The following is a 144,179-nucleotide window of genomic DNA, read 5'->3' on the forward strand; positions in this document are numbered from 1 at the left end:
TCTAAAACTCTGACTATTCATTGCACTGATCAGAATTTTTAAGTCCTACAAGGTTGCTTATTTTTAATAATGTGACTATTAAATAAATTATTCTCCTGGTTCTTCTCATTTCATCCTACATTTGTTCATTTAAATCTTCCAATATTTCTCTAAAATGATTCCTTTTATTATTCATTCTTTGTGGTACATTCTTATACCATAATTAAATTATTTGCCAACCTTTAATTTTTAGTTCTTTGATATACTAAAAAAGAGATACCATAAATATTGTATTTATGAGTTCTTTTCTTCCTTCTTTGATATATAGGTGGTATTTGAGTTCAAGTATTCAGTGAATATATATACCATTTAGTGATTTATTGATGGTAGTTCTAAAATAATTTTCAAAATTACTGCACTGATTCAGAGATCCACTAATGGTACATTATTGTGTCTGTTGTTCCATAACACCTCCAACATCTGTTATTTTTCCTTTTGACAATTTGCCTGCCAGACAGGTGTGAGGTAGAAGCATAGAATTGTTTTAATCTTTATTCATCTAATTATTAGTGGTTTCAGCATTTTAAAATTTGGTTGTTTATGGCTTGAAAACTACATGTTTGTTTTCTTTGACCATTGGTCTCCTGGGGAATGGCTCTTATAAATTTTAATCCATTCCTTAATATATATTGAAATCTTTAAGAGAAATTTGCTGCAAATACCAATTCCTAGTTAACTCTTTCAATTTAAAATTTTCACTCCATTAATTTTGCAGAAATTTTTGAATTTTGTATAATAAAATTTGTCTACTTTATCTGTTGTGACCCTTTCTGTCTTTTTTGAATTTTACCTCTCCTCCTCTCCATAATTCTGAAAAATTAATTTCCTCTTTCTCTTCTATTTTTGCCTATGCTGTGGTCTTTCATTTCTAAGTCATGTGAGAGATATCTTGGCTTATAGTATGAGATAAGGATCTAAATTTAATTTATGCCAAACTCCTTTTCAGATTTCTCAACTTTTTTGTCAATATCTGGCATCTTTGAGTTGGCATGTAGCATAGTTAATTCTTTCTGTTTGTTCTATACCGAACCTGCTCCACTGATGAACTTTACTATTTTGAACCATAACAAATAAAGTATTTTGATGGATACAGCTTTGTAGTTTTTATTTTGAGATTTTGTACTGCTAGACTTCCTTCTCATTCTTTCCTCCACAGTCCCATTTCCCTTGAGATTCTTAAACTTTTGTTTCTCCAAATGAGTTTTACTATCTTTTTCTAGATCTACAAAATAATTCTTTGGTAATTTGACAGGCAAGCCACTGAAATAAGTAAATTAATTTAGGTGGTATTGACATTTTTAATATATTGTCTCAGCCTACCCATGAGCAATTAATATTTTCCCAATTATTTATGGCAATATTTCTATAAAGAGTTTTTTTGCAGTTATATTCAAAATAATTTGTTTATATCTTAGGCAAACTGCCAGATACTTTTTACATTTGCTGGTTATTTATTGAAGTGGGGCAACTCTTTATTGCATCTTTTCTTATTTTTCAAAAATGTGGATTTTTTCTTATAACTTTGTAGAAGTTATTTCAATTAATTTTTAGTCGACATAAAGATTTTCTAAGCAAATCATTATATTATTTACAAAAGATACAATTTTATTTCTTGCTTACTTATGCTTATTCCCTCAATTTCTTTATTCTTTTTATATTTCCATAGCTAGTATTTCTAACCTTATATAAAATAATCATAGTAGTGATAGAACTATCAATGGAATCAAACTATCACCTATAATAGGATGGACTAAAATTTTTTTTCATGAAGCCAATCCATTGAATTGAGCTTTGAAGGTTGGGATTTTAAAACAGTAATAACAGATTCCATTTCAACCATACATTTGGTTTGACCTAAGGGGGATCAAATCTATGAAGTATTTTTGAGTTTAAATTTGCTCAATTGTTAGATTTAAAAAAGAGGTCTGATACTTGTTCAATATTTCATCTATTGAAGTAACTAATGATTCATTTCAATTATCCAAATAACAGGGACGGCTAGGTGGTGCAGTAGATAAAACACTGGCCTTGAAGTCAGGAGTACCTGAGTTCAAATCTGGCATCAGACACTTAATTACCTAGCTGTGTGGCCTTGGGCAAGCCACTTAACCCCATTGCCTTGCAAAAACTAAAAAAAAAAAAAAAATCCAAATAACAAACTCTTCTTTTCCTGGAGACCTACATATTTCACTGGCTGTCCCCCAAGTCCTTTGCCTGAAATACTCTCCATTCTCACCTTGAGTTCCTTTGGGATAACTCAACTTCTTTCTACTTCAGGAGATCTTGCCCAGTTTCTTCTCCCCTTTAATTCTGAGATTATTTTTTATCTATACAGTGTGTAACTTGTAGATACATAGATATTTGAATGTTGTCTCCCTTAGAATGTAAGCTTTTTTGAGGACAGGGACCATATTTCTCCCTTCCTCATATAGTCAGCACTTGCAGTGCTTGTTGCCTTACTGACAGTTTATCCTAACTCTTACAGGAAAGACCTCTAGTTTATCTCTGTAAAATATAAAGTGAAGTCTTGTTTTTATAGCGATTATTTGCCTTATTAAGGAAAGACCCATTTATTCCTATGCTTTTTAGTTTTTTGCATCTACTGATATAATCATACAATTTTTATTGTTATTGTTATTAATATAGCCTATTTTGTTTGTAGTTTTCCTTATAATGAGCCAACTCTGCATTTGAAATATAAATCTGTTTGGAGGATAAAAACAATTTTACATACTGCTCTAGCCATTTCACTAATATTTTATTTAAAAACCTTATGTTGATATTCATTAGGAATATTGATTTATAGTTTTCTTTCTCTATTTTATCCCCATAAAAGTATGTTTATACAGAATGTTGGTCACACTTATTTCTGCCAGTTTTTAATTGTTTTGGCCAATTGATGATTCAATAATTAAGAGATGCTTTGACAATATTAGAACCAAGCCAAGAATCTGAAAAACTGCTAGCATCTTTGCCAAAATATTCTGGCTTATCCCTCACTAGACAAAATTTTGAGAGCTGCTTTTAGTCTGTGTTCAAATAACAATGAAAGGGAGTTTGGCATAATGGATGGAGGGCTGCCTTGGAGTCAGGAAGACTTGGATGTGAGCACTGTTTCTGAAAGACTGGTGATATGATCATAGAGGAAGTCATCTGATCCCTCAGTGGAGTTGGTCATTCTTTCAAATTGGAAATGACAAGTGAGTTGCAACTCTGTATTGGTGGAAAGATATTTTTTCCTTAGAGTACCCTTTATGAATGAAAGCACAAGTCTGGACCTAAAAACAATAACACACATTACATTGCATTTTAAAAGCACTTTCCACACTGAGATCCTGTGATATAGGTGAAGATCACAACCACTTCCATTCTGAAATGAAGAAATGGAGGTTTAGAGATGCACAATGATTTAACCAAGGTCACCCAGTGAGGAACAAATATAATTCCAAACCTCCTGTGTTCTTTCCTTTTCAAGAGTCTTTTTCAAAGGGCTAAAGTCCCTTAAAATCGCATTAAATATGGAGGGGGAAAAAATTAAATCTCTTTAATTTTCTACTGCTCTGTTGAAATTGTTCAGTTCAGTAGTGTCTTACTCTTTGTGACCCCATTTGGGGCTTTCTTGGCAAAGATATTGGAGTGGTTTGCCATTTCCTTCTCCAGTTCATTTTACAGATGAGGAACTGAGGCAAATGGGTTAAAATGACTTGCCCAGCATCGTAGTCATTAAAAAAAAATTCAGGATCATAGGATTTAAATTCAGGAGGAATTTTAGAGATTGTAGAGTTCTATTTCTTTATTTTATAGATAAGAAAACTGAGCCCAGAAAGGGGGAAGTGGCTAACCTGAGATCATGTAGCTTTTAAGTAGGAAACCTGAACTTGGGTCTTCTGACCCTGCATCTTTTCCATCATGTTACATGGACTCTCTTCTCTTATTTACATACCATATGTCATAGAATCATAAAAGTTTAGAGAGAAAAGGGATCTGAGTGCTCCCTATACCCTCTCTTCTCCAGGCTCCACCTTTGTTTGCTCATAGTATTCCTGACCCAGGGTACTCCTGGAAATGACGGTTTCCTTTCTGGATCTATCAGAGGGGCTTCCTGTAGGGAGGCAGCTGTTTTCCTGAAGAGCACACTCAGACAACAGGAAGAATGGCCTTGGGAAAGATGACAGAAATATCTCTGGGAGGAGACAGGAGCTCCCTTGGGGTAGGTCAGCATTTGGCAATTCTATTCTTAAATATCTTCCCACCAAGAAAAACGAAAAGGAAAAATCCTCTCAGCACAGTTGCAGAGTTTGAATTGTCCCCATACACCAGGAACATGTGATCCTCTACTGTGACACATAATTTTGACTCTATACAGGCTTGGGTTCTTCCACCCTCCCTAGAGCTCCAAAAATTTTTGGAAGGAAGCTATGTGTTGGTGGTTTGGGAAATTCTTAAAATAGTCTTAGGCATTCTGATTTAGCTAGTTAGTGTAGTGATTGGAATGCTTGGACTTGGACTCTAGAAGACCTAAGAGCTCTTCTTCAGATACTTATTAGCTTCATATCCTTGGGTCAATCCCTTATTCCCTCTTGTGCCTCAGTTTCCTCATCTGTAAATAATAGCATCCACCTCCTAGGCTGTTAAGAGGATCTATTGAGATAACATATATAAGGTGTATTATCAGTCAGTCAGGAAGGAAAAGGGAAAGGGAAGGGAACAAGTATTTATGTAGTGTATACTGTTGATCACACTGTATTAGCAGTCTGAATACAAAGAAAGGGGAATAAATAGTCCCTACTCTCAAGGAGCTCTCAATCCAGTGGGGAAGACAGTACACAAATGACCTTGCTCAGACAGGATGTATTCAGAATAAATTATTGGTAGTCTTACAGAGAAGGTACTAAGATTAAGAAGGACTGAAAAGGGATTACGAATATTATGGATTGCTATTTTTCTTTATGAAATCATGAATACGGGGTGGCTAGGTGGCATAGTGGATAGAGCACCAGCCCTGGAGTCAGGAGTATCTGAGTTCAAATCTGGCCTCAGACACTTAATAATTACCTAGCTGTGTGGCCTTGGGCAAGCCACTTAACCCATTTGCCTTGCAAAAACCTAAAAAAAAAAAAAAAGAAAGAAAGAAAGAAATCATGAATGGTCACACTCTAGAAAAGCATGGAACGAATTATAGAAACTGATGCTGAGCAAAGGGAGCAGAACCCAAGAGAACATTGTACACATTAACAACACCATTGTGAGTTGATCAGTCTTTATGGATGACAGCTCCTCTCAGCAGTTCAGAGAGTTAGGACAACCCTAGGAGACTGGATATGGACAATGCTATCCACATATAGAGGAAGAAAAACAAACCAAAAAAACCCTACAGAATCTGAAGGAATACATCATTCACTTTTAAAAATTTTCTCTTATCTATTTCTTTTCTATATCAGTTTTCTTTCTTTTTTTCTTAATCCTAATTCTTCATACAGAAAATGACTAATCTCTAAACATGTTAAACATAAATGTGTATATACAATATTCACCTGAATGAGGGGAAGGGGGTGGGAAGGAAGGGTGGAAGGAAATTATGTAACTTAAAAATGTGCATATGCGGGGCAGCTAGGTGGTACAGTGCATAGAGCTCCAGCCCTGGAGTCAAGAGTACCTGAGTTCAAATCCAGCCTCAGACACTTAATAATTACCTAGCTGTGTGACCTTGGGCAAGCCACTTAACCCCATTTGCCTCGCAAAAAAACCTAAAAAAAATGTGCATATGCATATGGATGAATGTTGAAAAACTTTCATAATATGTAATTGGAAACATAAAATAAACTATCAGTTGGGGGAAAAAGGATTAAAAAGACTTCTTGCAGAAGGTAGGACTTTAGCTGAGACCTAAGGTAGTCAAAGGAGCCAGGAGTAGAGATGAGGAAGGAGATGATTTTAGGCATGGTGGAGAGTCAGTAAAACAATATGAGACTGGAAGTGGAGTTTGAGGAATAGCAAGAAGCTCTGAATTGATGGATAAAGAATAGTGTGATGGAACTGAACTTTCAGAAGAGTAGAGGTGGTGCCTGGGACCTGGAACCAGAAGGACCTGAGTTCAAATTCAGTCTCAGACACTTCCAATGTGACTCTGGGCAAGTCACTTAAATTAAAAAAAAAAGAAAAGTTGGAGGTATGCAGGTCATAAAGGGTATTAAATCCATAGAAGTTTTACTTAATATCTTGTATGATTATTAAAGATAGAATCAAACCCAAATCTATTATTTTTTGGGGTACCACTGAAATTAAATATGACTTCATTTGTTTGATGATAATGATGCTTGTCCTTTGTTCTCGAGGACTACCACATCAGAGAGAGGATGCCACAAGCACATGAATTAGATTTGATAGAGGCGGTACGGTGCCAAGTCACCAGCTTCACTTTGTCTTCTGGAGCTATCCAAGTCTAGCGGTCAGATATGGATCAGGAAAACTGGAGATGACTCTGAATGTGAGGGAATCAGGGTTAATTGACTTACTCAAGATCATACAATTGGTAAGCATTTGGGGGCAAATTTGAACTCAGATCCCCTTGATTTCAAGGCTGGGGCTTTATCCACTGCTTCATCTAGTGAATCTAGTGATTCTATTTTGTATATATTATGATCATGATTTTAGAAACCTGAAAAAAATCTGACCCAGTACTGGACCAACTCTAGAACAAGAAATCAAAGAAGATTTTATAGTTGATCCTGAAAGTAATAGGGAGCCACTGAAGTATTGAGAAGGGAGCTCAGCTGCATTGGGTTGGCCACATTGATCAAATACCAAGTATATGCTTCCCCCAAAACATTGTTTTATGGAGAGCTCACACAAAGCAAGCACTCACATGATAATCAGAAGTGATACAAGGACACTCTTGCAGTCTCTCTTAAGAACTTTAAAATTTACTGTGCGACATGGGAGACACTAGCAAAGGACTGCCCAGCATGGCATGCCCTCCTCAGGGAAGGTGCTGCAGTCTATGAGCAAAGCAGAATTGTAATAGCTCAGAAGAAATGCCAGATGCACAAATTTGGAGAATCCACCCCAAATATTTGAAGAGACTATTTGTACCCCACCTGTGGTAGAGCATTCTTTTATTGATTTGATCAGTCAGAAAACTGTAACTTTACTCTAGCCAGGGATGTCATTTTGGTCCTCTTTGAGAATAAAGGACAATGACCAAGTTATTTTTTTGAATAAAGGACTAAAATGGGCTTTTGTTCTAGAAAGATCAGTTTGGCAGCTGAGAGGAGGATGATAGAAGGGAGATACTTGAGGCAAGTTGAGCAGTCAGCAGGTTTTTTTTCAATAGTTTAGACATGAAGTTTTGAAAATATCAGAGAGCAACAAGAGAAGGATGTATGGAAAGTGAAACCCAGGTTGGGAGCCTGGTGTATTCTCAACAGTAATAGGGAGGTCAGTGAAAGGAAAAGGTTCAGGAGGAAAGAGAATGAGTAGTTTTAGATATGGTGAGTTTAAAGATAGACATGAGGTTGAGATGTGACTATCAGGCCATTGTAAATGTGAGTCTGGTGGTCAGGAGAGAGGTTAGGTTTGGACAGATCTGTAAATGAGAATCAGCTACATAGAAATGATCATTTAAACTTGAGAAGTGATGAGATTGTTAAGAAAAATAGTATAGGGGCAGCTAGGTGGTGCAGTAAATAGAGTAACAGCTTTGGAACTAAAGAGAGCTGAGTTCAAATCCTACCTCAGACAATAATTAACTGTATGACCTTGGGCAAGTCACTTAACTCCATTGCCTTGCCCCCCACCACAAAAAAGAAAAATAGTATAGAATAAGTATAGCACAAGTATAAGTAAGAGTAGTGTAGCTCACAGTTACATACATAGTTACCATAGACTGAATGTGGGTTGGAATTACAGAGTGCTGAGAAAGTCCCTGAGGTTGTGATATAAACTATTGAGACATTCAGTGCTATAGGGAAAAGATCATAGGACAGCTTGGGGCAGGGAGCAGAGACCCCAGCAATCACAGAGTAGATCCAAAGTGAAAATGGAAAGAATAAACCAGTAGAGGACCCCAGCAGTTCCCTCCATATAGGGATATGGGTTTTCCTCAGGGCATGTGTGTCCTTTGCCCTTGTCAGATGTCATTTGGAGTATTGTGTTCAGTTCTGGGCACCACGGTTGAAGAATGACATTGGCAAGTTGGAGAGTGTCCAGAGGAGGGCAGCCAGGCTGCTGAAGGACCTTGAGTCAGTGACCAATCAGAACTGGTTGTAGAAACTCAGCACATATAGTTAACCATATGCTCCCTTCTCCACTGGGAGACTCCCAGAACCTTCATTTTGAGGAACAGCCCAGACTCACCTTGCTTCTTTCCTCAGGCTTCCCACCCCTTGCCATCACAAGTATCTCCCTTTTAGTTTTTTTTTTTAATGTATACTGATTTTCTCCATTGAGGGTAGGAATTGGGTTTTTGTTTATATTTATATTTTTTAAGCTCAGTAGAGTACCTGATGCATAGCATTTGCTTAATACATAGATAATCTAATATATAGATAGTTGGGATTTTTGAAGGGCTGTCACATGGACAATTGCTCTATGGGGGTCAGATGACAGAAACAGGAGCAATGGGCAACAGTTACAAAGAAGCCAATTTAGGTTTTTTGTCAAGAAAAACTTGCCAGGCACCCAGAGCTTTTCCAAAGCAGAATGTCCTCTCTTGTGTGGTACTGGTTTCTTCCCTCTTGAAGCAGAGGATGGATCATGATTGATTGTATACATTCCAATGAAGATCACTTTTGTCTAAAATTTGGACCAAGTGGCATCTAATGTCCCTTCCCACTCTCAAATTCTGTGATTCTCTCATCCGAGAACAATAATTAAAGGAACATTACAAGTCCTGGAAAGAACATGGCAGTTATTTGCTATATTACTCCAATCACCATTCCCATTTATAGATTATCTTCTGTTAGAATGGAAGCTTCTTGAAGGCAGGCAATGTTTTGTTTGGTTGTATTTTTACATCCAGCATTTATCACAGTGTTTCACACACAGTAAATGTTTAATAAATGCATTTTCATAGTGATTATTATTAACTACAGTAGTTAGCATTTATTCATTTTATAACAACCCTGGGAGATGAATACTCTTATTTTTTTTAAATTTATGGACTAAAACCTTTCCATAACATAGTAGAAAAAAAGAAAGATTGTACATAAAACTGAAGATCTATTATGTACAACTACAGATTCCTTTTAAATATATAATAAAAGTTATCATGTAAATTTCTCCTCTTTTTCTTTTTTTCTCCCCTCTTCTCCCCACCTTGTCATTCTTCCCATTTTAAAGATGAGAAACCTGAGGTTAAGAGAGGTTAAGTGACTTGTCCAGGGTCACACAGCTAGTAGATGAAGTAGAATTTGATTTCAGCTTTTTCCTGACTCCTAGTCAAACCCTCTATTCACTGTGTCATTTATCTGCCTCTGCCCTGGAGTTGCACAACTGATTCTTTTGAGCCCAGTTGTAAAATTTGTACTTTTCCCTATCTTGTAACATTTGATCTATTATTTTATCCAGTTGAGATATTATTGAATCCTGACTCTATTATCTAACATGTTAGCTAGCATTCTCTGATATGAATGCAATTTTGATAGACTGGCCATCCTCATCTTTTCTGAATCACTAATGAAATGCTAAATAGCTTTGGGCCAAGGAGAAATTCCTGGGCTATATTAATGAGTTGTCATTGGGTTTGATTATTCAGCTACAAACAACTGTACTATCAGTGAGGCCACATTTTCCCAGCTTGTTCACAAGGATAGAATAAGAGTTCTATTCAAACACTGCAGATATTATCTTCCTTGGAAACCAATGTGGTGAAGTATAAAGAACTCCTGTCTTTTCTAGAAGTTTTGCTCCTTCAAAAGAAGTTTCAATCTGTTATGTGTCAGCTTAGACAAGTCACCATCTTACTGGGCCTCAGTTTCTCCTTCTGAGTGATCTAGGGTTTGGACTAAATCTCTAAATTCCCTTGTAGTTCTAAAAGAAAAGACAAAATGGTGTAGTGAAATAAGTCAGGTGAGACATGGGCTTGAAAAGGACTTCCAATATTTATCATTTGACTCTATTTCACTTACCCGCACTTCAGTTTCCCCACCTGCAAAATGAGGATAACTATATATGTCTTATCTACCTCATAGGATTACTGTGAAGATCAAATGAACTGGAATACATGAAAAGTTTTGTGCTTACTAAATACCAACTATTGCTATTATTAAGAGACTTTGGATTTTAAAAATCATTTAAATCTTATTTTTTTAATTTATCTTCTTTATGCCCTGATATCTCAAAATTGAAAATGAAATTACCCTTACTAGCTGTGTGACCTTAGGCTAGTTACTTAAATTCACTGCTTTGTAAAAATAAAAAAAAGAAAAAAAGAAACTATTCAATGTTATACTCTAAAAAAAAATGAGACAATCTATGTTTGCAATTAAGCATTTATTGTGTATTAAACTGGGAATAGGCAGTCAGGTATCCTATAAAGGTTAGAAAGGCACCAACTGCCCCACTTGATGAAATAAATCAAATTATCAGCCTGGTTTGGAAACTTTCCTTCTTGAGCCCTAACTCTAAGATCTTTCTTCACAGTAATAAGGTGTCAATGTTTGTACAAGCTATCAACAACAGAGGGTCTACAAATACAGGATTCTATTAATATCTACAGCCTCTAGATATCAACTTCAAAATGCCTTTGACCTTGATGAAAAGTGATGCCAAGTTCATGCTTCACCTACAACCATTGATTTCAGCTGAGATGAGAGGTTTTTTCACACTCAGAGTGAATACAGCTTGAACAAGATCAGTGTAGCTTACTCTAAATTTTTATTCTTAATACATTATAATGTATGTACATATTCTTAAAGATAACATTTTAAAAATCTGACATGTTTCCTGCGTTATCAGACCCAATGGCTTAATGTATTTAGAAATTTAACAGAGAAATACAGTGGAGAAATGCATAGTCTAAGCATATGATTATTATTTGGGAATGACTTTTTAAAGTCTCCAGAATGAAATCCAAAGTCTGAGACCTAGTACTCAAGGTCTTTCTAAAACTTGGTTGCGGTAAGTCTTTCTATTCTCATTTTATAAGCTGGAAGGGAAGGATCTTAGTGATGATTTAGGCCAATCATTATTGTACAAGAATGTAACAGAGAAAAGAACGGAGACATGATATGCCTTCACTGACATCAAATAGGGAGTAAATGAACTGCGATTCAAACCAAGATTTTTAATTCTGATGCTAGTCAGTCAATAAACATTTATTAAATGCCTTTGGAATTATGGTCAGTCATCAGATTTCTTAAGTCTTTCAGAGTTAATTTTTGCAGGACTAGTCTTTTTTTTGTATAAATTGTTCCCCTGATTCTGTCTACCTCATTTTGCATCAGTTCATCCAAGTCTTCCCAGGTTTCTCTGAAACTACCCCTTGTCAACTACACTGACCTTGTTTGACTGCATTCACTCTGAGTGTGAAAAAACCTCTTACCTCAGCTGAAGTCAATGGTTGTAGGTGAAGAATGGCCTTGGCATCACTTTTCATCAAGGTCAAAGGCATTTTGAAGTTGATACTGTATAGGGTATAGATATTGATAGAATCCTGTGTTTGTGGATCCTCTGCTGTTGATAGCTTGTATAGAGTTCTGTTACATTCATATACCATAACTTGTTCAGTCAGTCTACAATGGATGAGAATCCCCCATCTACAATGGCTAACTCCCTTAGAGTAGGAATACCTTCCTTATTCTTCTATAAAAAGGAGTGCTACAAATATTTTTGTCCACGTGGGTCCTCTTCCAGAGCAGAGGTTCTTTAACATATATTATTATTTAGAATATGGAGTCTATACATTTTAAAAAAAATTTTGATAACTGTATTTCGATATAATTAGTTTAGTAGGCAAGTTTTGCAGTAGACTGAGCACTGGGTCTGGGGTCACAAAGACCTGATTTTACATCTAACTTCAGAAAGTTACTAATTATGGGATCCTGAATAAGTCACTTTATCTGTATTCCTGTTTCCTCAAGCTGTAAAATGGGGAAAATAATAGGATCCAGCTCACAGGATTGTTGTGGAAGGATCAAATAAGATGTAATTTATTGCTTTAACTTACTGCTCCCAAAAATTGTTATGGAAAAATCAAATAAGATTTAATTTTTTTATTTGACTATCTACCACTAGGTTTTTGTTTTTGTTTTAAATTGGATCACAAAGGGTATGGGAGAGAGAAAATAATTGCAAAATATTTAGCACAATTGTAATTATTCCTTTGTAAGCCTATTTTTACTTTTTGCATTTGAGTACATTCTTTTGAGAACAGGCTTCGCCCGACTGCCAAATGGGTCCCCGAAATTTTAAAAAATGTTAAGAATCTGTAGTCTAGATAGTCTCTGTAGTTTCTTGTAATTCTAATACTCTTGACAGATAAAGGATGCTCTCTGGATGCTCCAAATTTTAGGATGCAATCTAAGAATAAGTGTTTTAAACTTTGTGACCAGTAGGGGGAGGTCAGCCACAACCAGGAGGGAGAAAACCAAGAGGTCTTTCTCAATGTTTTCTCTGTAGTGAAAGGTTTGGGTAACTCTGGCCTGAGGAAATAAAATTGTACACACACCCCAAACCCAAGATCTTAATCAGGATCTGGCTGTTTCAACTCCTAGTTAATTCTGTCCTCGGACAAGTCACTTTATCTAGGCTTCAGTTTCCTTTTCCAAAAAATGAAGGACTTGGGTTAATGAACTTCAAAGGTAACTTCCAACTCTAAATTTCAGCTCACTAATACAAGGGTTCTAAACCTGGAGTCTGTGACTGGGTTTTTTTTTTTTATTTTTTAAGAGATTTTCTTAAGTGTTCCTGCTTCTATTCTTTTCCGTCATAATCTTGTGTCTTTTATGCATAAAACAACATGAATCTGAGAAGGGGCAGATAGATTTTACCTGACTACTTTTGCCTAGAACATGCCAAAAGGTTAACTAGAACATGCCAAAAGGTTAAAAGCTCCTTCACTAAAGCTTTTCCAAGATGATCAGAAGGCCACTCTTGAATATGTTGTGTGGAGGATGGATTTCTCTTCAGGTATGTTTTAGTCTAGATGACTCCTTAATTCCCTGCCAGTTGAGAAATTGCATGATTTGGATTCTCCAACTCTGCTGAGTGAAGCATTGGAATGGAGACATGGGGATCTGATTGTTAACCTTCCATTCTAGTACTTGTGGATACCCTAATCCTGGGCAACTCTTTTTTTACTCTTTCTTGCTTCTTCTTCTCTCTTGGTTTTTTCATTTATAAACCTCCTTGCCTCCCCCAATTGGTCCTTGGAAGGATCAAGTAAGATTGAACTTTTTTTCCTTGATTATCACTAGGTTTTTGTTTTTGTTTTAAATTGAAACACAAAGGGTATGAGAGAGAGAAAATAAGAGTCAATTGAAATAATTAAAGAAAAGGAAAAAGTGTGACCCTGGACAAGCTACTTAACTCTGTCTCAGTTTCCTCATCTGTAGAATGGGCAGGAGAAGGAAATAACAAATCATTCTAATATTGTTGCTAAGAAATCTCCATGTCTTACAAAGTGTCAGTCATGACAGAACAACTAAATATTTAACTAAATACTCCTCTTACCAAAAAACATAGAAAAGTAGGGCTATACGCATCATCCTTATTTCAGTTTTACAGATCAAGAAAGTGAAACTTTTAGAAAAGAAATGACTTGACCAAGATCACACAGCTATTTTGTGATGGTACATAGATCAAATGATTAATGAATATGAAAATGCTTTGAAATTTGCTTATATTTTCTACAAATAAATATTGATGATGTTTATCCTTTGTTCATGAAGACGACTATGACATTATGGAGGTGATGCCATGACAAGCACATGAACTGGATTTGAGTAAGGGGGTACTTAGCCTCACTTTCTCTGGAACCATCTGGAATCAGCATGCTTTGGATATGAGGCAGGGTTAAGTGACTTGCCCAAGGTTACATAACTAGTAAGCTGTTTAATACTTGCCCCTATATCCTATGAACTTTGAACTCTTTGGAATCTCATTGTTATTGAATCATTAGGGTTTTCTTGGCAAAGATGCTGAAGTAATTCCAGCTGATTTTACAGATGAGAAAACAAAGGTTTAAGTGACTTGCCCAGGGTCACAGAGGTACTAAGCATTTGAGACTGGATTTGAACTCATGAAAGGGGAGTCTTCCTGATATCAAGATTTGAATGCATGCAGATGAGTCTTCCTGATTCCAAATCCAGTGCTCATAAGCCTAATTTTCTTTCATTATTTGGGGTTTGCTAGATAGAAAAATTACTCCAACTGGGATTTACTATAATTGTGGATACAGGGATGACAGTGGGGAGCAAGCTGAAATGAATCTTCAGGGGAATTAAGTTTGACTACTAATTATTTGACTTTGAGTAAGTCAAAGAACCTCTTTTTCTTGTTTGTTTTTATAAGGTTATTGGGGTTAAGTGACTTGTCAAGTGTCTGAGGCTGAATTTGAACTCAGGTTTTCCTGACTCCATGGCCTGTGGTCTATCCACTGTACCACCTAGCTACCTTTAGGAAACATCTTTGAGCTGGTTTCCTTCTTTGTAAAATGAATGGCCTGCACTGGATGGTCTCTAGGGTACCTTCCAACTCTAGATGGTATCTTATGAGTTAGATGACTCGAGGTCTCTTTCAGCTTTCACAGCCTATGATTTTATAACTTCTATCCACTGTGATCTTCCACCTGGAAACCCCTGAAAGGGAGAGTCTGTCTTACCTGATAGCCCCACAGCTCTAGATGTTTTGTTAAGCACTAACTTACTGTTTGACTTTGAACAAGTTAAAGAACCTCTTTGGGGGGGGGGGTTGTTTACTTTTTCCAAAGTAATTGGGGTTAAGTGACCTGCCCCGTGTCTGAGGCTGGATTTGAACTCCATGGCCATTCCTTCTTCTAAAGGAATTCCAAGGAAGCTTTCCATGACCTCTTATTTGTAATACTCAATGAATGACATTTTCCAAGGCACATTAAAAACCTTCCTTCCAGGTGATCGTTCATAGAGGATCAATTGATCTGTGTGACCTTGGGCCAGTCACTGACTTGCTGCGGGCTACGGGCTTCAGTTTCCCCTTCTGCAAAATCAGAGGGCTGAGTTAGTGTTCTCAAAAATCACCTACAGTTCTTCCAATCCTCTCCAATGAAGTACCTGGTTTATTTAATTCCTGGCTTCTCAGACCTCCCTGGCTCAGGATGAAAATATTCCGCCTACCAAATTCCTTTATTAACAATCCCGAAGCCAGTAAGTGGATTTTTGGTCTGTGGCAGCATTTACAGCTCCCCTCTGTCGAGTCGGTTACATCACTTTGCACAGAAATCCCAGTAATGCCTTGCAGCAGAGCAGAAGCAAAAGAGGAGGAGGAGGAGGAGGAGAAAGACTAGGAGCCCAAGGAGAAGAGGAGGGGGCTAGGGGAGGTGTGAGGTCAAACCATTCTACCCCACCGGAGAGGGGTGGCCTTCCGAGTGCTTCTCTTCTGATTGGCTGTTCCGCAGAAAAGAGGCGGTGACCTCCCCTTCGCCAGCTGGCTGACTCAGGACCAATAGACAAAGACTTAAGTCAGCGCAGGGAAGGCGAGCCGCCCTGCCAGCCCGCAGGGAGCGGGTTAAGCGCCTCCTTAAGAGCTCATTCAGTAGGCAGCGGGCAGTGCGAGCTCCTGCCGTGGTATTGCAAGCACTGGATTCCTGCATCAGTCTCTCGCTCCAATCTGGACCTTGACAAAGCTGGTGCCGCTCAGTTCTGGGACCCTCCCGCCCTCTCGGATTGTCAAGCCTTGGGGGCTTCCCCCTTGTCTCTTCCCCACCCGGTTCATCCCTTTTGGCACCCTTTCCTCTTTTTTTTTCTGGAATCCAGTTTCTAGTCACGAGAGATGGCCACAAAGATCGACAAAGAAGCTTGCCGGGAGGCGTACAATCTCGTACGGGATGATAGCACAAATGTCATCTGGTAAGCTTCAGCGCACTTGGCTGGTCCCCCCACGATTTCCTCGGCTAAAACGAGGCAGCAGCTCAGCGCCAGCGGCCGCTGCCCTCCTGCCGATAGGCGGAGGTGAACTTGTAATGGATTTTAGAAGTAGAGAGTTGGTCCCAGCCTCTCCGCCCCATAAAAAAAAGGGGGAAATGGGTGGCTGACTGGCTGGCCCATCTCAACCATTTTTCGGGTAGTAAAAGGGTTGAGGGAAAAAAAACAACCTTTTAAAGGTCCCCTACCAATACAATTTCTAAAAGCCAATACTCCTTTTACGCTTTGATTTTGTGTGTGTGTGTGTGTGTGTGTGTGTGTGTGTGTGTGTGTGTGTGTGTGTGTGAGAGAGAGAGAGAGAGAGAGAGAGAGAGAGAGAGAGAGAGAGATTTAGTTTTATTTTGGATGCTTGTCATCATTTAGATCCCAATTTTTTTGTTTTTTTTTTCTTCCTTTCGTCCGGAAGGGTGACTTTTAAATACAACGGGTCCACCATTGTGCCTGGAGAACAGGGGACCGAGTACCAATCCTTTATTCAGGAATGCACAGGTAAGCGCACGGCAGCCCCGCGTCTCGATCGCGCACCAGCCAGAGCATTTATTCCTGCGTATTGTCAGTTGCTGGTGCCAACTCGGAACGAGCCCACTTTTCGGATTCCGGCTCCTCCGATGGCTTGGCGGAGGGGACCGGAGGCGAACGTTCCCTCTTTAGATGTAGGCAGCGGTAGCGAAAGTCTACTGAGTCAGGACTTCCTAGCCCAGCTCAGCCTCTTCTCGGCATCCGCAAGGTTCACCTTGCTGCGGGCTACGAGGCACTTCATTGCCTCTCTCTGCTAGAGGTATTCGTTTCAAGTCCTCATTAAAAAAAAGAATCCTTTCTCTACTTCTATCAGAGAAATGAGGGACAACTCCGCAGCTTATAATTTGCAAAGCCCTGGGCTCTTAACTTGCTACTTCTTTGCTTTTGCCATCCAAACCTCGGGAGTTAGGGGAACTGCGACAAACTCTTCTCTTTGGTCTTGGAAACTCCAGGGGAGAGTGAGCTCGGACTGTTCTTTCCCCTTCCCTTCCCTCCCATTAGATTGCGAGTTCCTTGCGGGCAGCGACTGTCTTTTGTCTCTTTTTATACCCACAGAGCTTACTTGGCACAAGGGTAGCACAGCCATACTTTAATTCTGTATTCTATGAACACATAGCAGGCTTGGATGCTTGATTGCTGCACACGAGTTCTAGTCCAAAAGAGACTTTGCAGGGTATCAGTTAAAGCAGGAAGAGACCAAACGAGATTTCTGCCCCGGTTTAGGGTCTTAGAGCTCTTATTAGACAGCCTGCGATTCCCAAAGGCGATTCTAGTGGAGCGGGTCCTGCCATTGTTGGAGCTCAGCCTGACAACAGCCGGTATTGGCAGACCCCACCCCCCCACCCCAACTTCAACTCAGAGAGTTCCACCACCAGTGTGGGCTGCGAATATTAGGAAGAGCTGCTTCTCTGGGAAGGAAGGAGGAAAAAGACATTGGTGAAAATGCAGTTCCTTGAAATTTTCAAGTATTAGAATCGCTTCTGAAATGTCTCCTGGGATTATGCCTCTGAGCAGATGTCTGGTTTCTCCCAGGCTGGCGGAGTCGGCTTCCACTCAAATTCAGAATCTGTGTCATCGGTGCAGTGGACCTAATCTCAGACTATGCACTGTAGAACTTTTCTTTTCTTCTTTTCTTTTCTTTTCTTTTCTTTTCTTTTCTTTTCTTTTCTTTTCTTTTCTTTTCTTTTCTTTTCTTTTCTTTTCTTTTCTTTTCTTTTTTCTTTTCTTTTCTTTTCTTTTCTTTCCTTTTCTTCTTTTCTTTTCTTTTTTCTTTTCTTTTTCTTTTCTTTCTCTTTTCTTTCTCTTTTTCTTTCTCTTTTCTTTTCTTTCTCTTTTTCTTCTTTCTTGCTTTTTCTGTCTTTCTCTTTTTTCCTTCACGATTCTCTTGCATCCTTCCTTCTTACCTTCTTCCTTCCTTCTTTCCTTCATTTCTTTTTCTTTCTTTCTTTCTTTCTTTCTTTCTTTCTTTCTTTCTTTCTTTCTTTCTTTTCATTCTTTTCTTTCTCCCTTCCCTCCTCTCTCCCTCCCTTTCTTTCTCTTTCCCTTCCTTCCTTCCTTCCTTCCTTCCTTCCTTCCTTCCTTCCTCTCCTCCCTCCTCTCTCCTCCTCCTCCTCCTTCTTCTCCTCTCTCTCTCTCTCTCTCTCTCTCTCTCTCTCTCTCTCTCTCTCTCTCTCTCTCTCCCCCTCCCCCTCTCCTTCCTTTCCTTCCTTCCTTCTCCTTCCTTCCTTCTTTTTTGGTTTAACAAATCACAGGTAAACTCAGAATTATTTTGAGAATATGCCAACCCAAGCACATACTGAAGATCTTGTTTCTCACCCTTGAACTTTGAGATCTCAAGCATGCACTCAGGAAGTAGGTCTCATAGGAAATCTGTTCAGCCATTAACCAACCTCAGGGGGGAAAAAACAAAAATACCTCCAAACAAAAGTCAGATTGGTGGTAATTTTAAGATTTATACTCTTGGTCAAATGGGAGAAAGTAACAATGGATGAAAGAGGATCACTTTCAAATTTTTCAATTAAAGTTTCTAGTTCTTGTGACCTTCCAAACAACTAGCTGTCAGTACATCCCTTCTCTTGCCTCCCCTGCCCTTTTAGAGTTTGTTTCCCTTTTTATTTTGATTGGGAGGGGGAATGGCCTTTGCTAACTTTTCCTTACTCTTGTGGCAATGGTGCTGAGCAACACCAAGTTGTCAGCTAAAAATGTTTCCTAGGCTGTTGGTTGCTGAGCCTTGCAAATGACGAGGACACCCCCCCCCAATCTGCCACAGAAAAGGTTTGCTTTTATTCCCCAAACCATCTGTTTCCCTAGTGCCAGCCATGTGTTGTGACTTCTCACTCAGATATCCCATACCTATGGGCAGTGTTTGGATTTACTTCAGTTAATCTCTGTGACACAATGTTATGTGATAGCTTTATCAGAGGTTCAGAAGCCTTTGACGTGGTCTTTGCCCAGTTGTTGTCCACTTGCAAACTATAGAAGTTTCCTCCTGGCACATTTCACAGTCAAATGTCAGTCCTAACTTTTACTCCATTTAACCTTCACTACCCCTAGGAGGGTAGGTGAAACTATCATTATCTGTGTTTTACAGATGAGGAAACCAAGGGCCAGGGAATGTAATTTGTCCAAGTTTCACAGGGAGTAAAAGGCGGAATCAGGACTTGAACCCACATTCTCATCTTCTTCCTCTTTTTAAGCCTTTCCCCGCCCCCACAAAGCTGGAACCAAAGCCTCGGTTATGAAATTGACCAGAAAACCTATAATTACACAGATGAGAAAACCTGCATTTCTGACAGACAATAACACAGTCAGAAACCACAAGCCAACTATCCCTTCTCCTGGAACATACCTTTGGGATGTGAATTTTGCTCCTGGTTCCTGAACTTTTGCTCTGGAAGGTTTGTAGTGGAGGACAGATCCTCACCTAAATTAATATCTCTGGGGGAAGAAAACAGAAGAAGGGAAAAAGGTAGGGACCTTGGTCATTGAAATAATTGAATTGATCTATTTATTCAAAATCAACAAGCATTTTTCTGCTACCTATTTGTTAATAAACTAATAGTAAAACTCAGAGTAACAAGGCCCCAGTTAAGCAAACTCTGAAATAGCCTAAGCTTTTTCTCCCCTTCCGTTTGGGGTCAAGGAGGTTTACTACATTCTAATATTTTAAAAATGATGCAAATTTTGGGCTATGTTTCTAGGTTCAAGAGAGAAGCAACACATAAATATCTGATCCTTCTTAGAAATCCTAGAAATAGTTATGGTAGGTGAGAATAGATCCTTTATTAATCGAAATTCCTGCATGTTAATGACTTAGAGGGTTTTCCGAAATACAGGGGGCAAACATGGTGGATAACACTCCTCAGAGGAGCCCCAATAAGATTCAAATGAGAAATGTTTAAGGAAAAAAAACTACAATAAGACATAAAAAAATACACTTAAATTTAAGCCAGTATACAAACTTGCAGGATCTTTGTGTACTCTTGAATGGCTTCCATTTTTATCTGAATTTCTCTCTTCCTTATTTGGTTATGGTTCATAATTAATTTGGGAAAACAGTGTGAATTTCAAAGGGCACCATTCTTATCTTCTACTGAAAGCCATTGGTCAGTATTAGGAGCAGCAAAGATGGTGTCATAGAATATTTTGTGAAGAATAAGAAATCAACTGACTTCTCTCCCTGGGGCCATGGTCAAAGTACTATTTATCCCATTGACTTTGCCTAAAATTTCAACATTTTGGGACATTTCTTGGGGTCTCAAAGGATTATTAATCTTCCAAGATCCATTTAAATAGAATGTTAATATCCTGGGGATGGGGGAGGGAAGGGGAAAGGAGAGTATCATAAACCTTTCACTATATATTACTTCATAGATATTTTATCAATGTTCAATGAATGCTATCTACTAATTCCTTAGCCTAACACTGAAGACATTGAAGTAGAAAAATCTAGGCTCTAGACCAGGGAAATCAAAATGTGATTCAGTATATAAGTTGCTTTTTTTTTTTTTTTTTGGTTTTTGCAAGGCAATGGGGTTAAGTGGCTTGCCCAAGGCCACACAGCTAGGTAATTATTAAGTGTCTGAGACCAGATTTGAACTCAGGTAGTCCTGACTCCAGGGCCAGTGCTCTATCCACTGCGCCACCTAGGTGCCTGTATAAGTTGCTTTCTGATAAAATACTATGAGGGATTTTCACTTTGATTTTTTCCCCCAGGTCTATGATTGAATCATTTTGGGGATACTCTTTGACATGGATATTCCTTTCACCGACTCCAATAGACAACTTTCTTTTAATTTATGATTTTAGAGAGTTAACTGGGTGTATAAGACAGTTAAATAATAATGTTTATCCTTCATTCTCAAAGAAGACCATGACATCAGGGAAGTGATGTTATAACAATGTTATAACTGGATTTGAGTGAGGGGGTGCTAAAGTCACCAGCCTCACCTTCTCCTTCAGAGCCGTCTGGGTCCAATGGTCAGATATGAATCAGAATGACTGGAGATGGCTCTGAATGTGAGACAATCAGGATTAAGTGACTTGCCCAGGGTCACATGGCTAGTTAGTGTCAGCTGTCTGAGGCCAGTACTCTATCCACTGTGCCCTTAGAAGAAGGTTAAATGATTTACCTATGGACATAGATAGTATATGGTAGAGGAAGGATTTGAAATCAGGTCTTCTTGATTTTGAGGCCTGTTATTACCCTGCCTTCATCATCATCATGGGAGTTTTTTGGATTATAGATTTAAATCTGGAAGAGACCTTAGTAAATCTCTAGTTCAACCCACCCTGCCCCTTCCTTCACAAATAAGGAAACAGGTTGAGAAGGTCTAGCACTCTTTCTATTCTTTAATATATCCAGAATTTCTTTCTTTTCCAGAAATCTAGAGGAGTCTTCTTTTAGCTTAGTTATGTTTTGATTTATCATCCTGTTCTTCAAAAACAAACAATAAAAACCCAAACCCAAATATTTAAATACCTGAGTTCAGGATATTAAACGAATAGTGCCCTGGCATGGGTTTTGTGGGCCACTGCTTTCATTTTCTGGTCCCATTGAGCATGGGCTGGTAGCATCATAGTCACAGAATTTGGAACTTGAAGGGATCTTAGAATGTAGAATGTTAGAGCTAGAAAGGGACCTTAGAGATCATCGTGTTCAGTCTTCATTTATAGGTAAAGAAACTGAGCCCCAAAGAGACAGAGTGATTTGTGAATGTTACCTAGTTGCCTAGTGACAGGATAAAAACTCAAGACTTATTCTATTAATCTGTACCACACAGAAAGATAATACAAGGCAATGAATAAAATCTACTCAGGTGGGATACATCTTGTACCCCTCTTCACCCACTGGGAGAAGGTAACTCCTTGGGAACAGGGACTGACTTTTTCACTTTGTCTTTTCCAGGTATTGAAAAAAATAAACTTTTGAAAATTGATACCTTTTTTAAAATCACCGAATATTTCCCCATTATCCTTCTCTCTCTCTTTTTTTTAGGGTTTTTTTTTTTTGTAAGGCAAATGGGGTTAAGTGGCTTGCCTAAGGCCACACAGCTAGGTAATTATTAAGTGTCTGAGACCAGATTTGAACTCAGGTACTCCTGATTCCAGGGCCAGTGCTTTATCCATTACACCACCTAGCTGCCCTCTTTCTCTCTTTCAGAAAGCTGTCTCATATAACAATTTTTTTTTAAGAAATGAAAATAAAAGCAAAATGTATCCCCAAAATCTGGGGAAATGGGCAGTGTACCATATTCATGGAATTCCCACCTCTGTTAAAGGAGTGAGGTGGGAACATCTTATCTTTCTTCTTTGGAACCATTCTTGTTCTTTGCAATTTTGTAATATTCAAAGTTGATTGTTTTGTGGGGGTTTTCACTTGAGCTTGTTGTAGTTATTGTATTTATTATTTTCCTGGTTCCACTTACTTTACTCTGCATCTGTTCCTGTAAATCTTTTCAGGCTTCTTTATATCTATCATGTTCATTGGTTTTTTTTATAACATAATAATATTCCCTTACATTCATGTAAGGGAATTTAGTCATTCCTCAATCTATGAGTCTCTGCTTTATTTCCAATTCTTCGTTGTCACATATATGTGTTTTAAAGTTTTTGATGTATATGGATCATTCCTTCTTAGCAGTGGCTTCCTTGGAGGCATATTTCTAGCAGGAGAATTTTTTAGTCAAAGGGCATGATATTTTTGCCATTTTATTTGCATGATTCCAAGCTATTTTCCACAATGGTTTTATTGAATCTCAGCTCCACCAATATAAATTAAATTAAAATAATACTTTTTGGATAAACTTATGTAGAAAATTAAACTAGAAGGTGTTTGAGAGAAAATGATGATGGTGGTGATGTTAATGACTATTTATACAGCACCTACTGTTTGTCAGGCACTGTGTTAAATATTTTAGAATCTAGCAATTATAGCCACTTTCTTGAATGAATCATTACTTTATGCATTTATGTATGTTCAGCACTTCCTTGTGGTCGGTATTCTTTAAGGTTTAGAGAAAACACAATAACTTTATGTCACTCACTGGCTTCTGGTCTAGGGAACCTTTTCTTTTATTTTTTATTTAATATTTATTTATTCTCATTTTGTGCAAATGTTTTTTTATACATTAATAAAATATTCTTGTTTAAGAGTTAACAAAATACACCCCCCAAAATATAGACTTGCTTGAGCGATAAAGTAAAGGGGAGAGAAAAAAGTTAAAATTAAAATTAAAAAAATAGTAATAATTGTCGGCATGGCCAGGTGGTACAGTAGACGGAGCACCAGCCCTGGAGCCAGGAGCACCCAAGCCCATATCTGGCCTCGTACACCCAACAATCACCCAACTGTGTGACATGCAAGCCATCCCAACCCCACTGCCCCGCAAAAACAAAAACAAAAATGAATAAAAGACCCAAAATAAAATAAAATAGTAATAATAGTAGGGGCAGCTGGGTGGTGGACAGACTACTGACCCTTGAGCCAAGAGCACCCGGGTCCAAATACGGCCTCAGATACCCAACAGTGACCCTGCTATGGTGGCCCCAGGAAGGCCACCCAGCCCCATTTGCCCTGCACCCCCCCCCCCAAAATAATAATAATTAAAAAATGTGCTTCAGTTCCAATGCCACCAACTCTGTCATGGGTGGATCACATTCTTTATGATAAGTCCATCACAAAAGTTACTTCCATATTTTTCCACCATTGCTATTGCTGATCATAACTCCCTCCTTTTGTATTTTTCCACTACCATGTACTATATTTTCTTTCTGTTTTCACTCTGACTCTGCTGTAGGGTAACTGAGTGGCTCAGCAGACAGATCCCTGGCCCTGGGGCCAAGAGGCCCTGAGCCCCCATACCACCCCTTAGGCCCAGCATCCACCTGGTCCTATGGTCCCGGAAAGGCCATCCAATCCCAGCCCCTTCCAAGAAGTAAAAAAGAAAATGTGTTATATCTGACCACTCTCCCCCCATGGTCCATTCAGTACTCAGCTTTATTGTTTGGCAGGATCTTTGAGAGTTTTGTCTCTTAGCCTTGGAGACCTCAATTCCCTTTCTCTCTCTCTCTCTCTCTCTCTCTCTCTCTCTCTCTCTCTCTCTCTCTCTCTCTCCCCCCCTCAACTATCTATCCTTATGCACCTTTCTATTTGTCTTTGCATCTGTTTGTCTCTCTATGCATCTTTCTGTTTATCTGACTTTCTGTCTCTAATCTATTTTATCTGCCTGTCCATCCATCCATCCATCCATCCATCCATCCATCCATCCATCTAGCTACCTGTCAGATACATAGACATTATAATATAATTTATAGAAAGCTGGTCTTGGAAGCCAGGAAGATTTGATTCAGGTCCTACCTCTGACACATACTGGCCATGTGATCTGTGGGAAATTACTTAATCTCCCTCTGCTCTCTTGCAATGTGTTGACCTGCATGGGTTGAAGCAATTTCCTTAAAAGAAAGTTCCCTTTATCAATGAAATGACCATCCTTACACACACACACACACACACACACACACAAACAAGTAGTGACCAATCTGTCTCTCTTTATATCAACTTTTTTTGAAATCCTTATTTTGGCATAAGGTTTGGAAATATGGAGACCTTTCTTGGACTTTAATTACAGAAACACCTTATTTATGTTATACTAGGGGAATATAATATTTGTCATAAATAAACTTTCCACATGCCTGAAACCTTACCCTTCAAATGATCAGACTTTTAAATAAATGTGAATTGTTTTTGAGGGAAGTATTTCTAAAATGTAATAAAAGATACTTCCTAGCTTTTTTCTTTTTCTTTTTTTCTTTTTGCTTGCTGCTTCCTAGCTTTTTTCTTTTGTTTTTGCAAGACAGTGGGGTTAGGTGATTTGCCCAAGATCTCCCAGCTAGGTAATTATTAAGTGTCTGAGGTCAAATTTGAACTCAGGTCCTCCTGACTTCAGGGCCAGCGCTCTATCCACTATGCCACTTAACTGCCCCTGCTTCCTAGCTTTTGAAGGATTCTCTTGAATCCCTCTTCTCATTGGAGACCTTTGGCTCAAAATTTGCTAGTAGCAGCCACACACATGCATGTGGTAGAAGTTCTATAAAAGAATTTTCCATTTGCTATCTGAATTATTCCTTGTAGCAGCTCTGTGAGCTAGGCATAAGAAGTATCATTCCTATTTTACAGTTAAGAAAACAGGCTTAGAGTAGTAAAGGAAAACTTGGGCTCAGAGCTGAAGGATTCCAAATTCAGCATCCTTACTACTACCCCAGAACTTGGAGTCAAGAGACCTGGGATCTAGTTCTAATTTAACTCTAACTTCTCTTCACTACTGTGTTACTTATGTCAGCAACAGTTAGTCTCTGTTTCCTTATTTGTGAAATGAGAGATGTAGCTTGGATGACTTTTATTCTCCCTAGTGTCTGCTATAAAGTAGGCACTTAATGAATGTTTATGATTGAATGATTGATTGAATTTATGATCCATCATATGGAAAAATAACTGAGTTGGATTGTATAATAATAGCTTTTAGGTGGTGTTTCAAATTTGCACATCACTTTAAGTATTTTATCTCAGAGAGATGAACATTTAGTTATATACCCTTGGGCAAATCAGTTCCTTTCTCTTGTCTGTAAAATGAGGAATTGGATTGGATATACTTCTTTTTGCATTTTTAGGTTTTTGCAAGGCAAATGGGGTTAAGTGGCTTGCCCAAGGCCACACAGCTAGGTAATTATTAAGTGTCTGAGACCGGATTTGAACCCAGGTACTCCTGACTCCAGGGCTGGTGCTTTATCCACTGCGCCACCTAGCCGCCCCGGATATACTTTCAAATCATTTAAATTCTAACATTCTGGATTTATGATAGGGTAAAATACCAATCCCCTTCAGTAGCTCTTCAGACTACTGAAGTCTTGTAAGGAAGACAAGTGAATAAACATTTATATAGTGTCTGTTATTTGCCAGACACTGTGATAAGCACATAGTGGGAATTCATGTCTACATGAGGAGACTATGGACTTTGCTCTCCCAGTCCTATTTTTCTCTTTGGTTGCCATTGCTTAATACTTACCACTGCTTCCCTATTTCGTTTTTTTCCTTTTATTTTCTTTGTATTTATGAGTAACTTTAACCCCTCCCATAGAAGAAATTAAATGACAATGAGATGCTTCTTTGGCTAACATCCTGATTTATGGTTATATTCCATACAGCTGAAGTCAAAGGAAGTTGTGACCTCCAGATAAGTGGGGTGTTAACTGAACATTCCTATTCTATTCTCTTCTGGGAAATCCTTAGGAGGCCATTGCATAAATAATGGAATAACCCTAAATTAAGTCTTTAGAGAACTCCCATATTGGATGTAGTCTCATTCATAATTTAAGGGGAAACAATTTATTACTTAAAAATGGTATGGCATTAGAATCAACAATACTGGATTTCCCCTTATGTATTTTCCTTGAACAGTCCCAAGATTCTCTAGGAAAGTAAAGGTTACCATTTTAATATTGAAACTCTACCGGTGGTAGTATAGCATTAGTAGTCTTCAAAAACAGAAAACGATTAACTGCAGGACAATTCAACTAACATTTATTAAGTACCTACTATATACCAGCACTGTGCTAAGAGCTCTTAAGAAGTCACGTTCTAATGGGAGAGATAACATGATAACAGCTATGTATAAATAAGTCATAGATAGGATAAGATGAAGGTTATCCCAGAGGGAAGGCCCTTAGATTAAGGAGGACTTCCGCAGAGATTTGAAGGAAGTCAAATGATGAAAACAATGAAGAGTCCTTAGATAGATGCAAGGAGGTTATAACCAATCAGAAACACTCAAATACAATTCATATACATGCCATGACATTACCTTCCTGATGTCATGATGTTCTTTGAGAAATGATAAACATTCTCCAGGCTAGAAAGAGAAGATGGGCTGATCTGGTCATATGATAAGGAATGACCCAGTGTTCTACTGGTCTTTTGAAGTCAGGAGAAAGCAAAGGTCTCAAGCATGTTAAATATACTCCCTATGGCCAATTTAGGCATAGGAAAAACTGTCATGACTGAGTTGTAGCGGAGAGAATGTCTAAATTGATAAGATTCATATTCATTTGAGTAGAACCAGCATCTAGAAGACACAGTGGGTGGAGTTTCAAGACTTGGTGTCAGGAAGACTTAAATCCCAATCCTGCCTTAGACTCTAAGTAGCTATGTGATCCTGAGCAAGTCATTTAACTTTTGTGCCTTAGTTTCCTCATTTGTAAAATGGGAATAATAATAGGTTGCTCTGCAGATTGAATGAGATATTTGTAAAGTGCATAGCAAACTTTAAATGTTACTTTTATAATATTTGAGAGCTCTTCCTCTTAGTTGATCTTTACCCTTCTTAGAGAAGTTCTGAGACAGTCTGAGCCCAAGCAAATGAACTTTCTTGTGGTTTTATTCTTGCTTTTAATATAATTATGTCATTAGATTTCAAAAGGATCTTAGAGGTCATTTAAGCTAATACTCTACCCCACTCCAGTATAGATGAAGGTATTGAAACTCAGAGAGATAAGGTGCCATAGGGGAGGTAAAGCAGCTAGTTAAAAGAAGCAGAACTGAAACTAGAATGGTACTTATATCAGTGATTTCCAAAACTTTTTGGATCACATTTCCCCATTAGTGAAATGATTTTTTTTTTTCTTGGCATGTTGGGAGGAGTTAGGTTATGGTGCTTCCTCCCCACCCTCTTGGGGTTATACAGGGCTCAGAAGGAAGAAGGCTGGGAGCTTTCACTGAGGCAAGAATGGAGGTTGGAAGGTTGGAAAATTAGCCTTTGAGAGCTGAAGGCTAGGTGTACTTTTGCTGGAGACTACCCCTATGATTTATTATCTCTGGGAGGGTGAGATGCAACTGATTGATAACTCTTGATTACATACGCCTTGGGCCATCATGGCACAGGCCACCCATTTAAACATTTTTTTTTAGGTAACACAAATATAATTTCTTTCCCTCTGATTCCCCTACTCTTTTTTTTTGGGGGGGGAGAGGAAAATATAAAATAAAACTCTTATAACAAATATGCAGTCAAACAAAACAAATTCCCGAGTTGACCATATCCTCAAACATATGTGTAGATGTATATATGTATAAAGCATGTGTGTATGTATACATCCTGAGGCATATTTCATCATTGGGGTTCTAGAACTATGGTTCGGCTACTCAGTTTGGAGACCCTTGCCTTCACCATAGGCACAGAGCTTGGGTTGGCCAGTGAACATTCATTCTGCTTGACACTTTCCCTTCCCTTCAAGAGAAGACTTAGTAGGGTCATCGAAGATTATTTGCTGCAGCCTGCTGACTTTCCATATAAGGAAATTAACTGATTTACCTCAGGTACCAGATAGCACAGCCAAATATTAGTTAGCCTGACTGAGATTAGGACAATACTTTACATGATAATAATGGAGAGTTTCCCCTGTGCATAAGAATCAAGGAGAAAGTGTGCCTATTATTTTTGGAAACACCTAGCTCCCTCTCTAGACATGTTTATACATTGGAGGAGTCTTTCATATTCCTATTAGAATGTAAGCTCCTTGAGAGTAAGGACTACATTTTATCTTTCTAGTGTTCCCTGATGCTTAGCATAGTGACACATCATAGTCACTTGATATATGCTTATTGATGATAATGATGATGAGACCCTCAATAAGTGACTGTGGGAGCTGAACCCCAATCTCTTAACTTGGCAGCAAAAACCAGGTTCTTTCCTATCTGCTACTATCTCAACTGATCAACTTCATAAGATCAACAGGGCAGATACTCTGCTTCAAAGCTGACATTTAAGAGAAGTATGATTTGTATTTCCTGTTTTCAAGATGAAGGAGCTGAAGCCCAGAGAAAGAAAATGACTTACCCAAGATAGCATAACTAATGAGGGGCAGAATTTCATGACTCTTGGTCCAGTATTCTTATCCCATGCGGCCTTTCCTAATTTTCTAAACCTTGTTTGCTAATGAGATTGCTTTTTTAGGGGGCAGAGATCTCTCCATCTTTCCATGCTTCCCAGTCTTCCATTTTCCTGTCTGTGTCTGCTTGCCTCTTTGTTTCTCTGTGTCTGTTTTTTTTTTTTTGTCTGTCTCTGTCTCTCTCTCATACAACTCTTACATATTGGGCTCCATCAACTCTTTACTTCCCTCTGTGTTCCAAATAAGGGGTATGACTGTTTGCTTGTGAGAGCAGGTAGAGATCCCTCTCAAATTGCTAAGCTTGCCCTAAGAAAGCAACCTTGCTTGCACACCTGGGTTTTCAGTTTCCCGGATCCCTCTCAGCACTATGTCTAGATCTCTGCTGATGACTATTTAGTTTGGCTGCTTTTGGAAGCTTGGCTGATCTTTCCCAAGCATTTACTGCATTATCCAAGGACTTAATTTTGATGCATTGGCTTTGCAGGTCCAAGCCTGTGGTTTTGCCTGGAGGGTAGGATACCAGGGGCTACCTCATGCAGGCAGTGGTAATACTTTGCCACTTAATGTTTCTTGCCACTGGTATGTTAGAAATCAAATATTAATTGCCTGAATCTGTGCCAGGAAAATGGTTTTTTTTTTTCCTCAAAGAGTAGGAAGTAGACATGATACTCATGTCTTTGGAATTCTGATTGCATCACTCCAGAACTCATATTGTTAATTCAGTTATTTGATGAGAATTGTGGGTTTTCATGATACATTTCAAACCACAAGGTTCTTGAGTTGAAGATTGTAATAACTTTTTATTTGCAAGTAAGACTTTTGAATGCAAAGGGGAGGAATTTTCTAGGGCTCTTCTGTGTCAGAGTCAATAAAAACTTCATCCTTAAAAGTATAATGTTCTCTGATCAATGTAATGGCCAATCAGAAAGTTTTATAAACTACAAAGCATTGTAGATTCCAGAGGACCAGTGATGATCCCTCTTCTCTTCTTCTAGTCTTCCTCACTCATTGATCTCATTAGCCCCCATGGATTTAATTATAATCTCTATACTGATGATCACCAAATCTACTTTTGCTACCCCAATCTCTCTGCTGACTGCTAATCTCACATTTCCAATTGAATGTTCATTCAGTAGACATCTAAAACAGAAATCATTATCTTTCCCCCTCCTCCTCTTCCCTTCCCTAATACTGTAGACAGTAATACCTTCATCCCAGTCCCTTAAACTCACACATAACCTAGGACTCATCCTGGACTCCTTAATTTCTCCCCACCCCATCTCTATTTCCAAGCTGTTGTCAAACTCTTTTGATTTCACCTTTAGAATGTTTCTCAAATACACCTCCCTCTCTCCTCTGACACTGTCACCAACCTTGGTTCAGACCCTTAGGTTAAAAAAGACCCTTAGGTCCTTCTACCTGGATTATTGTAATAGCCTGTTGGTTGGTCTGACCATTACAAGTTTTTCCCTATTCCGGTCCATCCTCCATTCAGCCACTAAAGTGATTTTCTGAAAATGCAAGTCTGGTCGTGTCATTCCTTTACTCAATAAACTCCAGAGGCTTCCTGTTGCCTCCAGGAGCAAATACAAAATCATCTGTTTGGCATTCAAATCCCTTCATAACCTAGAACTCTTACGGTTTACAGATATCTTATACCTTACTCCCTAACATGTACTTTTCAATCCAGTGACCCTGGTCTTTTGACTGTTTCATTTCTCAGATCCAGCATTTTCTCCACATCCTCTATGTCTGGAACACTTCCTCTCCTCCTCTCCTACTACTAACCTCCCTGGCTTACTTTAAGTCTCAATTAAAATCCACTGTCTAAGGGAATCCTTCCCCAACCCCTTTTAATTCCAATGCTTTCCTTCTTTCAATTACTTCCAACTTATCCTTTATCTAGCTTGACTCCCCCCCCTCTCTCTCCTCTCTCTCTCTCTCTGTCTCTCTCTGTCTCTGTCTCTCTGTCTCTGTCTCTCTCTCTCTCTCTCTCTCTCTCTCTGTGTCTCCCTCTCTCTCTCTCTCTATATATATATATATATATGTATATAGATAAATATATATAAGTATATATAGTTTTTATATCATCCCCCCCATTAGATTGTAAGCCAAGGTGCAGGTGTATATTTTTGGACTCAACCAGTATGTGGGAATTTTGCTTGACTGATTTCAAGGGTTGTCTTTTTCTTTTTTCTTTCTTAGGAGAGAAATGTGGGCTAAGGATGGCATAGTTGAGGAAAGAACAGGATGAAAAAAATCACGAAAGTCATTGAAGCATCTTTAAAATTTTTTATTTATTTAAGATAACAGGATTAAGTGACTTGCCCAAGGTCACACAATTAGGCAAATAAATGTCTTAGGTTGGATTTGGACTCAGGTCTTCCTGACTCCAGGGCCAGTGTTCTATCTATTATGTCACCTAGCTTCCCTGAAACATTTTTTTAATGTAAAACTGAGAATGAATGGTTAAAAAAGAATCCCAGATAGGCAGGATGACTTTGAAAGTTTCAGGTTGAATTTATTATGTTTTCAAGGAAAAGCAGGTTCTAAGTAATAGAGTGGTTTCATGTACAGTGCTCTTGTTTTACACCATGTATGGAAATATTCATTTTATTTGTTAAGTTCAAATAAACAATAATTTTAAAAGTAATATTGATTTTTACAATCATTCTATAGAAGGACTATTCATAGACCAAAATGGGAGATAATAAAAACCTAAACTTATTAGAGCTTAGACAACCTTTTAGTCCAGTCATCTTATTTCATAGATTGGGAACCTGAGGCTGCACCAATAGTTTATAGTAAGGCAGGGTCTAGAACCTGGGTTTCCTGTTGGCTAATCCACTAATCTTATAATTCTTTTGATGTGGTCTTCTTTTCTTTTTAGGTCAAGGCAGCTACTGTTTGAGAGGCACTGGTCTCATCCATGTGGAAGGACTGGCCTCATCTTTCCATTAACCTCATTGTGCTTTGGGGAAAGTGGAAAGAGTTCTGCATTAGAAACAAGGACTGATTCTAGCATTAGACCTGACAATACCAAATAGAGCAAGTTGAGCCAAGTGACTGTGAACCTTTTTTTATATCATTTTCCTAAGCTATAAAATGGGGATAACAGATAGCTACTCCTGCACTTCATTGTCTGGAGGATCAAACAAAACATGATTCGAGGAAGTATTTTGAAAACTTATGCATGGGTTGGGCATGAGGGTTGAGGCTTGGTTGGTTGTTGCTGCTTTTGTTGGTCTCTGGCTATGCTTCTCCTAGCTTTTCATCACCCAAGGTACTAATTTGTACTTGTTTGCATTTCTAATGGGAAGCCTTTTTGAATTGTGATACAATAGGCTATATAAAAAGTGAACCTTATTGGTGATACAATAGGATCATATAATTTGGCGTTAGAATCTCATTTTTCCAGATGTCGAAACTGAGGATCAATAAATCATAAACTATAAGATACTATAGAAATATGAGCTAATATGCTAATCAATAGATCTCAATTTAAATAATGAATTTCTGGAGTGGTCATATGAATTCAAATTTACACTATTTGAAGTCATACTTATGTCAAATATGGTCCAGTCCAATGGAAATATATAGTATGAATTCAAATAATGCAACCACTTCAGGGAATTCATTATTCATCCTAATCTGAACCTAGGTAATATCCTTTTAAGTAAGCAGGCTCAGGAATTTTCCTACCTGACAATATTTTGTTAGGATAGTCTTAGTATAATGGAAAGGTGGATTTAGAGAGAAAGTAAAACCACAGGCTTGGACCAGATCCTTTCCCACCTGAATTCTGAGACCTAGGTTGAAGTAGAGACTCTGTTAAATATTTTCCCTGCTTACTTCCCCATCTTGGTTCCCAGAAATGTTGTTATTGTTTGTACTTTATTCTCAAAGACCCTGACATCAGTGAGGTGATGCCATGACAAGCACATGAATTGGATTTGAATGAGGGGGGTGCTGTGCTGTCATCAGCCTCACTTTCTCCTTCAGAGCCATCTGGGTCCAGTGACCAGATATGAATCAGAACAATTGGAAATGGCCCTGGATGTGAGGCAATCAGGGTTAAGTGATTTCCTCAAGGTCAAACAGATAATAAGTATCTAGTGTCTCAAGTCACATTTGAACTCAAGTTCTCCTGACTCTAGGGCCAGTGCTCTATCCACTGTGCCACCTGGAAATGTATTTATTCTTTTATATGAGAATTCATTTCTTGCATCTTTGCCTAAAGTTCAGCCCAGCCAGTAAAATAGAAAATATTACTAATACATTTAATAAATAATAAGCTAATAAATAATATTAAATAACAAAATAATTGAAAAGAATTTGTCACATTTCATTATCTATTCCAGGCCACACAAATCTCTCCTATCCTTTCTCTTCTTTCTTCTTTTTCTCCTTACGCTTCCTTCCCTCCCCCACTACAAAATCCCCAACACAAATCCTCCTTTTTTTCTCTTCTTTGTAAAAGAAAATTTTTCCCTCTCTTTTTCTCCTCCGCCCTACTCCCACCACTCCCTCTCAATTATTTGCCTTCTCACAGTCCTAGGTCTCTCCATCATCAGACACCGGAAATGAGCCAGCTGGCTCTGGAACTCTTGGGATGCTCATGATAGAGCAGTTTTGTTCACCCCTCACAGGATGTTAGGATTTCCCTCTTCTTGTGAGTCTGTGTGAAAGGAACACAGGAGCCAAGGTCATTCAATAGAAGCTGACAGTTCATTTTCACCCCCCCCCTTTGTCTGCGGAACATATTTGTCATTTTTCATTTTTTTCTTTAGGTAACACTTTTTGCCAGCCGCTACTTCCCTGTGAGCTAGCTAAGTTGGGGATTCCCCCCACCCAGTTTGTATAAACATCTTGTGTCTCTTATACGAGCAGCTTTTTTCACAAACAGTTTCTTGTTCTTTTTTTCACTATCTCCCCACCCCCCCAACATAAAGTTCAGCATTTAGGCTCTTTTAGGGGAAAAATCACAGATTTAAAAGCTTAAAGCTGACCCTTAGGCATCATTTATTCCAATTCTTTCATTTTACACATGAGAAAACCATTACTAATCAGCAATTTAAAGGGGGAATAAAAGATCTCAGGAAGATCCTCTCTCCAAACCTGGGTAAGTCATTTGATCTCTCTGGTTCTCAGTTTCCTTATTTGTAAATTGGGAATGATACATAGTGCCTACCTCAAGGTTTATGATGATGATCCAATGAAATGACATATGCAAAATCCCCTGTAAAACTGAGAATGTTAGTTGTTAGGTACCGGAACATTTATCTCATATGCAGCCTGCAATGATGTGTATGTGTGTGTGTCTATTGTGTTCGTGCAAATGGGAGAAGGAGGTGACAACCTAAACAGAACTGGAGGTGGAATAAAGAGGTAAGACAGAAACTGAAGAAAAACTACATAAAGATAGGGAAAGATCATTGAGTTATAATGTTCCTACTAAATGTCTCCTATGGTAAAAATTATAATGTGGAAAATTAGACCAGATAGCTTCATTTACTGTTTAATTTCAAATAGGAATGAAGGGGATGGAGGAAGGTAAAAGTTGGTTTGGTGTGGTTTGCTCTTATGAGCAAGGCCAGATTTGTGCTTAGAGCAAACTCCCTTCCTCATTGGGCTGGAGAAAGAGTTGTCCAGCTGGAGGTCTTCTGCTTCTAACCTCTAGACAAATTTCCTCATTCTTCTTCCCCTTTTGTCACTTCCACTGATAGATGGGGAGAAAAGATGGAGTCTTTGCCAGTTGCCAAGTCGGTAGCTGAGGGTTCCCAGTTCTGAAACACAGGAATGGTGACTCTGTTTCCTCTGTGGTTCCTGTACAGGAAGAGGCTAAAAGTTGTGGGTATGAACTATGGTTCTGAGTTTCATTTGGTTAGAGTAAGCTATTCATGAGACTTCCTCAGGTCATTGGTTCAGTCACCACATGGACCTTTCTGCCCTTTTACTCATGGTCTCCAGGCTGCACCCCTGACCCCAATCATCCATCTCAAACATGTGTACTGGTTATTTGTCACATGAATAGACTAGAAATGGAGGTGAAGGGTACTTTGGAGATTCATTGCTGTTCCTGGAAAAGTCACTCAAATCAAAAGTATGATTGACCACAAAGTCATTGATTTTTAAAGTTGAAAGAAATCTAGAGATGAGTTGTTCAGTCTCCTTGTTTTACAAATTAAATGATTTGCTCAGTCACACAGCTAATAAGTAGCATTTATTCAGCCTCAGATAGCAGGATTATTATTTGTATACCTGTGGGCATAATTTATGTGTGTCAGTCTATTACCAAAATCATAGAATGATTTTTTCTTTTTTTTGTTCATGGTAATTTTATTGTAAGACTGATGGACTTTGGTACCATAGAATTTTTTTTTCAATTAAAAATATATTTTTTTCTCCTTTCTTCCCCCCCCTTCTTCTTTGGGGAAAAGAAAAGGAAAAAACCCTTCAAACAAATATAGAGAGTCAAACAAAATAAACAGACCCATAAAGTTATTCAGAGGTAGTCTGATCAATTCATTTTACAAATCAGGAAATCAAGGCATGGAGAAGGGAAGCAACTAACATCAGGATTACCTAACCCAATTTACTGGACGTATTTCAGTTGTGCTTGATGAGAGTTTTGTTTAAATGCTGTACAATAAATAGCCAGGGCCCTTTGAAGAAGAATGTGGGGTCTGTGGGTTGTAACCTTCTTCCTCTTTGAAAAGATGGAGGTTAAAATTAGCTTAGACTGTTTCCAGGGAAAGTATTCTAAGGAAGACATCCATCAGATTTGCTTGAATAACTCTTAAGAATTTGCTTGGTAGAGCAAAAAATTATTGTTTCAGTCAGCTGTGTGTCTCGTCCATTTTGTTCAAATCAAACCCTCTAGCCATGGGAATACATAAGTATATATGATTTTAATTTTTTTCCAAAGTTGCATATCCTAATAATATCAATTTTTGAGTTCCAGATTAAGACTCCCTGTCAATCTAAAAGAAGTTAATTATTAGTGTTTTTATACAAAACTGATTGAAGGACAATTCTGGGAGTATTTCAATTAACTTCCATGTATTAAGTGTCTACCTTGGGTCTGGCACAGTGCCAGATACTGGAGATACAAAAGTAAAAATAATTCCTGCCCTCAGGGAACTTGTATTCTCTTGGGAGGGGAGGGGTAAGTAACAGGCACAAAACACACACACATACAAGAGATTCCAAGTAATTGTGAGTGGAAGGGGAGAGGAGGAAGGAATACCACTGGCATATTCAAGAAAGTCTAGGGGACCAAGCTTGAGCTGAGTCTTGGAAGGCAAGGGGTATGTGTATGTGTGTGCGCTGACCGACTACTAAGATGTAGAAGGGCCTTGTGTATCAGTTCTGTATCAGTGAAAGAATGTGTCTAGTGGAGTAAAATCCCAGTTCTTTGAAAAATTTAAAGAACATAAATATAGACTCAAATATAGAATATAAATTACAGAATATGAAATTTCAGCCTTTGGTAACAGTAGTAGCTAGTGGTGTGCTTGTAAATATTTAACAATCAACTCTTGGCAGGGGAAGAGGAAAGTCTTTTTGGTACAACATAATTTTAGATTAAATTTGTTTTATTTACATTTTTCCCCCCATATTACTTTCTTAAGTCTGAAAAATCATCAAATCAATAAATCAAGCTGATTTCCAAGGTATAAGTGCTCATATTGAAAATTATACAATGTAATTGGCTTTGGAAATCTATTAGGAGCTGACTCCCTACTTACAACTTTCATTGTATAATTCAAGCTTTGCTAAGCATATGTGACTACAGTGGAGAGAGTGCTAGATCTGGAGGCAGGAAAATCTGAGTTTAGCCTCAGACACTTATCCAGAACTCTGTTTGCCTCAGTTTCCTATTCTGTGAAATTAACTGGAGAAAGAAATGGCAAACCCCTCTAGTATCTTTGCTAAGAAAACCCCAAATGGAGTCATGAAGATGTGAACATGAGTGAAGAATGACTAAACAAAAATAAAAGAAGCAGGTTAAATGTTTTCATTTAAGCAACACAACCCTATTTAAGACAGGGACTATTATTAAGAAGAAACTGAGGTTCAGATATTTGCCCAAGGTCATATAACTATTTTTTTTGTCATATAACTATTAAGTGTCTGAGACAGTATTAAAACTTGAGTCCATAGACCCATACTCTATCTTTTCAGCATATTTAGAATGTTCACTCTGCTATTTTCTCTCATTCAGTTTAATTCTTGTCTGCTTGTTGGGGGTGAAATGTTAGATTTCTTAATGTGGATACAATGAAATCATGCTTTTAAAGATGCTATTTATTGGCACAGTATTTCCAAGGACAAGAGCTTCCTCTGCTAATGAAGTGTGCTCTGCCTCTTTCTATAGTCTCATTTGCCAAAATTACTGAGAGGTTAAAGAACTTTAATATTATAGAATTATAAATCATAGATTATTAGCTCTTTATAACTCTTATAGGCACTGCCCAACACTTTTGCATTCAATTAAGTTTAATCAATAATGATTATGTGCCTATTATCTATCTCCTGAAGACAGGATCAAAGAAAGAAGACTTGAGTTGATAGCTTGAAGTAAATTTTCTCCTCAGACACTTACTAGCTATGGGATCTAAAGCAGATCTTGAAGCCTCAGTTTTCTCTTCTGTTAAATTGGAATGATACTTGTACTCTGTACCTGAAAATGTTCTATGTTAACATGAATGATTGCACAGAGTTTGTCCAGATATAAATATAAAGGAAAGAGAATTCTTGTAATTTAAAATCTACTAAGGAAAGACTGGCATGTAGACTGATAACTAGATTGCAAATTACATACTAAAACATGTCTTTATAAAAATAGTAACCAAATGTAACAAAGTAATTTGCCCAAGGTCATGAAATCACAGAGTCTGAGGCTGGGAAGGGACGTCAACACTCATACATACGGGAAAGTTTCCCCATTAAAGCACACTGGACAAATGGTTGTCAGCCTCTTGAAGACCTTGAAGACCGCCAGAGAGCCTTTGGGACAGGTTTTTCCTGACCTCAAGCCTAAATTTACCTGTTTACAACTTATACCCTCTGGTTACTCAGACCATTCATAAACATTACCCTCCTCCACATGATCTCCCTGTAAATACTTGAACACTGTGGTCAAGTCTCTCTCTGAATCTTCCTTTTTCCAAGATAAATATGCCCAATTTCTTTAACTGATCCTCCTGTGTCACAAAGACAAGGTCATATAGGATAGTAGATCTGTATCTTAACAATAATTTCTCTTGTCCCAGGTCTTTTTTTCTTTTCCCTGGCACCTAATGTTTTATTTACCTGAAAATATTAGGCAATCAGCAAATCATTAACCAATCACATTGGTAATTAGATTTATTTATATAAATATATTTACATAAATATATTTATATAAATATATTTATAAAAGTAAGTATACTTATGAAAAGTATATAAAATATTATTAATATTATTATCACCACCAGACCCTGCTGTAATAAAAGAGGACTACATGGCAAACACTGAGCGATGTCTCAAATATTTTTAATTAATAATTTTATTTTATTTTTCCAATTGCATGCAAAGGTAGTTTTCAACATGCATCCATTTGCAAGTTGATGAGTTCCATGTTTTTCTGCCACCCTCCCTTCCCTCCCCCTTCCTAATGACAGAGAACAATCTGGTAAAAGGTGTATATGTGCAATTGTTTTGAACATTTTTTAAGTTTAATTTCATTTTTCCAATTACATTGATTAGTAATTTGGATGGAGATAAGCTCATTTGAGGGAGGACCAAAGGCAGTGAATTCTGGTAGAAGCCCTCTGATCTAGGAGTCAGAGGCTTCTCTCTAGCCCTACTTGTTCATGTGTTCTTGTACAAATTGGCCTCAGTATCTTCTGCCAAATGAGGAAGTTAGATGGAATTACTTGTATAGCCCCAGTGGGTAAATTACTTAGGACTTCTGAGTTGTTGTGATCTGCCTGTTGGTCATTTTATGGGGTTTAAGAGCTGAAGTGAAGGGCGGCTAGGTGGCGTAGTGGATAAAGCACAGGCCTTGGAGTCAGGAGTACCTGGGTGCAAATCTGGTCTCAGACACTTAATAATTAGCTGTGTGGCCTTGGGCAAGCCACTTAACCCCATTTACCTTGCAAAAACCTAAAAAATACAAAACTAAAAAAAAAAGAACTGAAGTGAGACTACTTTCAAATACAGTGGAGAAGCTAATGAGTATTTCTATTAAATATTAAAGCAAGAAAAAATGGTTACCAAGGAAACAACTGGGATTTTCTTGCTTTAGTTACTGACTTACATGGAGGGGTATTTTTATGTGGTTCAAGAGCTCACTCAATGAGAGAATCTGATTGCACTGGGAAATGTAATTAGCTGGTGCTGGGTGTTGGTTGTTTATTCAAATGGTGACATTTCCTTATAGCCACTGTCAGCAATGAAATTGTGGTGACATTTGACTCTGATGAGTCCCCCCATCTGAGACAACCTATGACATTATCAGTTCAATGCAGTTCCAGATTGCTTGTGCTAGAGGTTAATGTAATTCAGTGGTTTGTGTGCTTACTTGCACACACCCTTCAAAGAGCCTTTCTCCATGGATATGGGTAATCTCTCCACAGAAGCAGATTATAACCTCTCCCCTGCCCTTCATGTGATTCCCAATGACTGAAAGGAATTTAATGACTAGTGGTCAACACTCTCTTATGAGTCTTTCCAAATTAAGCTCACTCTGCTCTCAGAGAACAAACCCACACTCCATTGATGGCCCCAACCCAAGGGCTTACTGGCTAGCTAGGTTCTGCCAGAGCTTTTGCTCTCTGTACATTAGCATTTCATTGTCATCCTCACAGTATGGGATGACAGTGGAAGAAGACTCTAGTAGAGTGTGAGTCAAATTCTTGTCACAGGTACTTTAGTGGATTCATGATCTCATTGGACTGAATTCCCCTCTTAACATTCGAGATGATATACCATCTATCCCTTCTCTCTTCATTTGTGGTTCTTACCCATGTCCTTCCATAAAGCTTCCATAGAGGGTCTACCTAGTTCTGTTAAAAACTTCTTGAATACCTGTTATGTCCATAGGCAGAGAGATCTTTGAACTCTCTCTACACATCCTACCTACTTTCTTTTCCAATCAGTCATGTAATCATTGTCCCTCATGTGGGTTATTATTGGTAACATGCTGTACCTAACCCACTGTGCTCCTTTTTCCCATTGTTCTTTGAGTCATTTGTAAATATGATTGATGTATTAGATTTGCCAGACAATCAGATATGTAACTAATGTCTTTGAAAGGGCATGGAGTCTATGGTTTATCTTTTAAATATGGCCAAGTAATAGGATCACCAGCAGATTAGAGGTTTGTGGTCTCTTTCTGATAACTGGCATTTTCAACTTCCCTAAATTCCTTTGACCAGTGGCAGGAGTAGTGAATGAAGGGGTAGGGGAATTAGAGGAAGTTGGAATAAAAACTTAGGTCACTTATTCTTGGTTGAAACGGCATTTCTTTTTTTTTAATTTATTTTTATTAAAGATATTATTTTGAGTTTTACAATTTTCCCCCCAATCTTTCTTCCCTCCCCCCCACCCCCCACGGAAAGCACTCTGTCAGTCTTTACTTTGTTTCCATGTTGTACCTTGATCCAAATTGGGTGTGATGAGAGAGAAATCGTATCCTTAAAGAAGAGAAGTCTAAGAGGTAACAAGATCAGACAATAAGATATCTGTTTTTTCCTAAATTAAAGGGAATAGTCCTTGCAGTTTGTTCAAACTCCACAGCTCCTTATCTGGATACAGATGGTACTCTCCTTTGCAGACAGCCCAAAATTGTTCCCGATTGTTGCACTGATGGAATGAGCAAGTCCTTCAAGGTTGATCATCTCCCCCATTGTTGCTCTTAGGGTGTACAGTGTTTTTCTGGTTCTGCTCATCTCACTCAGCATCAGTTCATGCAAATCCCTCCAGGCTTCCCTGAAATCCCATCCATCCTGGTTTCTAATAGAACAATAGTGTTTCATGACAAACATATACCACAGTTTGCTAAGCCATTCCCCAATTGAAGGACATTTACTTGATTTCCAATTCTTTGCCACCACAAACAGGGCTGCTATAAATATTTTTGTAGAAGTGATGTTTTTACCCTTTTTCATCATCTCTTCAGGGTATAGACCCAGTAGTGGTATTGCTGGGTCAAAGGGTATGCACATTTTTGTTGCCCTTTGGGCATAGTTCCAAATAACTCTCCAGAAGGGTTGGATGAGTTCACAGCTCCACCAACAGTGTAATAGTGTCCCAGATTTCCTACAACCCTTCCAACAATGAACATTATCCTTCCTGGTCATATTGGCCAATCTGAGAGGTGTGAGGTGGTACCTCAGCTTTAATTTGCATTTCTCTAATAATTAATGATTTAGAGCATTTTTTCATATGGCTATGGATTGCTTTGATCTCCTCATCTGTAAATTGCCGAAAAGGCATTTCTTAAAAGAGATCTTCTAGATAAGAGTCCAAGACATACAGATGGATCGTTATATTTTTTGGTTGGTGACCCCCAATTTAGTTTTGATCAATGAAATTTGGTAATGAAATTAAGTTCATGGATTTCATGCCCTTTTGAGAATTTCTTTTAATAGATACAGACTATGTGCTTAACACCAGCCAATAGTCTTGCAAAAATTTGTGCCCATAGTCACAAGGGAAATCAACTTATTGAGAAACGCTAGGAAGGTCACTAGAAAAAAAGACAGCTCAGAAATGTAGCATCATCCCTGAATTTCAATAGATCTAGGCTACTAATTAATAACCAAGTTAACTAGACAAATCAACAAGTTTTATTGAGCATTTTCTGAGTACTAGACTCTGTGCTAAGTTCTGAGAATACAAGTAAAAAGAAAAACAGTTCCTGCCCTCAAGGAGTTTACATTCTTTAATGCAGGAAGACTATACATACAAGGAAGTTGAAGTAGGTGATAACTAGGTGGAACTAGAGAGTCAGAAATGGAACCCATATAGGAATGGAATAAACATGAATGGCCTGGACACTTTTCTTAAAAAAGAAGTTTCAGGGGTGGCTAGGTGGCGCTGTGGATAAAGCACTGGCCCTGGAGTCAGGAGTACCTGGGTTCAAATCCGGTCTCAGACACTTAATAATTAGCTGTGTGGCCTTGGGCAAGCCACTTAACCCCATTTGCCTTGTAAAATCCTAAAAAAAAAAAAAGAAAAAAAAGAAGTTCCAGTAGAAACTGACTAATCAAAGGAAAGGGCCACAGTGATGGAGTGATCTTCCAGGTTGTTGGACCATAGCAGAGAAAGAAGTCCGGAGAATTAAAAGTAGAGTCCAGAAAGAATGGAGAGAACTTTTGGTCCTTCGCTTATCTTTTCAGGACTCCAATGTCATCTAATAAGAGATGTTCCTAATTATCTAGTGATGATGGTCATAATAATGATAGTTAATCATCGCTATCATAATGATCTATAAAATGGTCATAATGACTACCAAATCACATGACTATTTGGGGGAAAGTTCTAAGATGTTATAGAAAGTAGCTAATCAAAAATTATTAGAGTGATATTTAATTTGGAGAGATAAATGTTTATCAGGTACTCTGACATCTGTTAGACGATATTTTTCTTCTTCTGAAAGAGGAAGTGCATAAGGTTCCTACTGACATTCACTTTCTTTCTCAATAATAGTTATCCACTAATTTCCAGGGGAGATGCTCTATCTCAGCCAATAGTAGTTACATCTAACTTGCTACTTATGGAGATCCTTGGTCTTGAGTTGGTGCCAGGCACTTGGGGGTTTCATAGTACAGTGGGTAGCTCTTTGCTGACTAACCTGGGTCCTCTTCTCTTCTCCTTCTATACTACTTCATTTTGTGATATCACGATCTCCCATGGATTTATTATCTTCTCTATGCTGATGATTCTCAAAATCTACTTTTCCTGCACTAATCTCTCTGCAGATTTCCAAACCCACACCTCCAGACCTGGATATCCATTAGACATCTAAAACTCAACATGAACAAAATTGGACTCATTATTTTTCCCCCCTACCTTCTCTATTACAGTAGACAATATTACTATCCTCAGTCCCCCAGGCTCAAAACTTAAATGTTATCCTGGATTCCTCACTGTCTCTTACCCTCTTCTTCAAATAAGACAATATACTTCATCTTTTAATTCTAGTCATTTTCTCTGGTCTAGAAAGATCTCCCTCCTTATCTGCTTCCTGGCATCCTGGCTTCTGTAAAATCCCAATTTCTGGAGGAAGCCTTTCCCAACTCCTCTTAATTCTAGTGATAATAATTTCTGATAATTATTTACTATTTATCTTTTCTCTATTTGGACATAATTGTTTGCTTGTTGTCTTTCCCCCCTTTATATTGTGGGTTCCTAGAGGACAGGGACTATCTTTTCTTTTTCTTTGTTAAACACAGTCTCTGATTTATTAAGCAAAAACTTAATAAATTCTCACTGACTAAGGAAGGTTTTAGGCTTATATCTCGCTTCCTATATTTATTAGGCATATTAATTTATCCTGGTGCAATTCAGAAGCACTAAACTCAAGAGATCCACCAGCTTCAGACTTCCTAGTAGCAGGGATACAAATATCCAGTGGCACCCTAGGCTTTTGATTCCAAGTCTAGTTAACTTTTTAAAAATTCTTTTTCCCTCTTGTCCCTCTCCTACCCCCTGAGAGGGCAAGCATATGATATTGGTTGTACAAGTAAAGCAAGAGTAGATATTTTGACTATAATGCTTAGCATTCAAGAGACAACTGATGGTCCAGTGAGTGGTTTGAGTGCTGACCTTGGAGTCAGGAAGACAAGTTCAAATCTGGTTAATATGATTAAGGGCAAGTGGCTTAACTTCTCTGTTTGCTTCAGTTTCCTCACCTAGTACCTCCCTCCCAGTGTTATGAGGTTCAAATGAGAATAATAGCTGTAAAATGCACTTGGAACATAGTAGAGTCTATATAATTGCTTATTCCCTACCCTCCATACTCACAACTACTGCTTTCAACTCCTTTAATTCTTTTCAGAACTTTTGAAGCAGGATGATCAGAATGACTGTGTGATATTGGAATGGATACAGCTATGGGTCCAAGGCCTCCCATTTCCCTTCTCAGTCAATAGGCAGAATCAAGTTGCCTTAGAAATAGAGGATCCTAGAGTTTGGAAACCAAAGAAATCTCAGGAAACACCTAGTCCAATTCCTTTATGAATGAGAAAATTGGAATTCAAACAGGAAGTGACTTGTCCAAGATCACATAACTACATGGGTTCTTCTCATTTTTACCCCTCTAAATTAATCACAAAAGCAAACTAATTTTGATTTATCTTATCCATCCAACAAACATAAAACAAAAGTTAAGATCATCAGAATACAGTAAATAAATAGCTGTAAGAAATCTTCTGCTTTCCGAAATAGCCATGTTTAGATCCCTGACAGTAGTTAGCATATAGTTGGAGAAATAAGTGCCATTTTTTGTTAAAACCCTTCATCTATTGCTTCATAATATAATAAATGACATCCAGGATAAGAGTCTTGTTTTATAACAAGAAGAAAGTTCAGTTGTGTCCAACTCTTTGTGATCCCATTTGGGGTTTTCTTGGCAGAGATACTGGGCTGGTTTACCATTTCCTTCTCCAGCTTATTTTGCATATAAGGAAACTGAGGCAAACAGGCTTAAGTGACTTGCCCAGGCTCACACAACTAGTAAGTTTCTGAAGCCAGATTTGAACTTAAGAAGATGAGCCTGATTCCCAGCCCAGAGCTTTATCCACTGTTCTACCTACCTGCCCTATTTACTTTTGGAATAGTTTTTGTCAGAATTTTAATTTGAGTTTCTCTGTTTCCTAAAGATGACATTCGATTGTTTGGGTTTGTCCGGTTTACCACGGGGGATGCCATGAGCAAGAGAGTGAAGTTTGCCCTTATCACTTGGATTGGCGAGAATGTCAGTGGCCTACAAAGAGCCAAGACTGGGACAGACAAGACCTTGGTGAAAGAAGTTGTACAGGTAATTCTGCCATTGACTTGTGACAATAACAATGATGATGATGATAGCTGACATTTTGGCAATGCTTTGTACTTTATAAAACATTTTGCATGATATTTAATTTGATTATTATATCAGCTTTGTGAGGAAAGTAGTCTTCCCATTTTATAGACGCAAAAACTGCTCTCCAGAGAGATTGTTACATACCCATGTTCACATAGTAAGTGGTAAAAGCAGATTTGAAACTATATTTAGCATTTGGTTGCTGTTGTTTTTATTATAATAATTTTTTTATTATTATATTATTATATTATATTATTATATAATTTTTTAATTTATTATAATAATTTTATTATAATAATAAAAATATTTTACTATATCTTAGCTATATTTCCCACTACTGCTCTCTTTACTTCTTTTCAGAGACTTTGCTTAAAGCAGGATAATAAGAATGATTATGTGATATTGGGGTGGATTCAGCAATGGGTCCAAGGTCTCCCATTTCTCTACTCAGTCAATATGCAGAATCAAATTGTCCTAGAAATATTTGGATACTAGAATTTGGAGTCCAAAGAAACTCAGAAGGCATCTAGTCCAATTCCTTTATATTACTGCTTATCAGCCACCTGCTATGCTCTCTTGGACCACGAAAAATTTATTCAGCAAATGTTTGAATATCTTCTTTTGATTGACTGTCTCCAAAGATGGTGCACCTACCACCTCCTGAGGCAACCTATTTCACCTTTGCTTAACTCTATTACTAAGCTTTTCCTAATATTGAGATGAAACTTGCCTCTTTGTGATTCTGCTTCTGGGGCCAAGAATGAGTTTAATCTTTCTTCCATATGATCATTCATCAACTATTCAATATTTTTCTTCTCCAGGCTAAACATTCCTGGATCCTTCAGCTCATCTAATAGTGTGTGATCTTAGATCCTCCTCCACCTTGGTTGCCATCCTCTCAACTATTCCAGCTTATTAATATTCTCCTTCAGTAAAACTAACATTCCAGATGTGGTCAGTGGGACCATTACTTTCCCAGTCTTGCACATTTTATGGTTCCCTTAACAAAACCTAAGATTGCCTTGGCTCTTGTAGCTGACATATTTTATTGAATCATTGAGTTTAAAATTTAATAATATCATCAGATTTTTTTTGCTTCCATTTGATTTGCTTCCCTATATGGTAAATTATCTCTATCAAGGATTGCTGGCTTGTTACTCTATTGAGTGCATGGTGATGGAATTTCCCTCTGCTTTTGGTTTCTGGTTTCAGTTAGAATCTTCACCTGAGATGCTATCTCTTCCCTATAAGAGAAATGAGTTCTTTTATTTTTTTTTAGCTCAGAACCCAGCTTATGGTTCTGTTATTTTAATGAAAGTTTACATCCAGTCTTCAGACTAGGGAAGAACATTCAGTTGCTTTCCCTCCATAAGGAGAAGAATCTGTCAGTTCCCAGAGTTTTGATTAGCTTTTATCTCCAAAAATTGTCTTGTCTTACAAGGCCAACTTTTTCTGAAATACAGAATAGCTCTGAAATACAGAACTAAGAATAATCTAACTTTGAACCCCCTTCTTGTTCACTAGGATCAATATCACTGTCTCAGGTCCCTATCTAACTTAGGGTTGGGAATTCTTGGATTCTACCACTTAACCCCCGTGGGAATTTTGTGCCTTTAAACATTTTTTTTCCAGTCTCATATGTCCAATAAGCCATAAAAGAGATGCATGGGTTTAATGCTCAGATCATTTTTCAGATGAACTGCTATGTACTTGATGTCCTAAAGATATCTCAAAATAGAAGTCAAGTCCTTACTATGAGCAAGTCAGAAACTCTGCTGAATGATGGGGGGATATAAAAAATGAGCAGAAACAGCCTCTGCCCTCAGGGAGTTCATGTTTTAAAAGAGAAGACAGCACCTGGACAATCTATGTATATACATTTGAGTTAATATCAGAGGGAAGGCTCTAGTAGTGAAGTGGGAGAAATTGGGAGATAGCCGGGGAAGCCAGAAGGTACAGAGAATATTCCAGGTGTGGGAGGCAGACAGTAAAATGTCACAATAAGGAGATGGAGTATTTTATGAAAGGAATGGCAAAACAACCAATAATGCCAGATTATTGACTGTGAAAAGGAGTAAAGGATAATAAGACTAGAAACATAATTTGTCATCTTCCCCCACACCTTAAGTCTCCAAACCTCAACCTCTTCTGAATGTCTCTATTACTATTAAGGGTTTCTTGACATTCTTCTGCTCACTCAATTTGCAATTGTATAGTCTTCAGTTTCTCACTCTTACTTTGCCCACAAATCCATTTGGCAAGTTTTTTTAATACTATCTTCCAATACCTCTCCTTTCTGTGTCTTTCTTTCCACTCCCACAACCATCCCCCTAATTTAGACCCTCATCAATCATCTCTCCTTTGTCTTATTGCAGTGGTTTCCCTCTCTGCCTCAAATCTCTCTCTCTTTCTCTCTCTCTCTCTCTCTCTCTCTCTCTCTCTCTCTCTCTCTCTCTCTCTCTCTCCCTCTCTCTCTCTCCCTCTCTCTCCCTCCCTCCCCCACTTTCCTCACTCTTTCCAATTGGGGTTAAGTTAGTTGCCTAGGGTCATACAACTTGTACATATCTGAGACAGAGGCAGAATTTGAATTCATGTCCTCTTGATTCCAGGGCCAGTGCTCTATCTACTTCACCACCTAGTTGTGCCTTAAAAACTGTGCTGAGCTTACAGCTGGTTTTTAATCATTGTTGTTGATTGAGTTGTTTCAGTCGTATTTAAGTCTTCCTGACCCCATTTGGGGTTTTCTTGACAAAGATATTGGAGTGATTTGCCATTTCCTTCTCCAGTTCATTTTACAGATGAGGAAACTGAGGCAAACAGGATTAAATTAAATTACTTGCCCAGGATCATACAGCTAATCAGTGTCTATGACCAGATTTGAATTCGGACCTTCTTGACTCCATCCACTGTACCATCTAGTTGCTACTCAAATGTCTTTTTTCCAATTCATTTTCCACACAATTGAAGTTATCTCCCTATAACCTAACTCTGATAATATTACTCCTCTACTTGAGAAGCTCCAGGATCTCTCATTTGCTTCTAGAATGAAATATAAAGTCCCATTTGGTATTTAAAGCCCTACATGTCTTGACTCTGATTTAACTTTTCTGCCTTATTCTACATCCCTTTAGTTTCTTCACCTATAAAATGGGATGATAGCACCTACATTGTAAGGAAAATCAAATGAGGTAGGATTTGTAGAATGCCTAGGACAGTGTCTGGCATATACATACATACATACATACATACATATATACATATATATATATATATATGTATATATTAATTCTTTTCTTCTCCTCTCTCCTCTATGGTCCAAACAATCTGGCCTTGTTGCTTAGTTCTCACAAGACTTAATCATCTCTGATCTCTGGGCTTTTGCAACAATCTTTTCTCCATGTCTGGATTGTATTCCATCCTCATTGTTGCTTTTAATGATCCCTACTTTTTTTTTTAAATAGTTTTTTTATTTTTCTAATTATATGTTGTAAAAGTTTTTTTTAACATTCATTCACTTGCATATTTTTGTTGCATATTCTTGTTACATGTTTTTCTACCACCTTCCCTTCCTCCCTCCCCTCAGCAATGAACAATCTAGTAAAAATTGTACTTATACATTGTATATGTATTAACATGTTTACATATTAGTCATTTTGTTTATGGGGAATTAGGACTAAGGGAAAAGAAAGAAAAATATGATTTAAAAAATGGAATGCTTCACAAATTTGCTTATCACCCTTGTGCAGAGGCCATACTAATCTTCTCTGTATCATTCCAATTTTAATACATGTGCTGCTGAAGTGAACACAAAAGACTTTTTTAAAAAAAAGTGACATAGTATCCATTCAGATTTTGTGGTGGTTATTTTTTGTTTTCCTCTGGATGAGGTTGTTATTATCCATAACAGATCTCCCAGGGTTGTCCTAGATCTCTGAACTTCTGAGAGGAACTGCAACCAATCCTTGTTGGTCAACTCACAATGTTGTTAATGTGTACAATGTTCTCTTAGTTCTTCTCTCTTCACTCAGCATCAGTTTATGTAATTCTTTCCATGTTTCTCTAAAGTCTGACCAGTCATGGTTTCTTATAGAAAACTGTGTTCCATAACATTCATATACCACAACTTGTTCATCCGTTCTCCAATTTATGGGCATCTCCTCAGTTTCCCGATTCTTTAACACCTCAATTAGAATGGTCATAAATATATTTGAACATGAGGGAATTTTCCCAATTTTTAAAATTTTCTTTCGGATAAAGGCCTAGTAATAGTATTGCTAGGTCAAAGGCTATGACCAGTTTTATTGCTCTTTGGGCACAATTCCATATTGCTGTCCAGAATGATTGGATAATGATCACCACTTTGTTTCAAAGATAAAAGGAACTCACATAAGCTCAAATGTACCCTCCAATGGAATGTAAACCCCTAGCAAGTGGGTATTTCCATGATCTGGTGTAGATGAGGGAAGGGTTAAACCAGAATAGTGGCTATTTGAATCGAGACAAAGATGAATAGATCAGAGGTAGAGAGACAGTAGTAGATTTGCCACCTACAAATCATGGAGAGAGAAACTTTAAAATGTTTAAGGTCCTGAAGTTTTGTGACTGGGAGGATGAGTGAGGGGCTGTCAATGATAGAAACTTACACTATGCTTTTATTTCTGAAATCTTGATATGTGGATTTATTTGATTGAAGTAAGTTTGGGTTGGAATAGATGATCTCTAAGGCTTCTTTCATCTCTTAAAATGATTTTTAAGAGATTAGAAATTTGTCCTGCTAAGAAATTTGATACTTTTGTATGATAATTGACTTTGAAAAGCTATTTTTAGAATCTGCTCTTCAGCTATGCTAAAGCAATGAGCCATCACCTTATGCGTAAAATAATTTTATATCATTGTTGACTTAGCAGTCTTATTACTGGACACTTGCTCCAATGGAAACCAAAGACAGACAAGCCTCATGTATACCAGAATGTTCATAGCATCACTTTTTTTTTTGTTTTGTGTGGTAGCAAAGACTGAAAACAAAATGGTATACATTAATTGGAAAATTGACTGAACAAAGTGTGCTATATGAATATAATGGAATCTTATTGCAGTGTAAGAAATGATGACTAGGGAAAGAAGTAGAAGGAATGCCAGGTTTAGACTTGGATTAGAACCTCAGCTCTGCCACTTGAACTGGGATTCCTAGCTTCTGTCTTCAAGAGAATAGGTTAAAAAAAACTATATTTCTGTATGACCTTAGGAAAGTATTTGCTCTGAGACTCAATTTCCCTAGCTATAAAATGGGGGAATTGGGTTAGATGACCCATAAAATCCCTTCTAGTTCTAAATCTCTTGGGACTGGTAGGTGACATTGTGGATAGAGCACCTTGGACTGGAGTTAGAAAGATCTGAGTTCAAATCCAACTTCAAATATTAATACCTCTTTGACCCTCTTAACTCCTTCTGCCTTAGTTTCCTCATCTATAAAATGTCTAGAGAAAGAAATAGCAAGCCATATTAACTATCTTTGTTAAGAAAACCCAAAATGGAATAACAAAGAATCAGATAGGACTGAATGCAGCAACAACAAAAGCTCTGAGTCTCTCATTCTGAGATTTATATGATTGGATTCAGAGGGAGGCAGCTCCAGAGCAAAATGTTTCCAATAGTATAAATGAAAATCTAACTGATTGTAATGAATAATTTTAGTCCTTAAATAGCAGGTATTATAGACCCAAAGACCATCTCTATATCAGTTAGTTTTGCTTAACAGTTTTTCTTTGTTAGAAGGGAGATTTTATCAGACTAAGGTCTTAGCGGGAAACCTCTTCCAGAGATGACTAATGTAAAAAAAAAAAACATTGCACATGAGGTTGTTGAAGGAATAAAACTATCTAAAAGCCCATTAAGATGACAGTTAACCTGCAGGCTAGTCATAAATTCCCATGAGATCTATTAGAGAGCTCAAGAGTCAAGACTTTCTCTCTCTCTCTCTCTCTCTCTCTCTCTCTCTCTCTCTCTCTCTCTCTCACTCTGTGTGTGTGTGTGTGTGTGTGTGTGTGTGTGTGTGTGTGTTCACTTGCATTCAGTCATTTCAATCATCTCTGACTCTTCTTGACAAAGGTACTGGAGTGGTTTGCCATTTCCTTCTCTGGCTCATTTTACAGATGAGGAAACTGAAGCAAACAAAGGGAAGTGACTTGCCAAGGGTCCCATAGCTAATTGTGTCTTAGGCTGATTTTAAACTCAAGTATTCCTGACTTTAGGTTTGGCCCTTTATCTCCTGGGCCACCTGGCTGCTCCTGGGTCTTGTGAAATCTCTGATGGAATATTGCTGGTATCTGAAGCAAACAAGTCATGCTGGTTTCCAATCATTTCTGTGAATTACTTCAGAGTCTTTCAAAAAGGTCCTTTCGGGTCTTTTCTCCCCTCCTTTTTGAAGGTGAAGTGGGGCAGTGGGAGTTAGACTTCTTTTGTATCCCCCAGCACCTTATTGCCATCTAGAAGCTTGTTTATTAAATGTTTTTTGATTAAATAAAAATGAGAGCAGGGTGTAGTACAAGTGTTCTTAAACTGGGATCTGGGGACATGGGGTTTAAAAATTTATTTTGATAGCTATATTTCCTTATAATTGGTTTCTTTCATAATCCTTTGTGGTTTGATTTTTGCATTTAAAAACATTAATCTAAGAATGACTGCCTAAAGGGTACATTCAGGGGTATTTAGTTACTGACTTTCCCCCCAAAGTATGCAGGACACACTTTTAAATTTATTATGATTTATTGGCATTTTTCTCCATCATTTTCTTGAGCCTAGATAGTGAATGAGACCATAAAGGAAGCCCTAATTTGCAGCATTGACTGATTTCTGAGATGTAGGTACTCTCACTGAAAATTTAACAATCAGCTCTCCACCATGGGTTCAAGCTGACTCTAGCACATGGCAAAAAAAGTTAAGAATCCCAGGGATATAGTGGGAAGGAGCACTGGTTTTGTAGCTATAGAACTTATTTTGAATCCTGGTTCCACTTGTTTACTGCCTGCTACTTACATGACTTTAGGCAAGTCCTTCCCATCTCTGTGCCTCATTTTCCCTCATTTCTAAAACCAAGGAATCTGACTAAAGGTAACTGTTCAAATCCAAGGGACCTGCCTTACTGTGCTTACATTAACAGGCGAGGGGAGATGAGGATGCTGATGGAAAGGTAACTGTAAGAATACCATAAAAGGCATTGTGGACGAAGTGCTGAGTGAGGCATGCTGGCAGGAAGTATTCAAGGCTTTCAGAAGAACTAGTAATAAATGAGGCCCTTGTGGCTTTTTCCCTCCTCTGTCTGATTCATAGTCAGCTCCATGACCCTGAGTCAGGGGTTCAATCCCTTGCTGACACAAATGCCCTCTCCTGGCTTCAGGAGACTTCAGCTGCTGTTCCCACCCACACAGGGCAGGGAAGGGGAAAGACTGGGGATTTGGAGCCAGGCAGGACCCTGGAGATCAGCTCCTTATGACTGAAGCCTAGAGAATAAGGTGACTTTCCAAGGTCACATAGCTAGTAGGAGCAGAGCTGGCTTCTGAAGAGAGTTCTCATATTACCAAATCAATGTTCCTTTCTCTGGCAAGGACAGGACCCATAAGAGAAGGTTTGGGAGACTGGTGTTTAATTGGGCAAAACTGGGCGTCCTTTGGTGAGTTTTTTAAATTAAATTAATTTTTTTCAATGAACATAAAATCATCTTTTTTACTTTCCCTCCCCCATTAAAAAAAGATAAACCAAAAAAATCCTTGGGAAAAACATGCAGATTAAAGCAAAACAGATTTGATATTGGCTGGGTCCAAAATGGTGTATCTCTGCAGCTTGAGTCCATCACCTCTCTGGTAGTCTTCAGGATTCATTGTAGATCACTCATCTTTGAGGGACATTGCTCAGAGTTTCTTATATTTTTAAAGTTGTCTCTTTGGGCAAAATTCTTTGATTAACAGCCAGTGAGTCATGGAGATCTCATTCCTACCTGTAATTACTTTGTACATGCTTCCACTTGAATATAAGGTGTTAAAAGTATCTCTTTATGGGCAACCATGTAGTACAATGAACAGAGCACCTGCTCTGATTCAGGAGAACCTGAGTTCAAATCCAGCCTTAGACACTTAATAATTGCCTAGTTGTGTGACCCTGGGCAAAGCCCTACATAAAAAAATAAAAATTAAAAAAATCTCTTTAGTATTTTGGCTAAATTTGCTTCTTGTACCGTATGGCATCAGGGGACTCCTAGGATTTTCTTGGGTTACTCTTCCTCTTTGTTGGTGTGAACTTTCCTTAATTTTGATTCTGTAAGGTTCATTGTAGGTGAAATCTGTACTGTGAGGTATCATTGTTGTTTCAGTGTAACAGGTATTTGTGTCAGACCAGCTAAGTGCTCCACAAATCTCTTTGGGTCCTCATAAAAACCCCAGGAGGTTGGTGCTATTATTATCATCATTTTACAGATAAGGAAACTGAGGGTAAGTAGCATGACTTGCCCAGGGTCACACAGCTAGTGAGTGTCCAAGACTGGATTTTAACTCAGGTCTTCCTGACTCCAAAGCTGTTATCTATTGTGCCACCAGCTGCCTTGTAGGTGAGTTCACCTTATGATGAAGTCCTTCAGGAACTATAATTCCTTTTGGGTGAGATCCAAGAGACTAAGCTTTTCCTGGATTCTTTCCTGAAAGGAAATAGTCTCTGAGTGAAGCAATATTATATTTCTTATACTTTGGAGCTCAAAACACTTCATTTAAAAAATTCAGTTATGGCAGGTGACCTACTTATTTTGAGAGTGTGATGGGAGCACTGGGGGAAACACAGGAAATCTTCCAAATTTGAGCAAATGTTAGAGAGTCCCACTATGACTCCATGAATCCAATCATGGAAGCAGTGAAAAGAGAATGAGATTTGGGGTCAATAGGACCTGGGTTTAAATCCCAACACTGTGTGTATGTAAGAGAGAGAAAGGAAACAGTATGTGTATAAGAAAGACAATGAGTGACTGAATGTCTGTGTGTCAGAGAGAGAGAGAGAGAGAATGAGAGTTTGGGGGTATAGGTGTGAGAGAGGGAGACAGAGAGAGAAAGAATAGAGACAGAGAAAGAGATAGAGTATGTGTGTGTGTGTGAGAGAGATACAGATGGTGTGTTTGTGTGTGTGTGTGTGTGTGTGTGTGTGTGAGAGAGAGAGAGAGAGAGAGAGAGAGAGAGAGAGAGAGAAGGAGTATGTGGGTGTGGGTGTGTGTATAAGAGAGTCAGAAAGAAAAAAGAGATAATGAATGTGTGTTTGTGAAAGACAGGGTGTGTGTGTGTGTGTGTGTGTGTGTGTGTGTGTGTGTGTGTGTGTGTGTGTAAGAGAGAGAGATACATAGACCTACAGAGATAAGTGTGTGTGTGTGTGTGTGTTTGTGTTTGAGAGAAACTTGGAAAATTCATTTTTCTCTTTGAGCATCATCAAGTTTCATCATTTGTAAAATAAAGAATTGAATTAGATTCTAATAGTAGTAGGGTCTCCAATGTCCTATTCAATTCTGAGTATGAGTTTTTTTAATCTTTGAGAAAAATACAGTTTGTTGCTATGTAATCTTGCTCTAAAAGTTAACCAAATTAGAGACTCTTAGGCTAAATAAACTACTGCTTAGTAGAGAGTTTCAGGGAACATAGTTTAAGAATAGATTTTTAAAACCCCATCTGTAATTGGCCCATCATGTTTGTAGAAGGCTGTCTTTTTTTTTCTCTAAACCATCTTAAGTAGTGTCAGTCACATAGTAGGTACTTGATAAATGATTGATGGCTTGTTCCTTTGATCACACATACTGTTTGCTCAGCCAGGTCTTTAGAGATAAAACAAGTCTAGTTGGCCATTTACCTTTCTAGTTACTTAACTACCACAAATTAGGAGCAAATCCCATCTTTTCCTGGGATTTTGAGAGTTTTGACTCTATGGCTACTGATTGCTTTGTTCATCCATTGTTCTATTGGATTAAGGGGTAAAAGGAGTCTCCTTGGTATCTTGGCTAGACAAGGTTCTCTTCTCTGCATGAGGCTATGTAACTTGTGGGGGGAAAGTCGACCTGGAAGAAGATCCCCCAAGCTGTGCCAACGGCCAGGAGAGTTTAGGTTAGGCAATTGTAATTACCCAGATCCTTATCACACCAGTGGATGTCACGCATGACTAGCTCACTATAGCTGTCTGTCTCTGGAACCCAGGCCTAGTGTTAGAGCAAAGCCTGTGTCATGGTCTTTTGTCATGCTCTGCCTCTGGGGGATCTTAGGAACAATGCAAACACCTCTAATATGGGTGTTTTCCATGCTGAGACAAAGCCATCTTGATTTAAGGCCAGACTTTATCTAATGGCACAGTGTTGTCTCTTGTAAAATGTTTTTAGTATTTGTGCTCTTTTCCCGCCCTCCCCTCCCCCTGCCCCCACCCTCTTGCTCTAACTGTAACCGGAGAACACCTTCTCTGTTTGCAGCTTTGGGGAAAGAAATTGCTGAGGTGTATTTGTTCCAGGGAGATTTTGAGCAAGGGAGATATCTAAGTGTGACCTGCTTGGTCTTGGCACAGCTGATGAGTGTGTCTGTCTATCTTCCTTTTAAACTCTCAATATAGGAATTGATTTAAAAAACTGAGACCTTCTGTTCCCACCACCAAATTCATATACACCAACTATAGGTTCCCCTCTCAAAAAACAATGGAAATGGTGGAAAAGGTGGCCCTGAAGTCAGGAGGACCTGAGTTCAAATCCAGACTCAGACATTTAACCCTTACTTAGCTGTGTGACCTTGGGTAAGTCACCTAACTCCATTGCCTTGCAAAAGCAAAAAAAAAATGCAGAACCTAGAAAGGTCAATACTTAAAAGTGTGTAGCTAGAGATATCCTGATATATGTGGTTTGGTATACATCATTAGAATGCCCCATTCCCTTTGGTTGCTGGGTAAGCAATTGATTGGATGTTTATGGGTAAGCTGAAGACTTTGGATTCTGTGCCTATTGTGATTTTGGTCATGCCAACCCTATCCTGATGTCTGGATGCTCACCTTAAACTTGCCCATGTGACCAAATACTTCATTAACTTCTGTCTACATGGTCCTGATGATGATGTTTGTCCTTTGTTCCTGAAGAAGACCACAGCATCAGGGAGGTGGTGCCACGACAATCACATGAATTGAATTTGAATGGGGGTGGGGTGGGAATGTGCTAAGGCACCAGCCTCACTTTCTCCTCCAGAACCATCTGGATTCAGTGGTCATATATGGATCAGGTTGACTAGAGACAAGCCTTGGATGTGAGGCAATAAGGATTAAGTGACTTGCCCAAGGTCACACAGCTAGTATGTGTGAAATGTCTGAGGCAAGATTTGAACTTCCATCTTCCTGACTTCAAGGCCAGTGTTCTATCCATTGTACCACCTAGCTGCCTTTTGCTTGATCTTAGAGAAGAAAAGGAGACTAGATCATTTGACTCTATTATGGTAATAAGTGACTCTGGTTTTCCAGGCAGAGGATCTCTTTTCAAAGCCCAGCTTTGAGGCTGGTTTTAAGTAGGCCACCTCCCTTCTCTACACCTCAGTTTCCTCCTCTAAAAACAAGACTCCTTCTCAGTCTTAATCTCTGAGCAACATGCAGAACCATCAGAGGTTTAGAGTGGTAAGGGATCCCAGGGGCCAGTAGAACAGTCCCCTCATTTCACAGATGAGGAAACTAAGGGAAGAGAAACCATTTGACTAAGTAAGCATCAGAGATAGGATTTGAACTCTGAGTCTCAGTTTCTTCATCTGTGAAATGAAGGGGCCGTGATTAACTGACCTCTGAGGGTCCTTTGAGCTTTAGATAGATGAATCTATGACATTAGATTTGGTGGCTAATCAGAGTCACAACTTGGATTCTGAGACTCAAGGACTAGAAATATAGTAACATCCAGAGGGCCATTCAGTGAACTGTTCTTATTTTTCTCTAGAGGTCTGATTTCTCCAGAGAAAGGAACCAGAAAAGAGCTCAGGGACAGGGAGAAGAATATTAGTGAGAATCCAGATTGTACTCTCCAGAGAGCTCTCCAGTTTCTTCATGCCCTCCCCCTGTGCAACGCCTCCCCCAGGTGTTCGGAGCCTAGTAATTAACCCCTCCCATACTGAGGGAACAGGTGTTTACCCAAGGAAACCAGGGAAAATCAAAGTAACTGGTAGCAATTGAATAGAAGAGAAAGTCGTTCTTGACTTTAGTAGTATTATGCCTGCCAGCTCTGCTGTTCATTCACCATTCTATTTCATCAAGTCTAGTTACTTTTTCTCATTCACTATTACCCATTACCCCTACTACCACTCTATTATATCTCTTAATAGATTTATATTTTTAACACACATGTATCACATATGTATATGTGTATAATACACATATATCTTAGATGCATATATATGTAGGCACATGCATGTATGCCATCATTCACATAATCTGTGACCTGTTTAATTACTTGGGTAGGGTTGTGGGAGGTTATAAGAAGAAAGTACTTTCTTTCATGTACCATGAATTAGAAAGTCATGAGTAATCTAGTATAATATAGTCATCTTACTCAGTTTCCTTATCTGTAAAATGTTGAGTTCTTGACTGTATCACCCATCACCCACCACAATGTCTGGCAAATAGTAATTTTAAATATTACTTTAGGGTTTCCATCTCATTTGATCCTTATAACATTGAGAGTCAGGGCTAGTATTATCACCATTTTACAGATAAGGAAACAGAGGTTAAGTGACTTGCCCACAGTCACACAATTAGTAAGTGTCTGAATCTGGGTTTGAAATCTATCCATTCTGCCCACCTATCACTTAGTAAAGACTTGCAAAATTGAATTGAAAATGAGACTAAGAACAATCTTGTGCCAATCTTCACAGCTTTGTTGTGATTCTCCATTGAGGATGCAGGTGAAATGCTATATCCCAGCCTTTATTTTTTTACAGATGAGGAAATTAAGTCTCAGAGAGATTATTGTCTTCCCTAATCTATTTCAAGGAGGATTGTGACCTAGACCTTTGACTCCAAATGAATAATCTTTCTGTTTTTAAAATGGAATTTCCTCTAAGAAGGATGAGTAAAAAGTCAGGAGGCTAGAATAAATTATTTTTATCATTTATCCTTTAGTACCTAGAAGATCAGTAGGGAATGGAGTTGAGAGGCAGGGATGCAATGAGAAAGGGGAGACACAATTTTGAGCTTAGGTGACTCCAAAGAAGGTCAGGCTGATGAGTAGGGGAGAAGGAGCCAGCCATTGGAGATGGTAGAGAGAAGGCACCCTGCTGCAGAAGGCAATAGCTCTTGGGCAGATTTGAACCTTAATCATTTTAGACAGCTAGGTGATAGAAGCAGGCTGTAAGATGCAAGTGGAAATCTTAACATTTTAAAGCAATATGGTTTGATTTTGTAAACTTTCAATGTAATTGCAATTGTATACTTTTCAAACCCATTTAGCACTTGGTGATTTCATGAGCCTGAGTTTTCTCATCAAATGAGAGAATTCTTACTAACTGGTTTCTGGATGGATGATGGAGCCTGTGACTTTGACTGAGCTTGGTCTTTAGAATCAATGGCTAGAAAGTAACAGCTTCGATTTTGAGATCCAAGAGCTACAATATATTAGCAGTAAGAAAGCTATGAAAGAAAGTTAAAATGAACAACAAATGAAAAACATAAATACATTATAAGAAACCTTTTGAGAATTCACCTTTTATGTGTCATGTAATTTACACTATGCTCCTAAAGTGATTAAAGCCTAAAGGTCTTATATCGCTCTGTATTTCTTTCTTTTTTTTTAAATTCTTGCAGGGCAGTGGGGCCAAGTGACTTGCCCAAGGTCACACAGTCAATTTTTAAGTGTCTGAGGGCAGATTTGAATTCAGGTCCTCCTGACTCCAGGGCAGGTGCTCTATCCACTGTGCTACCTAGCTGTCCCTCACTCTGTATTTCAATAGACATTTTGATATTGCTTTCATCAGATAGTTACCTTGCAATATTTAGGAGATCAGAAAGAGAAAACAAGCTGTTAGCCCCTGCCCATCTCTGCCTGACTGTCTTTGGCATGGGCTGTAGGCTACTGGTGTAGACACTGATTTGAGTCAGTTAGATGGTATTTTGGTTGGATCATGGGTTTGGGAATCAGTTAGACTTGAGTTCTTATCCTGCCTTATAGACTTACCAGCTGGGCAAGTCACTTGACCTCTCTGTGCATCAGTTTTCCCTTCTATAATATGGGAAACACTTTTCTCACAGGGTGATCATGAGAATCAAATGAAATAACAAAAGTAAAAGCAAAATAGAAATGCTATCATAATTAGTTATGGACAAACTTTACCTTCCTTTGCAAAATTAAAAATAAGTCAAATGGTAAAATAGCTGCTTCATTAGTCAATCAATTAATGCAATGAAGGGGGGAGCTGACTAATTAGTGAGATTTGAAAATTATCATCTGACTGATTTTTTTTCCCCTTTTTCAATTGACTTCATTTAGTACATGTAGACATAGTGGGGGCAGCTAGAGGGTACAGTGAATGGAAGACTAGTCCTGGGTCAGGAAGATCTGAGTTCAAATATGACCTTAGATACTTGACACTTACTAGCTGTGTGACCTCAGGCAAGTCATTTAACCCTAATTGCCTTGAATCCAGGACTATCATTCTGATAGTTCTAGAGAAACAAGTGAGGCTGGTGACTTTGCACAGCACCCCTTCACTCAAATCCAATTCATGTGCTTGTCATGGCATCACCTCCCCGAAGTCATGGTCTTCTTCGAGAATAAAGGCCAGACAGCAACAAAGGAGGGTGGATCCTTACTGGCTGGTTTCTAAGTCCTGGGCCTGGAGTCAGGAAGACTCAGCTTCCTTGGTTCAAATCCGATTTCCAACACATATTAACTGTAAGACCTGGGTAAGTCACTTGACCCTGTTTGTCTCAGTTTCCTCACCTGTAAAATGAACTGGAAAAGAAATGACAAACCACTCCAGTAACTTTGCCAAGAAAACACCAAATAGGGGCACTCAACTGAAAATGATTGCCCAGAACTCTTAAGTTTTAATAACAATGTTTGTCCTTCATTTTTGAAGAAGCTCATAACAATGGGAAGGTGATGCCATGACAAGCGCATGAATTGGATTTGAGTGAGGGAGTAAGTCTCCAGCTTCACTTTCTCTTCCGGAGTCATGTGGGTCCAGTGGCCAGATATGAATCAAGATGACCAGAGTTGGTTGGCCCTGGATATGAGGCAATCAGGGTTAAGTGACCTGCCCAAGGTCACACAGTAAGAGTCAAGTGTCTGAGGCTGGATTCAAACTCCTGCCCTCCTGATTCCAAAGCCAGTGCTCTATCCACTGCACCACCTAGCTGCCTTTCCTGGTCTTAAGTCTTAGGGTGATGTTGAATATGTAGCTTCCTGAACTGATTCCAGATGGATTTTATCTTAAGTAAGCCTGGTTTGTGAGCATCTACACTTGCCAAAAAGCTAAATTATGGTATAGGGATCTTTTTAAAAAATTATCCTATTTGAAACTCAAAGTTTTCAAAGCAAATGTTAAAAATTGTTTCTACATGTAACTGGGGAAAAATATAATACTAAATACAAAGTTTTTTAAAAAAGAAAAAATATTCTATAAAGCATGATCCACCCTAGGATGCTTTTTGCAACCTCCTCTTGTACATTCCTAAAAGATTTCATTTATTATGCACACAATGGTCTTATTCAGTGACATGCATTGTAAGAATTCTGATGGGGGAAGGACTAGGAAAAAAGGAAGAGTAGGTAGTGTTTTGGTGTACATCAAAGCTTTCAGTGGAAGCTGAAAACAGACATCCTATTTAACGAACTCTTTATAGTGTTGTTAGAATCCTTTGCAATTATTAGTGCCTTCACATTCTAACTGTAGCTACCTTCTTAATTGTTGTCAGGAGGAGTTTTAGTCCTTAAAACTGTTTCAGACTGTTTTGCTTTTATGGTGACTCACTTAGTATAAGGTTCCCCCACCCCTTCCAAAGTTACTTTCTAGAATTAATGTATAATAGAATGTTGGATTCAAGGTAATGAGTTTAGGAAAGGACTAGGGGTTTTTCTTTTCAAATGTGATGAACTTTTCTTTATGAATTTTTAAATAACTTCTTTAGAGGAGGGGAGAGGAAGGAATGAACATTCATTAAGGGCCTACTATGTGCCAGCTAGGTAGCACAGTGTATAGAGTGTTGGACCTGGAGTCAGGAAGACTCATTTTCCTGAGTTCAAATCCAACCTCGGAGCCTGTGTGACCCTGGATAAATCACTTCATTGTTTGCCTCAGTTTCCTCATCTGTAAAATGAGCTGGAGAAGGAAATGGCAAACCACTCCAGTATTTCTGCCAAGAACACCTCAAATGGGATCATGATGAGTTGGACTGAAAGGATTGAATAGCAACAAGAAAACCCTCATAGTTTAAGGTCTGCTGTGGTCAGGAATGGCTACAATATTAGATAAGTATATCCATAGAGACTTGAGAAGGGAGGGCAGAGAGAACTTCCCACAGGATACCTGAGGAAGTCTTGAAACAAGATCAGGATTCTGATGACAGTGATTTGAAGGGAATACTTTCTAGGCATGGTGGATATACAGAGGTAGAGAGGAAAGAGATGACTTGCGAGTTTGGGGAATAGTCTAGTTTGGCAGAAATTTGAGAAGAGGAATAAGACATAAGATTGGATGTAAACAAATAAACTTGATTTTATAGAAGTGAAAAGAAGGTGAGACCTCGAGAAGTCATTTGCATTGAGTGGCAAAGTAGGTTAGGGATGAAAGTTATTGGCATTGGAACCCAGGTCTTCCAGCTCCCAGTTGGAGGCTCTGTCTGTGGTTGAATGGATCTGTCCTGTTTAATGACTTTTTTTTTTGCAAGGCATAAAGTGACTTGCCCAAGGTCACATAGCTAGGTAATTATTAAGTGTTTGAAGTCAAATTTGAACTCAGATCCTCCTGATTCCAGGGCCGGTTCTCTATCCACTGCACCACCTAGCCATCTCCCTTGTTTAATGATTTTTGATGAGGCTGGTGTTGGGGCAGAGTGGAAGCCTTGTCAAGCTGGTGCCTGGACCTTACCAAAGAGCAGCAAAATCAGCTACCATAACACCAGCAGAGAGTGAATAAATCAAATGAATTCATGAAATCCAGAAAAATCACCCTTTTAGATTCAGCAGAGCATTCACACATAAGACTAATTATACAGCCTGCTTGGGCATTTAATGATCTCTCTTTACTGCCCACAGTTTTCCAAGGCTATGTTTATTCACAAAACGAAGTGGAGAACTGATATGATTGTACTTAGGATTCAGGCTGCCGGAAAGATCTGTTGAGTATGGGTAACCTCTTTAGTTTTAAGTGCCAATTTGCTTCATTTTTTTACCTGCCTTAATTACTGCAGGTCATTGCCTCAGTCAAACTGATGCCTGTGTTAAAGACCTTAGCTTAAAAAGATCTAGGTCTTCCTCTGCATTAAGGGACATTTCCAGTTGTCCTGATTCATATCTGGCCACTGGACTCAGATGACTCTGGAGGAGAAAGTGAGTCTGGTGACTTTGCACAGCCTCCCCCACAACTTAAATCCAATTCCCTTGCTTCTCATGGCATCACATCACCGATGCCATGATCTATTCAAGAATGAAGGAAAAGAAGTGCCAATGAATGAGTAGTTTAAGGATAATACTAGGGAAGATGGTCTCTGGCTCATTTCTACTTGTAAACATTCCCCAGTAGCAGATGAGAACTCACAAATCCAATACCTAATACCTCTGGGTGTAGGATGGGAGCTTCTCCTCCTTTAGTAACTTCCTGCTTGAAATAGCCCAATAATGTGGGGAAAGAAGAATCTACATTGCACTATAAATAGAAGACCACCCTTGGAGTCAGGAAGTCTCATATTAGTTGGATGACCACAGACAAATTAGCTGACCTCTCAGTACCTCTAGGCATCTAAGACTGCAGATGCCCATCTCTATGGGGAGTGGGGTAGTCAAGGAGAATTTTTCACATTGGTGATATCACATGTCCAGACCCCCCCCCAAAAAAAAGAAGGAAAAGAAAAAGAAAACATCTTGGGGGGAGTATAAATATGGTACAAACTAGATTCACTACTGAATTTTAAAGGACAGATACCTTTTGTGGAAAAATTTCTGGAATGGTAAAGAGAGATTTAAAAAGAAAAATGAACAGGTTTTTTTTTTGTGTGTGTGTGTGATGACTCATGAGAACTTCATGGTAGGTAGCTTTCTCCTCTCCCCTCCTCTAACTGTACATGCTGATAGAATTTCAAAGCCTTCTTTTGAACTCTTCAGAGTGTCAGTAGGTGGGGAAGAGGTGGAGGGTGTAGGTAGGCACAAATTGGCAGTGGAGCTCCAGGTAAGTTTAAGGCTTAGCCTTCCAAGTCTTTTGTTCCTTCCAGGCTATTCTTGTTCCTGGCAAGGGGCTTGATGTGCTACCACACACATATTTCTTAAGTACTGTAATTGCTTGGTGGTATTTTGATTTACATCTATTTGGAAAAAGATATTTTGTCAAGATTATTGAACAAAATCCCAATACATGTACACATATTCTTTTTTTAATTGATATTTTATTTTTCTAATTATGTTATGAAAGTTTTTCAACATTCAGATACATGTATATCTATATCTATATCTATATCTATATCTATATATATCTTCAAGTTATATAATTTCCTTCTACCCTCCCTTCCTGCTCCCCCTTCCCTCAGCAACAAACAGTCTGGTGAATATTGTACATACACATTTGTGTTTAATATGTTTACAGATTAGTCATTTTCTTTTTTTCTTTAGAAAGATTTTATTAATTTTGAGTTTTACAATTTTCCCCCATTCTTTTTTTTTTTTTTTTTTTTTTAGGTTTTTGCAAGGCAAATGGGGTTAAATGGCTTGCCCAAGGCCACACAGCTAGGTAATTATTAAGTGTCTGAGACCGGATTTGAACCCAAGTACTCCTGACTCCAGGGCCGGTGCTTTATCCACTGCACCACCTAGCTGCCCCTTTTCCCCATTCTTGCTTAGCCTCCCCCACCTCCCATTACATTGTTTCCATGGTATACATTGATCTCAGTTGAATGTGATGAGAGAGAAATCATATCCTTAAGGAAGAAAAATAGTCATTTTCTATATGAGGAATTAGGATTAAGGGAAAAGAAAGAAAATCATGAAATAGGAAAGAAATACATAAGAGAAAATTTTAAAAAGTGAATGTAGTGTTTATTCAGATCCTGTAAGGTTTTTTAGTTTAGTTTTGTCTTGTTTTTCTTTCTCTGGATATGGATAGCTTGTTCATAGCAGGTCTCCTAGGCCTCCTTGTCCTGCCTTTCTGAAGTGCTGAGTGAAGCTGCACCCATCAAGGTTGATCAACTCATAATATTGTGGTTAAGGTGATGTACACACACACACACTTCTAGGGCCTCACCATTCCTTTTATTGGATTTATAGTATCATCGATGTTTAGAACTGGGAGGGAAATCTGAGAATATCTGGTCAATCAAAAAACATTCATCTTTAAAATAAAAAAAGAATATTCTGGACTTAAATATACACTTCCATATATACAGTAGATAATATATAATAAATATAAACTTTCTTATACACAGTATATCACACAAAGAGAATGCAATATGAAACTATGAATCTCCATTTCATATTGCTTACTTTCAAAAAAGTATATAACAAATTCTAAAAAATTTTTATAACTACTCTGTTTCTTTCTGAGCTTCTTTATATTCTTTTCTGTGCACTTTAAAGAATGTTTGAATGACCCTTTTTTATTCCTAATTCTTTTTGGTGTCCCCCACCCCTGCCCACAGGAAAAACCCTCCCTCCCTCTTCTCTCCATTTCTCCTTTCCTTCTCCTTCTCATTCCCCCCCTCCCCCTACCGCCTCCTTTCCTCTTTTCTTTTTCCTTTTTATCTCCTTTTCTGGATCCACTTTCTGAAATTGAAATTTATTTTGAGTTTGGCTCATTGAGTTTGACTTTTTCCTACATCAAATATTATGTGTGTTTGTTGAACTTTTCATTTTATAGTTCAGAGAACAATGAAGTTAATTAATGCTCTCTCCCTCTGAACTCTTGCTACTTTTCTGTATAATATCACACCACAATTTTGAGAAACATATAAGTTCCACCTTCTTCTTCCTTCTTTCTTACACTAGTGAATTCCTTTTACCCCACCCCACCCCTTTTTCTTTCCCCTTTTATACCATCAGAACAAAACCAATCCATACCCAGGTCCTTTGTTCTATTTAACCATTTCAATCAACCATTTCTTATTTAATTACTTTGAAAGATATGAAGGTTTTATAAAGGGCACTTCTTTCTTCTTCTATTAGAATGTTAGCACTTCAACATCATGTAGCCTCTTCCAACTATTCAAATAAATGCACCTTTCTAGGCTTCTTTTTGACTCTTGTGCTTGCAGTTTTACATGTTTAACTAAGCTTTTCATTGAGAATATTTGGAAGTTCTCTTTTCCATTAAAGATCCAAGGGTTTTTTTTTTGGGGGGGGGGGTCTATTGATTATTCTCAGCTTTGTAGAGTAAATTTTTCTGACTTTTTTTTATATTGTATTCTCTTCTCATTTTTTGTTTATTGTAGCAGCTGCCAGGTCTTCTGTGATCCTGACAGTAATTTTTAGTTCTTAATCTGTTTCTTTCTGGCTGCTTACAGCATATGTTTTTTTGACCTAGGAGCTTTGGATTTTGGCTATATCCTAGAATTTTGTCTTTGGGGGTTTCTTTTAGGAGCAACCAGATGATTCTTATTATTTTAATGTTTCTCTCTGAGTCTTATTTATAGACAGTACTTATTTATGATTCCCTAAAATACAGTGCTGAGAATTTTTTATGGGTTTTCAGGGATTCAAATGATTCTTAAACTACTTTTCTTGAGCTTTTTTCCAGTTTAGTTGTTTTTCATAATAGATGCCTTACATTTTCTTCTATTTTTAAACCCTTTTATTTAGTTCTAATATTTCTTCTTGTCATATAGATTCATTGATTTTTGTTTGATCTGTTCTAATTTTCAGGTAGTACATTACCACTTTCCATTTTAAGCCTATTCTCCTGCCCATTCTTTCTCCCAGAAATCTTATTACATTTTTAAAAATTTTCTGCATCATCTCTTCTAGGTATTCATGTAGACTTTGAGTAAAATTTGTTTTTTCCTTTGTTCTCAAATTTTAACTTAGTGTATGAGCCAGTCTTCACTGACTGACTGAAGTTCTTTCAGGGGAAGTGGAGAGCCCTGTTTGGACTTGACCTGGTCACTTGGGTTCCTGTTCTGCCCTCCCCCTCCCAGGGTGTGTCTATGCCAAGTGCTGATAGCTTCCCCTTCCTCACTTCCATTTTTGAGATTCAGAGTTCAACTTTAGATACTTCTGTGGCATTGCAGCTCGGTGTGCTTTAGACATTGGAACTTCTGGATTTGTTGTGTTCAGTCTAAGCACTCCTCTACCTGGACTGGTCACTATTGTTACTGGCCACTTTCCAAGGCTTATGATGTGGCTTTATCATGGGGAATATTCCACCCTTGTTATTTCTTTCTTTCTTTTTTTATTGTTTTTTTGAATTTTACAATTTTTACCCCAATCTCGCTTCCCTCCCCTACCCCACCCCCCACAGAATGCAGTCTATTAGTCTTTACATTATTTCCATGCTATGCATTGATCAAAACTGAATGTGTTGAGAGAGAAGTCATATCCTTAAGGAAAAAATAAAATATAAGAGATAGCAAAATTACATAAGATAAACTTTTTTTTTTAAAAAAAAATTAAAGGTAATAGTATTTGGTCTTTGTTTAAACTCCACAATTCCTTCTCTGGATACAGATGGTATTCTCCATCGCAGATACCCTAAAATTGTCCCTGATTGTTGCACTGATGGAATGAGCGAGTCCATCAAAGTTGATCATCATCTCCATGTTGCTGTTAGGGTGTACAATGTTCTGGTTCTGCTCATCTTGCTCAGCATCAGTTCATGTCAGGTTTCTCTGAATTCCCCTCCCTCCTTGTTTCTAAAAGGACAATAGTGTTCCATAAGGTACATATACCACAATTTGTTCAGCCATTCCCCAACTGATGGACATTCACTCAATTTCCAATTCTTTGCCACCACAAACAAGGCTGCTAGGAATATTTTTGTACAAGTGATGTTTTTATCCTTTTTCATATCTTTTCAAGGTATAGACCCAGGTAGTGGTATTGCTGGATCAAAGGGTATGTACATTTTTATTGTCCTTTGGGCATAATTCCAGATTGTTATCCAGAAAGGCTGAATGAGTTCACAGCACCACCAAAAATGTCTTAGTGTCCCAGATTTCCCACATCCCTTTGAACATTGATCACTGTCCTTTCATGTCATATTGGTCAGTCTGAGAGGTTCCCCTCTTGTTATTTCTATAGAAATAATCCAAGGCTATAGGTGTTTTCCATCTTCTTTGTGTTGTCTTTGGCTTTTCTGGTGGGTTTCTTTTTGTATTACTTTGTGGGGGGGCTGTAGGCTGACTTTTTTGTGTAGTTATGGAGTAGATGAAGTCACTGACTATAGTTTCTCATTGAATTTCTTGATCATTTTTCAATATGGTGATATTTTTAGGTTTTTGTTAGAGTGGATCTGTGGGAACAGGACTGCTTGCCTCTGTTCAGGCACTTAATCTTTCACCAACGCTTCCCACTTCTCCCAAGATAACTTTTCTATTTTCTCTTTCTACTCCATTCTGACCTCTAAACCCTTTATTTTCATTCTGATTATATCCTGATCAAAGTAATTCTCAAGAGAAATCATCATGGGGTATAGAGCACTGATGATGAAGATAACCTTAATTAACTAATCTATCTCCTTTATTTTAAAAAAAAAAGAAATCCAGGCCCAAATCAGCAAGTATTTTTTAAGAACCTAGAATGTATTGGGCTCTGGGCTAAGCACCAGATATACTAAAAAACTCCAAAACAACCAAAAAAACCAACCCCAAAACAACAGTAACTTTTCTCAAAGAGCTCATGAGATAATATGCAAACAACTATTTGTAAACAAACCGTATATGGAATGAATTGGAGATAATAACCAGAGAGAAGACCTTGCAAAGGATTCTTGTACAAAGTAGAATTGTAGCTGAAACTTGAAGGAAGCCAGAAAGTAGAGATAGGGAATGAGTGAATTCTAGGCTTGATGATCAGCCAATAAAAATATCCACAAGTAGAAAGATCTTGAGTCATGTCTGAGGGACAGCAAGACTTTAAAAACCAAGGAGAAAATTTTATTTTTTGATCCTGGAGGCACTAGGGAACCACTGGAGTTGTTTGAAAAGGGGCTATGTTGTGACTGGTTGTAGGTTAAAAAAATCCTTTGTGGCAAAACTGAGACCTTCCAGATTTCAGTCTAATGTTGTTGCCAGTGTCCTATCCAACCTTTCCCCTTCAGTGTGTGGAGAGGAATGCATAGACTGGTGTCATCAAGGATGGTTTCCTGGAAATAGTGAAATATGAGCTTGAGGGATGAGTAGGAGTTTTGATGTTTAGGTTTAATCCTGAAATTTGCCTGGGTTGAGGTGGATTTCTAAGGAGGCCCAAACAGGTAGAAGTAAGTTCCTCCATGGGTCTGTGAATGTATCACATCTTGAAAGAAGCAGTTTAAAAAAATGTAGTTTATCTTTCATTTTCCAGACCAACTAAAAGTCCTTCTGACCCTGCCTTTTTTCTTTTTCCCTTCCCTCCCTACCCCTCCTCTCCCCTCTCCTCTCTCCCCTTTCCTCTCTCTTCTCTCCTCCTTTCCCCACCCTCCTCTCTTCTCTCTCCTCTCTCTGTTCTCCTCTCCTTTCCTTTTTGCTCTCCTTTCCTTTCCTTTTTTTTTTTTTTTGAGACTGGCTCTCTCTATTTCTAGTCCAAAACAGAAGTGCAGCGTATAGCCCCTCCCACTTGTCTGACATGCGAGCGTTCTCACATCCTTTTTCAAAGCTGACTGGATCTCCCTTCTGTAGGGAGTCCAGTGGGCCGCTGTGCTCTAGGGCCACTATATTGGTACTGGACTTGTTGCAGACAGTCAGCTGGCAGAGGCTGCTGCAGCTCACAACTCCCGAGTTCAACTGCTCCACCAGCCTCAACCTCCCCATTAGCAGAAACTATAGATATTTGCCACCATGCTTGGAGACTGTGTCTTTTCTAGAGGGCATCTGGGTTTTTAAGTTTTTGCCAAGACAGAAGGGCAAACTTCCACTGAATCCCTCTCTGTGTTTTCAGGGATATATGAATTCCGGGGGGTTCAGTCTCTGACTTTTCTTCTTGTTTTATAAGCCTGAGAATGTGCCAGTGCCACCTGAGACACACTTGTTTGTTGCCAACTCTCCTCCTTTCAACAGAAGACACTTGCAGAAGCTCCTTAAATAAGAGATATTGAGGGGCAGTTAGGTGGTGCAGTGGATAGAGCACTGGCCCTGGAGTCAGAAGGAGCTGAGTTCAAATCTGAACTCATATACTTAATAATTACCTAGCTGTGTGACCTTGGGCAAGTCACTCAACCCCATTGCCTTGCAAAAAAAAAACAAAAGAAGAGATACTGTCTTCATCTTATGGTCTGTCATCAAACAAGCTTCCTAGATCAGACAGACAAACCTAGTAGTCATTAAACATTTATTAGGTTTTTACTATATGCCAGGGAACATTATAAGTGCCAGGAATGAACCCCCCCCCCCCGAAGGACAAAACAAACCCCTGCCTTCAAGGAAATCATGGAAACAACCCTGAAAACAACTACGTACATAGTCCATCCATAAATGGTTATTAGGCATCTATTGGGTCCTAAGCAGGGCAGCCAGATGGCTTGGTGAATAGAGCACTGGGTTTAGAGTCAAGATCTGAGTTAAAATTTGACCTCAGACACACACTAGCTGAATGGTCCTGGGCAAATCACTTAACACTGTTGACCTCAGTTTCCTCATCTATAAAATGAGCTGGAGAAAGGAAGAACTAGCAAGGCACTCCAGTAAATTTGCCAAGAAAAACTCATGGACGGTATGGTCCACAGGTCACAAAAAGTCAGACACAACTGAACAACAGCAACGTGCAAAGTAAAAGCGAAAGATTCAAAGACGGTCAACCTCTGCCCATAAGGAAAGTCAACTTCTGGCCACCAGAGGCTAGTGGGAGAGATAACATGTAAAATCATTTTACAAACAAAATATATACAAGATAGATAGGAAGTAAAACTCAGAGGGAATGAAGAGAAATTGAAAAAGGCTTCCTGTAGAAGATGGGTTTTAAGCTGAGATGTGAAGGAAACCAGGGAAGCTCAGAGGCAACATGGAAATTTCATCTATGCTCTCAAATTGATGAGCGAGTTTGGCAGAACACTCTTAACATAGTGATTGGCACACAGCAAACATATTTAATGCTTTCCTGTTTCCATCCAACTCTCAAGGTACCCACCACAGAGGATCTATCTCACAGAATCACATTAGAACTGGAAGGGGCTCCAGTCCAATGAAAAATGACTTGTCCAAGATCACGTAGCTAATGAGCAGCAGAGCTCAGATTTGGGGGCTTGGTTAGGTAGTCAGAGCAACTCAAGAGACCTTTTATATAACTAATGGAAACCGAGTGAAATTTTGAAAGCAAATTCTTTGTGGAAAGAAGATTAGAAAAGTCATTTCATTCTCTTTCATCATACAGTTCGGGAATTGTTAAGCTATTCTGGATACACATGATTTAAAGGGACTCATTTAAAGTGAGGGAGTCCTGTCAGATATCGAAATCTGTTCTTTCAGACCTGGGACCATTTTCAGATGAACACACTGGCAATCAAAATGAACCGAATATTTATTTAGCAGAGACTGGAAACCTCTGGTGAAGGATCTTACATATTAGGGCAGAGGAAGAGAAAGTTTTTAGTGGGGGAAATGAGGCTAAATGGGGCTGTTGTCCCCTTTCCACTTCTCTCTTGGTTGCTTTTTGTTTTCTTTCTTTTTTTTAAGGTTTTTGCAAGGCAATAGGGTTAAGTGGCTTGCCCAAGGTCACACAGCAAGGTAATTATTAAGTATCTGAGGCCAGATTTGAACTCAGGTACTCCTGACTCCAAGACCAGTGACTGTGACACCTAGCCGCCCCTTTGGTTGCTTTTTGAAGAGCCAGTACTAATTCATCTTTTATCTCCAAATCCCATCCAGTTCTGTTTTTTTTCCCCATTCCATTTAGAGCAATGCTGACAGAGACCCCAAGATCCCAGAAATACCAAAGGGATAGTGGTTCCCACATTCTGGCTCCACATTTGTGCAATATTCTCATAGGTCCAGAGCATTATTGGATTTAAGACTTAAAAGGACTCAGCTCTTCCCATTCAACCTTCTCATTTCCCAGATAAGATCCTCAAGTCCAGAGAAGCTGTACTCCCTGATTTAAATGGAATCTTTCAAGATTTCAAATTTTTAATTTTTAAAGATCCCATATTGAGATACAGAAAAAAGAAGAGAAATAGTTGGTTTAATTTATTTGGAAAGAAGGTAGGATTAGAATTACACTGCCATTTAGAATTCAACTCTGATTAGATGAGAAGACTTAGCAGTCAGACTAAAACCTACAGAGGTGATGAAGGCAACTTAAACCCATTAAGAAATAGGTGCCAGAGGAAATATAAGCACTTTGCAAAACAAAATTATAGAGGCAGCCAGGTTGCGTGGTGGATAGAGCACTGGCCCTGGAATCAGGAGGACCTAAGTTCAAATCTGACCTCAGACACTTAATAATTACCTAGCTGTGTGGCGCCTGGGGCAAGCCACTTAACCCCATTGCCTTGCAAAAAACCTAAAAAAAAATTATAATATTCATCTACAATCCTATATGTCCTCAATTATCTAAATCAACCCTATGCTTGCTAAATAGACACTTGGCAAGAAAGAATAAGTGATTTTTTTTTTCAGTTCGGAAGGCCTTTGGTTTTCACAGCTTTACCAACAATGTATGAGTATGCCTCCGACCCCAGCGTTTTTCTATGTGGCATCTGCTTCATCACTAAGACATCTCTGTGCCTTGTCACCTCTTCTCCCACTCTGTCTGTGTGTCTCACAGGAGGTTTTTGTGAGGGGATGTGGGAGTACTTAACGATTTCTAAGCTGTGGTGTCTTAAACACTTCTCTTTTCCCTTCCCCAAACTAATCAGTTCTCTGGCAATGTTCCCATATAAGGGTGGGCCTTCCTAGGCCCTTGGAGAGATCTTTTGTTGTTCTGCCTTTTTTATTTTTTTAAACCAAATACGCCCACACCCAGCTGGTGCTCACTTCTCCCCTGAAGGATTGGAAGGAGGCTTAAGTATCAGGAACAATCCCTGAAAATTGCTCCCCGGGTGACTGGAGAAGACGAACATTCAGTTTCTTTCTTGAATCTGAGGCCCTGAAGAAAGTGTTCCCAAAGCATGAACCTCAAACAAAAAGTGATGCCATTGCGGGAGCAAGTTGTCCTGAATGGAATCAAAGATAGCCCAAGAGACAGAATGGAGCAGGGGAAAGGGTACAGGCTCTGGAGGGTCTGGCAGAGGGTCTACATTCAAATTTGGACTCTGCTTCTTCACCCTGGATTATTTTGGACAAGGAACTTTCCCTCTCTATGCCTCACTTTTCTCATCTGTAAAAGAAGGGCTTGTGGTCAGTCTCTCTGAGGTCCCTTTCAAATCTAGGATTATTATACTAAGATTCATCTACAATCCTATATGTCCTCAATATTGATTCGATGGACTTCAGACAACATGGTGCAATGGAAAGAACAGTATACTGAGGAACCTGGAACTTGAAACTTCTTGTGGGAACTAGGGCAATAATAGCAATATTAATAGTTATTATCGATTTAAGATTTGGGCACCTCAGTTTCCTCATCTCTAAATGAACTGGAGAAGAAAATGTCAAATTACTGAATTCTATTTGCCTCAATTTGTAATCTGTAAAATGAGTTGGTGGAGGTAAAACGTCACTGAATTCTGTTTGCCTCAGTTTCCTCAGCTGCAAAATGACTAGAGAAGGAAATGGCAAACCATATCTGCCAAGAAAACCCCACATGGGGTTCCGAAGATTTGGATACAACTAATAACAAAAATCATCATCATCATCATTATTGTATGATAAGGTTTTACTTAACTACTTCATGGCCCTTTTGTATCCATAAGAGGAGCAGTTGTAAGAGAAAGGAATGTAGAGGTTATAGGGACAGTACCAGGCTGGTAGGGAAGGGTTTAGGGCAAATAGCAATAAACCAAAGTTAAATGAATATAAAACTGAAAACTGAAAGAAACTCTCTGCATGGTTTTATCCAACCTCCTCCTTTATAAATATGGACACTGAGGCAAGTTTCCATAGGAAACTGTTTTCAAGGAAACAGAGAAGATAAACAACTTGCCTAGAGTCACATAGCTTGTAACAGAGTGGCTTCCAACCCCAGTCCTTTTGGCTCCAAATCCCATAGTAATACACTGAATACCATAGCCGCCTCCCTGCGAAAACCAATGAATTGATAGTGCTCTGGAGAGGCAAAAACAGGTTAATATAGATCATAGGATTGTAGCCTCTGGAGCTGGGAGGGAACTAATACCTCAACCAAAATCCTCATTTTTTTTTTTTTACAGAGAAAGGGACTGAGAGCCAAATGAGTGAAATAATCCTTCTCTTTCTCCCCACCCCTCCTCCACCCCAGTCCTATCTCCCAAGCCACACTGTTAGAAAATAGCAAACTGGAATTTCTCCCCAGTTTTCTTTTTTCCACACCTCCCCTCTTTACAACCTAGCCCTCTATCCTTCACCCATCTATTAGCCTCTGTGGTGAAGAGTAGGTAGATTGGATGACACCGAGTTAGAATTTGATACTGAGACAAGTTAAGAGAGACATCTGTTTCTTTCTGGGCCACTGAACCCAGGTTGAAGAAGCACCTGGTTCTGTACTGATTAGAGCTCTGGTCTGGAGATAGGAAAACCTGTGTTGCAAGACTCCTGGAAAGTCACTTCTCCCTGTTTGCCTTAGTTTCCTCATTTGTAATGAGTTAGAGAACAAAATGATAAACCATTCCTGGATCTTTGCCAAGAAAATCCCAGTTGGGGTCAGAAAGAGTCAGACACAACTGAACAGCAAAAAGCAACCGCACAAACAATCAATAGATTGTGTGAGTCTGGATTTGCACCTGGATCTCTTCTTGACTCCAGGTCCAGTGCTCGATCCACTACCTGCTTCACCTTTAAGCAGATGACTTCCATCAGCTTTGACTTACTCCCAGATCCCTTATTCCTATATTTTCCTGTCTGCTGGGCATATCTATTTAAACATCCTTTATCACTTCAAACTTCATATCTAAAAGTTAATTTATCTTCTTCCCATTGCCCTCCAAAACCTTCTATCGCTCAGGACTGGAAACCTTAGTGAACTGTCAAATAAACATCTATTAAATGTTTATTATGTATCAAGCACTACGGCAAGCAGTGGAAATACAAAACAAGTAGAAAGTCTATTCCTGGCCTCATGGAGTTAATAAGTCTAAAGAGGGAAGATAACACATAAATGGCGGAGAAAGATTGGGTAGAGAAAGTCCAGAGTCAGCAGCCTGGAGAAGGAGGAAGATTTGGCTGGACCTGGCAAGGGAATAGTCCTAAAAAATGGAGGTTCTAATAGTGACAAGTCAGTAAGAGGCAGAGCCCATAGGAGCGGATTCCTCACCATCTCTCCCCATCCTCCCACTTCCAGTTTGTTGCCAAGGCTTGTGGATTTGACCTTTACAACATTTCTAGAATACTCGCTTTTCCCCCTCTGACACTACTGCAACCCTGGTGCAGATGCCTCATCCCCACAGACCTGGACTATTGTGGGGCAGGGTGGGGGTCTTAGGGTTCTCCTCACTCCAATTTATCCTCTATTCAGCCACTAAAGTGATTTTCCAAAAGCACAGATCTGAATTTGCTCAATAAACTCCATTGGCTCGATACCTCCAAAAGTAAATATGAAATTGTGTTTGGCATTCAAAGTCCTTCATAATCTAGCCATCTCCAACCTTTCCAAACCTCATTCCCCAACACATACTCTTCAATGCAGTGACACTGGTCTCCTGGCTGTTCTATGAACTAAATATTTCATCTCTCTGCTGAGTGTGTTTTCTCTGACTGTCCCTAACAACCTGGAACATTCTCCCTCCTTCATTTTAACTGCTGACCTCCCTGGCTTCCTTTGGGTCCCAACTAAAATCCTACCTTCTACAGGAAGCCTTCCCAATTTCTCTTAATTCGAATATTTTCCCTTTATTAGTTATTTCCTATTTTTCATGTACATAACTTGCTTTGTACATATTTGCTTACATCTTATCTTTCCCATTAGATTATGAGTTTCTTAAGGGCAGAAACTCATTGGCCTCTTTTTGTATTCCCTAAGGATAAGGAGCAGTGTTTGGCATTATAAGGCAACTAATAAATGTTTATTGTTTGATTTATTCATTCTTCTTTCTGCTTTGCCCTTCATATACCTTCACTTGTTGATTGCTCTCCATATGACCTTAGGACAGTCATTTTCCTTCTCTTGCTTTCAATTTCCTTCATGAATTAAAAGAATGGAATAAACATGGTGGGTCACAATTCTCTAGGACTTTGTTGTTTATAAAGCCCTTTCACCTGGACATTTCTGGACAATGACTGTGTGAGTATCATAGAAGAGACAATTGGGGTACAGAAAGATGAAGTCACTTGTCCAAGGTTATTCTGTTATTAAGAGTTGTTACCAGGGCGGTTAGGTGGCACAGTGTGTAGAGCACCGGCCCTGGAGTCAGGAGTACCTGAGTTCAAATCCAGCCTCAGACACTTAATAATAACCTGGCTGTGTGGCCTTGAACAAGTCACTTAACCCCATTGCCTTGCAAAAAAACTAAAAAAAAAAAAGAGTTGTTACCACTGGGATTTGGTCTTCTCCTGACTCCCAGACCTTTGTGTTTTTCACCCTTGAAGCCCCTACCAGCTCTAAATTTGATGGATTTAGGAATTCATTGTTCCTCCTTTTTCCTCTGTGGCAACTCCTGCTCCCCTCCCCAATTCAGAGGATCTCTTCACATTTCCTGGACTATGTTCATGGTCTATTTCATCGTCTGTTCTTTTAATTTTGTTTTTCTAATGAATGAAAATCTACCTTCTCTCCCTCTCCTCTCTTCCCTTGCATTAAAAAAAAGAAAGGAAAGCAAAACTTGTATCATAAATATGCAGAGTTAAGCAAAACTGCTTGTAGTCCATTCTTCCCATGCTAATCCTCCTGTGAAGTTATGGTTTGTGTTGTATGGCACAATTCCAGACTTCTCGTCTGATTCAAGGCCTCCCATGTACTTTTGCTGTCTCTCATATTAAACCTCCATGTAAGACAGAACCTTCCATTATTGTTACAGGGAAATTCCATCCTCATTTCTGAACCTTTGCTCCAAGACTATTCCCACATTTCAGGGAATGTCCTCCTCCATGACTTTTCAGGGAATGTCCTCCTCTATGACTCAAACTAATGAAATCATGCCTATTAAGAGGAAGAGAGAGAGAGAGAGAGAGAGAGAGAGAGAGAGAGAGAGCTGGAAGGAACTCTGAAGTTTTATTGAGGCCAACCTTTTCATTTCACAAATGAAGAAACTGAGGCAAACAGGTTAAGTGACTCATCCAGGGTCACACAGCTAATAAGTATCTGAGGTCACATTTGAATTCAGGTCCTCCTGAATGCAGGTTCAGAGCTCTATCCCCTGTACTAGTTGTTTTCTCCATGAAGTTTCCTCTTAATTCCTGAAACCCACACCAATATTTCCTTTACTCTGAATATAATTTAGTAATCTAAGGTTATCAGAACATTACAATGAAAAGATCATAGGACAAGATGGGGGGAGGAGGAGGAGGGACAGAGCAGTGCTGCAGTATAGAGAATGCTCAACTCTAGGTCAGTAAACCTATATTTTCCAAGTGACTTCATCATCTCCAGAAATTCATTTTTTTTTACTTCTGATAACTCAGAAGCTCTCCCCTCCTTAGATCACTTCCTGCCTTGCCTGCAAGATTTCATCCCCCAATGACTGCTTTCCAGCTTCCCTTTGTGTGCTGTTTTTCTCCATTAGATTGTAAGTTTCTTGAGGGCAGGGACTATCCTTTGTTTGGCATTTGTCTTCCCAGCACTTAGCCTAGTATCTGGTACCTAATAAATATTTATTGGCAGTTTCAAATCTGGCCTCAACCACTTACAATTTTCCTTATCTATAAAATGAAGGAGTTGAACCAAATGCCTCTGAGCTCTCTTCCCTTACAAAAATCTGTAGACTAGTACTGATCCAAGCCTATTAGTTAATCATTTAGTTGCAAATCAAGTTCCTGAATTATAGGGAATGGGGAGAAAAGTAGTGGTTAGGTATTACTAGTGTAATCTAACTGACTTGGGTAAATTTTTTTGTAAAAACTCCTAAAATGTGTTGTGGCTTAATGTCCACATGTTGGCAGGTGGGCTTTAAAGACATGTAATATAGTCAATTCTGGTTGTCTGGTATATCCCTAGGGACAGAGTGACTGTAGATTATCTGATAAGGTAATTTGTGTTATGGAAAGAGAAATGGCTGTATTCAAATTCTGAGTTTGCTACATTTCAGTTGACTACTTTCTCTACTAGAGATAATATATCCACTACCTATTCATATCCACATACCTAATACACATTGTGTATGTGGGAGAGAGAGAGAGAGAGAGAGAGAGAGAGAGAGAGAGTTGAAGAATCCTTTGTAACTTTTAAAACTCTTCAGTTGTGACTGACTGTCATTAGGAAGCATGGCTCAATGGATCACTGGCCTCATGAGGCTAGAAATCCTAATTCAAATGCCAACTCAATTACTGTCTATGGGCAAGTCATTCACCCTCCTTACATTCTGTAAATAACAATATCACAAAATTGTTGTCAGGACCAAATGAGAGGTCTGTCAAAGTGATGGTAATTACAAAACATGATATCTGTGAAATTCTGCTCTTGTTTCTGAAGACTAGAAAAGGATCAATCAATCAAATATCATTCATTTATTATGCATCTGCTATGTACCAAATGTGCCAGGCATTGTGTTAAGAACTGGAGGAACAAATACAAGTGAAAAAGAAATAGTTCCAGCCCTTAAGGAACTCATTAACTTAAGGAGATAATGGGAGAAATTTGAGGCAATTTGGGGACTGCTTAGATCAGTTCAAATGATCCTATTCCACATTTTTTTTGGGGGGGAGGGAAGCAGTCAGGGCTTAAGTGACTTGCCTAAGGTAACCTAGTTGTAAGTATCAAGTGTCTGAAGTTGGATTTGAACCCAGAGCTTCCTGGTTCTAGAGCTGGCCCTCTATTCACTGTGCTAACTGCCTGCCCCATCTCATTCCATCTTATCTCCCCCAAAAGACTGATCCTCTGCACCCCCACTCTATCACTCAATTTCAGCTCTCCATGTCTACTGACTCCTTCCCTCCCTACTGCCTACAAACATATTCATGTCTCCCCCATCCTCAAAGAACCCTTGATCCTTCCATCTCTGCTAACTATTGTCCTATATCTCTTCTGTCCTTTGTGGCTTAATGCCTTAAAAGGGACCTCTACATGGTGCCTCTGTTTTCTTTCTTCTCACTGTTTTCTTAACCTCTTACAATTCCACTTCCAATCTCATCATTCCAATAAAACTACATTCTCCAATGGTCTATTGTCAAATGAATCCTCATTCTCCTTGACCTCTCTGTAGCCTTTGACACTGGTGATCATTCTTTCCTCCTTGATGCTCCTTTCTAAGTTTTTAGAACATTGCTCTCTCCAGATTCTCCTCCTGCTTATCTGACTGTTCCCTCTTTATCTTCTTTACTAGATCCTTATCCAGAGTTCACCCTCTAACCATAGGTATCCTTCAATGTTTTGTTCTGGGCTCTTTCCTTTCTCTCTTTTTTCCCTATTCTTACTTGGTGTTCTCATCAGCTTGAATTTAATGACCATCTCTATATTGATGGCTATTCTGCCTCAACTTCTCAGCTGACCTTGAGACTCACATTTCCAACTGCCTTTCAGATATCTCATACTGGATGTTCAGTAGAACACATGCAAAACAGAACTCATTATCTTTCCTTCTAAACTCTCTGACTTTCCAACCTACCCTATTATTGTAGAGACCATTACTATTTCTCATACTTCCTCCATCTTCCAATCTGTTGCCAAGACTTTTTAATTTCACATCTCAAAACCCCTTCCTGCCATTTCTGAGACTGCCACGCCTCAGGAGACTTCTAATTTCCTCCAGGAACCAATACAAAATACTTTGATTGGCATTCAAATAAATCTCTTCCTAGCCTTCCTAGGATTCTCACACCTTATTTCTAGACATTTATTCTGATGCAAACCCTTATTATATTAGTCTTGACTTATTGCAATAGCTGGTTGGGGGGGGTAATACCTATCTCTAGTCTCTTTCCACTCCAATCATCTCCATTCAGACACTAAAGTGGCCTCACTTGGTCATGGTTTGAATTCTGATGTTAGTGTAAATAGCAATTGTTTCTGTTTTGGCCAGAAACTGAGGGTCTTCCTCTTCCAGACTAATTTAACTATTTATTTTTTGATTGCATAAAAGATACCATTCCATGCCTCATTTTTACCTACCCCTAATCACTGAATAGGCATTGACTCAGTTAAACTGAGAGTTATTAATGATCCTAGTTCAAAAAGATCAAAGCCTCCCACTGAATCAGAACCATTTTCAGTCATCCTGATCTATATCTTGCCACTGGACCCGGATGGTTCCAGAGGGGAGGGTGAGGCTGATGCTTTGCACAGCCCTGCTCCTCTTAAATCCAATTCACTTGCAAGTCATGGCATTTCCTTCCAGATATCATGGTCCTCTTTAAGAATGAAGGACAAGCAACAACAACAACAACAACAAAGTGATTTTCAAATCCACAGGTCCAGTCATGTGACTCTGTTACTCAATAAATTCCAGTGATTCCCAGTTGCCTCCAGGATCAAATACAAAATGCTCTGATTGGTATTCAAATCTCTTCCTAGCCAAGTTCCCTCCTGCCTTTCCAGTCTTCTTACATGTTACTACTATACCTTTTCTCTTTGATCCAGTGACCCTGGCCTCCTGGATGTTCCATAACCAAGACCCTATACCTCTGGACACTGGGTATTTTTTTCAGCTATCCCCTAGTCCTGGAATGCTCTTCTCCTTCATCTCTGTTTTTTGGTTTCTTGTGATCCCTTTATGGTCCAAATAAAAATCTTATCTTCCACAGGAACCTTTCTCTTTTAATCTCCCTATTAGATTGTAAGTACCTTGAGGGCAGGACTAATCTTTGTCTCTTTATATCCCCCAGTGCTTAGCACAGGCACTTAATCAATGTTGACTGATTTTCTGATTGGTTAGGAAAGGTTTCATGTGGAAGGTGGTACTTGACCTGAGCTTGAAGAAAAGCTAAGGCAGATCTGCCCCCCCCCCCAAAAAAAAGAAAAGAAAACTAAGACAGAGAGAGGGAAGGAGAGCATTCTAATCCTGGGAAACAGTTAATGAAAAGGCATGGGGGTGAGAAGTGGAGCATCATGTGTACAGAGCAGTGAATAGGTCCCTATAGTTAGATTGCTGAGTATAAAAGGGAACAATATGTAAGAAAACTGGAAATGTTGGAAGGGTCCAGGTCATGAGTGGGGATTTAAATGCCAGATAATTTGGTTTGTGTGTGTGTGTGTGTGTGTGTGTGTGTGTATGTGTGTGTGTGTGTTCAGATATTTAGAAGACCCCCAAATCGTTGCCAATCTTTTGGTTGAAGAAGAATAGTCTTTAAACTCTTAATTTTCTTTTGACAGAATTTTGCAAAAGAGTTTGTGATCAGTGACCCAAAGGAATTGGAGGAAGATTTCATCAAGAGTGAGTTGAAGAAAGCAGGAGGTGCAAATTATGATGCACAGACAGAATAAATGGTCGATATCATCTCAGCAACATCATCTGCCTGCTTCCCCCCACCCTGCAAAGGGATGCCAGCAAGCGATCAACCAGCCAGCTCACCAGGGAAGTGGGATGTGAGACAGCGCAGCTAATGGGTGTCTGCTCCCAGATGCCCTTCCCTTCTCTCCATTCCTTATTGGGAAACATCTTTAGTTTTGTTTTGTTTTGTTTTTTTCCTCCTTAATCTGAAGCAAAAGTTTTACACGTGAATCAAATTTGCAGGCGCCTCTGGCTAGGATGTCCTTTCCCATTTTCTGTCTTCCTCTGCGTCTGCACTCGCAACGCCACAGCTCAATCATGTCATTGCTTTCAGCGCCTGCTGAGTGTCCTTCTTATGGTTTTGGTGGGGTTCATATCTCCATTTGACAATGAGGCAAATATCATTCCAGGAGCTGCTTGAACGGCTTTCAGTCTTCATAGGACAAACACGTTCATTTCATCCAAAGGCTCAGACCTTCTGAGTTTGCCCGAGGTATACCTCAGTCAGAATTGCCTAAGCTTAGATCCAATAGATATAATGTGATTTAGTATTTTCCAAAAAATTATCTCCAACCCTGAGTTCAAGAAAGAAATAAAACTTGCCTTAAAACTTACTTGGCAGTTGCCCTGATTTTTGATGTCTAGTTCCATTTTCTCCTCTTACCACCTCCCCCCTCCCTAAATACTGGAAAGGAATCACAAGTTTGTAATTCCTGAATACAATCCTCTTCTGGCCACAGTTATGAATGGCGGGAAGTTTGGACACAGAGGCTGATAGTGAGGAGACATTTGTTTCCAAGTTCCCCATGAATGAAAGGGCATTGATGTCAGAGGCCAAAGATGAGAGGGTTGAGTTGCACCTTGGGTCCTTCTGGCCCTCCTTGTGTTGAACAGCTTTCTGTTTGCTCTTGAGAAGGCCCCTTTTACTCAATGTGGGACACCAAGTTCATGAGCCAAAGCCCTCTCAGCCCTGCCTTAGCTGTTCTCCTAGAATCAGTCATCCAGCCCTTTTGGAACACAAAAGTCAGTTTTAATCATATAGCTTTAGGTCAATATGGAAACTTCAAAAGGCTTCTTTTTTTTAAAGATGAAATTGGCATGTTTTTCATGAGCATATTTTATATTCTTTCTTTTCATATCATTTAAGGAAAATATTGTACTGTATTGGGGTTTGGGAGAATATCGGCGCTAAAAACGATTTACATAAATAAATTTTTTTTCTTTTCCAAAATGAATGGTTGTGTTTTCTTGTTCTTACCTTTCATTCCTCTTCCCTGTTCGTCATTCATATTAAATTTCCTTCTTACTTCAAGTCTCTGTGACATCAGTGTGTGTACATTTCCCTGCTTCCATCCCCTTACAAGCTAGTGAACAATTCTCTGAGCTTCTATGGCCCCCTGCCCCCCCAATTCATTCTTTCACACTTGGGTTGCTCCCTTGGATCACAAGATGGAGGTTGGAGAGGCAGGGAAGGGAATCATCCTTACACGGAACAAGGATCCAAGAAGATTCTGGCAGCCTAAAATGTCAGAATTCACATTCATAGATCAACAGTCTTTTTAAAAAATGTTATGTTATTTTGTTTTTTCCAAATATATGCAAAAATAGTTTTCAACGTTCTTTTTTTGTGAATTTTTAAGTTCTACATTTTCTACCTCCTTTTCCTTCCCCCCCCATGATAGTTATACATGGATAATCATGTTTAACGTATGAGTCATTCAACAGTCTTTTGGATATACATATTCCACATCACATAGTAGATGACTAGTTGGTGTAGTGGCTAGAGCATTGAACTGGATATCAGGAAATCCTGAGTTCAAATCTGACCTCAGTCACTTCTTAACTGTTTGATCCTAGACAAGTCACCTAACTTCTTTGTGCTTCAGTTATTACCCCATCTATAAAAAGGGATAATTATATCACTAACTTCCTAGGGTTGTTGTGATGATAAAATGAGATAATATTTATAAAGCACTTTGCAAATGCTAAAATGTCATATAAATGCTAGCTATCATCATTATTATCATTGTTATCATTATCATTATTATCATTATTATTAGGTAGCTAGTGTGTAGTTAGAAAGACTCATTTTCCTGAGTTCAAATCTGGCCTCAGACATTTACTAACTGTATGACCCTGGACAAATCCCTTAACCCTCTTTACCTTGATTTTCCTCCTCAGTAAAATGAACTAGAGAAGCAAATGGGATACCTCTCCAGGATATCTGCCAAGAAAAACTCAAATGGGATCACAAAGAGAAAATGAATGAACAATAACATTGTTATTACTCCTTCTAGGAGTATAGATTGTAACACATCCACCCTTTAGTTTGTGCAGTTTTTGATCCTGTGTTATAAGTCCTCCATGAGTCTTCTACCCAACATCCTGCTTGTCTTTTAGATACCTTGGCATTTTGGGAGCACCACTAGAACCTGGAGGTTCATTACAGGTTATCCCCTCTCCTCTTCCATTCACACCTCTACCATGACATCTTTTATGACATTTTTATGAGCAAATCTAGTCCTAAAAGTAAAGATCATATTTGAGATTAAAAAACCACGTGTCATTTTTTTGGGGCGAGGAAAGAAGTATTGGGTACTGAATTCAATACAAAGGTAACATGAACATTTTTAAAAAGCAGGGCAGGGAGGAGGATGCTATATTATACTTTCTTGAGAAGCAAGTTATCTTGAACAAGTGATTTGATAGTCAAACTTAACTGTTCCCTTGTTGGATCAGATCAGGTATATGGTTTTCTGTCCTGGGCACCACCATGTAGGAAAGTCTTTAAGAAGGTGGAATATATCCAGAGTTAGACAATCAGAGTATCCAGGCCATACAGACAAGGCTCTGAAAAATCAAGGAATGTTTAACTTCAAGTAGAGAAGCCAGGACAACTGTCTTTAAGTAATTTGAAGAATTATCAGTTTAATTTGATTTGGGAATATATTTCCTAGCTCCAAGAGCTGTCCAAAGTAGAATGAGCTGGCTGGCTCTATTGCAAGGAAGAGGAGACTGCAAGAACACCTTTAAGTGGAGATTGCAAGAGCATTAATCAAAAGGCAGTATGGTGTAAGGATTGAAATATGGGTGGTAGAATCAGAAGAGTTGTGAGTTTGATTATTTATTGCCTCTGATAATTCTAGTTGTGTAGCCATGAGAAAGTCACAATCTCCCTAAAACTTCCTATGATGATGCCTATGGTGCTTATCTTAGACATTTACTTTGAGGATCAAATGAGAGGCAGTGTGTTATTCCAGTTCTGCTATCCACTGCCTGTGTGATCTTGCATAAGTGACTTTCCCTCTCTGTGCCTCAATTTCCTCATTTGCAAAATAAGAGGGTCAGACTAGAAGATCTCATTCCAGTTCTAAGACTTAGTTTATCTTTAAAATGAGAAGGTTGGATTAAATGACTTAAGATTCTTCCCTAGCTCTAAGACTCAGTTTACTTTTCTTATAAAATGAAAGGGCTAGACATGAAAACCCATAAGGTCCCCTCCAGCTTTAAACCTATAATCTTGTGAAAGCACTATTCAAAGAAGTACAAGGTGCTTCAAAATCCTTTAAAGTATTATATAAATGTCAGTTATTTATGATTATGTTTTAAAGGGAATTCTTGCTCAGCTATGGGTTACATGAAGTGACCTCTAGCTTGCTACTCTCAGAGTCTAAATCTAACCAGACATAGAATCAGGCCTTGGACCCAGGTTCAAGCTTTTTCATCATGGTTGGGCCTACCAACCCTTGGGAAACCAGTAGTTATTATGCATTTATTATATGTTAGGCACTATGGTGAGCTCTGAGAATACAAAGCAAAAACAAAGGCAGTCCCCTGATCTCAAAGAGCTTATATTCTTAGAGGGAACACAATACACACAAGGGAGCTGAAGGGGACAAGGAATGAAGGTGCCCAATGCATGGGCCAGGAACAAGGAAGGAAGGCCAGCCTAGACTTCTCCACAAAAGGGAGACCCCAAGTGGAACTCACCAATGGGAGAATGGAGGAGGCCACCAGAGGTGGTTGGATAATCTAAGATGAGGAGACCACCAGTGGTGAGGGAAGTTCCAGTATTAGATAGCAGCAAAGGAACTGAATCTCTGTTCACTCCTATACCACAGTGCCCTTGGGAGATTTAAATTAGACCATACTATATCCCCTTGAGATTTTTCCCAGATAGGCCTAGGATGTTCGTAATTTGTTTAGAAGCAATTAAAAAAAATGACTACAGGGCCCCTTGGCTTTATTTTCTTCAGTTCTCTATGCATTCTAATTTCATTGTCCTCTTTTTAACTCCAAAAGTTGGGTGACAAAGGTTTTACTATCCTCATTTTACAGATGGGGCTCATAGTTCATAGTGTTGGGATCTAAAGTCAGATCTCTTTTTCCACTCTTTCTCTCACCTTCTCTTTATCCAGTCCTGCCCTCCCCCTTTCCTTCTCCATTTTTTTGGGAGGGAAGCAAAAGAAGGTTCCCTTATTCCTTCCTGTTTCTCCCCCACATCTGTCTCCCCATTCCTGTCCCTTCTTTTTCTTCCCCTTCCTTGTTTTCCCTCCTTTCTCCTTCTTTTATTCTCTTTTCCACTCCCTCTCCCCTCATCTGTCTTCCCCTTATTCTTTTCCCCTTCTCATTTCTCTCTCTCTCTTTCTCCATTTTTCCCTCTCTTTCTTTCCTTCTCTCCCTCTCTCTTTTTCTCCTCTTCCCCCCCCCCCCCCCCCAGCAAAGGCAAAACTGTCTGACTCTATCCTTGTTGTGAAAATGTCTTACTAATTCTCCTGGTGGAGAATTTTAATTAGGTCATAATGAACTTCAGACTCAAGGCCCACCTGATGAAGAAGAGTGAGGAGAGAGGGAGAATTGAAGCAAAAATCAAGTCAGAATGGGAAGGAAACCTATCATGGTGTGTCCCACTTACAGGCAAAATTAGACATCATGGGTTTTAATTCTAGGCAACTGGTAAAGGAATTAAGCTAACTGAAGGTCCCTTGACGACTTCACCCTGTCACAAAAAACCGAAACAATGCTATACAATCTTGCTCTCCCCAATCCAGTCTTTTCTAAAGCCTAATCTTTGGAGTAGACCAAATAAATGAATTTCCTAATCTTTCCAGTGTCCACGGTTTTGTCAGAACCAGAGAAACAAAGGATATTTTGATGTGTTAAATTCCAGTGTGTCTCTCATTCATTCAGCCAAACATCCATTAATGTCAAAAGCAGATGACTGTCTGTATTCTCATTGTGAAAACAGAACAGAAAAGCTTCTATTGTCTGAGGCAGCTTGGGGTGACAGGAAGAACTCTGGATGTTGAACAGAAGTCATGTGTTTGATTCCCATCTTAGAACCTGTGTGATCCTGAGCAAGTCACTTCCCTTTTCTAGGGTCTTTCTCTCCAGATGTAAAATGAGGTGGGGGTAGGAAGAAAGGTGTTCTAGGAAAGTCTAGGTGATCTCTGGGGCTCCATCCAAGTTTAAATCCTGAGATCTGAACCTGCCACCCTCTAGCTTCTATTCTGGTTGGACTGAGTCTAATCCCCATCATCCAAATTTAAGAGGGTAGTTGAATTGGCAGGGGAAGGCTAGGACCACCTCAGTTGCTGTAGGACTGTCCAGGAAGTTTTTTGAAAGAAGTGAGTAAAGCAATTTGTTGGGAAAGGATGGTGGGGGGGGAGCAGCTGGAAAGCACAATGGAAAGAGCACTGGCTTTGGAATCAGGAGAAGCTGAGTTCAAAAAAAAGGAGAGGGGGAGGTGGGACTGGAGGAAGAGTGGAAAGCTCAGACTAGGTGACCATAGCCAAGTTATTGAGCCTCATCTGCATATGAGGATAGTAAAATCCCTGTTACCCACCTTTTGGAGTTGTAATGAGGAACACATGAAATAGAATGCATATAGCACTTTGGAGATCTCAACATTATATAGAAATAATACTAATAATAATGACAACAATTGCTAGCAATTATACAGTTCCTTAAAGTCTGCAAAGTGTTATATAAATAACATTTCATTTGATCATCAGAACAAACTGGGGAAGTTGGTGCTAGAATTATTCCCATTTTACACATTTGGAAACTGAGACAGAGATGAAGTGATATTCAGCAAGTGTCTGAAAAAAAATTTAATTCAAGCCTTTACTGCACCAACTAACTATCCAACTATTGTCAATTGTTGTGATTTAATCAACATATATCCCCAGTATCTAGAGCAATGCTGGCTTCCAAGTATGAATTTAATAAATACTTATTGATTGAGCTGTTAAAAGATGACTATGAATGAGACATTTATTATTATTATCATTATTCTTATTGATGATGATGATGATAATTTCCTTCTTCCTATTTTTTAAAAATTCAAATAGAATACATCCTGGAATAAATCCTTCTCCTGCTGGCATATTTGTAAGTTAATGGTTTTTTAACTCCTGGACAGCTGAATGAAATAATTGCTTTTAAAAAATTGAATAAAAGTATCAGGAACACCTGGGTTCAAATTCAGACTCAGATGTTTACTAGTTACCCTAATGTGACCCTAGGCAAGTCACCTAATCCTATTTGCTGAAACACCTGAACAACAAGAAATTGGGGTGTCACCTCATTTTTGGAGGGTCACTGAAAGCTTCTGTGATACAACTTTGAAAATAGGTAGAATGATGGGAACAGATATATAGCTTCTATTCCTATAGAATTTTGATCTCTTCTACTAGATCTTTGTGTTTTGAATGTTTTTCACTGGAGATTATGAGAAATTGGAACAGTAGACTATTTAGACTATTTATAGGAATACAAATAATAAGCTTTATCTAGCAATTTAAGATTTACAAAGCACGTTATATATAATATCTCATGCTCTCCTCATAATAACCCATTTGCTTTTATTATTCCCCTTTTACAGATGAGGAAACTGAAGCAGACTGAGGTTGAGTTACTTGTCTAGGTTTACAAAGTTACTAAAAGTCAGGGTAGACCTTGAAGTCTTTTTGACTTCCAGGTCCAGTACTCTATCCCCTATGCCTCCTTCTTAAATGGATAATACTGGGGTAATTCTGCTTATGATAATGATACAATTCTAATATAATTCATTTTGTTGAATATTAAGGCTATTTTGAATTTGTTATTTATTTGTTTATTGCTGATAGAGAATTTTCAATGTGTCTTTCTAGCCTATAGGTCTACAATGAGATATTTGTTAGGTGTGGAATTTTTGTAACCTAAGAAAAACTGTCCCACAAGTACACATAGCATCAACAAGAAGAGTAGCCAAACAAAGGGTCAGTTGAGATCTAGGTCAATTAAAAAGTATCTTAAGCTTCATGCTTCCCTAATATGAATAACTCATTGACCCAGATCTCAACTGAACCCTGAGGTTGTTTTGCTGAAATCCTTGGCAAGGGTACTGCTATCCTCTCTGAGCCAGCTTTCTTAGAAGTAAAACATCAAAAACAATATCAACAACAAAAAACCTCACAGACGTTGTTGGCAGAGAAGAGCACAAGTCTCCCCTGTGTTTCCCCCTTGAAGTCTGGGCTCCTTCTCACTGCCTCCAGTGCCAAGCCCTTTAAAACAAAATATTGAATCATCCCAGCAAATTAATATCCTCTGCTTAGCCTTTTTCCTCACAACCTTTTCCTGTACTGGATTAGGTGTTTTTTTAGTCAAAGAATACTATTTCTTTGTATCTTTGCAGGTAAAGCTCTAACCTGGGTAAATATTCCCTAGTTTTGGCTTCCTGGATTTCTCTTACTATCCCAATGTAAAGAGTGAGCTTGTCATGGCATCACCTCCCTGAGGTCATGGTTTTCTTCAAGGAAGAAAGGCAAAAACATCAGAGAGTGAGCAAGGGAAAATATATAGAGACAACCAACACCCAATAGATAAAGTCATAGAGAGTCAGGAAACTTTTAATATGCCACTTAATGTATATAAAAAAAGACAAAATTTGAAAGGGACTTTGTCTCAAACCTTTACATCTATAAGCACTCCATCATTAGTGTCCATCATTAGGCTAGTACATCACTATTAGTGTAAAAAAGAGATCCTAAACAATTCATGGTTTGTGAGTGTCAAAATATTACTGTTCTCTAAAAATAATGTATACAGTGAAGCATGGAAAGACTTAGATGAACTCATACAGAATGAAGTCAAGAAAATAATATAACAAAGTAAATGGAAAAAGCAACTTATGAAAAAAATTTTAAAAATGAATGATGTATATTTTCACTCAAAATATTGTCTGAATCAGTAATTTTAATTATTTTTCCCTTTTTTCTTAAGTCTTTAGAACATCATTTACTATATGGGATGGTTCTCTGAAAGTGGGAATGGGAGTGACATTGGGGAGAACTATGATGATATTAAAAATAAAGATATCAATACAAACAATAAAATTTTTTAAAAGATGTATCTAAAATTAATTAACTGATTGATTTCCTTATGTGCCTCATTAGACATATTCTATCGACCATTCCAGAGAATGACTTCTAAATTCATATAATGAAGGATGGAATGATCCCTGTGAAAATCTTCTGACCCTTTGAATTTATATACTTTTTTTAGGTTGGTTTTTTTTTTTTGCAAGACAATGGGGTTAAGTGACTTGCCCAAGGCCACACAGTTAGGTCATGATTAAATGTCTGAGGGCAGATTTGAATTCAGGTACTCCTGACTCCAGGGCCTGTGCTCTAGCCACTGTACCACCTAGCTGTCCCTTTGAATTTATATATTAGGAACCCAATCCATTTCAATCATTCTAGGACTTAAGGAGAACTTTATGGAAAGATGAGACCAACTCTTCATTGATGATAGCAATGGCCTTCATTTAAGTGTTTTAAGTTACTAAGAGAAAACCATGTGGGTTAACTTGAGAAATCAAGAATGAAAGCAGGCAGAAAGAGGCTAGGCACCAAAGGAAGGACTAGAATGGTATCTAACACCTCTAAAATGGGCCGGAGATGGACAAGGAAGGAAGGAAAGGTTGCAACCAACTCATTGGATGAGATGGGAAAATGGTCATTAGGATATATCAGAAGAGGGGATCTATCCTCTAGTCTAGCAGGGAAGCTAGACTGGAGATGGTGTTCAGGAAAGAAGTAAAGAAAATATCTAGAGCAGAGAAAGTCAATTGAGAGAAAGTTTAGGCCTAGAAAAACTGGATTACTATAATACTTTTCATCTGAGTATTATTTCAAATCAAATTCTTTCTTTTTTTTTTTTTTTTTAGGTTTTTGCAAGGCAAATGGGGTTAAGTGGCTTGCCCAAGGCCACACAGCTAGGTCATTATTAAATGTCTGAGACCAGATTTGAACCCAGGTACTCCCGACTCCAGGCCTGGTGCTTTATCCACTGAACCACCTAGCTGCCCTTAGCCTCTCTTAACTTCAGACCTGATATTAGGTCTAGGTTCCATGCTTTGAACCCAGGTACTCCTGACTTGAACCCAGGTACTCCTGACTCCAGGGCTTATGCTTTATCCACTGTGCCACCTAGCCGCCCAAAATCAAATTATTTCAGAGACTCTAATGCAAAGATCACTTTGTTGATCTTGCCACAAGATTGAAAATATGTTCAAATCACCACTCCATTCTGAACCTGTTTAATCATTTATCAATTTAATGCATTGGATTTGACCTCCAAGGTCCTTTCAGTCCCAAATCCTAAAAATCCTAAGAATTTTCCAGTTATCAAGTTGTACTGCTTCATGGGTTCTATTAAATTATATCAAATACAATGAAAAAAAAGGAAAGCATACTCCATGATCCTTGTGTCAAGAAGACCTGAGTTCAAATCTAGCCTCAGACAACTTATTAGTTATATGATCCTGGGCAAATCATTTAATCTTTGTTTGCCTCAGTTTCTTAATGTGCAAAAAAGGAAATAATGCTAGAACTTACCTCTCCAGGTTGTGGTGAGGGTCATAGGATAATAACTGTTTACATGTTTAATGTAGCATCTAGCACACAGTAAATATCACAAGTATCTGTATTGCATATTTACATTAGGCAGGAACCAAGGACTCTATTTTTTATAATTATAATTTCAAAGACTATAGGAGAGCAAGTCAAAGAATTTATTATTCTTACTCATCAGGACCTAGATGATGTGAAAGACAACTGGCTAGGTGCTAGGAGTCAGTTTGAATTTTAAATCTATAATGGAACCTTTGATGTTCAGTTGCTCAGTCATGCCTAACTCTTGGTGACCGTTATGGGCCATACTGTCCATGGGTTTTTCTTAGTAAAAATACTGAACTGGTTTTGACTCAGTGAATAGAGACTGGAGTCTAAATCCAGTCTCAGACACTTGGTAGCTGTGTGACCCTGGGTCAGTCACATCATCTCTGCCAGCCTCAGTGTACTCATATGTAAAATGAACTGGAAAAAGGAAATGACAAACCATTCCAGCATTTCTGCCAAGAAAACCCCAAATGGAATCATGAAGAGTCAGACACAACTACAAATGACAGAACAGCAACTTACATGCACCCTCTTCATCCTCTAGATGAGGAAGAGAAAGGTCAGACTTGTTCGAAGTCATATAATGAATTAATAGCCAAGATGGGAGCATAATCTCTCCTCTAAAAGTCTCTAATAGACTTAGCAATTCAGGATTAAATAGAGTCTTTCCTGTGTTTCCAGGTTCTGTCTCCAACAAACCTTTGCCCTGCATTTTATTTGCTCAAACAAGTGAACTGAGACATTATTTTCCTTCTAATATACTTAGACCCAGATTTTAAAATTGTATCTTTGAACACCTGTTTCTAAAGAATTCTTCTGTCTGTGAAGTGACCTCTGAACAAAAATGCCTTCCTTTGGACTGTGCTATTAATTCTCCTAAGTATTTTCCTATCAGTAAGCTCCCAAATCCCAACAGAAAAAAAATGAGGTGGAGTGGAATCAGGAGACCTGGGCTTCATTCCCAACTCTGACTGGTATTGGCTGTGCAACCCTGGGAAAACCACCAACTCTTTTGACTCAAATTTTCTCAAGATAATAGCTGACATTTATAGAGAACTTTAATATTTGCAAAACACTTTTTATTCATTATCTCATCAGATTTGCATAGCAACCTAATGAGACAGGTAGGACAAGTGTTATTATCACAATCTTCCATGTGAGGAAGCTGAGGCTCCGGGAAATGCTGTGTGAAATGCCTTGAGACCCAAAGCTAGTAAGCAATAGATGTTGATATAGGTATAATATAAAATATAATAGATTTAGGTCAGATTTGAATCTTAGTTCCCCTAATGGGGGGGCAGTCCTTGGAGTATGTTGCTTAGTTACAGTTCTAGTGACTATAAGGACATTTATGGGGAAACTTGTTTTCAGTGATGTCTTTTTGAAGGATTTTTTATTTTGTAATGATAACAAATTGTCTTGCCATGTGCCAGAAGAAATGATGACTTTGGGGCTGCTGATTCACAACAAAGTGGATGTACAGAAGGAAGAATGCTCCCTCCATCACTGTTTTTTTATGACTACAGAAAAGCAGGACTACTTTGAGTTGCCACCAAGAGCCAGGTATGTAAGGAAAGATGGCCCAGTCTTCCTGCTGACCATAGCAGCCCTAAGTAGATGCCTGATCCTGACTCTTATTTAATCTTTCCTCATCTTAAGTCTTTAAGCATGGAAGTGTCCATGTTCTCCCCTTGTTCCATTAGAAGCTTCCAGCTCTTGTGTGATCCTGACTGTGATTTCTTTGGTTTCATATCTTTTTTATCCCCTACTTGCTTGAAATATTTTTTCTTTGAGTTGGAAGATTTGTATTTTGACTATGAAATTTCAGGATTTGTTTGCCTACAATGTCCCTGCTTTGCTAGTGGGCCCCTTCCCTACAGTTCATAGCCTTTTTGTGCAGTTCTGGAGTGAATAAAATCATTTGTGTATAGTTGCTAATTAGGTTCTTTTTGACTGTTATTTGGTTTGGTGCTATTTTTAGTGTTTTGCTAGAATAGGTATGTGGGAATTGGGCTGCCTGCCTCCATTCAAGCAGCCCTCTTTACCAGAACTCCTGAATAGTTTTTCCTTATTATGGTTAAGTAAATCTTATTTTTTTTGTTGTTCAAAAGATCCTTGATATTTCATTTTATTACAATCAAAATCCTAAATCACAGGAACAGATTGACTCATGCTTAGTCCATAATAACAGTCAATCTTATGTGTTTTATTTATTTTGTTAAATATTTTCCAATTGCATTTCCCAATTAACATTCTTTTTAAAAAATTTAAGCTCCAAATTCTGTCCTTCCCACTTTTCCCTCACCCCTTGAGAAAACAAACAATATGATATTGATTATATACATGAAATCATATAAAACATTTTCATATTTAACCATGTTGCAAAAGAAAACACACATATACAAATAAGAAAAGTAAAGAAAGCTTAAAAAGTATTCTTTAATCTACTCTGAGTTCATCAGTTGTCTCCCTGAAGGTGGATATCATATTTCATCATGTATTCTTATGAACTCTCTTGATTAGAGTAGCCAAGTTTTTCACATTTACAATAGTACAATATTGCATTTCTATGTTCAATGCTCTTCTGGTTCTACTCACTTCACTTTGCATCATTTCAAGTCTTCCCAGGTTTTTCTGAAATCGCTATTTTTGTCACTTCTTATAACATTGTAGTATTCCATCATATCCAAATACAATTTGTTCAACCATTTTCCAATTGATGGGCATTCCCTCAATTTCTAATTTTGTGCCAACAAAAAAAGAGCTTATATATATGTTTTTTACATATATATATATATATATATATATATGCAAATAGCATCTTTCCACTTTTCTACAGATCTAGTAGAATATTATTTTGAAGTCCTAAGTTCATAGCAAGAGAGTTTCTTCATCAGAGTAGATAAATGTAAACAAGAGAGTGAGCCCAAGTCTGGTCTGGCTTGTCAGTAGATATGGATCTGCAGGGAATTATTTGGCCAGTTCAGAGTTAAGAAGAAATATAAATTGGCTATTCAACAGTGCCCCCAAATACTTTATGTTTTAAGTATCAACATCCAAGAGAGTTTGACAGCATCTAATTTTGTCTTTTTCAAAGTATTTTTATAATTCTTTCAAAGTATATTTATGAGCCCACTTATCTCCTTCTTACCTCCCCAGACAATACTCTTCAGGGATCCAATGCCCTAGTTCTTTTCTCCTCACCTCCAAAAATTTAATGCCTGGGAAAGTCTTGATATTCAGTCATTGACAGTCTGCTTCCTTCAAGGAGATGTCTTTTTTTTGTCTCTTTTCTCAGTATGAGACTTGCTCGTTCTTTGTTCTCAAAGAACAAAACATAATGAGAATGGTGTTTTGAATTGTGAATGAACTGGATTTAAATAAAGCAGGGCTACACAAAGTCATCAGTTCCACGCTCTCTTCCAGAGTTATTGAAATCCAGTGTCAAGACAAGAGTCAAATGAATGGTGGTGGTCTGGGATGCTTATATGGGACCTGGTCCCTTGTTAAATGGAGTTCATGCTTCATGAGCCAAGGAAACAGGATCTGAGTTTAAGGGGAGAAAAATCTTATGACAAAAAATTCACTTAGCATGGTATAGTTGAAAGAACACTGGATGGAGAGTTTGAATACATAGGTTCAAATTCTACCTTTGTAGCTTACTGTTACTGTTTACTATGAACTCACATTTTTCATTTCCATAGTAAAGCTTATTGTTCAGTAGTTTTAGTTGTGTTTGACTCTTTGTGAACTCATTTGAGATTTTCTTGGCAAAGATATTGGAGGCCATTTCTTTCTCCATTCATTTTTACTGAAGACGAAACTGAGGCACACAGGATCAAGTGATTTGTCCAGAGTCACACAGATGTTATATGTCTTAGGTCAGTTGTGAATTCATAGTCTTCTAACTCCAGAACTGACATTCTATTCTCTGCACCTCCTAAAGGAATAAGATCCTAATGGAGTCCCTTATAGCTCAAAGTGATACTGTGATGTTCCAGCTATAGGTTACCTATAACCCAGATTGTATAAATCCTCACATCCTGATGATGTTATTTTCTGCATAGTAGATACCCATGATTGAAGCATCATTAAAGAAATCATGTAAAAGAATGTAATGAAAGTTAATTGTGCCATGCAACATGTTAATTCTGAAGAATTCAGAGGACTATGCAGAATGAAAGAAGCTGAATCAAGAGAACAATGTACATAGTTACACTAATAATGTAGATATAAACTAGTTAAATACAGTGATCAGTCTTGGTGCTGGAGAAAAGATGTCCAAATATATCTCTTTTCTCTGGGTAGAATGGTAGGGTGACAACAGGAGTAAAATATTGTGAATGACATCAAATATAATGACTTTATCAAATAGTTTTGCTTAACTTTGTCACAAGCCAGAATTTAAGTTTTCCAAGGGAATGGGGATAGTGGGAAGGAAGAATTTTCTTCATGAAAATGTTGGGGGGGGGAATGCTTAAAGATATCAAACATTTTTTATAAGTACATTATTTCATCAAAGTAAATTCTTATGTGGCCATGACTGAGGAAGAAGTGAAAATTGTACCAAATGTGTGTCAGTGAGCTGAAGGAGACACAATGGTGGATTAGGGGCAGCAGCTGCTGGTCAGTTAGTTTCACAGTAGGGAGTCCTGGAGTGATGTCATAATCACTCTTCATCAGGTCTTGGTGGCCTAAGTATTAAGTCTGGGGAAGCTGGAGACTTATTTATTACCATGTGACCCACACTCTCAGCAGGGGGTGTTCAGAGAAGGCAGACCATTGGGATTTCTAGGAGCAGTTTTCATTGTATCTGAAAGAGATATAGTCTTACCCTGAAGGGACTAACTCAGAGAGCCCTATATTTATTTGAACTGGGACATTCTGTCCTTTGGGGTTAGTTTTAGTGACTCCACTCCTTCTCAAAGTTGTTTAAAATTATTTTCTCTTTTAAGAATTTTATGAATTGTGGATCTTTGAAAGCCCAGAAAGAGAGAGAGAGCACAGGACAATGAAAGTATTAAATTTATAGGTAAAATCTAATCCTGGTTTTTCCATTTGCTATCTGTATGACCTTGGGTAATTCACTTAACAGGCTCTAAGGACCTCAGTTCCTTCATTTATAAAATGAAAGTCATTGAAGTAGGTCACCCCTAAGGTCTCTTCTAGCACTATGGCCTGTGGGGCAGAACATACCTTAATCTTATGGTCTTATGGAACATCTCAGGTGGCCAAATCTACTGAGCTTCCAAACCCCATGTGACAGTGACACCCTCTGAAGTTAGAAGTATTTTGCAATGTTGACACTATCTAAATGTGGACAAACCACATGGTCTTCTACTATCATTCTGGTTATTATCTCCCATTCTCTAGCTGATCTTTGACCTCTTCCTTTCTTCTACTGGTTACTTCTCTGATGCTTACAAGTACATCCAGACCCCCCCCCCCCATATATTCTTGGATCCTTCCTTTCTGTTCTTCACACAGACACTCAGTCTCCCTACTGGCATTTTTATGAACTGTCTCCCATGGTGGGAATTATCTCCCTTCTAATCTCTACCACTGTCATTGTCTGGCTTCAAATGCCTGCTAAAAAGCTCATCTTTTTAAAAAATAAAAAACAAAAATTTTCAAAAATTTCATTTACCATAAGAAACTTTTCTCAATCCCCTTAATTCTAGATCCTTCCCTTCATTATTTCCTCTCTTGATTATTTCAAGAATATGCTATGAATAGCTTGCTTGTATATACAGGTACTAGCATGTTGTGGTTTCCCCTCCTCCTCTTCCCCCCCCCCCCATTAGACAGTAAGCAACCTAAGAGAAGGAACTATCTTTTTTTTAAATTTTTTTTAGGCTTTTTTTATTTTTGCTAGTCAATGGGGTTAAGAGGAACTATCTTTTACATCTCTTTGTATCTCCAATGATCAGCACAGTGTCTGGTATATATATAGGTGTTAAATAAATGTTTATCACTGACCACTCACTTTCCTGGGCCAGGTTTTCCTCCATTCCAAAATGGACCTAACTTCTAAAGGTGCTTCCCAGTTTTTACTTTATAGACTGGTGAAGTGAGATCATGGATCTGAAACACTTGGAAAAACTAAGTGCAGCTGTCTGATCTTGGGCAAGTCATTTACCCCCATTGCTTTGCCAAAAAAAAAAGAAAAGAAAGAAAGAAAGAAAATTAAGTGTTGCAGTAACACACATATGAGAGATTTTGATTAATCTTTGTTTTATTATTAAGCAGTTGGACAGAGACCAGCTGGACCTGCAGGAGAGAGAGAGATGGGAGCTCCTTTATCTGTTAGGGATAAAGCAAAGCAAGCCAAAACCCTCTCAAATTCCTGTAACTGGTATACATATAATTCACTCATAGATCTCTGCAGGAAACTTTCCTTTTCCTTCCTCCTCATTCTTCCTTCTAATATCACACACCCTTATCTACTGACTAGTTTTCTTTTAAAAATTTTTCATTATAGATTTATTAACAGGTCAACAAAACACAAGTACCATACTATTTGCTAGAGTGAACAACATCACATGGACAGCATTGCTAATGGACAATAAGCTGGGCCCAGACAGTTTCAATCAGAGAAGGAGAATAGGTTAAATGGCCCTTGTAAAACTATGCAGCATGGTCAGTGAGTTTAAGAAGCTGCTAGACACAAAACCCCATCATTCATATATCAGTACTCTTCTGGTAGTGCTATGTGTAAAGTGTAAAACAGGAAGAGCCACAATTATCAGGGAATTGGATTTACAGATTGAAGGAAAGAAGGAAGGAAGAAGAGAAGGAAGGAAAGAAGGAGGGAAGTGAGACCTAAAAGGAGGAAAAGAAAATAGAAAGGGAGGGGGAAAGAAAGAAGTAAGGGCAAAGATGAAGGAAGGAAGGAAAAGGAAAGGAAGGGAAGGGAAGGGAAGGGAAGGGAAGGGAAGGGAAGGGAAGGGAAGGGAAGGGAAGGGAAGGGAAGGGAAGGAAAGGAAAGGAAAGGAAAGGAAAGGAAAGGAAAGGAAAGGAAAGGAAAGGAAAGGAAAGGAAAGGAAAGGAAAGGAAAGGAAAGGAGAGAAGAAAGAAATAAAAAGAAGGAAAAGAAGAAAAGTAAGGCAGGGAAGAAGAAGGGGGAAAGATAAAAGGAAGAAAAACATGAAAGAAAGAAAGAAGGAAGGAGGAGGTGAAGGAAGAAAGGAAAGAAGGAAAGCAGAGATGAAGGAAGCAATGAAGAGGAAACAGGGAAATAAATATTAAGAATTTATTATGTTTCATACACTGGATTAAGAGCTTTATAATTATTATTTCATATAGTCTTCATAACTCTAGTAAGTAGGTGCTATTATCACCCATATTTTACAGGTGAAGAAACTGAGGTAGAGAGAAGTTAAATAATTTCTCCTAGTGTTAACACAATTTGAACTCAGGTCTCCCTGACTCCAGATCCAGTAGTCTATCCATTGTGCAATCTAGCTGCCTCTAAAATGTAAATAATGAGTTTTATAAACTCTAAAATCAGATAAAAATGTGAGATATCATCATCATCGTTCCATTTTCTATTTTCCTTCAGTTTCTCGTTAGTACTCATTTAAGGAGGAATTCAATTCAAAGAACACTGGATGAACTTATTTGTATGGTATTGTATTTGGTACCAGAAATAGGAACACAAACACTGACCTAAAAGAGATTATATTCTATTGGGACAGGGCAGGGATGAAGGGATATTTACAAAGATATGTATAATGTGTGGTGGGAAGCAAAGAGGGAAAAGTCAAACTCAAAGAGCTCTAGGAATGCTTGAGGAGGGAGGGATAGCAGCTGGGAAAGGAAGTTGGAAATCAGGGAAGGATAAACAGGGGAGGTGGCCCCTGAGTCAAGCCCTGGAGAAAGATAAGGAATATGAAAGGCAATAGGTATATATTCCAGGCATGGGAAATGACCCATGTTAAAGGTATGAAATCAGGGAAGAGAATGGTTTCTGAGTACAACTGAAAGGTAGAGTGTGTAAAGGGTGGGATAGTTAGGTAGAGGATTTTAGATACTAGATTTTAGATTGATAATGATGATGATGAATTGGATTTGAATGAGGGGGGTGCTGTGCTAAGTCATCAGCCTCACTTTCTTCTCTAGAACCACCTGGGTCCAGTGACCAGATATGACTCAGGATGACTGGAGATGGACCTGGATGCGAGGCAGTGCTCTATCCACTGTGCCAACTAAACTAGAGAAGTCCCCAAAAGAACCTATAAAGGGGCGGGGTAAGAGTAGATTACCTCTGAGGTCCTTTTATACTCTATTATATGATCTTCCATTTTAAAGATGAGAAAAGCAAAGTTTATAGAATCTAAGTGATATGGCCAATGTCATACAAATAAGAAATATTCAACTCATCAAGAAGTTTTTATTAAACATTGCTATTCAAAGAAAGGCAAAAGCAGTCATTGTCATTAAGGAACTCACATAAAGATAATGTTTGTCCTTCATTTTCCAAGAAGATCATGATACCAGAGAGATGAAGTCATGACAAGCACATAAATTGGATTTGAGTGGGATGGGGTGTGCTATGCTAAGTCACCAGCCTCACTTTATTCTGGAACTATCTGGGTTCAGTGGCCAGATATGAATCAGGATAACTGGAGATGGCCCTAGATTCGAGGCAATAAGAGTGAAGTGACTTGTCCAGGGTCATGCAACAAGTAAGGGTCAAGTGTCTTAGGCCAGACTTAACTTCTAGTCCTCCTGATTTCACCACACCACCTAGCTCCCCCAAGGATTTTAATGTTTGAACACTTGAAATGATCATTGTATTTTCAAACTAATTGGTTCCTTGTTAACTTAAATATTTTATTTGATGTATTTAAAAGATATCATCAGTCTTTAGACCACCAAAGGGTTCCCTGACACAAAAAAAAGCTTAAGGACTTCTGCTCTATACCATAATCTGCTCCTCCCTGGTTTTAACACAAATAGGTTTTGATTTCTTTCCTGTCCCCCTTCTCAATTTGACCCCTTTAAGTTCCTTTAAGCATAGTTCTACCCTAAGTAGAACACAGGGCTATTTGAACAGAAGGCTTAAAACATTACTCTGAATTTCATGGCTTATTCCATGCAGGAAAAGAAAGAAAGAAAACAATCATTTATTAAGCACCTATTATATATCTATGCTAAGTATTTTCCAAATATTATACCATTTGAAACTCACAATGACTCTGGGAGAGGTTGGTACTCTCTGGGTAAACTGAGGCAAAAAAATTAAATAACTTGTCAGTAAGTTTCTGAGGCTAAATTTGAATTCAGGTCTTCCTGAATGTGGGGCTATCACTCTATCCACTGCACCACCTAATTTCTTCTAAAAAGGAACATTCATGAACTGGGGTGTCATCCTTGTGCAGGAACCATGTTGATCTCTGTATCAGTCATTTAGATAAGAAGACATAATTTCTCTGCATTTCATTTTGGTGTTACCTGCTCATTTTGTTTCAGAAGGGGAAAATCACCAGTTTCTTGGAATAATGATCCTGCATAGTTTAAAAACATTTCTGATTATTTTTTAAATTGTTGATTGGTTGTTTTCGATCTTGTCTGACTCTTTATGACCCATTTGGGGCTTTCTTGGCAGAGTGGTTTGCCATTTTCTTCTCCAGGTCATTTTACAGAAGAGAGTTAAGTGACTTGTCCAGGCAGCTAGTAAGTATCTGAGACCAGGTTTGAATTCATGAATCTGAGTCTTGCTAACTCTGGACTCCACTGTACCACTTAGCTACCCAACCTTGATTATTACTCTGTTGTTAAGAAAGAATTAAGGGCTGTTTGGGGAGGGGAGACTTCCCATGGTGTTAGAACTAATGAAAGTACGTTAGAAGTCCATCCTCATTAATTTTAGAGATCAGGAAAGTGAGTCAGAGAAAGAATAAACTACTCTGAAGTCACACAGATATCAAATACCAGTGTCACAATTTAAATATTACTGTTTTGACATCAGATACAGGGTTTTTGTTACTGACAACTCATTGAAGCATTCCAGTTCTGATCAGATCATGCTTTTTAACATTCCCTGTTTTCCTTGAGCCAGTGATACCACGATGAAAGGTTCTATGCTCCCTAAGAAATCAAAGAGAAAAAGGATCTATATACAAAAATATTTATAGTATCTATTTTTATGGTAGCCCCAAATTGTAAGCTAAGGTGGTTTCCTCTTCCTGGGGAATGTCTAATTGTGGTATTTGAATGTAATGGAATATTATTATGTGATTAAAAGAAAGAATAACATTACTGAGGAATGTGGAAAGATCTCTATGAACTGATGCAGAACAGTGAACCAAACTAGGAGAACAAATTATACAATGATTTATACAACAACTTTATGGAGGAAAACAACTTTGAAAGATTTTCAGACTTTGATCAATGAAATGAGAAACTTGAATCCAAAGGAATAAAGATGAAATATGCTAGTTGCTGCCTGTCAGAGAGGTAATAAACTTAAATTGCAGGAAGAGAGGCTTTTTCAGGCTTGGCCAATGTTGTATTGAAGGTTTGATTTTTAAGGGCTATTTTAAAATTTATTCAATGTGGAGGATAGTGAAAGGAATAGAGTGTTAAAAAATTAAACGGATGGTTCTTTACGAGGGTCAGGGGGAGCATGTAGGAGGAAATTTAATTGAAATTTTATATCCATAAAAATTTTATTTTAAAGAATCTAGATTTTATAAAGCAAGGGTTTTAATGAGAACTGAGGAAAGCAAGGAAGGGAAAGGTAGGAAAGATGCAAACAAATAATGAAAAGAATAGAAAAAGGAAAAAATGATCTGTCCCTTTTTTCAACCTGCTCTCTCTACTGCTGCACTCTCCTATGGACCCCCAAAGGTCATTTCCTGAAGGAATATCAGCACTGCCACCCTATGGTGACTGACTGATCGACTAAATCCAACTATGGTTTTTCACTCCAATTCATTAGTATTAATGAGCTGTTCAGAAGGACTAATACCTCTGGTGTGATGGCTGTTGCTTGTCCACCTTTGGTGTCTATCTGCCACCCAACTCTCACCTGTGATTCCAAGTAATTGTGGGATGCTCAGTGGCCAGACCCCAGTAAAGCCATCTTAGTGGGTGGGCTAAGTCAGATTGAGGGTAACTTGCTGGCCTCAAACCTATAAGTGAGTTAGGTGTGATTGTCTACCCCAAGTAGACTCCCCTGACAGAATGGGCAGATGAGAACATTTTGTTCTAACAGTCATGGAGGTAGTTGAGGCCGGTGCTATGGAGTACTTAGAGCTTGATCAGGTATGGAAGACACCAGGGTCATCCATTGCACCCTGGATCATCTTCAAAGACTCTTGAAAAGAGTGTGAGGTCGAATAATTTTCGCAATTCTGTCTCACTGAAATCTAATTCTTGAATAGGTCAAGACATCACTCCATGATGTAATTGTTCTCTCTGAAAATGAAAGACAAATAACAGCAGGCCCTCATCACCTCTTTCCTGGATAACTGCCCTTAATGGGACAAACAACAACATTAATGAAAACAAGTCTTTGGAGTCCACTGATGCTGAGTACTTATGTCTTTGAGTTTTTTCTTTTTTTCACAATTAATATTTTATTTTATTTTTCCAGTTACATGTTATGAAAGTTTTTCAACATTCATCCATATGCATATGCATATTTATAAGTTACATAATTTCCTTCCACGTTCCCTTCCCATCCTCCTCTCCTCAACGGTGAACAGTTTGGTGAACATTGTACATGTATAATTTCTATTTAACATGTTTGCAGATTAGTTATTTTCTGTATGATCCTTTGAACTCTAAAACTTGATTTTCTCCTCTTAAAAATTTTTTTGAACTAGCAATAATATCAATCAATACTAATATTTTTTTGTGTAAGGAAAACTAGAAAAAGAGGATTAATTGCAAATGAAACTTCAAAAAAGCTCTAAAATTTTCAGACACCTTTGGCCTCTTTGGGAGTTTTCTGTTCACTTTCTTTGGCTTTAGAAAGAGGAATTGGAGTAAGTCTGTGGTCAAGAGATGAGAGAGATTAGTCATCTAAAAAGCCTCCATGATTTTTTAAGCTAAGGTTGGCATCTAGTGCTCAAGATCTAATTTGGGGAAATTGTTATTGACTGGTCTTAAGAGTCAGTAACTGCTGCCTGCCCTCCTTTCTACTTCCAACTCCTGGTTTCTGTGAAGGAGGATGGGGAGACTTATAAGATAACTGCATTGCTAGGTCTCGTCCCGGGTTCAAGTAAGTCCAAATTCTACAGTTTGAATCAATCAATCAAAAAGCATTTATTGGGCGGCTAGGTGGCGCAGTGGATAGAGCACTGGCCCTGGAGTCAGGAGTACCTGGGTTCAAATCCAGTCTCAGACACTTAATAATTACCTAGCTGTGTGGCCTTGGGCAAGCCACTTAACCCCATTGCCTAGCAAAAACCTAAAAAAAAAAGCATTTATTAAATGCCTACTGCCTTCCAGGTCCTAAGTTGGTTGCTGGTTTCACAAAGACAAAAAGGAAATAGTTCCTGACCTCAAGGAGCCTACATTCTGTTTGAGGAGAAAATATTTAGGTGTATAAATGGTAAAATAATGTAATGTTTTTGGTAGAAGGATAGGGAAAGACAGTGAGGAGTGAGAAAAGACCATATAAGAATTGGCATTTCAATTGAGGTCTTTAAAAGATGAATTTTATTTGATATATTTTGTTTTTATTCTACATAAATTTCCCTCTCTTTTGTAGAGAGCCATACCATGCTATGCAACAAAGATTTTTTTAAAGAAAAAAGAAAAAAAAAGGAAGACAAAAAATAATTAAAGTTGCTTAATATGTAAAAATAATCTGACAATATATTCTATGTTCCTTGAGATGAGTGAAAGACAACTGAATTTTAAGAAGGGCAGGTAAAACAGATTGCATTCCAGTTATGGAGGACAGTCTTTGCAAAGGCCTGAGATGGGAAAGGAATAGTGTGTGAGGAATGTCAAGCCAGTCAGTATGACTATAGACTTACTGAAAGGGAGGGATGCAAAATAAGAATGGAAGGGTAGTTAGAGAAAATTTTTATCAACTATGCGACTTTGAATGAGGCACTTCTCTTTCCTGGTCCTTAGTTGACTTGGAATCAGGAAGAGTCATCTTTGTGAGTTTAAATCCAGCCTCAGACACTTATTAGCTGTGTAAGCCCAGGCAAATCACTTAGTCCAGTTTGCCTTAGTTCCTCATCTTTAAAATGGGCTGGAGAAGGAAATGGCAAACCATTTGAGTATCTTGGCCAAGAGAACCCCACAAGGGGTCACAAAGAGTCAAACCCAAATGAAATAACTGAACAACAATAGCTGCTCTCCAAGGTCCCTTCAAGCTTTAGAGTCTATTCCATGAATTGGCCAAAACTGAAAGGTTTTACCTCATACAAAGACTAGATGAGGTGCTAGGGAAGACACAATATTTATAAAACCCGTATTATCAGACCCCATGTCACTGCCTGCTAGAGCGGTGCCAGTGTTAATAGAATGGAAGGGATATTACAAAAAAATAATGATAAATTAATATTTCTCTGTTATGTTAAGATTCAAAAGATACCTTACCAATATTATTTCACTGGAGCACTGCAACGACCTTATTAGGTAGATTATACAGGTATTAATATTAGCATTTATCAAATAAAAAATTAGGAATCATTTTATGAACGTTATCTCATTTGATTTTCAGAAGAACCTAGGAGATAGGTACTGGTATTATTTCAATTTTACAGATGAGGAAATTGAGGTTGAGAAAAGTTAAATTTCTCAGACTTAAGAGAATTTAAGAGTGGTTGCCAAACATTTCATCTGTAGTCACACAGTTTGCTAAGTGTCTGTGGCTGGAATTGGACTTGGATCTCTAAACTGTCACTTAGCTGTCTATTTTTATCCTTATTTCATGCTTGAGGTTAAGTAACTTAACTATAGTCCCAAAGCTATTTCATGTCAGGTTCTTCTGTTCTAACACAAGCCTTACCCCAAATTGACAAGTCCTTGTGATTGATTTTTATTGTAAAATTTAGAGATGGAAGGGATTTTAGGCATCATGGAGTACAATTTTCATTTTTATAGAGGGCACATGGTAAGTATTTTCTCTCTCTCTCTCTCTCTCTCTCTCTCTCTCTCTCTCTCTCTCTCCAATCTTCTTTCTATTCACTTTTTTCTTTCTCCACTTTTCATTCTATCTTTCTTTCTCTTTCTCCATTCCTCTTTCTAACCATCCTCTTTCTCTCATTCTTTCTTTATCTTTCTTTTTCTGTTTTTCTATCTATCCACTTTCTCCACTTTTCTATCTTACTTTCTTCTTTTCTCTCCTTCCTTTCCTACTTCTTTCCTTCCTTTCCTTTTCCTCCCTCCCTCCCTCCCTCCCTCCCTTCCTTCCTTCCTTCCTTCCTTCCTTCCTTTCTTTGTCTTTTCTTCTTTTTAAAACATTAGATTCTTGGGAGTCCTCTGACTCCAAATCTCATGTTCACTCCATATGCCTTGAATACAGTGATCTTTTAATGGATGTTGTTTGAATTTGCTTCTTGTTCCATGTTCCTTAGTGCTATGGCTTTGTGTGCTGATCCAGGAGATCACCATTTCCTGCCTACCAGAATAGAATCCTAACTTCCAACCTTTTTGCAACCAAATGGTTTAAAATCTAAGCTCCCCTGTGCATTTTAGTAGATTAGGCTAGGCTTTGTTTGGCTCCTATTCTTATCTTTGCTTGCCGCAATATTGTGAATCTTTGGGTATTTCTCTGATTCACTTCCTAAGCATTTTCTGGAAACCACCTTCCTTCCCAGGACTTGTCTGCTATTGCGCTCACTGCAAGACTCTTTACAAATGGTTTTTATGAACTCCAGCTTGAGCAGAGATTCAAACTTGCCATCAGGCTGCACCAGGTCTATAAATTACTGAGACTTAGCTCCACAAAGTTTATTGTCTGGACTTTCCCCAGAGCCTAATGACCAAGAAATGGCTATAAATTTTGCTCTGTTTGTCCTTTAAGGAACATCTGAGGTTGACTCACAATCAGAGCAGAGGTCTTTGTTAGGGGCTCCCCATCCTGTGCTCATTCTGCTAGCTGCTGAGTATTATCTGATGTTTGGAATGGGGGAGGGAAGCAAAGAGTGTGGTAAATGTGGTGAATTTGAAGGAAGAAGACATGACTTGGGATTCTGCCTTGGAGACTTTCTTTCTGACCTTATATTCCTTTTCTGTAAAATAAGGGAGTTGGGATAGATGATCACAAGAGATTCTTTTCAGTTTTAGATAGGTGATTCCAAAGAATAGAGAAAATAAATGGGTAATGGGAAAAAGTTTTTTCATATCCTTCATTGATAGGGGTCACTTTGTTCTGATGTCAGTGTCTCATAGGCTCTTCACCTTTTGGGGGCTTATTATCATGCACTAACTTGAGTAGTGTGTGTGTGTGTGTGTGTGTGTGTGTGTGTATGTGTGTGTGTGTGTGTGTGTGTGTATGAGACAGACAGAGAAAGAGGGAGAGAGAGAGAGAGAGAGAGAGAGAGAGAGAGAGAGAGAGAGAGAGAAGGCAAGATCAAATGAAATAATAGTTGTAAAGTCCTTAGGTCAACACTTGGCACATCTATGCAAATATATGTGTATATGTATTCATCTGTTTATAGCTGTGTGTTCCTTTCCCTCCCTTCATGGAATAACAGCATTGGTCATAGTTGGGACTCAAGCAAGACCTAGGTTTACATCCTGACTGTCCTTGGGCAATCATTAAGTGTCTACTATATGTTCAGCATTGTACTAGATTTTGGAACTTGGAACTACAAATACAAAAATGAGGAATTTACATTCTATGGGTAGGGGAAGAGACATATATTCTGTGCATAACCAAATATAGATATAAAGTATACACAAAATAAATATGAGTTGGGAGGATCAGGGAGTCACTAGAGCTAAAGTTTATTGTCTAACTCTGACTTGAGGACCAATTATGTGTAGTTCTCTCCTCATTAGTGGAGATCAATGCCCCATGTCTTCACACCACCTTGTCCTGATGTCAATTCCTAATGGCCATTTCTCTTTCGGGATAATTATTATCATGCATTGATTTGAACAAAGTGTCTTCACAAGGAACACATAGAATTGGGAAAGCAGGACTCAGAAAAGTCTCTACTTTCTTCTGGCCTCCAGCATCAAAAGAAAAGACATGAAGGATGCCAACCACTCTTCAGAGTCAGGGAAGAAAATAAGAATCTAGGAAGACAAAGTCAGCATATAGAACTTCCATCATGATCTTATTCTCAACTTGTTATATTAGAGACTTCAGGGAATTTTCCTAGGGTGAGATCTGGGACTCTCTCAATTGAGCTGAATTATCTCATTCCCAATAGATGAGTCACTTCAGTCTGTGTTACTTGGTATGTATTCTCATATTATTTATTTTGCTATTGAATGGGATAAGTTTTTATTGTTATTACTTGTAATAGGTGTTCTTTGTAGTACTGCCATTTGGTAGAAAAATGGTCAATTCTTGGAACCCTGCCTTTCCCCTTAGAAAATAGTAATCATGAGTTTCATTTGAACCTAAAAATGACATTCCCTAGAATAACAGTACTGAAGGGAGCAGATAGATATAATTGTAATCTGACTTCCTACTTTCTCAGAAGGGAGCAGAGTGGCCAGCTTCTAGATCCAACTTCCTGCTTCCCCTCTGGGTAGGAATTAAAGCCTCCATTGGAGAAAAGGATGGAGAGAATTGAAATGTCTATTCTCAGGGGTACATGACTTTGTATCATATACCTTCAGCAGGCTGATGAAACCTCAAAATAATGTGTTTTAAAAAAAATAAATACTAAGGGGCAGCTAAGTGACCCAGTGGATAGAGCATTGACCCTGGAGTCAGGAGTACCTGAGTTCAGATCCAGTCTCACACACTTAATAATTATCTAGCTGTGTGACCCTGGGCAAGCCACTTAATCCCATTGTGTTGCAAAAAACTAATTAATAAATAAATACTAATATAGAGGAAATCAGTTTTATTGAAATGCTATTATGAAAAAATTTTAAGTCTACAGACCATAGATTAAGAACTTCTGATTGATGACCAAGCTGAAATTGGAAGGAAACTAGGAATATTTAATCTCTCTTTGAGCCTCAGTTTCTTCATCTGTCAAATGGGAAGAGTGACACTTGAAAAACTTCTTTAAAAGGACTTTTTGTGGGGGGGGAAGCTTTATAAATTTTAGAAGTGTTAGAGAAATAGCAATCATTTGGCATTTAATAAATATTTGTTGTTTGATTGACCAGATCTAAGCTCCTATAAAGATCCCCATGTCCTGAAACTCTAACTTAAATCTAGTGGTTTCCCAGGAGCCCTCTTCCATTATTTCAGGGGATTAAGGCTAGGGAGGTCAGTGCCAGGGCATCCTATTCATTTTTGTAAATTCTGAAAGATGAAGTCAACCCTGAAATAGCAGCCAGGCCAAACTGATACTACATTCTGTCTTTCTGAAGGATCCCAGGCTCTGCAACAGTGGGTTTAATGCAACAGAAATGAAACATTTATGATGTTTCATAATGATATATAGTATAACCTTGAAAATATACTAGAGCTGGGATAGACCACCTGGAGTTCTTGGCAGTAATAGCTCCCCCACTTTGATCTAATGCTAATAGCTTACTTTTATATAGCAATTTCTCAGTCACTTCACTGCCTTACTCCCTGACTTCTCACCTGGGTCAGAAAACAAGCTCTGGAGGAATTGACTCCTTCCTGCCCAGGATTCCTGTTCCAGGGCTACCTCTTTCTGAGTGGCAGCTTTCTCAGTCACCCCCCTAGAACCAAGTGAACTCTTGCTGCACTTCCATTCACTCCCTTGCTGCACTTCCATTCACTCCCTAGACTTCTCTCTAGCAGAGATCCTTCTCTCTCTTAAACTTGTTTCTAGTCCCAGAGACATAATCAAGTCAATAGTGTCTTTGTACCTGAAAAGGGTTCATCAACCAATGGACTCCTCTTTGCCTCCACTGATGTCTCCATAACAACCCCAAACAAAATTTCCCTTTTTTGGCCAATCCTTCTAGATATTTGTTGTCTCTCCCTGTTAGAATGTAAGATACTTGAAGACAAGAACTGAACTGTCTTGCTTTTGTTTTTGTGACCTTGGGATTCAGGGAATATTGTTAGAGTGAAATAGATGCTTTTTCATTCATTCATGCTCCTTTCTGCTTCTCAGAATTATCCTATGAGATAGAGAGGTCAAGTATGTCATCCCTATTCTATAGATTAGAAAAGGGAGTCTCCACAATTCCAGAGAATTCATGATGAAAATGTGAACTACCTCCAGAGAGAGAACTTATGAACTGAATACAGATTTTAGTAATTTTTCCACTGTTTATTTTACTTGCTTTTAAAAATCAATATGGCTAAAATGGAAATAGCATGATTTCACATGCATAATGACCATCATATTGATTGCCTTTTCAATAGATGAGAAAGAAACTAGATGGAAAGAAACTAAAACTCAATAAAAATGAATGTTAAAAAAAGGAACTGTCAAAAGGTTAAGATTATATAGCAGATCCATGTCTCTGAATCTAGTTCTCTAGCTACCACATACATTGTTCCTGCTCTGGTTTATCGTAGGGACAGTATACATGAAGCCTTTCCAGTATCTTTGCCAAGAAAAGTTCATTGACAGTAGTAGCAGATTATGGTACTTGGTGTCATGGAGCATTGCACATGACTGAACAATAGTAATTTATATACATGTTATCTCTCCAGAGAGACTTTAAACGTTTTGAGAGCAGGGATTATTTCATTCTTTTTATCCTGGCACCTAACCTATAGGATGGGTTTAATGCTTATTGATTAATATTTAATAATAAATACTTATTGATTTGTTGGATTTAATTTCCCATTTCATTAAATTGAGAAAGATTATGAAGATAGAAGAGCCTAGTCCTAGATTTGAAAGTAATTTGAATTTAAATCCTGACTTGCCTACTTACAACTGGTAGTATGTGCCCTTAGATAGGTCACTTTGTTTCTTGGAGCCTTCCTTAGTTCCATTACTTGGTAAAATGAAGGCTATGGTTTAGATGAGCAAGGTCCTTTAGATGAACCTGGTTGGTTACTATCTCTGAGGTTGGCAGTGGGGAAGACAGAGTAGAGCAGTGGTTAAATTTCAGTCTTTTGCAACTGGAGATTCAGACCCTCCCACTTTCAAGCTGTCTGGTTGGGAATGATTGAGAAGCTAACAGGGTCACATGGAAGCCTCCACAGAACTGAGGACAGGGCTTAGATAACTTCATTTTGTTGGGAAGGTAGGAAGGAAGGAAGGAAGGAAGGAAAAGAAAAAGAAACACACTTCCATCTACCAGTCATAAGGCATTGTTTAAAGGTTATTATAGTGTGTCCTTTTGTTCTTTGACCTGTGTCAAGTCAAATATTCCATTTATCTTTATAAATAGCTTACAGTCTAAGTGGATTTACTTTGTGGGAGTTGCTCCTTTTCAATACCTGGGAAGATTGCCATAGACTTTACTGAGTATTGCTGACCCCTGGTTCTTTGTTGCTCCACTCCTTCTCTGTCTCCTATTTTGGTTTTCTTTTGCTGGAATATGTATTTCCCCAAGGCTCTGACCTGGGCCCTATTCTCCCTAGATACTATTTCACTTGATGATCTCATCATTTTTCATTAATTGAATCATAGTCTCTATGTAGATGACTCTCAGATCTATTTGTCCAGCTACCATTTCCAACTACCCACTGAATATCTTGGATTGGATATTCCATAGCCATCTTAAACTCAACTTATCCAAAATGGAACTAATTTTCCCCCAATTCTCTGTTACCACTTTTGAGGGTACCAGTATCCTTTGAGTCACCCAGGCTTGAAACATATAAATGTCATCCTCTACTTTCTCTCACCCCCACCATTCACCCCTCACTGCCATATCCAAGCATTTGCTAAGACTTGTAGATATTACCTTTTTAACATTTCTCCAGTTTCCAGTTTCTCCTCTGCCACCCACTGGTTTAGACCTTCATCACTTCACACCTGGTTTATTGCAGTAGCCATCAGGTGTATCTTCCTGCCTCAAGTCTCTCCCCACTCTAGTTCATCCTCCATTTGGCAAGTCTGGTCAAATTACCTACCTATTCAATAAATTGCAACATCGCCATTTCCTCCAGTATCAAATATGAAATCCTATTTAGTTTTCAAGGTCTTTCATGTCCTGATTCTTTCCCACCTTTCCATTCTTGTTATATACTTCCACATACTTTTTGATCTCATGCCCTGGCCTCTTTGCACAAGATACTCCATCTCCAAACTCTGAGCATTTTCACTGGCCATTCCTTATTCCTAGAATGCTCCATCTCCCCTCTCTGGTTCTAGTTTCCTTGACTTCCTTTGAGGTCCAGCTGAAATTACGGTTTCTATAAGAAGCAGCTACATGGCACCATCATGGATAAGGAGTTGGACAAAAGGCTTATTTTCCTGAGTTCTAGCCATATGACCCCGAACAAGTCACTTAACTGTTTGCCTCAGTTTCCTCACTTACAAAATGACCTGGAGAAGGAAATGTCAAAACACTCCAGTGTCTTTGCCAAGAAAACCACAAATGGAGTCATGAAGAATTTGAGTGTTGCATAGTAAGACATCTTCTCAATTTTTCTTAATCTTAGTGCTTTCTCTCTGTCAATTATCTCCCATTTATCCTGTCTAAGTCTATTGTATACATGTGTGTTCAGTCATTTTTCAATCAAATCCAACTAGATATCTCTGATTATTCTTCTTATTTTTGTTAAGTTGTTTTCAATTATATCTCTTTATGACCAATTTAGATTTTCATGGTAAAGACTAGAAGTTTGCCATTTCCTTCTCCAGTTTATTTTATAGATGAGGAAACTGAGGCAAATTGGGTTAAGTGACTTACCAAGGATCACACAGCTAGTAAGGGCTTGAGGCTGGATTTGAACTTAGGAAGGTAAGTCTTTCTGACTCCAGGCTCTGCATTCTGAGCACTATAATGTCACCTAGCTGCTCCAGGATTTGCATTTTGTCTCCCTTATTAGATTGTGAGCTCCTTGAGGACAAGAATTGTCTCTTGCCTTTCTTTGCATCCTCAGCACATAACACAATGTCAGTTATATGGTAGATGGTGACTCAATGCTAGTTGACTGACTTGCATGGATGTGTGACCCTGACCAAGTCCCTTCCCCTCTTTGGCCTCAGTGTCCTCCTCTGTACCAAGAGGAAATCAACAAAGACGATCTCTAAGGGACACTTCTAAATCCTATCTCCCATAAGTTTGTCTGACAGCTTACATGTGGTGTGGCTGGGAGAGCTTCTCTTGTGTATTTAACAATTTAACAATGGTATCCTTGGAGTTCAGGCTGTCCCCCTTAGACAGGAGGGGGATTAAGGGCTTCTATCTCTCCTTTAGGATCCAGCTAAGACTCACCAGCCAGATTCCAGGCTACTTGTTTTCCATCCAGGCTCTTTTTGTACAATAGGAAAAAGAGTTCAGTTTTATGGGTCATTGTGTGAGTGCTTGTGTGTATGTATGGGTGTATATATGGATGTGTGTGTGTGTGTGTGTGTGTGTGTGTGTGTGTGTGTGTGTGTTTCCTATTCAATGCCTCAAAGGTCACTTTGACCGAATTCCTCACTTAGTCAGCAACCTGCTGACAACCTCTCTCCATGCTGAGCTAGGCTGATTCTTGAATAGTTCAAAGTATGTCCCCAAACCCATACTCCAAACCTTTCCAAGTTGGTGAGAACATACTAGTAACTGTTCAGTTGGTCCAACTTCCAGGAACCCAGGGTCACCTTCATGCTGCTATGAGGCCTCAAAGGATAACTTTTGATCTCAAACTATTCCTCAACATAAAAGCCCATCTTTTAAACCAGAGGTTATTAACCATGTGTGACTGTATGTGCATGTATGTTTATAAAACAAACCCATTTTTGAGTCTGGTGAAGCCTATTGGATTACTTATGATAGGGTTCTCAAACTCATACAAATGCATTGGATTACAAAGGAAGTAAATTACTTTGAAATATTTATCAAAATATTTTTTAAAAAACCAGTTCATGAGTCCTAGGTTAGGAATTTCAGAACTTTGTCCTGTCCAAATTGGTTAATCTGTCAGTGCTCTTAGCAGTTTTCTAAGACAACATCCATATATCAAAATCATTCAATATTCCTTGAAAGATGTAACCATTTTATTTTTGTCCCTAGTATGTAGCACATAGAATATACTTAATAAATGTTTGCTGAATTGAGTTGAATTGTTAAATTTCTGCTATACCACTCTTCCTTGCCTAACCTCTCTTATGGGGTACATGGGGTATTCAGGGAGACCTAGCTGGTATGAAAACTTGCCAAGTCCTTTTCAGGACTACTTACCCACCTCTGGTACCCACCTGGTACTCACCTGTGACTCCAAGAAACTGGATCATTGTACAGTGGCTCTAACCTGGTAAAACCATTTTTAACAAATGAGACTAAAACAGAATTAGGATAATCAGGCCTCAAACCTATTGATGAGTTAGGCAGATGTCTATCCCATACATGTGAAAATTTCCTCAGGCAGAATGGGTAGATTAGAACAATTTGTTCTGATGGTTTTGAAGGTGACTATGGAGCACTTAGAGCTTGGTCAGACATTGAAGACTCCCAAGTCATCTATTATATCTTGACTTTTGTCTCTGGAAGAGAGATCGAGGCTGATGACCTTGTGCAACTATCTCACTTAAATTCAATCTGAATCCAAGTCAAGATATCACCCACAAATGTCATCAGTCCTCTTCTAAAACAAGACAACAAAATGGCAAGAAAGTGCTGAGCTGAGTTAATGGAGGGAGTTTCCTCACCTGGGAGTTCCATCTCTCTTCCTACTCTTATATTCTCAGTGAAGTCACCTGGCTGGGAGTTATAGGACCTCAAGAACTCAGAAGAATCCAAATCTTGTGTGTACGCATGGGTGTTGTATAGCAGGTGTAAATCTGCTGCTGTGTATTTCCTATGATGACTCATGTTTAAGAAGGTGGATAAAAGTCATTCTTAAGATCAGTGGAAGTAGGGATTATTTCATTGGCTATCTTTGTTTCCCCAGTATCTAGCACAGTGCTCCATAAATAAGAGATTCTTGATAAATGCTTAAATATTTGACCCTTAAGCATCCTTATGTGTAGAAAATGTTACAGATCAGTTGTGAGAATAAATGCCAGGAAAGTACTTTGCAAACCTTAAAGTGCTACTGAAATGGGAGTCATTTATGTTGTTACCTTCATTTACTGAGAGATCTCTTCCAACTTTGAGATTTTGTTATTGTGAGAAAAGAGAGAAGGATATTAGCTCAGAGAGGAGAAAGGACTGCCCAGAGTCAGACAGCTTATTTACAGAATATTTGGGATCTAAATTCAAGTCTACTTTTCTTAGTTTAATGCTTTTTTTTCCCTGTGAACTCAAATTGAGAAAGGAGAAAAAAGAAGGTACCATGGATAGCTCAATATTTGTTAGCTATGGTGCTATGGAAGCCAAGAGAGCTAATGCAATCTCTGACCAAATTAAGTGACTAGGACTTGGAAGAGATTAGTTGTACTTTGCTTTGGTCAGACTACATCTGGAGGATTGGCTACAGTTCCGGGAGTCAAATTTTAGGAAGCACTTTGATAAACTATGGCATGTCCAATGAAGGACAACCAAAATGATGAAGAGCACTGAAAATGACTTGAAGTAAGAACTCAGGAGATCTTTGAACTTGGATGGGAGAAATTATATTATCATTTTATCATATTATATTATACAATTAGTTTATTTGGTAATCCTATGTATTCTCTTTTATACATTCAAAACCCTGATTCTGACAAGGGATCTATGAACTTCTTTAGGCTGACAAAAGGGGTCTAGGATGTACAAAAATGGTTAGGAAACCCTAGAATGAAGGAATTCAATATCTAGCCTGGAAAAAGAAGACATAGATATCTTGAAGTATTTTGAAAGCTATCACATGGGAAAAAGACTAGACTCTTTGACCCCAGACAACAGAGTTAAGTACAGTGATCAGAAAGAGGCAAAGGCATGGATTTAGTCATGATGAACTATACTCAGTTCAATTCAAATATAGGGTGAGTTGCCTCAAAAGAGAATGAGCTCCCCTTGAAAAGACTGGATGATAACTTTTCTGTTATGATTCTGAAGGGATTATTATTGAGGAATGAGTTGGATTAGAATGTTACTGTACTATAAGTTTACTGATTGTAGAAAATCATGAATAAATTTGTACAAAATAATGAAAAACAAAATGAGTAGAACCAAGAGAACATTGTATATGGTAACAACAATATTGTTTTAAAAACAACTTTGAGAAACTAAGTCATTTTGACTATTATAAATAACCAAATTAACTTTAAGGAAGATGCTATCTGCATCCAGAGAAAGAACTGATAAACAGAAATATATGTAGAATGATTTTCACACACACACATATTTGTGTCTATTGATAATCCATCTATATATCAGTGGGGGGAAAATTTATTATATAATTAAAAGGAATAGTAAGTTACACATGATAAAAATTGCAGTTTCATGTACAATTATCTTTTTTAATTCTACTATATTATGAAAATGCTTGTGTTATTTTATAAATTAAATAAAAAAAGAATAGAGATCTTTTCCACTTTTGAGATTCTATGATTGTGTAGGAAGAGATTAGAGTTTTATAGTTGGCAGATGCAATAGATATAGAAGGTCATGTGACTAAGAAGGAAGAAAGAGGCCTGGAAATAGAGGCTGATGTCACTTAAGTCAATCACTGTCCACTCTGGAGGACAAACCATGTCTCTTCAAATGTACTTGCTTGGAATTCTGGGAAATTCTTTGTGGAATCTTCAGCAAGCAGGTGCTGAGGATATTTTTGTCTCACAATAAGCTAATTCAGCGGGCTAGTCAGCAAGTTGATGGGTTCATGAGCTTGTCCTTTAACAATTACCAGAAAATTCAGTTAAAGGGGAAGTTCCCCACAGAGTCATGCCTTTGGGAGTAGGAGGACATTACAAATATGAAGTTCATTTCACAATAGGGCACATATTCTTACTCACAGGAAGGAACAGCCTCAACTATCTTCTCTCTCATCTTTCTCTTTCGAGTTGAGTTGGCTTTTCCCCCAGGTTCCTCTTTACTGCGGTTCCTCTTGTTTATTTAAAGGTAGCACTCTGCTCCTCACAGAACCTCCCAAAATTTGCAAAAGTTAGACAAGTGTTCACTTATCTATTCCAAACATGGAGAGTGCTGACCTCTTATGCTGGAAAAGAGGAAGAAAGCAGAAGAAGAAGCAGGAGGAGGTGGAAGGAGGAGGAGGAGGAGGAGGAGGAGGGAGAGGGGGAGGAGGAGGAAGAGGAAGAAGGAGGAGGAGGAGGAAGAGGAAGAGGAGGAGGAGAAGAACCAGAAGAAAACTTTTGAGGGGTTCCCTATATATTGTCTCTTTATTTTTATAATAATAATTCTCTGAAGTGGGTAAGGATGGACTTGAATAGGTTGAGTTGGGCTGGATAGGAATTGTTCTCCCTAGAAAGGAAATATGGTACAAATGAAAGGATGATGAATTTGGATTAAATCCTTGCCCTGCTATATACAGGAGTATTCTGGTAATTTTTTCTTTTTTCCTTATTGTATTTTTTCTATTACATACAACTTACTATTCCTTTTAAATATATAATAAAGTTGCGTGTATTGATTTTTTCCCTTTTTTCTTCCCCCAATTGACATGGTTACCATTAGACATAAATTTGTATGTATGCATATATTTGTATGCATGTATATATATATGTATATGCATACATATGTAAAATCATTTATGCAAACATTTATTTATCAGTTCTTTCTCTAGATATAGATAGTGTTTTCCTTCATAGATTCTTTGTAGTTAAGTTGGGTATTTATAATCATCAAAATTATTTAGTCATTCAAAGTTGTTCTTAAACCAATATTGCTGTTGCTGTATTTAGTGTTCTCTTGGTTCTGCTCTTTTTGACCTTCATTATTTTGTGTAAGTCTATTCGTGCTTTTCTAAAGTCATTGATCTTGTCATTTCTTTTAACACAGCAATGTTCCCTTACAAACATGTACTACAACAGCTGGCAAATACTTTAACGACTGTTTTTTTTTAAATCCCACAAGCATAACACACTTTAAAGTTTAATTCACATTATTGAATTCTATTACTCTCTTAAGGCTAGGCAATCAAAACAATAAGTCAAACTTTACTTGGTATCATTCACTGATACATTCTAAAATGTAAATTCAGTGAAAATTCAGCAATTGCCTCTTGCTTCTCTGAGCAAGTCATTTCCTCTCTTAGATTTTTCAATTTCCTTATCTGTATATATATATTGGGGATCAAAACCTGGGATATTTTTTGCTGCTCACATATAGATAAAGACAAAATCATGAAACAAAAGATTGAGATGAACAATGTTATATTCCTGAGGTTTTACCCAGGGTTTTGTTCTTGTCTTCTTTCCTCCTTTTAATTTGCATAAAAGATTCAAAGGATCTTTTGTGGGACAGGGGAAAGGAGACAGTTGGGAAAACCCCCACAGACCCAGAGAATTCTGCAATATATAAAAAAAGAAAGCCAGTAAAAATAATTTCGGATACACTAATATACAGTTGGCAAAGTTGTAAATTGATACAACCATTCTGGAATGTGCTTTGGAATCATGCTAAAAAGTGACTAAAATGTCTATTTGCCACAGAAATTCTACAGCAAGGCAGTAACCTCTGAGAGGCCAAAGACAGAAAGAAAAGTCTCCCAAGTTTCCATGGCAACATTTTTTTTTTTTTTTGTGAAAGCAAATAACTGGAAACAAAATAGGTGCACATAGATTAACGAGTCACTAGAAAAATTGTGGTATGAAAATATGGTGGGGGTAGTCAGGAGAATCCCTGATTTGTTTACCTGAATGGAGGCAGAGGGGTGCGTTTGTGTGCGTGTGTGTGTGTGTGTGTGTGTGTGTGCGCGCACGCGTGCATTTGGCCTCTTGTTGAGTGTTATATGATTTTCTAGGGGAAAGAGAAGGGAAGAGAACAAACATTTATTGAGCACCTTCTATATGGCAGACATTATGTTAGCATTTTACACATAACTCATTTGATCTTCATAACCAATCTGGAAGGTAGTGTGATTATTCTCACTTTTCAATTGAAGAAATTGAGATAAATAGATGTTAAGTGCCTTATTGCCCAGGGTTCCATGGCTAGCAAATGTCTGATGTTGGATTTTAACTCAAGTTTTTCTGCCATCAGTACCAAACATCCTTCCCCAATGCCACCTAGGTGCCACACAGTAAATCCCGATTGGTCCCCAATGACTGGAGTTCTATCTGCTTGGGTTGTGTCAAAGATGATTGGCTATTTAATGTTAGGATAGATGGACTTTTGCCCAGGAACCTCCTTCCTTTAGCAGTCTATGATGACTTTCTTTGGGACCTTTCTCTGGTGGGATTCTCTTCCAATACTTTCTCTCCTTTGGCCAGAAGCAAGGAGTCTAAGTGCATAATGGCAGGTATATGGGTTTGCCTGGGTGAACCCATGCCTGAGTCTCTGACAGCTTTCTTTAACCTTGATGTTTTCTTCCCTGAGCATAGATCATTGAGTAATGACACTAGAAAAGAATTTTCCCAGCCTTTACAGTAATCTTTTGGATCCAAAGACCAAAAAGGACCAGGTCAGAAACCAGCTCACTAGAAAGAAGAGTTTTATAGTGGAGATGATTAATTCAGAATCATCCATTACCTGATGGACTAAAGAAAGTCCAAGCCATTCCCTGGTGCTCTTCAGGAGACCTAGATCTCACGAGATGTTTAAACAGTAAAAAGCTGAGGTAAAGGCAAGATAACTGTTTAGTCATTCCACAAGGCTTTTGCTCTTTGCAGTGTAGGGGGAGAGGAAGCATTTGAATTAGCTAGTTGAGGTGTTTTATGTTTTCTCTATTTCTTCAAAAATTCTTTTGAGTTCTTTTTTACCTTCAACATTTGTGTGTTGTAGTAATAGTAGTAGTAGTAGTAGTAGTAGTAGCAGTAGTAGTGATAGTAATGGTGGTAGTAGTAGTAGTGGTGGTGGTGGTAGTAGTAGTAATAGTAATAATACTAGTAGTAGAAGGAGAGGAAAGAGGAATTAAATTATTCTTCTATACTCAACTTTATACCTTGAGTGTCTTTTCTTGAAAGGACCCTATTATTTGCATTTGGTGGAGACCATCTACTAACTTCATTTTAAAGATTTCCCTGGGTTGGGGCAATAAGCCAAATGCAGAAACCTGACTTCCTTCTTTGGGGTCAAGAATACTTGGAATAAATACAGGTTCATGTGATCCCAGAACTGTAATCCCTTATGAGAAGGAGCCTCTTGCACCAAGAGTCACACATGTAGTGGGGTGTTAATCGTGCTATTAAAAATGATGATTAGGAAGAATTCAAAGAATGTTAGGAAGACTTCTACATACTAATTCAAAGAGAGGCATAACCAGGAGAACTATATATACAATGACATCAAAGAAAAGAACAAAGAGAAAATTAATGATGCATAGTTAATGACCAATCTTAGCCCTAGAGAAGAACTGAGAAAATGTACCTCTTTGCCTTCATTGCAGAAGTGGGGAACTGTAGCTGTGTAATGTTTCATATACTTTCATATACATATATTCTAATTGCTTACTTTTTCTGCTATGATATTTTTTCTTTTTTAAAGTATTTTTTAATAAATAATTGTTTCTGACTAAAAGGGAGAAAAATGCTTTCAGTGAGTTCTCATTTTTTTGATAAGTTAAATTATGAGGGGTTTAGGTTGACAGTCGTCAGTTGACAGAAGTTAAAGGGGACTTTCTTATCTTAAGTAATCATTTAATTTGAACTTGGGGCAAAGACATTGTTCTTGATGAGAAGAAAGAAATAAGTTCAACTATAGATTAAATGCTTGGAGGCCTTTTTGTCATTAATTTTTATTTTATTATTTTTCTCAATTTCATGTAAATTTCAACACTAATGTTTTTAAAAAATTTTAGTTCCGAATTCTCTCCTTCCATCTCTCTCCTCCCTCCTTCTTGAGAAGGCAAGCAATTTGATATAGATTATACATGTTTAGATCTGTGAAATGTATTTCTATATTTGAGATTCTTTTTAACTTCCTAGCAGGTTCTTGAATGTTCCAGGAAGACCTTAACCCCGAGAGATGAAGATTCTCTTCTCTAGAGAAAGGTTCACACAACTAAGCCTCTGAGAGATTCATGAAAAGGAAGGAGCTAGTCTTTTTACCTGAGGTGTGACATACTTTCCTCCTACTTATAAGAAGGTGAAGCCTCTGAGCTCTAACCTAAGAGAGATAACAGAGTTCACTTCCCTTCCTAATAAGAAGAGCTCTTCAGTTGAAGTCCAGGAGATAGCAGAGAGAGGCTTCACAACCTTGTAGACCAATGCCTCATTGTTTCCCTAAGAACCTTTAATTTGACATTACACAGCTATAGCCAGCAGGAACAATACAATGATAATAATCAGAAGTTTGTGACCATCCATCTGAGAAGCAGAAGAAATTAATTCATATATTCATACCCCTCTCAATCTTAGAAATTATCTAGCTGTGGGAGTTTACTTATCTTTAAGTGTAACCTATTATTACAAAGTGACTCATACCCATAGAAAAAAAAATCAGAGGGCTATAAGTAAAAAGTTATTAATACAATAGTATTAATAATTAATTATATAGAAAATTGATAAAATAAAAATAAAAACAACAAGTAAAAAGCTAGAGATATTACATAGATCAAAGACCTTAGAGTCAGAAGATTTAGACTGGTTGTCACTATATATGGTACTATATATAGTGACTATGTCATCACTTACTCTATTGTCACAATACATAAGTGGCAAATAGAGTATTGTGACAATAGAGTAAGTAATACTTATACACATACACATACACACACATACACACACATATACACACACATATACATGTACATGTGTATGTACATATACATATATACACATATACACACATATATATATACATATTTGCATATACGTATATGTATGTGTATATATATGACCTTGGATAAGTCCCTTCCCCTCTTCTGTGCTCTGGTTCTACCTTTGCACATTCAGGGGCCTAGACTAGACAATTTTTCTTTTCCCTTTTAGCTCTGATATTCCTTTGTATGAACTACAAAATGTTCATCACATTTAAAATTAAAAATTTTTTGTTAAATATCCACAAATTCAACTAAGATTTTATTCATCAAAATTTAGTTTCCATTAGTTTGTAAGCATATAAAACCTACATGTGACAGACACTATATTAACTGGTGGAGATTCAAATAAAGGCAAGAAACCATTCTTCCTCTCAAGGAACTCATTGTCTGATGAGAGAGATTGCATGTAAATAACCATATACAAAGCTATGTATAGGGAACAGTTAATAAAGAGAAGGCATTAGAATTAAGAGGGATTGGGAGAGGTTTCTAGTAGAAGACTGAGGATTTTAGATCAGAATTGAAGGAAAGCCAGGAGGCAGAGAAGAGGAGGGAGAATTATTTCAGGCATGGAGAATGGTCAGCAAAATGTTCATTCTGAGAATTGATGTCTTGTTCAAGGAACAGTGAGCAGGCCAGTATCATTGGATCAAAGAGTATGGGATGGGGAGAAATATCTGGAAATGGAGGAGGGGATACATTAGGGAGGGCTTTGAATGCCAAACAGGTTTTGTATTTGATTCTGGAGGAGATGGGCAACCGCTGGAGTTTATTGAATAAGGCAAATAACATGATCAGAGCTACTTAGGAGAACTAATTTGCCAGGTAAGTGGAAGAAATACTGGAGTGGGGAGAGATTTGTGGCAGGAAGATCAACTTGCAATAGTTCAAGCATGAAGCAATGAGGGCCTATATTATGGTGGTTAGAGTGTCACAGGAGAGAGGGGGGCGTATATGAGAGATGTTATAAAGGTCAACAAGATTGGCAACAGATTAATTATGGGCAGTGGGTGGGAAAGAGTGAGGAGTCAACATTTTAAGCTTGGGTGACTGGGAGGATGGTGGTTGTCTCAGCAATAATAGGAAGGTAAGAAAGGGAGAGATTTTAAGGGGGGAAAATAAATTCAGTTTTGGATATGTTGAGTTCATATTGTTAACTGAATACCCAAATGAAGATATATGAAAGTAGTTGGAGATGTGAATCTGGAGGTTAGGGATTCATATTATAAAATGATAAAGTGAGAGGAAAAAAAGAGGGGAAGGGAGGGAAGAAAAGAGAGGAAACAGACAGAGAAAAGGAGGAGGAGGAAGAGAAGGAGGAGGTTAGGAAAAGAGACAAGAGGAGAGAAGAGGAGATGAGAGGAGAGGGAAGGGTGAATACTGAGACAAGATGAAAAGGGAAGAGATAAGGCAAAAAAAAAGAAATCTAATGCTAGACAAAATAAGGGGAGAAAGACTGCCAATATTGATAGTGAAACCAATATCTTCTGGCTGCTCAACCCAATTTCCAATTCTTGCCTGCCAGGTTCATCCAGTTTATATTCCTTGTTATAAGGTAGACTCAACTGTTGGGCATAAATATAGGAAATTCCTGAAAATAGAAATGTGTGTGAAGCAAGGAAGGGTGTCCTGAGTCAGAAGCAGAATAAATCAAAGGCCTTGTACTAACCAGTAGTAGAACCAGCCCAATAGTAGAAGAATTTGATTCTAGTCTAGGCAAGATGGAGAGGGAAGGAAGGAATAAGAAAGAAACAAAGAAAAAAGAGGAAGGAAAGAGAAAGAAATATAAAGGAAGGAAGGAAAGAAGGAAGAGAAAAAATTATGGGAGAGAGGGAAGAAAGGAAAAAAGATAAGGGAAAGGAAGAAAGGAAGGAGGGAGGGAAAGAGAGAGAGAGAGAGAGAGAGAGAGAGAATCCATGATTCTATTTTTAGAAAAAAAAACTCTCAGAACACTTCTATAACAGCAATGACTGGCAAGCCAAGATATGGCTTTTGCTCCATATAAATATCCCAAATGCATAGTTACTATGGCAACCTTAGAATTATAGAGTAGATGGTTTCAGGGATGCCATGGAACATTTTGCTGTAGAAACCCCACCCCTTATCCCAGTAACTATGACATGTATTCATTTATAATATCAGTTGGGTGGAGAATTAAACAAACATGATTGTAGAACAGAATTTCAGGGTTAGAAATGGGCCTTAGGGACACTCTAGCTCATCTCCTTCAGAAAGCTGGCTTAGTGTTGTTGGTGACTTGTAACCAAACTACTACCCTATAGATCAAAGACAAACTCCTCAGCATGGCTTTCAAGGCCTTCTACAATGTTAATCCAATCTATCTCTTTTTTTTTCACAGCCTATTTCACTCTGTTCCCATTTGTTCACTCTATTATACAACCAATCTGGACTATTAGCTATACCCCACTCTCCTTCCCCTCCAACTTGAAATTCCATCTGTTGCTTTCAAACACTCACTCACATAAGTTCTTTCAAGAACACACTTTTAGAGAGTCAGCTAAATGACACAGTAGCTAGAGAGCTGGCCTTAGAGTCAGTAGGACCTAAGTTCAAATCTAACCTCAGACTCTTACTAGCTGTGTGACTCTGGACAAGTCACTTAACCTTGAATGTCTACTATAGCGCCCCCCCCAAAAAAGAGGACATTCAGTTCCTTCTTTTTCCTTCTGTGGTTTTTCTTTTCCTTCTAGGCTCAGTTCAGATGCCATTGATGCTAATAAGCTTTCTCTGGTTTCTCTGGCTTCTTCCTCAACTTGTATTGAATTTGCTTCCTCTGAATTTCCCCTTTGACTTGACATATCCTACATTGTGTCATAGTCTCATGATATAACCCTTCTGATCAAATATAACCTTCTAGAGGGCATGGGCTGTGTCATTCTTTAAATCTTTGTCACAATAATAGCAAGCATTTGTGCAGTGTTTTAAGGTTTGCAAAGAATTTTATAAATTTTATCTCATTTGATCCCTTAACAACTCTATGAGGAAGATACTGTCACTATCACCATTTTATAGATGAGGAAACCAAGGCAGAGAGAGGTTAAGTGATTTGCCCTGGGTCACACAATTGGTAAGTGTTTGAGGTTGAATTTGAACTCAGGTCTTCCTGATTCTAAGTCCCATGATTTATCTAAATTGCCATCAGCACAGGAACATAATAACAATTTGTTGAACTGAATTGTCTCAGATCCTATGGCATTTTTAACCCTATCAGTTTCTGTGGGAACAAGGGTTAGACAATAATAGGGGAAAAGAAGTCGGTTCAGGTCAGAAGTGCCACAATAATGGAACCTTGGGGGTCTTGGTATGGAATAGTTGTTCTACATGGAAGCTGAAGACTCTGGAGTGAAGTAGGGGAATGGCAATCACTTTTAGGGAGGAAGCATACTCCCTCATGTCAGAACCCTGGAACAAAGTTTCATTTACTCTGGGATAATTATGGCTCTTCTTTGGACCAATAACCTCCTTAGTTATAAAATGAGGGGGGGATATACAGGTGCTCTCCCAAGGTCACTGGTAGTTATAAGTCTCCAATCCTAGCATGTCCCCTGTGGGGATTGGTTCACCTTTTCACCTACTTCCAAACCATATATATCATTTTGATCAACAATATAAAAATGGTTCTTGAAAAGAAAAGTGTAGGAAAGGGGAGGAGAGGTGGGGAGGGAGAAAATTTGGATCTCTCAATCTTAAAATGAATGTTTAATATTATTTTTACATGTAATTGTGAAAAAGTAAATATATAAAAAATTTTAAAGGGGAAAATAGTTGATTGAGCTTGAAAAATATAATTAGGCTAATTATAAGCAAACCTGACAGATAAAGTCTCATTTGATACTGAACTTAACAATGGACTTAGCAACTGCCAATTGTGCAAAGCATTCTGTTTTATGTACCTCTGAATATAAAATATGTGACTAAGAGTTTTCAATATGTTTATTTCACAGTTCTTTATTGTTTGGGTGATGTAGCTAGGTAATAAAGAAAAAAAGTTGATGTTTTGATCCAGATAAGGATTGGAGGTTCCCAGACATCCTCTCTGACTTCAGGCCAGACTGAGGAACTTCTCAGAGGGTGGCCTTAGAAGTCAAATAATTAGGAAATAAATGTGATGGGGAGGGAGATAATACAAGAGGGGTGGGAGAATATCACATAAAAGCTATGAACAGCTAGGGACCAGGGAGGCAGGGCCATATAAATCAAGACTAGGAAAGCCAAGGCAAAGATTGGGGATGACAGACCAGAAGACATTATCTGAGCCCCAAGGACACAGGGCAAGAGATCAAAGTAATAATAACTGACATTTTTATGGGATTTACAGTTTACTAAGCACTTTACATCCATTATCTCTTTTGATCTTTAAAACAACTCTGGGAAATAGTTGGAACAGAGAAATGTTCCAAGTGCAATATAAAGGACATGGAGTCCAGAATGAGGGTGATTTTAGTCCCACTGTCTTCTTTTTTATTCAGATCCCACCTGGAGTATCAGATTCAGCTTTCAGGATCACATTTTAGCAAGGACATTGACAATATTGGAATATATCAAGAATGGGGCGACCAGGAGGAGGAGATAATTAGAGATTATGTCATTTGAGGTGAGAATGAGTCTAGGATGAAGGAGCTGGGGATGTTTATACTGGAGAAGAAGAAACTTGGGATAGGATGGTCTTAAGATCTGTCATCAAGTAACTGATGACTTAACATGTAGAAGAGCAAGTGGCTATTTTTTGAGGGGGAGGGGTTACCCAGAAATTCAGGAGAGGCAGGCTCATGGTAAGGCAATATTTTATACCAATTGCTAGGGATCTGTCCAAAAGGGAATGGGCATCCTTGAATACAGTGGACAGTCTCTTATTGAATAATTTTCAGGGAGAGGTAAGATTGGAGATTTTTTTTACCAGGAGTCCTTGCATAGATTTTAAGGGGATCTATGAACTAGGTTAAGGAAAAAAAATCTTCATAACCACTTATTTTTAGCTGAACTTTAGCATTTCCTTTAATTATTTAAAAGTATTATTCTGAAAAGAGGTCCATAGATTTCATCAGACAGCCAGAGGAGTCCAGGACATTCTGGACTAAATATTCATTTGTTAAGCATATCATAGAAAGTATTATTGGTCAGTAGGGTTAGATTATAATGATGGTCAATTCTGAGATTCTGCTAATAGTGAAGGGAACTGAGCTTCAAAATGGCAAAATCACATGGCTCACAATGGGTGGCACTTACATTTGAACTCATGTTGTCTGATACTAAATCTCATCTACACCAGGCTTCCTCCTGCTTGGAACCCTAAGTCAAAGACAAGTGAGCCATGAGCTAACATGAAGCAATCAGAATTTACTTCCCAGATAAGAGGTGCAAGTGAGACAAACTCTATCTCAGGAAGGAAGGACCTTTTAATCAATCATGCAGTTACCGAATACTCATTATATACCAATCAATGTGTTGGAAGGACATACAAAACAAATATTTACAAAACAAATACAAGGTAAATGTTTGGTTGGTGGAAGGCACTAGAAGTTTGGGAGATCACAAAAAGCTTTGGGTAGACAGTGTCATGAGCTGTTTTGAAGGAAATAAGGAATTCTAAGAAGTGGAGGTGATATGGGACTGCTTTCCAAACAGGGCAAATAGCTGATCCAGAGGTTCAGAGATGAAGGATGGAGTGCCACATGTGAGAAAGCAACAGCTGGAAGAAGCCAGTTTGGTTCAACCATAGAGTGGGGGAATGGGAGTCATATATAATAAGTATGGAATAACCTTACTAATAAGGGACCAGGTGGTAAGGGGTTTTAAAAGATAAATAGAAATTTATATTTGATCCCAGAAGCAATAAGGAGAAATAAGAGTTTATTGACTAGAAATGTGATATGCTCAGACCTACATTTTAGTAAAATCCATCTGGTTGCTATTAGGAAGATGAAGGAAAGAAGAGACTGAGTGACCAATTGAGCTTTTGTTTGTTCTTTTCCTGTCCTAGCAAGTTTCCCAGTTTGAGGGCTTAGTCTCTTAAATAGTAACAACATTCCACATCTCCCCTAAGAGGAAGGGGGAGGGAACCTCACAAAAGGGAGATCACTGCGACATTGAGAGGGAGAAGAGTTGCTTTGGCTTGGAATATGGCCAGGTCTATGTGCCTGAGGCTGAATTGATTCAGGATAGAGACATTAGGTCTGCCCAGTTCCCACAGTGTTTTGCAAATGGACCATCTGAGGAGAAAATATAATTCTAGGTATTTCAGAGCATGGAGTTGAAAGATGACTGCTGAGAATTTGGGATAGGAAATATTTCGATCCTATTTCATTCAACTGTTCTCAAAGAGTCACAAATTATGCCCCTCATTCACAGATCAGGGGAAACATGGAAATTTAGACTTGGGATGGCCCAATGAGATCATCATAAAGTCCAATTCTTTCATTTTATAGATAAGGAAACAGAGCAGAAAGTGACTTGTCCAAAACCAGACAACTGGGTTTTATATGAGAGTTTAATGAAAGCAGGAAATGTGGCTTGGACCTTTTTTTACTCCCCTTCTGGATGAATTTGTTGTATCATATATATTTTTTAATTTTTAAAATGTATTTATTTTATTTTTAAGTTATGGATTTTTTAAAAAGCATTTCTATAATATAATATCATAAAAAGATAATTGCTCTTGAAACTGAAAATCTATTATGTACAACTTCCTATTCCTTTTAAATATATAATAATTGTTTTTCTAATCTTAATAGCTAGCTTTATCCAGTGCTTTACATTTGTCATCTCATTTGATACTGTTAAAAGAGAGACAGTTTAGCATTACTGATAGAATACTAGGCCTGATGTCAGGAAGAACTGGATTTCAATCCAGTCTTGGACAGTTACTGTGACCCTGGGGCAAACCTCTTAAAAACTCGGCTCTGGGGCAGCTAGGTGGTGTAATGGATAGAGCACCAGCCCTGGAGTCAGGAGTACCTGGGTTCAAATCCGGTCTCAGACACTTAATAATTCCCTAGCTGTGTGGCCTTGGGCAAGCCACTTAACCCCATTTGCCTTGCAAAAAAAAAACAAACTTGGCTCTGACCTTCAGGTTCTTCATTGGTGAAATAAGTAAAATAATCACACCTCTGTTAAAGAATTGTTGTAAGGATTAAATGAAGGTAAGACATTTTACAACCTTAAAGTTATAGTATAAGATGGTAGATGTTACATTTAATAAAAGTACCCATTCCAATTTCATCTCATGCAATTTGTTCCCTAGGTAGAGCTAGTCAGGAAGACCTGATTTCAAATCTGGAATCAAATACTTACTAGGTTTGTGACCCTGGACAAGTCAATTAATCCAGTTTGCCTCAGTTTCCTCATCTGTAAAATGATCTGGAGAAATGGCAAATTACTCCAGTATCTTTGCCAAGAAAACCCCAAATGGGGTCATGAAGAATCAGACATGACTGAACAACAAATTTCATTGAGAAAACATTGAGAATTTTCTTTGTGCCAAACCCTATATTTTGGTATACTGATATTGTTTGGACCACAAAAATGGCAAGCATTCCAACCCCTTAGGTAGTTGTGGTCCTTTGTGTCTGAAAGCACACCATCTCCCTTCCCCAGATACTCCCTCACACATCTTCTTGCTAGATAATGAACAATCTCATTAACCATGAGACTGTGTGTCTGTCACACACTAAATAAGTGTTACAGGCCTGTAGCTAAGTGAAACTCTCAATCAACACTGGAAAGCGTTTCCTCTAGTCTTTTCAGATTTCACCTGCTTCCTGGTGTGGTATTATCCTGGGTGCTGGCCCAGTGACAGCCCAGGTCATGTTGGGAAAGTTAGGTTTAAACATGAGTAGGGATACTGGTTCTCTAAGCCTGATAAACCAAAGGCCAAGTTCAGGATCAGCCGAGACAGGGAGGAGTGAGTAAGTAACCCAAGGATAAATGAGCAAGAGATCCTTTCCAAAAGTCTGGGCATTACAGATTAGAATGTTTATCTCCAGAAGACTGGAGAACAAGGTATCTCCTTCAAGCAAAGTCTATACTCTAAACTATAAAAAGTGAGGATCGAGTTCAGTTCAAAGAAAATTTATTAAACACCAGTCAGATGCAAAGTGCTGTGGATCCTGGCAAAAGATCTGGATTAGATAACTCCAAACACCCTGGGAATCCATCCTTCTCATTGCTATCAAGTCGATATCCCAAATGTACATTTCTCTTCTTAGCACTACCTTCTCGAAAACATTCTGTGTGGATATTCTTAATCCATTGTGTTGTGGACCTCTGATTTTCTAGTGAAGCCAAGGATGGTCTCTCAGAATATTGCTGTTAAATGCATAAAATAAAATCATTAGGTTCACAGAAGAAATCAGACTAGCAAAAATAAAGATGTGAATTCTTCCTATCTAAATTCTAAGATGTACCCTCAGAATCTTTGAGGACCCATGGATCTACCTACTCTAGTGGTTTTCCATGACCTACATCAGGAAATTTAATTTCTTTGGCATTCAAAACCCAGCTTACTTTTTCAGACTAAGCTCTGCAGTCCAATTATACAAAAACATTAGTTTCTTCTCCTTGAATCTTATCCTGCCAATTGCCCCCTCTATGCATTTGTTTATTTGTACATGTCTGTAAGACATTTCCTTCTTATATCTGCTGGCTGAAATCCTTCCTTTGTAGGATATAGCCCCATGGCATGGGTTAGTTCGGTCACCACCACTTCCTCCATAAGCCTTCCCTGATCTATCCCTGAACCTTCTCTCCACAATCTTTTATACTTCTCTGACCTTTCTGTTTATTCTGTTCATGCTAACTTGATTTCCATTGGTCCACATACTCAGTTCATCCCCAATTATCTGCACTTCCTTTGAAGGCAAAGTTGGTCTTCTATGTCTCTCTCAGTGTCTACCAGAGAGGTGCCTGTGGATGAAAGGACTTGACTAATTCACATGACTTAGTCCTAATTGGGAGCTCAGAACCCATCTAGCCCAATGACTCATTTTAAAGATAGAGATTGCATCTCAGAGAAGTTATACTCAAAGTTACTTAGGCAATAAATAGCACTGTCTACTAGATAGACATTTTTTTTAGGATTTTTCAAGGCAACTGGAGTTAAGTGGCTTGCCCAAGGCCACACAGCTAGGTAATTATTAAGTGTCTGAGGTCACATTTGAACTCAGGTACTCCTGACTCCAGGGCCAGTGCTCTATCCACTGCGCCAACTAGCTGCCCCTGGATAGACATTCTTAACATGAAGTGGAGAACTTTCCAAAAAGAGAAAAACAAATAAACAAAAAAAAAAACTTTGAAAGTAGCATTACAAAGCAATTATTTTCTATGTATTCATAATTCTGAGAAGAAACCTATGAGCTGTACCAAAAGGGTCCAGGACCCAATAAAGAATGAGTACTTCCCTAGATCATAGCTGCTTCCTCTGTTGGTTGAATTCCATGGACCTAGGGCCCACTGTGTCCTGGTTAGGCTTCCTGCCCAGTCCTCAGAGCTGGCCTTTGAGTGAGTCTATAGATGGAGGGAGATTCATGGGAGCACCTGAGCAGAGCAAGGAGTGGGGGAGTCCTATGAAGAGGTCCAGTTTTCAACAGGCCTCTGCTAACAAATTGAGAAATGTGGGAAACAGCACTTTGGGGAAATTGATAGATTTTCTGAATCTTCAAGGTGCATGCTGGTTGCCCATCCTCATCCCAACAGATACCTCACTAGAAGGTTCTCTTTTAATTGAAGCTTCAAAACCCCTTACTTGCCTTAGGAACATTCTCTCCTTCCTCAGTGGGGTACCACTGCACCTGTGACTGAATGACATCCTCTTCATTTTCATAGCATTCTTCTAGCATCAGATAACAAAGTCAAATAGCTTTGCACCAGAAGTTCAGAGAGTGCCCCCTTTGGGGTAATTCAGAGCTCCTCTCCTGGGCCAGTCTTTCCCTCTTCTTTTTGTTAAATACAAGGCTCCTTGGGATACTGGGACACTTAATGGAGGCAGCATTTAGCATCCATGTACCCTGGAAGGTCAATGATTGTCCAAATGGGATTCACGAATGATCCCTGTCGCAAGAGTCAGCTTTGAAAAGTTGTTGACTTCTCAACTGGGTAAATGAGCCAAAGGGGCATTTGACTCTCAAGTCATAACTGATCAGAGAGGGGGGAGAGTGGTTAAGTGGAGCTAAATATTCATAAGGACAAAAGACACATTTCCCCTCTCCCCTTGCCATTTTAGATAGATGGAAAGAGGAAGCAAAGTTTAGAAGATACAGAGCTGGCCTCTGGGATGGAAGACCTGGGTTCAGATCCAGCTTCTGACACAGGCTGGCCAGGTGACCCTGGGCTTCAGTCTTGTCTTTGACACAGGATCTGACCCTTTCCCTTTCTATTTTGCAGAGATGGAGGAATATGGGTGAGGAATATTCCATAAAACACAGTTGATATGCTAATTAGATTTACTAAACTGCTTCTACCTTCCCCCCACACCACCTTTCCTTTTTCTCTTTGTGAGAATATTGAGCAAGGGGAGGAGGGAGAGATATATTTGGAAATGAAAGTAATGTAAAACAAAAGACCTAACAATTAAGTTGCTCATATAAACTAGTTGTTTCCCCATTCTCTCTAATCAGAGATACGGGGCAATTTCATCACATAAAGGCAACAAGATAACAAGTACTTATTAAGGCCCTTACTGTGGGCCAGGAACCGGTCTAATTGCTAGGGATAGAAATACAAGCAGAAAGAAAGGTAGTTTTTTCCCCTCAAAGAGCTTACATTCTAATAGGGGAAGGAATATTAGAAAGGGAGATGAAAAGGTTGGAAAGGAAAGGTATCCATGTGGGGCATGATATTGGACTCTGAAAATTCAGAATCAGGAAGGATATATAAAAGTTGACTGACCTAGACCTCTCCTTCACTTGAGGACTAAGAATTAGAATGGTTTTTCGAAGCAGAATGATTTATTGGTACTAGCAGTCGATTTGATTTCAAGAGACCTATCACTTGACCTAGGTTACCTATGACCTTAGGCAAGTCACCAAAGCTCCCTCAGTTTCAGACATCACCCTCATGGTGTCCTTTTCAAGCATGAGGGTTGAACCCTTTGATCCAGCAATACCACTACTGGGTCTGTACCCCGAAAAGATCATGAAAAAGGGTAAAACATGACTTGCACAAAAATATTCATAGCAGCCCTGTATGTGGTGACAAAGAATTGGAAATTGAATCAATAGGGGGATGGCTGAATAAACTGTGGTATATGTACATTATGGAACACTATTGTTCTATTAGAAACCAGGAGGGATGGGAATTCAGAGAAGCCTGGAAGGATTTACATGAACTGATGCTGAGTGAGATGAGCAGAACCAAAAGAATATTGTACACCCTAAAAGCAACATGGGGGTGATGATCAACTTTAATGGACTAGCTCATCCCATCAGTGCAACAATCAGGCATAATTTTGGGGTACCTGTGATGGAGAATACCATCTGTATCCAGAGAAAGAATTGTGTAGTCTGAACAAAGACCGAAGACTATTACTTTTAATTAAAAAAAAATTATCTTATGTACTTTTGCTATCTCTAATACTTTATTTTTTTCCTTAAAGATATGATTTCTCTCTCATCACATTCAACTTAAATCAATGTATACCATGGAAACAATGTCAAGACTAGCAGACTGCTTTCTTTGGGCGGGTAGGGGGAGGGAAGTGAGATTGGGGGGAAAATTGTAAAATTCAAAATAAATAAATAAATAGGATTTTAAAAATAGAATGAGGGTTGAACAAAGTTTAGCTTTCCCATCTAGGAAATAAGAGTTGAACTAGGTAACCTTTAATGTGCCTTCAAGTTTTGTCTATGATCCTATTTGACATCCACAATAAGGGAAGATATCAATGTAGTCTCTCAACCTAACTCAAATTTTTTCATCCACATAGAGATCTGTGGATAGAGCACAGAATCTGGAGTCAGAAAGACTAATCTTTCCAAGTACAGATCTGGTCTCATACTTACTACCTGTGTGACCCTGGGCAAATCACTTATCATTGTTTGCCTCAGTTTATTCATCTGTCAAATGAACTAGAGAAGGAAATGGCAAACCACTACAGCATCTCTGCCAAGAAAATTCTAAATGGCATCAGGAAGAGTCAGATATGACTGGAAAATGACTGAACAACAATATAAAATTGAACATGGTATTATCTCATCATTCATCCTTGTCATCTTAGTAAACTCCCATCTTAAAAGTCAAATTCCCTTACAATGACACAGCTATCCTTAATATTAATCTTTTCTACAAATAAGCTTGGGAGACAATTAGAATATATTGCTTATTTGTTGTCTTGGGTGACATACTTCTCATTGAGAAACTGTGTTGCCCTTCCCTTCCTTCTTTGCAGTAGTAGGAGATTATGGGTATGGAATATTTTATGTACTGTCCCAATTAGACATGTTGCTAAGTTTTGCCAAATTTGTTTTGGCAAAGTTTGTCAAATAAGTTTTACCAAACTAAATGGTTTGCTTCTCTTTTCATTCTTTGTTTGAAGGAATAGTTTGTTAGGGAGGGAATGAGTAGAGACATTTGGAAAAGATATGAAAAGATGATATCAATAATTTTTTAAAAAATGTTCATTAAATGATCAATCAACCAGTGATCAACAAATGTTAAAGCCCCTACTATGGGCTAGGCATTATGCTTATTAGGAGTAATAAAAAGGGAAAAGATAGTCCCTGTCCTCAAGAAAATCACAATTATAGGGAGTTCATAATCTGAAGAATATAATCTAATAAAGGAATGAATCTGTAAGGTAGGGTTGACACTTTGCACACTCTACTTCATTTTTCTTTTGTCACCAGGACCCCTTTAACTTTGTTTTTCTGGACTTAGAAAATGAAAGGGTTAGTCTAGATGACCTTGAAGGGTCCTTCCGGCTTTCAGTCTATGCCCCTATGATCTTATGATTCAAAAGGCTGATGTGAGGAAGGTGCCTTGAAAACCTTAAACCATCCTAGAAATGGGACTGTATGGGGTAATAGAAAGAGCTTTGAATAAGACTGAACCAGAGGGGTTCCTAAAAAAAATATTTTTTTAAAAATTATCTCATTTTACTCATTAAGCATATTGAGACCCATGAAGAAAAAATAACTTGTCCAAGGTAGTAAGTGACAGAGCTGGGATTCCCACCCAGGTTCTTTTCCACACCCAGGGCTCTTTCCAGGTGTGCTCTGGAGCCATTCAACTGGTTCTCTAGAGCAGATGGTTCATCCTCTGAGCCCCTATTTCTTCATCTGTAAAATGGGGATAAAAATACTTCAAAAATCTGCCTTGGGGGTTTGTAGTGCTTTGTATACTGGTCATCCACTCCCCTTCTTAAACATCTCCAGCTGATGGAACTAGGGGCAGTAAAACAGAAGTGATTTCTTTGTGTTAGAGATGAACTTGGGAGGGAGCAATATGATGGGTAGAAGGAGAGAAGGGGAGGCAGGTGGCAAGGCAGAGGTCAGGAGAGGTCAGAAAAGCTTTTTCCAATAAATTTCATCCTCCATCACATCCAGCTCTTATGGCATATGTCACCTCTACTAGAAGAGCTCTGTGAGCTTCCCGTGGGATCACTTCCTGAGGAGTCGGATGTGGCAGCTAGTTAATTATTCATCATTTAGACATTATTTCAGTTTTTTAAAAAAGGGACCAAGGCTCATGTGAGCTTCATCAAGTCTTCAGGTTTCACTCCGAGCTGTCAGCTTCAACTACTCACTCTCTGCCTTCAGGGTTTTCTCTTACAAGCCTTAGATGACCCCCATAGAGTAGATAGGTAGTTTTAGTTATGGTATAGATTCTATCTGGCTTTGAAAGAATCCTCTGGGACTCATATTGGGACTCCATGCCATTAATGATTGGTCCCTCTTGCTCCTGAGGCTCAGAGGTTAAGCTGTGGAGAGCTATGCTTTGAGACCCAGTAATGAAGCTAGCCTCCCATGAGCCTCTGCCGCTCTACTTTCGGCAGTGTGAGCCACAGAATCATATGAGTTCAGAAAGAGCTCAAAAGTCATTTTGTCCAACTTAGACACACACACACACACACACACACACACACACACACACACACACACACACACACACACACACAGAAACAAGAAAGCCAACCTTATTCCATTCTTCCAACTTTAGACTTCTTGACCTCTGACAGAATCCTTCTTTCTTTGGAAACGCCTCTGCTCGGAGCTTCTCTCACCTGACTGGTGAGTTCCTAATCGAGGCCGCCGTTTCATGAGGTGCCCACATTATGGTCACTTCACTCTCTACTATGCTCATCACTCTCCAGATTTCTACCTCATCACTAGCAGCCTTGTGGCTTTGGAGGTGCCTTCTCCCTCTCCCCTTTTTTCCAGTTTCCCTTTATGTGGTCTTCCCTCAATGGAACATAAGCTCCTTGAGTTTAGGGACCATCTTTTTTGCTGTTTAGCACATAAAGATTTATGTCATTCATTCAGGGAGGTGATACCATGACATGCATGTGAATTGGACTTCAGTAAGGGGGAGCTGTGCTAAGTCACCAGCATCACTTTCTTCTCCAGAGCCATTTGGGTCCATTGACCAGATATGGATCATGGTAACTGGAGATGGCTCTGGATATGAGGTAATCAGGGTTTATTAAATTTCCCAAGGTCTCACAGCTAGTAAATGTTAGAGACTGGATTTGAACTCAGGTCCTCCTGACTTCAGGACTGGTTCTTTATCCACTGTGTCATCTAACTGCCCATAGCACACAGTAACCACTTAATGAATGTGTTTTCTCTCTTTCACACACTCTCTCTCTCTCTCTGCCTCTCTTCCCTCCCCACTTAAAGACCTTGCAGCCCCTTCTACTTTTGGAACTATAGAGTAGGAGCATATAGTGAATCCTATAAGTAAAGAGGGACTTTTGTATGGGAAGGATGGCTCAAAGGCTCACCCTTCTCCAAAGGAGATTTTCATTCCTGTAAGGAATGGAAGCAGGAGGTTGAGGCTGAGGCCACTCTGCTCTCCTAAGAAAGAGGTTGTTGTTGGTGATATTCAGCCTTTTTTTCAGTCTTCTCTGAATCATATTTGGGTTTTTCTTGGCAAAGATTTCCTTCTTCCACTCATTTTACAGATAAGGAAGCTAAGGTAAACAGAGTGAAGTGACTTACCCAGGATCTGAGGCTGGATTTGATCTCAGGGAGATGAGTCATTCTGATTTCAAGTCCAGTGTGGTTGGGGACTGTTGTGTGTGGGAATACTATAGATTATCAGCACCTGGTGCCTTTGAGCATCAGAACCTTGTTTTACTAACTGCCATAGTAGTGGGAGTGGATGAGAGAGTGAAAAGGTAAATAAATGGAGCAGTTGGAGATCTTGATGGTGTATTTATCACCCCTCCAATGCTGGCCTGGGAAAGATAAGGGAGTCAGTATTATTCAGGCAATCAGTATTATTCAGTCCCAGAAATGGGACTCTACACATTGTTCTAGTCATTGCACCACCTAGTTGCTCAGAGAGAGGGAATACTGGGCTAGAATTTTATTTAAATATGGTTTTTCTAGGAGATATGTCAGATTTGAGCTTCTTTTTGATAACTTTATACTTGGGGCAGGGTGAAAAAGGGGATACCAAACTCTTTTTCCAAGCTTTGACATATGTATCAATGCTTTAAAACAACAAAGCTCATTAGATTGAGACTTTCTCAGTTTGGCTGGAGATGAAGGCCCTGTGCCTTGCCCTGTCCTGCAGGAGGGGTGGGTAAGTATTGGTGAGAGGCAAGAGTGCAAACTTTTGCCTATCCTCTTTAAATCCCTTCTTTGGGGACTCTTTAAGAAGGAGTTCCCCTCCAAGGCTCTGGTATCACATGATATCACATCACAATGATATCACCATTCAAACTGAAATAAAACAAGTCCACATTAATAATCCATGCAGTCGACATGGCAGTATGCAGAGCAGTGTAGAGAGTTTACTACAATGATGGTGTGACTAACTACACTAAGGGTAGATATATGCATATCCATAGGGCCCAGACATCAATCAAAGGTAGTAAAAATGTCTAATTAACAATGCGAACCAAGGTAGCTGAAAAAATATCAATAAGCCTATAGATATAACACAATTTAGCTATAAGCAATAGGATATATATATATACAAAATAATGACCAGATATTACTGTAGCATGATTATAACACAAACCATAGTCAAAAGAATATAAAAGCAAAATAGAAAACAAACATTTGAAATATTCAGTAATTCACATGTCTACCAGTAAACACATACATTCATAAGCAAGGCATTTTTCACATGAGTAATTGCTGGCATTGTGTCTAGATATCCACATAACTATGTTTTCAGGTTTAGCTGTAGTATCATCAAACTGTGCCTAACAACTAAATAGCATGCTAAAAACCAGCTTAGGTCAAATGGACAAAACAGTTCAAAAAGTTATTGAGGAGAAGAATGCTTTAAAAAGCAAAATTGGCCAGATGGAAAAAGAGATAAGAAAACTCTCTGAGGAGAACAAATCCTCAGACAAAGAATGGAATTCAGGGAGCTTGATGAATTTGCCAGAAATCAGTAATCAATAGACCTAGTTTTCCTTTCAATAAACGTCTCAGCTCCTATACTTGAACTAATGATTGGAATGGGCTGACTCATGGTAGCCCATTCATGGCTACCACGGATTCATGGAAGATTTATATATCTACACCAGGTTGGCAATCAGTATTATTCAGTTCTGTGAGTTGAATCTGTAGCCTATGAGTCTCTGTAGTAGTTTGGGATATGAAAGGAGTTCTGGGTTCAGTCTTCCTATCCTGTAATAATACACACATTATTCCTTCACTGGATGAATTACTTTCAGCATCCATTTCTGGGTCAAAAATATCTTTGCAAATTGGCAAACAATCTCTTTTTCCTCAGCTTTTTCCTGAGTGAATTATATATCAGTTCTCTCCACCTGCTCATTAGAAAGTCCAACCAACTCTCCTACGGGCAATAGGTAGTTACAGTGAATAGTCTTAATAGGGCCCCTTCCATTTTCTGGGGTTATTTTGTAATCAGGAGAGTCCCAAAGCAGGACTCCTACCTGAAGAGTCCCCAAAGTGGGAACTTAAAGGGAAATGTTGAAAGCTTGCACTTTGCCTCTCACTAATTCCACTCTACCCCTCCACAAGGATTTCTATTTGCCAATAATAGGTCCCAGGTCCTTTGCTCATTGTTTGAGTTTTGATGGCTCAGAGCAAGTGCAAATATCAATTGTTTTCTGTTCTGGCCAGAAACTCGGTCTTCCCTTCTCAGATTGATTCCTTTGGGAAAGCAAACTAAATCATATTTTGTCTCAATTCTCACCTAGTCTTTAATCACTGAATGGGCATTTTTGTCTCACATAAACGGAGACTAGGGAAAGACCTTAGTTTAAAAAGGAAGGATTTACCATTGTATACTGAGCCATTACCCAGTCATCTTGACTTATATCTTGTCACTGGATTCCAATAACTCTGGAGGAGAGAGAGTAAGGCTAATAACTTTGCACAACTTTGCCTCACTTAAAAACCAATTCACTTGCAAGTCAGAACAACACCCTCTTGATGTCACTGAGTCTCTTCAAGCATGAAGGACAGGGGGCACCTAGGTGGCACAATGGATAGAGTACTGACCACTGAGTTCAAATTTGACCTCAAACACTTAATAATTACCTAGCTGTGCGACCCTGGGCAAGTCACTTAGCCCCACTGCCTTGCAAAAAACAAAAAACAAAATGAAGGACTAACAACAGCTATTGAGGAGAGAATCCCTTACCCATGGGCTTTTATTTTATATTGAGCCTAAGTCTGCCTCTGCAATTTCCATCTGTCGTTCTGTTTCTGCTCCCTGGGTCTATCCAAATGAACTTTCTTCTACTTGTGGACCCTTCAAACTTCAAACTTGATGACAACTGCTAAGACCTTTGCCCTTTCCCCTCAATCCCCTGGCCCACAGTTTTTCAAGCTATCTCAGATTTTTTGATCCATCTTCACATGGCATAGTCTTCTGTCCCTTCATTAAACTGATCATTCTTCTTTTGAAGATGCTATGGTCTCTCTATGCTGTTCCTAAAACATGGAGGTCAGAACTTAATGTGATCCTGATGGAATCAAGTATAGCAGTTTTCACTTTCCTTCTAGATATCAAACTTCTAGTAAAACAGGCTAAGAGACTCTGGGGCTCTGACCACATTCAGATCCTGATCGCAGTCTAGGCCCCCCCCCCATAGAACAGCAGCGGCCCCCCCACCTTGGCCCTGTGGCAGAGGGGGGCCCTTATGGTCATTCACAGACCAGGAGGGAGGACAGAGCCTCACACACTGAGACCCTTGTGGGAGTGTCCCAAAAGCTCAAGAAACACCCCAAAACCAGGCCCAGGCTGGGAAAATGAGCAAGCAGAGAAACAAAAGGAAGACTATTGAGAAATATTTTGCAAATGAGCCCAAGAAGGATCAAAAAACTCAGTCTGAAGATGAGGAAGCACAAGCTCCTGCATCTAAAGACTCCAAGAAAAACAGAAATTGGGCTCAGGCTATGACAGAGTTCAAAAAAGACTTTGAAAATCAAATGAGGGAGTTGGAAGAAAAACTGGGAAAAGAAAGGAGAGAGATGCAGTAAAAAACATGAAAATGAAGTCAGCAGCTTAGTCAAGGAAATCCAAAAAAATGCTGAAGAAAATAGCATGCTAAAAACCAGCTTAGGTCAAATGGACAAAACAGTTCAAAAAGTTATTGAGGAGAAGAATACTTTAAAAAGCAAAATTGGCCAGATGGAAAAAGAGATAAGAAAACTCTCTGAGGAGAACAAATCCTTCAGACAAAGAATAGAATTCAGGGAGCTTGATGAATTTGCCAGAAATCAGGAATCAATACTTCAAAACCAAAAAAATGAAAAATTAGAAGAAAATGTGAAATATCTCATTGAAAAAACAACTGATATGGAAAACAGACTTAGGAAAGATAATTTGAAAATTATCGGAATACCTGAAAGTCATGATCAGGAGAAGAGCCTTAACATCATTTTCAAAGAATTACTACAGGAAAATTGCCCTGATATTCTAGAAGCAGAGGGCAAAATAGAAATGGAGAGAATCCACCGACCCCCTGAGAAAGAGATCCCAAAAAACCAACCCCTAGGAATATTATAGCCAAGTTCCAGAACTCCCAAGTCAAAGAGAAAATATTACAAGCAGCCAGAAGGACATAGTTCAAATATCATGGAGCTGCAGTCAGGATCACACAGGACTTAGCAGCAACTACATTGGAAGCTCGTGGGGCTTGGAATACAATATACCGGAAGGCAAAAGAGCTTAGAATGCAGCCAAGAATGAAGTACCCAGCAAGGCTGAATGTCCTCTTCCAGGGAAAAAGATGGACTTTCAATGAACCAGGGGAATTTCAAATGTTCCTTTTGGAATGGCCGGAGCTGAACAGAAGGTTTGATCTTCAGATACAGGACCCAGGTGAAGCATGGAGATTGGAGGAGAGTGGGGAAATATGAGGAACTTAACAAGGATGAACTGCATGTATTCCTGCATAGAAAAATGACACTGATAATACTCATATGAACCTTCTCAGCTAATAGAACAGGTAGAGGGAGCTTTTATAGTTGAAGCACAGGAGAAAGCTGAATTCGAAGATAAAATATGGTGTAAAAATGGAGTCAATAGAAAAAAAGGGAAATGGAATGGGAGAAAGAAAAAGGAGAGGGGGAACAGTCCAAGATATTTCACATAATAAGATTTTTTTTTTATTACAATGAGCTATTGCAATGATATGGAAGGGGGAGGCAAGGGGGAATGAGGGAACCTTTGCTCTCATCAGAGATGGCTAGGAGAGGAAGCAGCAAAGCAGCAAATATACTCAATAGGGTATAGACATCTGGAGTAAGAAGGAGGGGGAAGCAGGGGAAAGGGGTGGGGATGTGAATAAAGGAGGACAGGAGGGACCATGGGGGGGAGTGGTCAGTTATGACACATTTTCTTTTTTACTTCTTGCAAGGGGCTGGGATTGGAAGGCCTGCCCAGGACCATAGGGCCAGGTGGATTCTGGGCCAAAGGGGTGGTATGGGGGCTCAGGGCTTCTTGGCCCCAGGACCAGGTATCTGTCTGCTGTGCCACTCAGCGACCCTACAGCAGAGTCAGAGTGAAAGGAGAGAGAAAATATAGTACATGGTAGTGGAGAAATAAGAAAGGAGGGAGTTGCAATCAGCAATGGCAACATTGGAAAAATATGGCAGTAACTTTTGTGATGGACTTATCATAAAGAATGTGATCCACCCATGACAGAGTTGTTGGTGTTGGAACAAAGACTGAAGCACATTTTTTGTTATTATTATTTGGGGGAGGGTGCAGGGCAAGTGGGGCTGGATGGCCTGCCTGGGGCCATATAGCGGGCTGATCTTTGGGTGTCTGGGGCGGGATTTGGACCCAGGTGCTCCTGGCTCAAGGGCCAATGCTCTGTCTGCCACCCAGCCACCCCTACTATTATTACTATTTCATTTTATTTTGGGTCTTCTTTTTCTTTCTTGTTTTTTTTGGTTTTTGCAGGGCAGTGGGGATCGGGTGGCTTGCATGTCCCACGGCTGGGTGATTGTTGGGTTTACGAGGCTGGATATGGGCTCTGGCGCTCGTGGCTCCAGGGCTGTTGCTTCGTCCATTGCACCACCTGGCCATGCCTACAATTATTACTATTATTTTTTTTTAATTTTAACTTTTTTTCTCTCCCCTTTACTGTTTTCGCCCAAGCAAGTCTATCTATATTCATGGGGGGAGGGGTATTTTGTTTACTTGTAAACAAGAATATTTTATTAATGTAAAAAAACATTTGTACAAAATAAGAATAAAAAATAAATTTAAAAAAACAGAGTAAGAGACTGGCTGCCATATTATGTTGTTGATTCCTATACACTGGTAGCTTAGCAAAGACCCCCCCCACCTATTTTTTTTAGGTTTTTTTTTTTGCAAGGCAAATGGGGTTAAGTGGCTTGCCCAAGGCCACACAGCTAGGTAATTATTAAGTGTCTGAGGTCAGATTTGAACCCAGGTACTCCTGACTCCAAATCTGGTGCTTTATCCACTAAGCAACCTAGTTGCCCCTCCCCCACCTATTTTTGCACAATTTATTTTTAACTCATGTTTAGGTTGTTACATTAATTACTAATGAATTTTGGGTTTTTTTGATTGAATTTTTAACCTTCTTAATATCATGTTTCCTCTTTGAAGTATACTGAACTGTACATGTGAAGCCTTTTTGAGAATAATATTTTAAATGGATATAATAAAATACATAAAGCTACAAAGGAAATCAATTACAATTGAAAAAAACTATACTGAAAGAAGTTATCAAAAATTGTTTTTAATTCACCGTCCCCAATTTAAGAACCCTAGCCTAGAGATTGAGATTTTTTTTTATGATCTTTACATTATCACATACCATTGTTGGCTCTGCACATTCTTTAATTTTGATCAGTATGCTATGTTTTTTTCCAATTCATAGATTACAAAATTGAACAAAATAAGATTGAGGATGGACTCTTTGGGACACTCTCATAGCTATTACCTTCCAAGTTAATATTAACCCATTCTTAACTCTTTTTGAGATGAGTCAATTCAACAGTCCAGGAATCCATCTCGATGTTCCTGCTCCATAGTGTTCAGAAGGGAAGACTTAGCAACTTTGTTTAAATTTTAGATTTTTAGATTTTTGGATTTTTTTTTTCAAGGCAATGGGTTTAAGTAGCTTGCCCAAGGCCACACAGCTAGGTAATTATTAAGCGTCTGAGGTTAGATTTGAACCCAGGTACTCCTGACTACAAGGCCGGTGCTCTATTCACTGGGCCACCTAGCCGCTCAGCTTTGTTTAAATTTAAGCATGGTGGCACTTATATAGTATTCTCCAGACTCATCCATTTTAACCTTGTTACTAAAGATAATCCAATGGGTCTGGCTTTACCAATTCTGAAGGGAGTTGTGCTAACTTTTGTCAGTCAGAGTAGAGGGAAGAAGGAAGAAAACTGAAGGTTTAACAGTTCTGCCTTATCTCCATCTTTTTTCTATTCTGCACTAAATCTTCTATGTTCTGATTTATATATGTGGTCTCCTCCATTAGAATGGAAATTCCTAGAAAACAAAGTCAGTTTTCTTCTTGCTTTATAACACCAAGGTTTAACATAATGACTGGCAAATAGTAGGTATTTAATAAAAATGCTCATTGATTAGATGATTGATTCACCCTGAAAAATATCCCAACCTCTATCCCTGTGTGAATTACAAGAAATAGGCAATGTTGTTCAGATTTGACAAATCACCCAAGCCTCTTGCCATCAAGTCCTGGATTCACATGCAAGGGAGATGAGAAAACTCTATTTTGTTCATATGTGGAATCACCTCTGGCCACCCTTGCATTGGTCAATAGGGGGTCACCACCACAATGAAATCCTTTTCCCTCTGACCAGGACTGGATGGTGTCTCTCTTGTTGTCACTCCTGGTTCCACATCATTAAGCCAAGGAATAGAAGAAATTGCATCTTCTCTGAGTGTTTGCTTGCTTCCTTTAAGGGAAAAACCTCAACCCTCTCACATTGAAACCTGGCTTGACTTGGAGTTAGGAAGATTTGGATTCAAATCTTTCCTCTGAAACTAGCTGGGTGAGTGAGTTTGCCATTTCCTTCTCTAACTCATTTGACAGATGAGAAAACTGAGTTAAACAAGATTAAGTGACTTACCCAAGTCATAGAGTCAGTTAGTGTCTGAGGCTGGATTTAAACTCAGGTCCCGGGGGCGGCTAGGTGGCGCAGTGAATAGAGCACTGGCCTTGGAGTCAGGAGTACCTGGGTTCAAATCCGACCTCAGACGCTTAATAATTACCTAGCTGTGTGGCCTTGGGCAAGCCACTTAACCCCACTGCCTTGAAAAATCTAAAAAAATAAAAAACAAAACAAAAAACTCAGATCCTTCTCAGATGTAGAAAATAGTCAAACAAGGATTTGAACCCCAATTCTCTGACTACTATGATAT

The 144,179-nt window shown here is 38.6% G+C and overlaps 1 protein-coding gene and 1 non-coding gene across 2 annotated transcripts; one reads left to right on the forward strand and one right to left on the reverse strand.

The window, feature by feature from the left end:
* The first annotated feature begins 15,708 nt into the window (after positions 1–15,708).
* Positions 15,709–82,408, forward strand: COTL1 (coactosin like F-actin binding protein 1). The gene is made up of 4 exons (XM_074201941.1): positions 15,709–16,082; positions 16,564–16,646; positions 44,993–45,150; positions 81,068–82,408. Exons 1-4 carry the CDS (start codon positions 16,006–16,008, stop codon positions 81,176–81,178), a joined length of 429 nt encoding a protein of 142 aa, XP_074058042.1. The 5' UTR covers positions 15,709–16,005; the 3' UTR covers positions 81,179–82,408.
* Positions 48,894–49,000, reverse strand: LOC141510422 (U6 spliceosomal RNA). Its single transcript, XR_012474912.1, has one exon. It is a non-coding gene; the product is annotated as a U6 spliceosomal RNA (small nuclear RNA).
* Positions 82,409–144,179: the final 61,771 nt, after the last annotated feature.

Source organism: Macrotis lagotis, chromosome 1 (genome assembly GCF_037893015.1).
Source record: "Macrotis lagotis isolate mMagLag1 chromosome 1, bilby.v1.9.chrom.fasta, whole genome shotgun sequence".
Taxonomy (NCBI): domain Eukaryota; kingdom Metazoa; phylum Chordata; class Mammalia; order Peramelemorphia; family Peramelidae; genus Macrotis; species Macrotis lagotis.

What these genes read in the sequence shown, in the direction of transcription:
- COTL1 (XM_074201941.1), top strand. Translation starts at nt 16,006, where the DNA reads ATGGCCACAAAGATCGACAAAGAAGCTTGCCGGGAGGCGTACAATCTC. An exon ending in GATAGCACAAATGTCATCTG is followed by an intron (nt 16,083 to 16,563) that starts GTAAGCTTCAGC and finishes TTCGTCCGGAAG; the next exon opens with GGTGACTTTTAAATACAACG. An exon ending in TGGTGAAAGAAGTTGTACAG is followed by an intron (nt 45,151 to 81,067) that starts GTAATTCTGCCA and finishes TTCTTTTGACAG; the next exon opens with AATTTTGCAAAAGAGTTTGT.